At 53.9% G+C, this 136,343-nt stretch overlaps 30 protein-coding genes across 30 annotated transcripts; 16 read left to right on the top strand and 14 right to left on the bottom strand.

Moving 5' to 3' along the window:
* Positions 1-30,654: 30,654 nt before the first annotated feature.
* Positions 30,655-32,110, top strand: HRG_06056 (steryl acetyl hydrolase domain-containing protein; the record flags this gene model as incomplete). The annotated part of the gene is made up of 4 exons (XM_044864527.1): positions 30,655-30,781; positions 30,837-31,093; positions 31,161-31,221; positions 31,272-32,110. The coding sequence occupies 4 exons, from the start codon at positions 30,655-30,657 to the stop codon at positions 32,108-32,110; spliced, it is 1,284 nt and encodes a 427-aa protein (XP_044721059.1).
* Positions 32,111-34,117: 2,007 nt separating this feature from the next.
* On the top strand, positions 34,118-35,080 carry HRG_06055 (histone-like transcription factor (CBF/NF-Y) and archaeal histone domain-containing protein; the record flags this gene model as incomplete). Its single annotated transcript, XM_044864526.1, has 1 exon — positions 34,118-35,080. The coding sequence occupies one exon, from the start codon at positions 34,118-34,120 to the stop codon at positions 35,078-35,080; it is 963 nt and encodes a 320-aa protein (XP_044721058.1).
* Positions 35,081-35,169: 89 nt separating this feature from the next.
* Positions 35,170-35,484, bottom strand: HRG_06054 (uncharacterized protein; the record flags this gene model as incomplete). The annotated part of the gene is made up of 1 exon (XM_044864525.1): positions 35,170-35,484. One exon carries the CDS (start codon positions 35,482-35,484, stop codon positions 35,170-35,172), a length of 315 nt encoding a protein of 104 aa, XP_044721057.1.
* A 787-nt stretch (positions 35,485-36,271) lies between these two features.
* HRG_06053 (phosphatidylinositol 3- and 4-kinase domain-containing protein) lies at positions 36,272-39,444 on the top strand (the record flags this gene model as incomplete). Its single annotated transcript, XM_044864524.1, has 6 exons — positions 36,272-36,351; positions 36,410-36,596; positions 36,660-37,946; positions 38,010-39,075; positions 39,131-39,335; positions 39,405-39,444. 6 exons carry the CDS (start codon positions 36,272-36,274, stop codon positions 39,442-39,444), a joined length of 2,865 nt encoding a protein of 954 aa, XP_044721056.1.
* Positions 39,445-40,154: 710 nt separating this feature from the next.
* HRG_06052 (cwf15/Cwc15 cell cycle control protein) lies at positions 40,155-41,216 on the top strand (the record flags this gene model as incomplete). The annotated part of the gene is made up of 4 exons (XM_044864523.1): positions 40,155-40,187; positions 40,261-40,749; positions 40,886-41,059; positions 41,163-41,216. The coding sequence occupies 4 exons, from the start codon at positions 40,155-40,157 to the stop codon at positions 41,214-41,216; spliced, it is 750 nt and encodes a 249-aa protein (XP_044721055.1).
* A 207-nt stretch (positions 41,217-41,423) lies between these two features.
* On the bottom strand, positions 41,424-43,390 carry HRG_06051 (putative D-xylulose kinase A; the record flags this gene model as incomplete). The annotated part of the gene is made up of 3 exons (XM_044864522.1): positions 41,424-42,662; positions 42,717-43,171; positions 43,330-43,390. The coding sequence occupies 3 exons, from the start codon at positions 43,388-43,390 to the stop codon at positions 41,424-41,426; spliced, it is 1,755 nt and encodes a 584-aa protein (XP_044721054.1).
* Positions 43,391-43,743: 353 nt separating this feature from the next.
* Positions 43,744-45,711, bottom strand: HRG_06050 (cation efflux family domain-containing protein; the record flags this gene model as incomplete). The annotated part of the gene is made up of 3 exons (XM_044864521.1): positions 43,744-44,369; positions 44,436-45,338; positions 45,498-45,711. The coding sequence occupies 3 exons, from the start codon at positions 45,709-45,711 to the stop codon at positions 43,744-43,746; spliced, it is 1,743 nt and encodes a 580-aa protein (XP_044721053.1).
* An 851-nt stretch (positions 45,712-46,562) lies between these two features.
* On the top strand, positions 46,563-47,756 carry HRG_06049 (sir2 family domain-containing protein; the record flags this gene model as incomplete). Its single annotated transcript, XM_044864520.1, has 2 exons — positions 46,563-47,272; positions 47,357-47,756. The coding sequence occupies 2 exons, from the start codon at positions 46,563-46,565 to the stop codon at positions 47,754-47,756; spliced, it is 1,110 nt and encodes a 369-aa protein (XP_044721052.1).
* A 62-nt stretch (positions 47,757-47,818) lies between these two features.
* HRG_06048 (uncharacterized protein) lies at positions 47,819-48,428 on the bottom strand (the record flags this gene model as incomplete). The annotated part of the gene is made up of 2 exons (XM_044864519.1): positions 47,819-47,976; positions 48,026-48,428. The coding sequence occupies 2 exons, from the start codon at positions 48,426-48,428 to the stop codon at positions 47,819-47,821; spliced, it is 561 nt and encodes a 186-aa protein (XP_044721051.1).
* Positions 48,429-48,791: 363 nt separating this feature from the next.
* On the top strand, positions 48,792-55,142 carry HRG_06047 (peptidase family c50 domain-containing protein; the record flags this gene model as incomplete). The annotated part of the gene is made up of 2 exons (XM_044864518.1): positions 48,792-51,946; positions 52,001-55,142. The coding sequence occupies 2 exons, from the start codon at positions 48,792-48,794 to the stop codon at positions 55,140-55,142; spliced, it is 6,297 nt and encodes a 2,098-aa protein (XP_044721050.1).
* A 4,685-nt stretch (positions 55,143-59,827) lies between these two features.
* HRG_06046 (fungal specific transcription factor domain-containing protein) lies at positions 59,828-64,648 on the top strand (the record flags this gene model as incomplete). Its single annotated transcript, XM_044864517.1, has 4 exons — positions 59,828-60,786; positions 60,846-62,616; positions 63,179-63,916; positions 64,145-64,648. The coding sequence occupies 4 exons, from the start codon at positions 59,828-59,830 to the stop codon at positions 64,646-64,648; spliced, it is 3,972 nt and encodes a 1,323-aa protein (XP_044721049.1).
* A 1,250-nt stretch (positions 64,649-65,898) lies between these two features.
* Positions 65,899-67,711, bottom strand: HRG_06045 (glycosyl hydrolase family 47 protein; the record flags this gene model as incomplete). The annotated part of the gene is made up of 2 exons (XM_044864516.1): positions 65,899-66,018; positions 66,137-67,711. The coding sequence occupies 2 exons, from the start codon at positions 67,709-67,711 to the stop codon at positions 65,899-65,901; spliced, it is 1,695 nt and encodes a 564-aa protein (XP_044721048.1).
* Positions 67,712-68,952: 1,241 nt separating this feature from the next.
* Positions 68,953-70,715, top strand: HRG_06044 (aspartic-type endopeptidase; the record flags this gene model as incomplete). The annotated part of the gene is made up of 3 exons (XM_044864515.1): positions 68,953-69,143; positions 69,199-69,975; positions 70,034-70,715. The coding sequence occupies 3 exons, from the start codon at positions 68,953-68,955 to the stop codon at positions 70,713-70,715; spliced, it is 1,650 nt and encodes a 549-aa protein (XP_044721047.1).
* A 302-nt stretch (positions 70,716-71,017) lies between these two features.
* Positions 71,018-71,833, top strand: HRG_06043 (dephospho-CoA kinase domain-containing protein; the record flags this gene model as incomplete). Its single annotated transcript, XM_044864514.1, has 1 exon — positions 71,018-71,833. The coding sequence occupies one exon, from the start codon at positions 71,018-71,020 to the stop codon at positions 71,831-71,833; it is 816 nt and encodes a 271-aa protein (XP_044721046.1).
* Positions 71,834-72,268: 435 nt separating this feature from the next.
* Positions 72,269-74,451, top strand: HRG_06042 (uncharacterized protein; the record flags this gene model as incomplete). Its single annotated transcript, XM_044864513.1, has 4 exons — positions 72,269-72,568; positions 72,626-73,798; positions 73,861-74,106; positions 74,161-74,451. 4 exons carry the CDS (start codon positions 72,269-72,271, stop codon positions 74,449-74,451), a joined length of 2,010 nt encoding a protein of 669 aa, XP_044721045.1.
* Positions 74,452-76,501: 2,050 nt separating this feature from the next.
* HRG_06041 (lactonase, 7-bladed beta-propeller domain-containing protein) lies at positions 76,502-78,086 on the top strand (the record flags this gene model as incomplete). Its single annotated transcript, XM_044864512.1, has 5 exons — positions 76,502-76,693; positions 76,742-76,947; positions 77,015-77,226; positions 77,326-77,642; positions 77,730-78,086. The coding sequence occupies 5 exons, from the start codon at positions 76,502-76,504 to the stop codon at positions 78,084-78,086; spliced, it is 1,284 nt and encodes a 427-aa protein (XP_044721044.1).
* Positions 78,087-79,222: 1,136 nt separating this feature from the next.
* On the bottom strand, positions 79,223-81,043 carry HRG_06040 (RNA polymerase rpb1; the record flags this gene model as incomplete). The annotated part of the gene is made up of 4 exons (XM_044864511.1): positions 79,223-79,252; positions 79,316-79,350; positions 79,918-80,946; positions 81,004-81,043. The coding sequence occupies 4 exons, from the start codon at positions 81,041-81,043 to the stop codon at positions 79,223-79,225; spliced, it is 1,134 nt and encodes a 377-aa protein (XP_044721043.1).
* An 823-nt stretch (positions 81,044-81,866) lies between these two features.
* On the bottom strand, positions 81,867-83,783 carry HRG_06039 (ATP-dependent protease la (LON) substrate-binding domain-containing protein; the record flags this gene model as incomplete). The annotated part of the gene is made up of 4 exons (XM_044864510.1): positions 81,867-81,894; positions 82,099-82,369; positions 82,457-82,758; positions 82,813-83,783. The coding sequence occupies 4 exons, from the start codon at positions 83,781-83,783 to the stop codon at positions 81,867-81,869; spliced, it is 1,572 nt and encodes a 523-aa protein (XP_044721042.1).
* Positions 83,784-86,174: 2,391 nt separating this feature from the next.
* HRG_06038 (insulin-induced protein (INSIG) domain-containing protein) lies at positions 86,175-87,444 on the bottom strand (the record flags this gene model as incomplete). Its single annotated transcript, XM_044864509.1, has 2 exons — positions 86,175-86,573; positions 86,641-87,444. 2 exons carry the CDS (start codon positions 87,442-87,444, stop codon positions 86,175-86,177), a joined length of 1,203 nt encoding a protein of 400 aa, XP_044721041.1.
* Positions 87,445-90,578: 3,134 nt separating this feature from the next.
* On the bottom strand, positions 90,579-92,120 carry HRG_06037 (uncharacterized protein; the record flags this gene model as incomplete). Its single annotated transcript, XM_044864508.1, has 2 exons — positions 90,579-92,018; positions 92,070-92,120. 2 exons carry the CDS (start codon positions 92,118-92,120, stop codon positions 90,579-90,581), a joined length of 1,491 nt encoding a protein of 496 aa, XP_044721040.1.
* Positions 92,121-93,008: 888 nt separating this feature from the next.
* Positions 93,009-96,141, bottom strand: HRG_06036 (kinase; the record flags this gene model as incomplete). Its single annotated transcript, XM_044864507.1, has 4 exons — positions 93,009-93,278; positions 93,321-95,030; positions 95,091-95,188; positions 95,244-96,141. 4 exons carry the CDS (start codon positions 96,139-96,141, stop codon positions 93,009-93,011), a joined length of 2,976 nt encoding a protein of 991 aa, XP_044721039.1.
* A 3,207-nt stretch (positions 96,142-99,348) lies between these two features.
* Positions 99,349-101,646, top strand: HRG_06035 (integrase core domain-containing protein; the record flags this gene model as incomplete). The annotated part of the gene is made up of 5 exons (XM_044864506.1): positions 99,349-99,453; positions 99,520-99,661; positions 99,775-100,254; positions 100,325-100,920; positions 100,999-101,646. The coding sequence occupies 5 exons, from the start codon at positions 99,349-99,351 to the stop codon at positions 101,644-101,646; spliced, it is 1,971 nt and encodes a 656-aa protein (XP_044721038.1).
* Positions 101,647-103,980: 2,334 nt separating this feature from the next.
* HRG_06034 (fungal zn(2)-Cys(6) binuclear cluster domain-containing protein) lies at positions 103,981-106,339 on the bottom strand (the record flags this gene model as incomplete). Its single annotated transcript, XM_044864505.1, has 4 exons — positions 103,981-104,790; positions 104,900-105,439; positions 105,497-105,799; positions 106,085-106,339. The coding sequence occupies 4 exons, from the start codon at positions 106,337-106,339 to the stop codon at positions 103,981-103,983; spliced, it is 1,908 nt and encodes a 635-aa protein (XP_044721037.1).
* A 2,961-nt stretch (positions 106,340-109,300) lies between these two features.
* On the top strand, positions 109,301-111,330 carry HRG_06033 (prion-inhibition and propagation domain-containing protein; the record flags this gene model as incomplete). The annotated part of the gene is made up of 2 exons (XM_044864504.1): positions 109,301-109,379; positions 109,460-111,330. The coding sequence occupies 2 exons, from the start codon at positions 109,301-109,303 to the stop codon at positions 111,328-111,330; spliced, it is 1,950 nt and encodes a 649-aa protein (XP_044721036.1).
* Positions 111,331-115,456: 4,126 nt separating this feature from the next.
* Positions 115,457-116,177, bottom strand: HRG_06032 (clr5 domain-containing protein; the record flags this gene model as incomplete). Its single annotated transcript, XM_044864503.1, has 5 exons — positions 115,457-115,526; positions 115,575-115,703; positions 115,766-115,793; positions 115,865-115,980; positions 116,041-116,177. 5 exons carry the CDS (start codon positions 116,175-116,177, stop codon positions 115,457-115,459), a joined length of 480 nt encoding a protein of 159 aa, XP_044721035.1.
* Positions 116,178-118,741: 2,564 nt separating this feature from the next.
* HRG_06031 (Cytochrome b561/ferric reductase transmembrane) lies at positions 118,742-121,307 on the top strand (the record flags this gene model as incomplete). The annotated part of the gene is made up of 3 exons (XM_044864502.1): positions 118,742-118,898; positions 118,969-119,508; positions 119,560-121,307. The coding sequence occupies 3 exons, from the start codon at positions 118,742-118,744 to the stop codon at positions 121,305-121,307; spliced, it is 2,445 nt and encodes an 814-aa protein (XP_044721034.1).
* Positions 121,308-122,047: 740 nt separating this feature from the next.
* On the top strand, positions 122,048-125,239 carry HRG_06030 (type I phosphodiesterase / nucleotide pyrophosphatase domain-containing protein; the record flags this gene model as incomplete). Its single annotated transcript, XM_044864501.1, has 1 exon — positions 122,048-125,239. The coding sequence occupies one exon, from the start codon at positions 122,048-122,050 to the stop codon at positions 125,237-125,239; it is 3,192 nt and encodes a 1,063-aa protein (XP_044721033.1).
* Positions 125,240-125,592: 353 nt separating this feature from the next.
* On the bottom strand, positions 125,593-126,668 carry HRG_06029 (itaconyl-CoA hydratase; the record flags this gene model as incomplete). The annotated part of the gene is made up of 2 exons (XM_044864500.1): positions 125,593-125,990; positions 126,071-126,668. The coding sequence occupies 2 exons, from the start codon at positions 126,666-126,668 to the stop codon at positions 125,593-125,595; spliced, it is 996 nt and encodes a 331-aa protein (XP_044721032.1).
* Positions 126,669-127,623: 955 nt separating this feature from the next.
* Positions 127,624-129,524, bottom strand: HRG_06028 (mycolic acid cyclopropane synthetase domain-containing protein; the record flags this gene model as incomplete). The annotated part of the gene is made up of 4 exons (XM_044864499.1): positions 127,624-127,842; positions 127,907-128,658; positions 128,756-129,242; positions 129,411-129,524. 4 exons carry the CDS (start codon positions 129,522-129,524, stop codon positions 127,624-127,626), a joined length of 1,572 nt encoding a protein of 523 aa, XP_044721031.1.
* A 4,558-nt stretch (positions 129,525-134,082) lies between these two features.
* Positions 134,083-134,364, top strand: HRG_06027 (uncharacterized protein; the record flags this gene model as incomplete). The annotated part of the gene is made up of 1 exon (XM_044864498.1): positions 134,083-134,364. The coding sequence occupies one exon, from the start codon at positions 134,083-134,085 to the stop codon at positions 134,362-134,364; it is 282 nt and encodes a 93-aa protein (XP_044721030.1).
* Between the last annotated feature and the right edge of the window lie 1,979 nt (positions 134,365-136,343).

Raw genomic sequence — 136,343 nt, 5'->3', positions numbered from 1 at the left:
GCGCTCGGAGTAGTTTAAGGCGTATAGGATTAAGACTCTAGATAGAATTATACTTAATAAGATAATCCTAAGAGAGTATCTAAAAAAGTTTAAAAAAGATAAGGAAGGTTAGTAGTACTTTACTAAGGACGACTAGTTACTTTAAGATAAGATTACTCTTAATAAGAAGAGGAAGGAAGAAATAATAAATAAAGTAGATAGTTTACTACTCCTACTAAGTAGAGAAGCCTTAGATTAAATAGTACTACGGTCGTAATAACTTCTTAATAAACCTTAGAAGGATTAAAGCTAGGAAGAGAAAGAAGAGCGACTATAAATACCTAAGAAAGGCCTAAGGTATACGATTAAGGTTTAGCTGCTATAACTTAGTAAAGTAAAAAAGGATCTCTATATAGGAGCCTTAAAAACGCTAATCTAACGAGAAAAAAAAGAGGTAAAAAGGAGCTAGGGAGGAAAAGGTAGTAAAGATAAAAATCTATAACTATTATAAGAAGCACGCTAGAACCTAACTAATAACTAGGGCACCGTTTAACTATTTAATTAAAGGACGACTATAATAGCTAAGATATTTATAAGCGCCTTATCTACTACCTTACCGTTTTAAATTTTCTACTTAAAGCTCCTTAAGTAGATAAAGATAATATTTCCTACCCTTCCTTAATAATAACCTACCTTCTACTACCTTAAAGAAGATAAATAGAGGTATAATTAAATAATAAAGTAAGAAAATAAATATTCTTATTACTTACCTCCCTTAAAAATAGGAATTTTTACTTTATAAATAAGGACGTCTATTCTTTATTATAAAAGGGGAGACCTACTATAGCGAAAATAAACGCGCTTATAAGATAAATTTTAATATATTTTCGACTTACTAGATTAAATATATATAACCTTAAGAGAAAAACTTTTACTACTAAAGATAGCGACTAAATAAAGCTACCTACTCTTAGTAAACCTATTATAGACTACTATAAAGCGAACTTAAAGACTATCTAATTATTACTTAAGAGAGAGCTCGTTAAACCTATATAATCTCTTTTTAGGTAAAATAGGTATAAGGTTAATTTCCTCCCTTTCTTTAAATCCTTAGTAGGACTAAAGGGATTAAGGATATTATAAAGAAGATAAGGGGCGGTCTTATTACTAATATACTTATCGTAAAATTTATTAGTCTTAAGATTAGTATAGAAATTATAACCGTATATATAGTTAGCGAATCTATTAAGGTTATAAGTAGCCCTATAGTATCTAAGGAAGTACCGCTATTTATAAATAGGCGCCTTAGTTAAATCCTAAATATAGTTAGCGTAAGAACCGCTAATAGTACTTAGAAGAAAAATATACTTATAAAAAGGAAATATAACGTACTTATAAGCGGAAGTTATAGTTATCTAATAAGTTTAAATATACCCTTAATAAAGGTAAGGATTATAAGTTCTATATAAAGTAATCAAGACTACTTAAGAGTATTCTTACCGCCTTAAACTAAGCTAAGAAAAAAAGTATCCGTGTAAATAAGCGATTTCTATAAGGATATAGGTTACTAACTAACGTCTATAATAAAGGGTATAAAAGACGATTTAATTATACTAACTTAGCGTGCTCTTAAGAAAGTAAGAGAGAAGAGAGCGACCGTACGCTTTAATCTTAACGATATTAAGAGCTTTTAATAGAACCTATAACTAAAAGGTAATTTCTATATAAATTAAAAACCCTTAGTAACCGATATTATTTTTACTATAGACCTAGGTCTTAAAGTAACTATAGATCTATAAAAGAAGATAGTTAGAACGAGCTAAGCGAGATTAGATAAGTTAGATAGTTATTACTTAAAAGTACTTTATATAAAAAGGAAAGACCTTAGTATAATAATTCTAAGTAAAAAGAGTAGTAGTAATAAGGGAAGGTTATAAAAGAGTAGTTAAAGAAAGGTTAACGATATCTAGTAGCTCTTTAGTTTTAAGTTTAGCGGTCTTATAAGATATAATAAGGAAGAAGAAGTAGTTATAAAAGGAGAAGATAAGAGGTAGCGGTCTAGAGAAATAAAGAAGATAAAAGAGAGAAGAGGAAGAAGAAGAATAGAAAGAGTAAAAAGGAGAATAAAAGGGTAGAGATTAAATAGCTTATTAATTAATAACTAATAAAAGAAGCTATTTAAGCGTAACCCTTAAATACGCTTAAGACCTTACCGCTATAAAGGCCGGCTAAAGTAACTAATAACCGCGCGCTTTAATAACTATTTATTCCTCTTATTATACCTTCCTTCTTCCTTCCTTTTTCTTCCTTCTATATATATATATATATATATACTCCGTACGCTTCCCTACTTATAATAATCCCCTCTACTAATATAACTCTTATATATATATATAATACCCTCTTAGCCTCTTAGCGTTATAACTTAAAACTACTTACCCTAACTATTTAATCTTATCTTTTCCCTCTCTTTTACTTACTCTACCTTTTCTTAAGATATAGCGGCGAACCTAAATAGCATCCTAGGCCTAGCTATAGACCTCCCTAAGAATGCCGCTATCTTCTTTAGCGTATTACTATTTAAGAATAAGAGCTTTATTTTACCTACTTACTATAGCGAAGTTAAAGTAAAAGGTAGTAAAGGGCGCTTCTACGCTAAAGATAAGGAAAAGTTTATAAACTAAGACTAATAAGACGTTTATAAGTAAAAGCAACCTCCTTAGTACGTCTATAAAGATCGTTAGTACTTAATACTAACGGGCCTTATTAGATAGTAGGATATTACCCTTAAAGACGCTCGGATAATATATAAAGGCGTTAAAAAGATAAACGGATTTACTAGGAATAAGGCCTACTAAGAAGAGTATATCGTCGATATATATAACTTTCTCTATAGAGCTATCGATAAACGATAGGCTACGAGCTTTAGCCTTAGCGCGATAATTAAGATCTTAATAAGAAGTATTAAGAACGCGGTATACCCCTTACCTTACCTACTATCGGTTTATACTAACTATTAAGGGGAACCTATTAAAGATATAAAAGATAGATATATAAAGTACTATAAATACCTAAACGATAAGGAGTATTTAATTAAGTTTACCGCTCTTACTTTTAACCTTAGTCGCTTTATATATAAATAAAGGTATATAACTAAAGTTATTAACTTTTTAGTAGGACTAAATAAAGGGGGACTTTACTAGGGAGCGTTCTTTTAGGACTATAAGGAAGGAAACTTAGTCGTTTTTAATGCTTAGAAAGAGAGATAGCACGCTAGACTCTATACGTTCTTATAAGTATAGCGGTAGTTTCTTTATATCCTCTAAGTTCCTTATAACTTTACTTATACGCTAGTCCCTTATACCGCTTAGTAGGAAGGGTAGGAATATAGCTACTTAGCCTTAATAATAATTTAATACTAGGTTAAAGGTATAGTTAGGCTATACCTTAAGATAATTAAGTAGCGATACCTAAAGGTTAAAGTAATTCTAAAGTAAAGGTATAAGGTAATATAAGAAGCCCTATAAATAGATAAAATCTTATACTAAGACTAGTATTTCTTTAAGCCGGATAAGAGGATAAGTATAAAAGGCTACGTTAATAGGCTAATATATAGAATCTAAGCTATCGCGGCGAACGAACTTAATTATTATAAGAAGGTATAAGTAATAAGTATAGAATTAGGTAATCGATAACGTAAGCGGAAAGATCGGTCGAAGGAGTATAGGGTAGGATTTTATCCGGAATTTATAACGAGTATATAAGGGGCCGAATAATATATTAAAAGAATAGCGTTATAAAAGATACTTATAAACTTACTTTTTTTATCTACTACTCTTAGGAAAATCCTTTGTCTTTTATAGACTATTGCTCGCTTACTAGTAGACTAATTAGTTAGCTTTCTAGTATATTCTATAGTACTTAAAAAGCTCTATCTATAGTATATCTTCCTAACTTAGTAGGTAGTTTAATTATAGCGTGATAGTTAACGTAAGACTATAGGTTCTAGTATAAGTAGTAGATTTAACTAGAATATTCTATGCCCTACCTACTCTTATATCGCGTATATCTTCGGAACCGCTAGGCTAAAATAAGTAATAGGGTATCCGTTCTACTTATAATTAACTTATATATTTTATATATATTTTTATTTATAAGGATAGGCTTATCTTAACCCGCTTTTCCTAGAAGAAGGTATAGATATCTAGTAAAGGTCTTTATCTTTTAAGGGTTATTCCCTTAGACTATATTATAGAGCCTCTTTTTACTAGCTTATTCTATAAAGCCTCCCTATACTTATTATTTCTTTATAATAGTAAAATAGGAATATAAGGGTATATCCTTATAATTATATATAAGCGATATTATAAGGTAGTAGAGTTTCCTAGTAGTTTAATAGCGGGGTTAAACGACTATAAAGGATACTATCTAATTAAGGTTTAATAACTTTCGGCGGAGTCTTTCTTATAAGGATTCCTAAGTATAAATAGATTTACTAATATAACTATATTATTCTAAGAGATTAAAAAGAATAAGACCTCTAGGAAGTCCTAGAAGTAGTTAACCTTTAAGATAGGCCTAGCGGATAGAAACCACCGCTTTAAAGAGATATAGAACTAGCTTATATAGTAAGGAGAGCGAGAAAAGAGCTAACTACGCTAGCTACCCTTATAGAGCAACCTAACCCGATCGCTTAAGCTACGCGCGGTTTCTTTATAAGACTCCTCCTTAAAAAGACCCCTAACTATCTAATTATATTAATAGGAATCGAGAATAGGCCTACTCCTCGCCCGCTACTAACGATCCCTCTAAACGTATAAAGGAGTAAAAGACTTATAACCGTACCCCTACCGATAGCTTAATAAGAAGCTAGTAAGGAAGAAAGGTAGATAGCGCGGCTACTAACTCGCCCTAAGACTTTAAAATTACTAAGCGCTCGGTTAATTACCCTAAGGCTAAAGACTCTAGTAACGCCTACGGCGCGCCTTATTACTCCCTAGAAATAAAGTATAGTAATAGCCTCTCTAGCTATAGTTCCTATAAGGTTTATACTAGGCTTTAAACCCTCCTAGGTTAAAGGAGTTAAAAACCTAGGAATATATTAAAACTACTACTAGGATATTAACGACTATAATTCTATATATTTATATAGGACTACTAGCGACGCAATAATAACTAGTTTATAAGACTTTATAGCTTATTTAATCTAGCTATACCTAAAGCTATAGACTAGTAAAGATACTAATTACTTTATTTCCCTAACGCCCTTAAGAATAATAAGCGCGAATACTTAAGAGCGTATATAAGGGGTAGTAGATAATTATTTAAAGAAGGAAGTATATAAGTAAAGATAAGAAAGAGCTAAACGAGTAGCTTATAAGTAAAGGAAGGAATAAATAACATAAAAGGAAGGGATTATAGTAAAGGAGAAAAGTTCTATTAATAGTTTATTTACTTACTTATATACTTAGGAAGAGAGCCTTACTTATTATTATCGCGCCTTTTCTATTAGTATCTTAGGTCGGAAAGTCGCTAGGGAGGAGTTTAATAGGTAAGATCGCACCCCTATAGATATTAGCCCGTTAAAAGGATAAGACCCCTAGCACCCCCTCTTTTAACTTACTTTAAAGTATAATTAAAGGCTTTATAAAGACCTTAATTATCTAATTAAGTATCTTCCTTAATTATAGTTAATTTAAATTTTTATTTTTCCCCTTTAAAGTAAAGGCTATTAGTTACGCGACTTTAGTAGAGATAAAGAGATATAAAGTAAAGAAATCTCTAAGACTTATATCTATAACTTAAGGCCCTTAGAGCTATATATAAGACCGATAATTAAATAATTATATAGTTAATTGCTCTATTAATCCTTAGCTATATACTACGTATACTTTAAGTATATACCCTCGTCCCTATTAAAGTATCTACTTAAGTACTTTCCCTATTATAAGTAAGAAGGAAATTAGTCTTTATCCCCTTACTATATAGTAAGCTTCTAGCCTCTTACTTAGCTTTTAAATATTATAAAGTAAGTAAAGGTATATATATATATACTATTTATAAGATAATATTAATAAGCTATACTAAGCTTTTTTATATATAGCTAGCCTATATATATATATATATAGGATTTAGCCCTTTATATATAACTATATAGCTTAGGCTATAGCCTAAGCCTATAACTTATAATAGTTAAAGACTTTTATATAATACCCTCCTTTTAGTATAGCGCGGCGCTACCTTATTAATAGCTTTTATATAACTAGGCCTTAGGCTCCTTATACTAATAGCTCTACCTTACCCTTTTTCGTTAATTATACTAGCCTTACTAGCTTTATTATTCCTATACTTATTAACCTAGGTAGCCGGTACTTAGCTCTATACTTATTAGCCGGCTAGCTATATAAATAAGAGCGCGGCTTATTATATACGCCCTTAGGCGGCTAGCGGCCGGCCTAGACCTATATAGGTCTTAGGTTACCTATCCCCTTAGCCTTAAGTAGCCTCCTTTACTAAGGGGTATATAAAAAGGCATCCTTTTTCTTTCTTTTCTTTCTTTCTCTTTCTTCTTTAACTATAGTAATAGTAGTAATAAGTAAGTTCTACTTTACTTAAGGTATTAGCTTATTCCTAGCTATATAAGCTACCTTATTAATAAGTACTTATAAGAATAGCTATAGTAATAATAGTAATAATAGTAATAATAATAACTTTAATTAATAAGTCTTTTATCTTATAAAGTAAAAGGCCGCGGTTTATTATACTAACTTTTATAATAGATATATTTACCTCTCTCTCTCCCTCTTTATTTTTCTTAGAGTATATAAAGTTATTTATCGACGCTATATTAAGCGCGGCTAATAATAACTCCGCCGCTACCGCCGCTCTTACTTATGCCCCTATAACCGCGCTTACTACCGCCGCCTCTACCTCTACTACGCTAGCCGCCCTTATATTGCCCTTTTAAGTAACGACGCCGTCCCTACCGCCGCCTATAACGCCTAGCCCCTCTACCCCTACCTCCGCCTTTACTACCCTTATAAGTCCGCTACCTAGCGAGCGTAGTAGCTCTTTTCCGCTAACTTCTTAAAGTATAAGCGCTAAGTATAGGCTAGAGCCGCCCGCGCGGCCCCTTATATATAGTATATATCGTAAGAGCTCCCTTACGCCGACTAAGCTAAGCGCCGCTATAATAGTAATTATTATTAGTATGTATATACTAGCTATACTTATAAGGCGGCGCCTCTTATCTTACTTACTATAGCGTTAGCTTAAAAGGCTAGCGCGTATAGGTAGATATAGGGGGCTACTAAGAAGCGCCTTACCGCCGCCGCCGCCGCTTACTATAATCTCCGCGCCCTTAAGTACTAGGGCCTTATCCTTAAGTAAGTTCCTCTCCTTTAGCTCTTTTACTTCCGCTATTAACTCCCTTAGTACTAAGGATACTACCTTTATCGCTTTATTAGCGGTCCCCTTACCTATACCCGCTACTACCCCTACTACTACTACTAGCCGCCTCCCTCTTACTTCTACCGCCCTTAAAGCCGCCGCTACTACTAACTAGCTTATAGGCTTAGAAGGCCGCTTAAGCACCTTAAAGAGCGCCGCCGCCGCTAATAAGATAAAGGAAGGTAATAAAGATAAAGATAACGATAATAATAAAAGTAAGGATAAGGAGTAGGTCTAAGTAGTTTAAGGGCTCTACCTTAAAATAAACGCTATTTTTATCTCTACTTATATTATTACGCTCGCGTTATTATAACTACTTACTTTACTTTATTTACTTTATAGTCCTAGCTTAAGCTACTATTAATAGTTTATTAGTCTATTATTCTTATTTACTAGCCTAAATAAAGCCTTAAACTTATTAAGGGCTATAGCTCTTATAAACTTATATATAGGTTCTTATATAAGGTCGAGATACCTATATTACTTAACGAGGACCTCTTAGCGTTTCCCTTTACTAACCCTTTTCTAGCGCGCGGCTTATATCTCTTTAACTTTAAACTTATCCTTTCTCTTTACTTTAATTATAGGCGGTTAAGCGTCCGCTATTTCTTATTTAAGTAGTAGGTTAAAGGAGGCTCTATAAAGGAGGTCTACGTTAATCTTATTATAGACCCCTATTAAAAGACTATCGAGCTCTATAACTTATAAGCTAATAACTCTCTATACTATAAACTTTATATATAGCTAGTTAAGCTTCTTCTTTAGCTATACTAACCTATAGTTATAAAGGTCTAGCTATACCTTATCTCTTACTATAAACCTATTTATTAAAGCCTTAGTCTTATTAGCGTATTACTTTTAATATTATACTATAGCGGCTATCGTAGATTAGTAATAATCTATAGTCTCTTATAGCTTTTATATAAATATAGTAGTATAGCCTTTTAATAATAAATTACTATACTACTTTACTATTATATTTATAGTAAAGGGAACTAATAAAAGTAGTTTAAAGCTATATATTATAAGGAAAGGGGCTATCTTAATAAAGGTATATAGTTTACTATTTAATATAAGTTAGGCTATAAGGAGCTACTAGTCTTAGTCTACTTAGTTATAGGCTATAATAGCCTATAAGTAAGCCTATACTTCTTAGTTAACCCTTTTAGGCCCTTTATCGGTCTATAAGTAATATACTATACTAAGTAGCTATATAATTTATAGTAACTAGTATAGGTACTATTAAAAGCGGCTAGTTTAATTCGATCCTTTATTGCTTATAATAAAGGCTAGCTAGCTATATAAGCGGGCTTAGTACTATAGGAAGCGCTCTATATAAGACTTTATATCTATAAACGGTATTAGCTTTAATACTATAGACTTACTAAGTCGGTCCTTAATTACCTATATATAGTAGTTACTACCTTTTATAAGTAAGAGGTCCGTTATAAAGTCTATCTATATATATATATAGAACTAGTTAGGCACTAAAAGCTACTTAAGTAGTCCCTTAAGCTATACTTTCTAGATCTTAGTATAGCTATAGATATTATAGTTATAAAGGAAGTAATAAATATAGTATTATAAGAGGAGCTAGTAAAAGTCTTTTATAAGGCTAGCTACTATACCTTACTAGCTTAGGTAACTTATAATACTAGAGTTATATATAAGCTAAACTAGCCTCCCTTAGAGCTCGTTTTACTTATCTAGCTCTAGCGGTCTATCTTTCTCCTTAGCTTCTATAGTATATAGTATACCTAGTACCTATAGTCTCCCCCGCTAATATAAGTGCCCTTATAAATCGATATAATAGTTAGCTACTTATACTTTTAGCTTTAGCTTTAGATTTAAGCGTTATATACTAAACTTAATAGCGCGGCGTATACTATTATAAGTATAGTTAAGAGATAATATCCTATCCTATAAGTGTTAAAGGGCTTTATCTTAAAATACCCTTACCGCGCGCGCTTTAGGGCCGGTCTATCCCTCCTCCTTAGACTAAGGTAGGGGTATAGGGAGGCGCCTATCTATTAGCTTTATACCTTCCTCTATTAAGGAAGCTCTTATATAAGTCTATAGCGCTTTTTATAGGATAAGCTATAGGTCTCGCGCTTTAATATCTACTTTTATTAGCTGGTTTTAATCTCGCTAAGAAAGCGTATTTAGTACTATAGAGTCCCGCCCTAGCTAGTACTTAATCGCGATATTAAAGTATAAAAGGTACTCCGCTTAGCGGGCCTATTACTTTAAGAGGTACTAGCGGGTTATAAAGTACTTAAGGTTCCTATAATTTATAAGAACTTCGAAGCTCTTATAGCTCTAGAGCTTTACTTACTATTACTTAAGGTAGCTAATAATCGCTAGTATCTCCTTATCGTAAATAGCGTAATTCCGCTTTACTAAGGTTAGCTTATAAGAGTAAAACGCTATTAGTTACTTTTGCTTATTTACCTCTTAAAAAAGCGTCCCTTTAAGTGCCTAGCCGCTATAGTCCGCTTTAACTAACGTAGACTAGTTAAAGTCCTACTAAAGTAATACTAATACTTATAAAAATAGGTCTTTAAGCGTATAAAACGCTCTTTCCTATATAAGCCTTTAATAAAAAGTAGTCCTTTTCCTAGTAATCTTATTTAAGGGTATTATAATATATAAGAAGCCCTTAATAAATATCCTATAATAGTTCGCGAACCTAAGAAAGCTCTATACGCTTATTTATATAGTTAGGGCCGCTTAGTCTTAAATCGCTTAGATCTTTATAGGATCCGCTTATATACCTATACCTATATAGATAATAAAGCCTAGGTACTTAACCCTTTTAACCCTAAATTCATACTTATTTAAGTTAAAGTAAAGCTTATAAAGTTAGAGGCGCTTTAAGACCCTTTATACCTTCTATATATAGTCCTTATAAGAGCCGCTTATATAGATAAGGATATTATTTATATATATAGAGGCGAACTTATTAAGGAAGTCTTAAAGTATATTATTAATATAATACTAAAAGGTAGCGGGCGCTCTTAAAAAGCTAAAGAGCGTTACTATTTACTTAAATAAGCTATAGTATATATAGAACGCTATCTTTTACTTATTACCCTTTAAGATCTATACTTTATAGAACGCTTACTTTATATCTAGCTTTATAAACTACTTTACTTTTAAGAGGTTATAGAGTATATCTAAGATTAAGGGTAAGGGGTAGCGGTCTAGCCTTATAATTATATTTAAGGCCTTATAGTTATAATAAAACTATATCCTGCCCCTTAGTTTATATACAAATAAAACTAGCGCTCTTACTTTAAAGCTACTTACTTAAATAAAAGCTTTATTTAAGAGGTCCCTTAGCGTTTTTTTTAGTACTAGTAGCTCCGCGTATAATATACTATATAGCGGTTTAAATAGTATAAGTAGTTCCTACCCTTTTTTATTAGTATAGAGTATAATCCTATAGTCTACCCTTAGCTTATATAAGTTAAGCTTATTTACTTCCTAAGACTTAAATAGTAGTAAAAGGTTATAAAAGCGCTTTAGTATTTACTACTATAGCTTAGCGGTCGACTTTAGCTTCTTTATTTAAAGGGCTTTATCGATATCCGCTAAGCTAACTATATAAACCGCTATACTAGCCGCTACTTAGCCTTCCTCCCGCTCTACCTATTATATAGTTCCTATAAAGATAAAGGTAAGGACTTCTTAAGCTAAGTATAAAGCTTATACGCTTAGTCCTACGCCTATAAAACTATCGTTATAGTAGACCTATTATTATATAGGCCTAAACTATAGCTTCTTTTAGTATAAAACTAAGTATAACTTTATATATAATAACTAAGGTTTCTTAAAGATTAAGGGAAACTTTAGTTAAGAGATTATATAGGCTATAATAAGCTTATAGTAGCCGTTAACCTTTATAGCTAGCTATATAATACCCTTAATTACTATACTTTCTATTACGCTTAAGGCGCCCTTTACTTACCTTAGGGCGGTCTTTTCTACTAGTACTTATATCTCTTATATAAGCGCCTCGTCGACTATAGCGTAGTACTAGTAGCCCTTATCTATAAGAGCAGCGATAAGTAAGGAGTTATTAATTATAACCTATATTAAAGTAAGCTCCTCTTTTATATAAGCGGATAATTTCTCTTTCTCTTTTACTAGTACTAGTAATTAAGGCTTTAGAGCCTATCTTTACTTTAGAGCTACTCTTTTTCCTTTAAGCTAAAGGGGGCGGAGTACTTCTTATCGTTTAAGGTAAGGAGCGGTTCTATCTTTACTACTTAAACCGCTATAGGCCGCTTAGCTAAAAGGAAGGAGTATTTTAATATAAAGTATATAAACGCGCCGTAATATAAGTAGTAGCTATTAGCTTTCCTCTTTTTAATTTTATCGCTTATTACTTACTTCGCCTACTACTTAAAGTATAAAGCGGTATAGGGGTTAGTTAACGGCGTCTTCTTACTACGTTTAGCTTAGTCTATATAGGTAGCCGATATTAAGGTATCCCTATCTATATTAATAGCTAGTTATTTATCTTATAAAAGGGCAGTAATCCTATTACTACTATATAGCGTGCGCTTATAGAGCTTTTAAAAACGCAGCGTTTACTTATAGCCTTATACTACCTTTATTAACTAGCTTATATACTCGCTATAGTTAGTAGGTATAATTATAAGGATAAGTAGCTCTTATAGGGCTAGCGTAATCGAATTCTATAGCTATATAAGCTTCGCGCTATCTTCTTATACTATAGTCCCCGCTACTTATAAGAGCGTCTCTTTAAAATTAAAGAGGAATTCGCTAAAGGTTTATCTATCTTTTTACTTAAGGGTCTATAGCTTATCTTACGCCTTCTCCTACTCTTATACGTTGCTAAACGTTTATATAAGGTATTAAAAGAAGTCTTATAGGTCGCGTTTACCCTTAAGGCTACCCTTATCTTAGAATCTAAAGATCTACTATATCTAAGGCTTTAGTAGTATATAAAAGAGTAAATACTACGCTATATCGCGATAGCTATTTAAGCCCTATTTCTTATTAGTTATAAACTTTATTTATAGCTAGCTAAAGAAAAAGTAAAAGGACTTTAGCTTACTATCTTAAGTTAGCTAAGGGAGCGGCTTCTACGTTAGTAGTATTACTACTATAACTAGCGTTAAAGAGGTTATATAGGTTAGAGCTAGTCTTATAGATAGCTCCCTTAGTATAGCGAGAACCTTATCCTTCTTACTAGCTATTGCGCTTTTAATCGCTTCTAAGATAGCTACGATACTTCTTATCCGTCTAAGAAAGGGTAAGGTACTTCCTTAAGGAGGTAGTACCCTCTTTAAAGAGATATCTATTATATCTATTAGTTAATAGCTTATACTATTATAGAGTAAGTAGAGGCGTATATATAAGTGCTATTTATAAGATAATATTAATAAGCTATACCGAGCTTTTTTATATATAGCTAGCCTATATATATATATATAGGATCTAGCCCTCTATATATAACTATATAGCTTAGGCTATAGCCTAAGCCTATAACCTATAATTGTTAAAGACTCTTATACTAGAGTATTATTATATTTATATTATAGAACCGTCCTAGGAAATATAAAAGTTAAGTATAGGTATCGTAAAGCATAGCTTAATTTTATAGTTATTAGAGATATCCCTTAGTATAAGGCACCTAAGAAGCTAAAAAATAGGTTTTAAAGAAGGAGCTAAAAAGAGGTATAAAGAGGAGGGTAGGGGTATAAAGGGAAGTAAAAGTAGCGATAGCTTCCTATAAAGGTAGCGAGAGATAAGACGGATATACTAGTAACGGCTAGAAAGGAAGGGAAAAACTAGTAAAAAGCTTAGTAGTTAAAAGGATATTAGTAGCTTCTTTAAGTAGGATCTTCTTTATTAATTAAGATACTAGATAGGTATAAGGAGGGGCGTTAGATAAAGGAAAGAAGCAGAATAAAGGCAATATAATAATTACTCCCTTACCTTTATTATTACCTTAGTAAGAATTAAATCTCTCTACCCTACCTATCTAACCCCTTACTTTTAATTTTACCTTTATATATTTTTATATACTTCTTATATCTCTCTTTACGAGAGTTATAAGCCTAAGAGGAATAGAATTCCTATACCTTCTAGCTACTATAAAAGGCACCTTTCTTATATCCCTTATAGCTCCCTTTTACCCCTCTTACTAGAAAAGCTAATTTTTAACCGACTTTTCTACCCTTCCTTATAATAATAACGAAAACCGACTCCTTTACTATCCTTATAGTCTATAGGACGATTCTTATAAAGCCCTAAGATTAGGATAAGTAGGTAAAAGAGCTATAGGCTCGTATAGATAGAACTATTTATAATTTAGTCTTCTTTAATAAGTAGGACCCTCTTAAGCCCCCTATTTATCCTAGGGTAATAGAATTTATAGAAGGAGCTTCCCTCTTCTCCGAGCTAACCTCCGTATAATAAAGAGCTTTTTCTACTACCTTAGGTAACTATAAGAGTCACCGTAAGGAATACCTTTATAAGATAAAGCTACTAACTACTATACGTATAGTAATAACGGAATCCGTTAGTACCGTAAAGCTAATCTCTCTTTAAGAGGAAGAGACTCCTAGGTAGTAGCTTTTAAAGCTAGAGACCTTAATAGCTCCCTTAAGGGGCTATATAACTAACCGTATTAAGAAGACTTATATAGTATACCTAGGAGCCTTTTTTACTAGGAACTTACTAGCTTTTTTATAGCTAACTAAGTAAGAAGAAATCCTTAAGGAAGCTAACTAATACTTCCTTATAGAAGCTCTTTCTAGCTAGTAGCTATAGGATATATCTCTGCTAATAAAGCTTATTAGTAATAGTTACTTAACTATCTTTTAAGAAGCTAGCCGGGAACTAAACGAAGAGGCTGCTAGAGTATAATAGTAAGTAGTCTTATTCCTTTATAGCTAGTACTCGACCTAGACAGCTCGACCTACTGCCCCTATAGCTGCTATAGCCCTTATTACTGCGGCTCCCGCTACTGCTACTATAGCTATTGCCCCTCTAGCTCCTCCTCCCTTAAGAGTATTAACACCGTCTTTAACAGCTACCCTAGGCCCGGCCCTGGCTCCGCCTCTTACTCTAGGCCCGGCCCCGGTCCCGTTAGTTAGACCGGCCCGACTAGTCCCCTAATAGACCTTTTAGTCCGTTAGTCGAAAAATTAAGGAACTAGTCGAAATCGAACCTCTTCGTTAAAATTAATAATAAGGGGTAAAAAGGGGGGGTTTTTAAGCAGACCTTTTAGATCGGGACGAGGATTCCTCGAAGAAATAAAAGACTAAACGACGAAATAGCTACCTAGTATATAAATCCCTAGGTTATCTATTATTATAATACTAATAAGTCTTCGAGGAAAACCGACCTAAAGGATTTAATCCTTTAAAGAGGCTATAAGAAATAATATAATAGTCTCTTAAGGAGGACCCCTCGTTATAGAAGAAGATAGATAAGATTTAGGTTACTAAGAAATAGTAACTAATAATGCCGCTGCCCTTATTTAAGCTATAAATTCGAGGGAAAATCGTTAGTATAGTAAATCTAGTATTCGTCTTCCCTATAGATTAGTAAGACTAACCGTTAGGACCCTCCGACTATCCCCTACGAAAATCAGCTATCCTTAACTTTAGTACTTCCCTCGATATCTATAATATACTCTTATAATTCCGGTCCTTTAAAAAGGCATAAAAGGAATATCTTATTACTAGGGAATTAACTATATAGATAGAGGGATATAGAAGGGTAAATTTTACGATGAAATTACCTAATAGGTCTATATAAATTCTTCGAAGAAAAAGGGTAGCTTTTTACCCTTAATTTTTAACGAGCTTAATTTCCTTCCGCTATCTTCGAGAGGAAGGAATCTTCTAGGATATAACGTCTAAGCCTATAAGGCTAGTCTAGAAGAATTAAACTATTAAGCTTATCGAGGAGAAATTCGGTTAATTTATTCTCGAATTCCGACCTATCCTTAGGAAGGAATCTCTTAAGAAGTTAGCTTTCCCTACTAAGAGGAATAGGTCTACTATAAAGGACCCTCTTCTAGTAGCCTAAGGAGACGGTCTTCTTTAGTACGTACGACTTAGTTACCCGGGCCCCCTAGCTTTATATAAGCTAGGATAATAATAGGGCGTATAAATAAAGGGCTTAAAGACCGTTAAATATAAATACTATAGCTAAGGAAAGACTAAGAGACGAATTTCTAGACGAACGCCTTTATAGCTAGACTAGCTATATAAGGAAATTTAGGTTAACTAGACCGACGTCTCTAAGGACTAGGAAAGCTTTATTAGGGTAATGTTTTTTATAGACGCTTTTTTAGGGATAGTTTTCCCCTATTTCTTATAGACCTACCTAAGTAAGTATAACTAGTCTGCCCTCTAAGACTTTATTAACTAGATAAAATCCTACTTTAGCTACGAGGTAAAGAAGATACGGTTTAATAGAGAGCTATTTATAAAGGATATCTTAAATTAGCTTCGAAAAAGGGGCATTTTACCCCTCCCGTTAGTACTAAATACCTAGGCCTAGAACGGAGGGGTAGAAAGATTAAGGGGTACTATAATAGAAAGGGCCTATACGATAAGACTTACTATAAGGCTTCTATACGACCTTTAAAGGGAAGTCGTTAAGACCGCCTATTACCTTCGGAACCGGACCCTAAGGGACCCTAGGGGACTAAGGGACTATAAGGACCTAGAGACCTTTTTTAAGACCTAAGGAATAAACTAGAAATCTCCCTTCGAGCTCTTTATAAAGAAGAGGGCCTCGCTAGCTTACCTTTATGCCTACGGCTATAAGGTATATATAATAACTACCGATATATAGCTAAAAAGGAAGAAGAAAAGAAAGCTTAATCCTAGAGCCTTTATTAGTTACCTTATTAGTTATAATTCTATAAATATCTTCTAGATCTAGATTCCTCTTTTATAAAAGGTTATTTCGACTAGGGATATAATTTTTAACGAATTTAGCTTCTTCGATAGAAAGAGGGATTAATAGCCCCTCTTACTCTTATAACGTTAGCTAATTTAGAAGATTTAAATCCCCCCTTTTTAATAGTCTTAAAAAGAGGTCCTAGATAAGGAAATAGAAAAAGAAACTAACGTCGAAGTAGTCGAGGATAACGCCGACTTCGAAGAAGAGGAAGCTACTAGATTAGATAATCTAGACGAAGAAGGAGACTATAAGAAAGCGGTAGAGCTAGAATACGCCTACCTACCTATGCCTCCTCCTACGTAAGAAGAAGATCTAGAAGTAGCTTTTTTAGTTAGTCTTCCTATCTTAACCCTTAAGGGGGTAGGAAAGGTACCTCTCTTAAAGGATTATCTAGCTGCCTTTTTATCCCTACTTCGAGAAGTAAAGGAAGGTATAGGGCCCGATATAAAAGAAGACTAGTTTCTCCCCTATTTCGATCGTTTTTCTAACTTCTATCTAATGCCTATAGAAGACGGTTCCTACGGAGCGTTTATAGTAGGCTAGCTTTTTAAGCTATAGCTATTAGTAAGGAAGGTATATAAAAGAGACCTCCTAGACCTACTAGTAAACTAAAAGTAGCTAGAAAAACACCCTTTTAGAGACTAGTTTTTCTAGGCCTAGAAAGACTACCTAGCCTTATATAAAGAGATAGGGTCTTTTAAAGAGGTCCTTAAGGAAAAAGTAAGAGGAAAATAGGTCCTTAGCTATAAGTAGGTCTTTATCTATAAGACTAATAAACACGGCTTCCTTTAAAAGTATAAAGCCTAGCTAGTTATCTATAGGAATTAATAGGAAAAAGGGGATCTTCCTACTAAGGTAACTACCTTAGTAGGGATGTCTTTTTAGACCCTTATAGCTATAGTAGTAGAATTCGACCTCGAGCTCGATTAAATAGATATAGTTAACGCCTTTATTAACTGCCTACTTAAGGAAGAAGAAGTTATCTATATATAACTTCCTCTTAGTTTCTAATAACTAGGAAAGGTTCTATAGCTTAGGAAAGCTCTATACGGACTACGAAGATTACCCCTTCTTTAGTAATAGTATTTAATAGGTTCTCTTAAAGCCCTAGGCTTTAAGAAAGTCCCTTAGGAACCGTATATAATATAGAAGGGTAAAATTATAGTCTTCTTCTATATTAACGATATTATCTAGGCCTACCTAAAAGAGGAAGAAGCTACTACTAGGGAGGCTATATAAGGCCTATAATAAAGGTATAAGATAACTAAGCTTAGGGAGCTAAAGTAGTTCCTAGGGATATAAATCCTTTAGAATAGGTCTTAACGGACTATCTAGCTTACCTAAGACGCCTATATCGATAAGGTCGCTTATAAATTCCTCCCTAATTCCCTCGATAAGAAGCTTCCCTCTACGCCTATATTAGATAAAGAGCTTTTACCTAATCCGTCCTTTTAAGCTAGGGAGTAAGAGAAATACTAATATTAATAGAAGGTAGGCTCCCTACTTTTTTTAGCTATTTCTACTAGACCGGATATCTCTTTTACGGTCTCCCGGCTAGCTAGGTATAACTAGAATCCTAGCCCTAGGCATTTAGAAGTAGTAGATAAAGCTATCCTTTATCTCTATTTAACGAGATTATATAGTCTATGCCTAGGAGGGTAAGGAAGGAAATTAGCTACTGAAATCTTCCTCTATTTAAGCGATTCGTCCTTTATAGATAATTTATTAAATAGAAAGAGCTTATAGGGGTATATTATATCCCTTTTTAGAGGAACTATTACTTAGAGAGCTTCGAAGTAGGCTACCGTTATAACTTTTAGTACGAAGGCAGAGCTACTAGCTCTTTTAAAAGCATTAAAAGAAGCGATTTTCCTTAGCTAGCTACTAATATCTCTATAACTATAAATTCTAACCCTACTAGCTATAAAATATAATAATATATAAACTATATAAATTCTTACGGAGGAAAATAGTAAGCTATCGACCTAGCTATAGTATATCGATATCTACTAGTATTAGTTACGCTAAGAGGTCTAAAGGGGACTTATTTCTATCTATTAGGTTTTAATAGTATTAATAAAAGCCGACGGTCTTATAAAGCCCCTACTAAAGTAAAAGCTAGCTATCTTTTTATAGTAAATTAAGCTAAAAGACGTTCGAAAGAAGCTATCCTTAGAAGCCTGCCTTAAGAGTCTATAAGAGGAGCTAATAGTATATAGGAGGAAGGAGACGCCTATAGCTAAAGAGAGGAATTAGGACTTATCCTAAAGGAGGGCCCCTAGCTTAATTAGGACTTATTCTTTTTAAAGGCCCCCTTTTAAGGACTTACCCTTAGAGAAGCCCCCTTTCTTATAGGACTTAATTTCCTCCTTAAGGCCCCTTTTTCCTAAAGTAGGTCTAAAAGAGCCTAGGGCTAAAACCCGGATTTCTTAAGTAAGGGATAAGTATAAACTAAGACCTCCTCTATACGCTTACCGGCCTAGGTATTTAGCTTTACCCTTTCTATAAGGGCAGGCTATAGCTAAGGGGGTGTATCGCGAAGCGTAGCTTAATTTCGTAGTTCTTAGAGATATCCCTTAGTATAAGGGACCTAGGAAGCTAAAAAATAGGTTTTAAAGAAGGAGCTAAAAAGAGGTATAGAGAGGAGGGTAGGGGTAAGAGGGGAAGTAGAAGTAGCAATAGCTTCCTATAGAGGTAGCGAGAGATAAGACGGATATACTAGTAATAGCTAGAAAGGAGGGGAAAAACTAGTAAAAAGCTCGGTAGTTAAAAGGATATTAGTAGCTTCTTTAAGTAGGATCTTCTTTATTAATTAAGATACTAAATAGGTATAAAGAGGGGCGTTAGATAAAGGAAAGAAGAAGAATAAAGGTAATATAATAATTACTCCCTTACTTTTATTGCTGCCCTAGTAAGAATTAAATCTCTCTACCCTACCTATCTAACCCCTTACTTTTAATTTTACCTTTATATATTTTTATATACTTCTTATATCTTTCTTTATAAGAATAAGTATTAAAGATTATAGCTAGTTACTAGACTAAAGCTAGTTTATACTTTTTAATAAACCTTAAGGGGACGCCGTTTAGGCTTATTACTTTTTAGCTTATTATCTTACTTAGCGCTATTATAATATTAGCTAGCTAGATCTATTAGTTAACTATAAAGGTCGCCTTAGCTATAAGCTAAGGTAGCCCTTAGGTTATATTAGCCTTTAGTAAAAAGAACTTAGCGGCTAATATCTAGGCCTTCCTTTTAAAGGTTTCTATTAGTTAGTCCTTACCTTCTTTTAATAGTAGTAAGATATAAGTCGGTTCTAGTAGTAGCTTACTATAAAGTCTAGCTTACTTTTTTATATTTTAAAGCTTAGCGTTATCGGCGCTAAATTCCTTTAAGAACTCGCGCTAGTAAGCCCTCCTTACCTCGCGGATAGTTTATTTCTAAGCCGCTATCGCTTTATATAAGTCTTCTTAGTTTACCTTACTCTTTTCCCGCTTATACTTCCTCCTTACCCTCTTAGCCTCCCTTATTGCCCTTCCTACTTTTAAGGTAAACTATATATTGCCCTTAAGTAATACTCGCTCTTAGCGCGGAACTATAGCTATCGCGATCTACGCTAAGGTAGTAAAGATATAGTCTAGGTCTTAGTCGATATCCTTTAACGTCTAAAGTATTAGCTAGTATAGTCTTAGCTAGGATATAGTCTTAGCTTTAACTAGCTTAGCTTCCGCTTTTTTCTACCTTAAAGCTAGTTTAGGCGCTTATACCTAGGTATTAATATATATTATAATAGTCTAAGGGATATAGTCCGACCTAGTTAAGTCTAGGTTAGGCTTAATATACTATATTCTAGTTTTTAGTATAGCCTATATTAGGTCGATAATACTATCCCTTTAGCTATAGAAAAATCTTATATACTCCCTTCTTAAAGTAGTAAGTTTAAGTTATAGTCTTAATACCTTTTATATAAGTTATATTATACCGTCTAAGGTTTTATTATATCTATCCTAAAGTAAGTAATAGATATTAAAGTCCCTTACTATTACTATAAGGTACTTTAGTTTAATTATACTTAGGTCCTATAACGCTTTAGTCCTTATAGCCCTTAGTAGTAAGTAAATTACTTATAATTTAATACTATCCTTAAATACTACCTTACTTTAGTTTAGTTTAAACTAAGGTAACTATATCCCTAGCCTAAGCCTCTTATATATATATAGCGTATACCTTCCCTCCTTATAAACTAAGCTATAGGGCGCTGCTTTAAGGGGTAAGGCCCCGCCTCCTAGTATAGCTTTTACTTCCTATAGTACTATTAAGTTAAAGCTAGCTTAGTAGTAAAGCGCTAGCTATATTAGCTTATATCTTTTTTATATATTCTAGAATAGTACTTTTAATTATATATAAGTAGGGTTAAGGTAAAAAGGGTTATTATAACGACCGATGTTATTCCTAAGGGATAAACCTATCGAGGGGTTTATATTAGTAGATATAATAGGGCGTGGTCTAAGCAATAATAAGTATATTACGTTAGTAATAAGTCGGAGGTCGTAGACCGTAGACTATAACTAGGTAATCAGAATTAGAGATAGAATCGTAATAAAGATCTATATTAAAAGCTAGAGAGCTATCTGTCTAAAGGAGTGAAAGTAGGTGGCTATATATACCCGTAGAGACTATCCTTAGATCACGGTCTTAGCCGTGATCCCCTTCATGGCTCACTATAGCTTACTCGTAAGCTATGCTCCTAAATAGTGATCTATCTATATAAGGCTCACTTAGCTTACGTACGCTCTAGGTAAGCTAAGCCTAAGTGACTTCTCGTCCCGACTATTGTTCCGAGCCGCCTTATTACGTAAACGTGGCCGGCTCTCCTACGGCCCGCTGACCGTGGTCGTAACACGATGTCTCCCCTCCTTTTAGTCTTGTCCGTAAGACCTGCTGCTGCCTTAGCCGCCGTATATAAATATACCCTTATCGCGCGTATATATGTTCCCCGTTTCGTCCTTTCTATCCCTTAGGATATGCTGCTAATAGTATATCTAGTCGCGTATCGAAGGATCGTTCTCGTAAGACCCTTAAGCGCATTCGTTTAGCTAAGTCTATTAATCGTCTTAGTTTCGACGTTATGCCGTGTTCTTTCTATTCGTCGCGCGGCTTCCGCTATAAAATGCTAGAGAAATCTTCTAAGTGTGCCGAATATATACGGCGGGGTTATTCCTACGATGCGTCGGGCGTAGCGATCAGCTCTCGTAGGTGACTTCGTTGTCCTGCCTATTATTTGCAGCTAACGTATTTCCTAGTGTCCCGAATAAATCTAGAGTCCGATCGATTAGATAAAGAAGAAGAAATTACTAAGGAGCGAATGTTAAAAGCTTAAGCCGACCTAAACGAAGCCTTAGCTCGTTTAGCGCGGCTTCGCCGTTAAAAGCGCTAGCTAAAGACGAAGGGTACCGAGATAGTCTATCGGGGCCTTCGTTCCTTAGATAACCTTAACGAGGCTAAGCGCTAAGAATCTAAAGCGGTGGTCGATGTTTAGTCTATAGGTAGATTTAATATAATTAATTAGAATACTATTAGTTCGTTAGGCGATTTTACGATGCCTAAGGTAGATTTTGCTAGTAGAACTATCGAAGTAGAGAACCGTAGTAGGTTAAGTGCTTAAGTAGTTCCTAGGTATTTTCCTCTAGTCCGTATCCCTTCTACTTAATAAGGTATTCTTATTACTAACCTTGTTTTCTTATGTCTAGTATTTGTTCTACTTCGTATTCTTAATCGTCGTCGACTTCGATTTTTTCCTATAGTTTAGCGTTTCGTAGTGCTAGTTCTAATAATAAGATATAAAATATCGGGTATATCCGTATTATCGTTAGTAGCGAAAGTTCGTAGTTAACTTTTAAAATAGTTTTCTTAACCTTAAACGGTCTAAGTTTCTTAAAATCTAATTTATTGCTTAGTCGTTTTATTTTAATATTTCGTCGTACGAGGTAGACTATATCTCCCTCTCGAAAGATTAGTCCTTATAATCTTTTTCGATTATAGTAAGTAAATATTCGTTCCCTAACGAATTAAAGTTCTTATTGTATTTCTTTATATAATTTTCGTAGCTAATCTGCTTATAGTATCGCTCGTTCCGCTTATAGTCCTTATCGAGTAACCTTAAATGCTTCTAGGTTATATCTATAATTAGCGTATACTAGTAAGAGCTTAGTTATTTCCGTGACTAAGCTATTGTAAGCTAGTTGCGCCGTTAGTAGCTATTTAACCTAATCGTTTTATTCGTAGCTAATATAGTATCGTAAATATTATTTAAGCGTTTAGTTAAGTCGTTCCGTTTATCTATCTATTTATAGGTAATAAGCTATGCTAAGCTTATATTTCGTCCTTAATTGTGCTATAAGAGCTTGCTAAAACTTAGCTATAAATATGCTTCCTTTATTAGAGACAATCTCGTTTAGTAGTCCGTGATTGCTAATAATTATTCGTAGGAATATATATACTAGCTCTTCCGTATTGCTTACTTCTTTATACGGTAAAAAGTATCTATACTTCGTTAATCTATCGGTAATAACGAATATACTATCGTACTTAACGTTAGTTATAGGTTCTTTTAACGGTAGTAGCTTTATAATATAGTCGAAAGCTATTAAATCCTATAGTTTCTCTAGTACTAGTAGCGGTTATAGTTCTCCGTATAGTTTATATCGTTTAGCTTTACTTTATACGCAAAGTTTATATTCTTTAATAACTTATCGTACTACTTTCTTAAGCTATAGGAAGTTATATTATCGTTTAATCCGTTCTATTATTCTTTGGATTCCTTAGTATCTATATATTAGATATTTATATATATCTTATATAACTTTATCTCGTAATTCTAGTAGTATCTAGATTTTATTTTTATATATTAGAACTTCTAAATATTCTATATCGCATCCGTTTAGTACTTTATATTCTTTTATCTATTTTAGGATCTTTTAGTATATCGAGTTATCGGGTTATACTTTAAATATTGTATTTAGCTGTCGTTGCTAGTAGTTCCCGTTTTCGTTGATTTCTAGGAGCTGTCCTTTCGCTATAGGTGCCCCTATATCGTAGTCGCTTCGTCGACTAAGGGCATTAGCTCGACCGTTTTCTATTCCTTTTCTATAGATTATTTCGTAGTCGAATTCTAATAAGTATTCGGCCTATCGGATCTATCGTCCGTTTAACTATTGCGTTATTGTAAAATATAAGATATTCTTATAATCTATATAGACCTTAACTTTATATTTACTTCCGAGAAGGTAGTATCGAAATTCCTTAAAAGCTTAAATAATTACGAGGAATTCTTTATCGTAGATAGGGTAATTAAGTTCTACGCTATATAGCTTTTTCGAGTAAAATATAATTAGTCATAGTCTTTCTTTATTGTCTTTTTATCCGATTTATACTCTTAGAGCAAAGTCTAATATATCGGTTTCGAGTTCGATTTATCGTTCTAGATCGAAGGTAGTTAGGACTAGTTCTTACGTAATCGTAGTCTTAATGCAATCGAAAGCTTCGTTAGCTTTATCGTCCTATATAAATTCTTTTTCCTTCTTCGTTAAGTCGTATAGTAGTACTATAATCTTTCCGAAATCTTTAATAAATCGTCGGTAGTAATTTATAAATCCTAGGAAACTTTATATATCCTTAACGTTCTTTAGCGTTAGCTATTCTTTAACTAAGTTAATCTTATCTTATTATATCTATATCTCTCCTAGTAAGATCGTATATCTAAGGAAGTCTACTTCCTATATATAGAACTTACTTTTCTCTAGTTTAACTAGTAACTTCGTATTTTAAAGTACGCGGAGTACCTTATAGACGTGTTCCTTATATTCTTCTAGGGTGTCCGAGAAGATTAGGATATTATCTAGGTATACTACTATAAAGATATCTAAGTATTCGCGTAGGATATTATTAATTATCCGTTAGAAGGTAGCTAGTGTATTTATAAGTCTAAATAGTATTACTAGATATTTAAATAGTCTGAATTTCGTTCTAAAGGCTATTATCTATTCGTGTCCCTTTTTTATGCGTATTAAGTTATAGGCGCCTTTAAGGTCGAGGGCTATAAACTATTTTTTGCCGTATAGTCGATCTCGTAGTTCCGATATAAGCGGTAATAGTATTCGGTCCTTTATTATAATATCGTTTAGGCGTCTATAGTCGATAACTAGTTATAGCTTGCCGTTTTTCTTTAAAATAAATATAACTAGATAGCCTACTTCGGATATTAATATTCGTATATATCCTTTTCGTAGATTCTCGTCGAGGTAGTCGCGTAGCGTTTATAGTTGCTTTTCGTTTAGGTTATAGATCTTATAGAACGTTAGCGTTATTCTATCCTTAAGATAAATTTCGTGGTCCTATTAGCTATGTTCGGGTAACCCTATCTTAAGTTCTTCTTTAAAGAGTTTATTGTATTTCCGGTATTCCTAAGGGATATTCTTTATTCTATCTTATAGGCTTTATTCTTTCTCTTAAGAGCTAGTTTCTCTTAACTCAAGCTCTTTATTAATTTATTTAAGGTCTTTCCTTAGAGTAGCAATAACTCTTCGGATCTTCGTATTATATCCTTTATTCTATTTATATCGGATGCTAGGTTATATAGCCGTATTAGTTAGTACGTAGGTCTTATTAGTCGATTTTGTTATATCCGCCGGTTCGGTTACTGTCTTCGTTTATATCGCTAAAGCCCGTAATAATTTACTTAAACGGTTATCCCTTTTATCCTATTTAGTAGCTAAATTATTATAAAATTTTGCTTTCTCCTAAATCTACTAGTCTTAGAAACTTACGTCTTCGTTCTAACGCAGCTAGCTAGTTTTCTAGTTAATTAGTAGGTTGCTCTCCTATAGCTATAGAAGCCCTAATATAAGGTCGTGTTCTTTAATATCTATAATATCGAAGTTAACTTATTCGTCGTAGCCCTAGATATTAATATCGAGGTAATTAATCTCTATATTAATGATTCCGTTGTTATAGTTAAAGGCCTCTCCTTCGATATTCGTGAGTTTATATAGATCTATCTTATATCTCTATATAAGTCGGTAACGATTAACGACTCTAGGTAAAACGTAATTGCCTATCGCGCCGTAGTCTAAAAGTATACGTGCGTGATGTCCCGCGATTTAGATATCTAATACTATTTAGTCGCTATAGCTTGCCGTTGCTATATATAGGGTCCTTAGATCTTATCGTGTCGTGCTAGTCTATAGCCTTTTTATAGATAGCGTACCTCGTTTTTTGCCTAGTCCTTATTCGTTTTATTTAGGTATTCTTCTTCGATTTATTGTTAATATCGTTTCTTTATATTTTTATCGCGTGGTGTTATATCGGGGCTTAAGAGACTAATTTCTTATAGCTAATCGAAGATTTCTTATTTCTCGACGCTATATCGTTTGCATTATACTACTTCGTAGTTAATTGCGTACTATACTTCGTAATTCTATTCGTTTTCGTACTAAAGGTCGAGTTTTCGTTTAGCGTCTTTCTGTTTTTTGCGTAGTGTTTCCGTGTTAATTTTTCCTTAGTCGAATACGGCTTATAGCCTTCGTATATATTGCCAATAACATTTTAGTATACCGTTATATCGTTTATGCTATGCTTATGCTTTTTCGTGTTTATAAATTCTATAGTTCGGGTATATATATTCGTTATAATCTTCTTCGTCGCATTTAACTCGTTACGTAAGTCTTTAGAAGATTAAGGGTTCGGATATCTTAGAGCGAGTAGCGTTATGCTATTCTTCTATTTTAGCGTGTTTATAGATTTTGCATGTCTCTAAAAGATATCTCGTTAATAAACCGTAATTATCGCGGCATTCGAGTAGCGTGCCGTAATCGGGTTCTAATAATATAACTTAGTCGTTCGGGTAGCGTTAATCGATTTTCTAGTAGTCTAGTTCTATGCTTAAGTAGGGTTTCGAAAGTACTTATCCCTTAAACCTAACTAGGAAGGCGTCGTATCGTGCCTTTATCTAGAAGTATATTATATAATCTAGGTAGACGTATAATATCTATAAAATATACTTATAGTGCTTATAAGTAAGTAGTGTTTATAGATCGTCTCTAAATTCTCCTTGTAGTTACTATTCTCGTTATAGAGCTATAAAGGTGTCGACTACGGCGATAGCTATAGCGTAGTCTCCTCCGCGTAGTGCCGGTTAATATCGAATTAATATAGCTTATTAGTTTTCCGTGAGAATTTAAGGTGTTTATTAGGTTCTAATTTTAAGTATTTCTTCGAATTCTTCGAAGTATAGAGTATATTCTCTAATCGTAGCATTCTCCCTTAGTAGCGAGGGTAGTAGTATAAGTTCGTTCTCGTCTTCCGTTTCTCTAGGTATTTCTTATTCTTTAGAGCTTATATCGTCGATACTTCGTTATTCCTCTTTAGGTTATTATCCGAGTTTCGTAAGTATAAGGGCTATGTCTATATCTTCTTTATTATGTTGTTTATAGACTGCCCGTCGTTGTTATCGATTTTTATTTCGTATATCCTCCTAGAATCGTTTGCCGTTCTTCTTAATCTAGTCTTAGGAGACTCCTTTAGGATAGGGGTGTTCTAGTTCTGCGAATTTAACTTATTTCTATATTTTAGGATCCCTTCGTTGCATTATTATAAGGGTCTTCTTTAGTAGCTTTAAGAACCATCTAGTACCGTTCTTATCGCTTAAGTATACCGTGTATTCGTCGTCGTAGTATATAGTCTAACTAAGGAGTTTATGCTTTAGTTCCTATCTATTAGTAGCGTTTAGGTGTTTCTTACCTTTTAGGGCTAGTGCCTAGTAGGTTTTCTTCTCCTTGCGAGGTTGTCTATGTTCTTTAGAGTAATGTCTAAGTTTCCCGTAGTTAAAATACTTTCCTTTACTTTTCTATATTATATCTAGATCTATCCTACCTAGGTTAGTTATATAGGCGTAGGCAATAGGAGTTTCGCGCTTCTTTTTATAGTTAGCGCGTCGGTTAAAGTTATTCCTATAGGAAGGGTTCTAGTTTCCTCTTCCTTATTTCTTTTCTTAGCGTCGCGCGTACTATCTATCGTCGATTCGTACTGCTATAGCAATATAGTCTAAGAGGTTATTAGGTCGATTTTCCTTATAAAGTTCGTCCTTAACTTCTTCTTTAAGCCCGTCGTAGAATCGTAATATAAGAGGTTCGTCGTCCTAATTAAGCTTTAAGGTGACTTATCGGAACTTCGTAGTATAATCCGATACTAAGATCCTTTGTCGGAGTTCTCGAAGTTTTTATTTAGCTTCTCGTTCCTCGTCGGTTATTCCGAATACCTTCGTAATAGCTTCTTCGAATCCTTAGAAACTAGCAAAGACTTCGTCTATCTCGTTGTCTCGTCGCGCTAGTTAGTTATCGAGAAAGTCCCTTATAATAGGTCTAAACTAGGCGAGTACCGTTCTAGATAAACAATTTCCTACGTAGAGTACCTTTTCGACTAGGTCCGAGAGTTTAGTAGGGTAAAACCGGTGGTAGGCCTTAAGTTAGGTAAGAAAGTCTCGAAGCGTGCCGTGAGTACCGTCGAATAGTCCTAGCTATTTTGGTTTAACTGCTTCTCCGAGGTCCCTAACTTATCCGTTGCCTCCTCCGTTCCTAAGTAACTATACCTTATATCGAAGGGCGATAATTTCGCGTATTATATCCTAAGGCGATATAGTAGCTCTAGAGTTAGTTAATCTAGTTTACTATATAGGCATATTAATAGTTACGATATTGCTTAGAGTAACGTGGTATTGCACTAAATAAGAGCTTTTAACGTATAACAACCGATGTTATTCCTAAGGGATAAACCTATCGAGGGGTTTATATTAGTAGATATAATAGGGCGTGGTCTAAGCAATAATAAGTATATTACGTTAGTAATAAGTCGGAGGTTATAGACCATAGACTATAACTAGGTAATTAGAATTAGAGATAGAATCGTAATAAAGATCTATATTAAAAGCTAGAGAGCTATCTATCTAAAGGAGTGAAAGTAGGTGGCTATATATACCCGTAGAGACTGTCCTTAGATCACGGTCCTAGCCGTGATCCCCTTCGTGGCTTACTATAGCTTACTCGTGAGCTATGCTCCTAAATAGTGATCTATCTATATAAGGCTTACTTAGCTCACGTACGCTCTAGGTGAGCCAAGCCTAAGTGACTTCTCGTCCCGACCATTGTTCCGAGCCGCCTTGTCACGTGAACGTGGCCGGCTCTCCTGCGGCCCGCTAACCGTGGTCGTAATAGTTATTTATATAAAGAAAGAAGCGCTTTATCTCTTAGTACTTTTTTATCTACTATACCTATAAATATTATTTATACTTAGTTCGGCCTCCTTAGCCTTACTAGTCGGCGGGTATCTTAAGCTTAACCTCTTATCTTAGCGCGGTCTACCTAGTCCCTACTTTTAGACTATAGTTAGATCGGAAACGCCTTAGGTTTTAATAGTAAGTAGTACCTATTACTTAGCGTATACCTAGGTATTTATAAACTATTAAGGTCTTTATAGGTAGTTTTCCCTTACTTCTTCTTAGGCTTTATTTACTATAGGGTAAGTTTAAGTCTATAATAAGTAGTCCCCTTAATATAAGATATAATTATAAGGGATTTCGCTTTTCTTAGCCCTATATTTATCCTCCTTTTTATTATATACTATACTCTTATATTAACTATAAAGTTATATTAATATATACTACTTAGCGATATAGCTATACTTATAGTAATTATAGTACCTTTATAGTTAGACCTACTTATTATAAGGTTTATATTAAAAGATTTATACTTTAAGAACTAAGCCTAGGTTATAAAGCCTATTAGCTTCCTTTAAGCTACTAACCTTAATAAGTATAGTTATTACTATTAATATTTTAAATTAAAGGTATAGCGCTTAAGCTTAAAAGACCTTAACTTTATTTACTTTTATAATCTTATAAAGTAATCGCTCTTTATTTACTATTACTACCTTTAAGAAAACGTTCTTAGTAACTACTATATATATATAGTAGGTAATTATAGCTTTTAGCCTAAATATAGCCTTAACCTAGCCTTAGTCCTTTTAATAGGCTCTTACTAAGGTATTAAATATAACTATAATATCTTTACTTTAAAGGCGCCTTACTACTATAGCATATATAGCCTTTAAGGCCGTTTTTACTACCTTTACTATATCTTTTAATTTATAGCTTAGGATTTTAAGTAGTACCTTAATAAGGACTATAATAATCTTATATTTATAGCGCGGTAAGACCTACTTTACCGCGGCTTTATATTAAGTTAATCCCTTAATCTTAGCTATAATCGCGGCCTAGGTTTACTTTAGGCCCCCTAGGCCTAAAGTAATACCTAGGCGGAGTTCTTTCTTAACTACCTCCTTAATTGCTTCCCGGATTATCGTCTTAAAGCTCTCGTCCGCGTAGAGCACCGCTGACGACGCGCTACTAGCGCGACTCTTCGCCTTAGAGAGCTATTCGATTACTACCTATACCCTACTAAACTATACGCTTAAGACGAAGCCCGCGAGTTTATCGTATACTACTTTTTCTATAGGGTCGCTCGGCGCTTAGGTAGGTATCGTATCGCTACTTTAAGTTTATTAACTCGCTCTATTAAGGTATATAAATTCGGGCGGCGTCTCTTCGCGCTACGCGCTCTAGTCGAGCCTAGTACGTCGAGGGCCGCTACTACGTCTATATGCCCCTCGGCCTCGGCGTAGTATCGTTACTAGGGGTAATTAATACTACTAAATTAATTCTTAGTATTAGTTAGTATTTTAGTCGCGATATATACCCGCTATAGGTATATATTAGTTTCGCGAGAAGGTTTTTTTTTAGACTTATAAGAGATATTAATAACTATCTAAATACTAAGGAATTCGCTCTATTAAAGCCTATTTTTTACGGTCGCTCCTTTATAGTATTAAGAGAGCATAAGTAGATAGAGAGCTAGAGAAGTTTGGTACGTTTTGCTTTTTCTATATAGGGGTCATTTTAGCGTCCGCAACGACTTTTGAAAGCTGCCTCCGTATAGTACCCATTTGTTAGCGTCGCCCCCAAAAGGCGCCTTCGGATCTTTCCTGAATCATCATCCTGCCCATGGCGCCGAACCCAGTAACAAGCCGCTCACGATATTGCCTGCCACTGCGAAGTACTCGATGCCTCTCCCGTCCCGCATCGCCTCTCCGCCTCCTCCGTAAGAGGCCGACCGACAGAGCTCCCGCCATGGGCTCGAGACCCCCCGCGCATCCGCAAGAATGATCCTCGGCCCCGTCTCGCTCGTCGACTGTCTCGTCTTCTGCATCTTCCTGGCCCCTCAGCTGATATGGCACGTCGGTCTCGTCCGCACGTGCCTGGTGGCCCTCCAGGCTTTGCCGTTCCTCGGTGCGGATGCCCCGTTTCCCGGCTGCGAGAGCACCCCGGGCTCACCGTGCCGCAGTGCTGCAGCTGCCCTTTCAACTCGTGCGCGACCGGCTGGCGAGGCCCATGTCGCCCACTGCATCGCTGCCGCACGAGTCCACCGTATTTGAAGACGTTGTCGTGCGGTGCGTGCGCTATGCCTTCCGGGCCATCCCGACCAGCGTCAACAGGGTCTTCTTCTCCAAGGGCGTCGCGCTGCCATTTCTGCGGTGGCGCATGCTGAGGCATGGCTATCTTGACTGCCCCGTGCACTGGCACGAGCACAGAAGCCGAGAGGTATCTCACCATGCCCGTCGCTCTATTGGGCATGACTAAGAGGGAACAGGGCGACACGGCTGCCAAGGGCTTGTGGATTAGACACAAGCCAGACCAGCCCCCGGACTTGGTCGTCTACTACGTTCACGGTAAAGTGATGCCGTCGTGACGGCGCTCCACGTCGCTGACTCGCAAGTAGGCGGCGGCTTTGCCCTGGGTTCTTGCTACTTCTACCTCGAGTTCCTTCTGGCCTGGCACTCGTTGCTGGTAGATGCCGGATTCCAGAACCCAGCCGTGTTTGCGCTCGACTACACCTTGGTTCCAGACGCGGGTTATCCGACGCAGATGCTGGAGACGTTACAAGGCTACAGGCATGTCTTGGAGGTGGCCAAGGATGCCTCCCGGGTCTGTGTTGCTGGGGACTCGGCCGGAGGCACCTTGATCCTCAGTCTCCTGCTACAATTGGGGAGTGAGACCCAGACCCTGCAGCAAAAGGGGGTTAGCACGGTCTCTGAACCGTCACCGCTGGCTCTCGCCGTGCCTCGTACGGCTGCACTAATATCACCGTGGGTGAAGCTCAAGTCCCATCTCCACTACCCGTCCATGGTAGACTACCTGAACCGACAAACCCTGTGGAAGTATGCGCACGAGTATGCCGGTGCAGCCATGCTCAACCAGCAGCCGGCATCGCCCGGATCGTGCGTCGACGAGAAACTTTGGAGGGCGGCGAGTCCAGAACGGGGCTACGTGGTCGTGTTTGGCGAGCAAGAGGTGTTTGCCCCCGACATCGGAGACTTTATCAACCGTCGCGTGCGAAGTGGTATCGAGACGAAGGCGTTGCGATTCGACGGTGGGGTTCACGCGTGGCCCGTGGCATCATTGTTTTTGTCGAGCACGGCGGACCGAAGACTGCAGGGGCTGAGGTGGATTGTGGGACAGATCAGCAAGCTGAGTGACACCAAGATGGCCGGCAAGGACGGGGGCAGTGCGGCGGCTCTCAGATTAGATCAAGTAGACAGTCATGGACTGGCCAGGTAAGGTGGTGGGTCGAGAACCGGGACCATTTGCTGGCGCGGTTCCGTCGTCACCGAGGCCGGCCTCATAGATATGAGCTCTTGCTTGTTTCATCACTGAGCGAGCTTGGTGGTGCGAAGAGTGCTGCGCGTAGAGTGATTCAAAAGCTACTCGCCTCGCAAAGAGATCCGCGCCCTGGTGCCATCGTGGCAGCTCGAGCGCGGCAGTAGGTGGATTTCCCACAAAGATTGCGGGAAATCAGGAAGCGCCAGGGATTCGCGGAGTCGCATCACGAGACGGGCCTGACTGGAATGAGCCGGAGGTCTTCGGGCAGGATCCGGCGACTGATGGGCCAAGGTGACGCGAGAGAATGCACACAGTAGCCGTCGTCTGGAGGCGAAGCAAGGGCTTTTCACGAACTTCCGGCGAGGACAATGATGTGGTGAGGACAAGGCGCCGGTGTGGTTGACGAGCAATCCTTTGTTGGATTGTTGGTGCTCGAGAGGTGTGTGACGAGAGGGAAAATATGAAGAGAAGAGGACGAATTGGCGCGCATGCAGATATCAAAAGGTACTGAAAGAGGGCAAAAGCGTGCATACAAGTACGTATTGCAGGAAGTTAGGCCTTACCTAAAAGGGTAGATATCCACTAGCATCCGAAATTGGGCTTGCCAGGAAGCGTATTACGTAATGGTGTTGAGGTAAGGCGAGGTGCCAGGGGAGCACATGGCATCACGTACAGTACAATACAGAGCACAGACAGTAGAAAGGCGGAGTCCACAGTCTCAAAGAAGCCCTGCTGTGGCTGAATGTTCCTGTAAACCATTGCGTTGTACGAGCCGTCACGACGATCTTGTTGAGCCTCACCATCGAGTCGGGGAGAGCAAGCCCTGGGGCCACACCGAGTCATCAAAGTACCGTCTACTTAATATTTACAGCCCTAAGTGCTGCCAGACCGAGTGTAGACAGTACGCAAGAGCGCCCAGGCAGCCAGGCCATGCCTGATTCGGCAGCACAGCGCCTCGCTGCCGCCACCCCATGAGGTCCCGTTTCGGGCGTTGCAGCAGCCCCGCGGCGCGCATATAAACGGTCGGGCATTCCCTCTGAACCGGACCTTTCATAAGGCACCTCCCATCGCCGTCCCTCCCCCGCCTCTTGCTTAAAAAAAATTAGAAGGGACGGCGCGAGACAAGCAAAAAAAAGGGCCTCCCCCCTGTCCGCCTCCACCACTTGCACGCAACGCGTCACACCCACGTTGCTGGCTCTGCATTTACACCTTTGCGCTTTCTATTTCACCGTCTGTTAATCACACGTTATTCAAAGGCTCGCGCTGTCCGCTTCTTCTTCGTCTTCCCTGCTGCGTCCTTATTGTCTTGCTTTCTTTTCCCCCATTCCCTTGTGCCATTCCTTTCTTGTTTCCCTTGACTTGGTTCTTTTCCGTCTTTATTCTTCGTGCTTCTCGCCTTGCCAGACATCTCCTCTCTTGGCTGCCCACCACCCGGCCAGCTAGAAGCCCTCGCAGAACCAAAAGCCGGCTGCTGGTGGACGCCCGCGGGAACCGGGGTCGCGGGGTCGCCGGCCTCCCTTGGGCAAGCTCCCACCTCGCGTGTCAGCGTTCAGGGGCGGGTGAAGGCCAAGAGCTCTTTTCGATAGCTAGTTCGCCTAGCGTTGAATGGAACCTGCAGTTCACCTTGTCCTGATATCTACAGCGGGTAGTTTTGTTCGCTCTTCCCAAGGAGACTTGTCCGCCTGGTCAAGGACACGGGCCGGAAAGGGACAGGAAACCATCGCCGCACCACACGCCGGCGCGCAACGTCCAACACGGTCGATCGATCCCTCCTGGGTCCATCTAGAGGCCTCTGGCTTGCCCTGTCCGAAGCAGAGCAAGCCCGTTGTGTTTGTTTGCCGTCGGCTCGCCAAGGGGAACAGCTGCCGGCTGACTAACCCGGCTGCGACATCCGTCGGCACAACCAACGAACGCTCCCACCAACCAGGAGGTGGCGGCGCCCCGCCAGAGCTGGGGAGGTGCAAAATGTCGGCAGATGACAATCATAATTCCACGTCAAATTACGCCCCAAAGTCGCCCGACCTGTCTTCTCTCTACCCAGCCGGGCCCACCCAGAACGCGTCTCAGCTCCATCTAACTCCTCATCCTCATCCTCAGCCGCCTCCTCCTCCTGCCTCTGCTTCCCCTTCTGCTCAAAACCCCCCAATCGACTTCAGCCACTCGCCCCGCCACGCTTCTTCTTCCTCGTCCTCCTACCCGCCTCCCGTCGCCACGGCCGGTCCTCACGACGTCGCCGACCCCGGCTATCCCGGCTACTCGCCCTCGGCCCAGCAGCATTACCTCCCTCCGAGCCCACAGCAGAACGTATCGCCGTCCCAGGCGGTGCCCTACGGCCAGCAGCCCCCGGCTCTGCTCCACCATCCCCAGCCCGCCTACTTTCAAGCGCAGGCATTTCCCGGCCAGGTTCAGCAGCAGCATCTCGGCGTCCAGCTGCCGCAGTACTACCTCCGACAGCCGGTCCCGACGTCCCCCTCGGCTTCCGCGCAGCCGCCGCCGCCGCTCGAGATGCCCCCGCGAAGAGCAGCTGCCGGGCCGCCCCCGCCCGCCATTGAGCCGTCGCCCGTCAGGACAAAGTTCCCCACGGCCAGAATAAAGCGAATCATGCAGGCCGACGAGGAGGTGGGCAAGGTCGCCCAGCAGACGCCCATCGCCGTCGGCAAGGCGCTCGAGCTGTTCATGGTGCAGCTGGTGTCCAAGAGCGCCGAGGTGGCCAAGGACAAGGGTTCCAAAAGAGTCACGGCTCCGATGCTTAAGCAGGTGGTCGAGACGGATGATCAGTGGGATTTTCTCCGAGACATTGTCAGCCGCGTGGAGAACGAAAAGGAAGGATCCCGAGCCAAGGCCAAGGCAGAGAGCGAAAGCGAAGAGGAAGAGCCCGAGCCCAAAAAGAGAGGCCGCGGAGCCGGTCGAAGGAAGAAGGCGGCGTGAGGCGGCAGCGTGGAAACTCTGAGGATCCTCCCGTGGGCCCGGCACGCGTCATGAAGGACACGACGACAATGACGGGCGTTCTAAAAGGGCTAGCATGCATCACCGGCGTTTTGGAGCAAGAACGGAGCGGCGCCCTTGGACGGCAAACCATGTCGCGCCACGCGGGGCATTTCAGACACGGCGGATTGTGACGGACGGGCGCGAATGCGCGGCGTCTGGTGGCTCCGCAGGCCCTTCTGAAGTGAAACCTTGCTGCTCAGGGACAGGACCGGGTTGCTGATGCCCGTGTATGCGCGCGGTGTGGGTTCGGGACCAGGGCTGGCTGTCTCGGGTGCTGACATGATGTCGCGTCGCACGGCACGCGGTGTGTTGTACGACGTCAGTTGCCTAGTGAGAAAGACCATTTTGCGTGTTCTTGCCGGCCAAGGATTGCTTCTTTTCCGCCTCGTGCTTTGCCTGGCTTTGTGAGACCTGCGGCGGCGTCCATCTGTTGACCCAGATGGTATGCCACCAGGCGCTGTAGCGCCCTGCTGCCGAGCGCCTCTAGGCTGTAGGAAGAGGTATAGTACCTCGGCTTTAATTATATCTCTCTTGACTTTGGCCCATCAGTTCAAGTGGCTTAATCTCTTCTTTTTCTTACTTTACCATTTCGTGCTTCTTCCCGTTGTTTTCCTCTTCGCCTCTGGAGCACTCCATTCTTCTTGTTGACAGCCTGGCCACTTCAAAAAACGGCCCTCGGCGGTGGCATTTTTGCTGTGCTGCAACTCTGTCGCAGCGGTTGATCAGCGTGTCTTGGCCCCTCTTTGCCGGCCACTGGACCGCTGCCACCACAGAGGCACCATCCACTGGAAAAGAGGCACTAATTAGAGGGCAGGCCTTGCTTGATCATTTGGGGCGTCGGCGGGTCTCCTCAGGTCAATCTCAATTAACCCCCCCGGTTACTCTGCGCCGTCTCCCACTTCCACCTTCATCTCCGCCACCCTCTCTCGCCATCAGCATCTCGCACCCACGACCGGGAGGCGCCGCGACTCGACAGCCGCCTCTGCTCGCGCCCTCAACCCAGCAGCCAAGCCCCCCCCGCTCCGCCATGCGCACGCGCCGTCAATCGCTTGTTGCTACGTCCCCTGTTGCGCCGCCCCAGCCCCAGCTCATGAGCCTCGTCGTCGCCAGCTCCCCCGCGTAACCCCCCCAATGTCGTGGGACCTACTGCAGAGGTTCCTTGAGTCCGACGTCTTCAATTCGAACCCCTTCCTCTCTGTCTCGTACCTCTCGTGAGCTCCGCCTCCCCCTCTCCGCTGTCCCCCACGTGCTAATGCATCACTCGGGTAGCCGCTACGCCGACCACGTTGGCATTCACTATGTCCTGTGCAACAAGCTGCGCCAGTTCCCCTACGAGGACATCGAGTTCTTCCTGCCGCAGCTATGTCATCTCATAATCAGCATCGACAACGAGTCCATGGCCCTCGAGGAGTTTCTGCTCGATCTCTGCGAGGAGTCGGTCACGGCCGCGCTTCTGGTGCGTGTGCTCGCCACGCCGTCCCATACCCGCCCGCCAACTGACACTGAGCTTCCCATCTAGACCTTCTGGCTCTTCCAGACGTACCTACACGACCTCTCGTCCAATCCCCAGTCCGGCGCCTTCCAGACATGTCGACGCGTATACAACAAGGTCCAGCACATCGTCTTTGGCCTGGCAGACACCGCGCGCCATGGCAGGATCAAGGAGAATGTCTTGCCTGTCACCGTCCTCTCCAGCTTCGTGCTCGCCAGCGTCGCCTTGCCCATGATTCCCCGCTGGGCTGGCCCCCTCGCTGTCGCCCAGGCGCGCAAGCCTCAGCCCATTACTGACATGGCCGCCGATTCCAACTTCAGTCCCAAGCCCACCAGGGCGCAGACCGTCTCCGCCACCACGTCGAGGTCCAGGCGCGCCAAAGACACCCGGAAGACCAGTGCGGCCGACGCGCGCCCTCACGCCCCGCGCGCCCTCTCCCAGACTCCTCCGTCTCCGTCTCTGCGGTCCAAGACGCCGACGGGGACGAGGCGGCCATCTGCGCTGGAGCTCAGGTCGCTGGAGGCCAGGGCGAGTTCCGCCTCTCTTCCCTTGCCGTCGCCCAAGCCGACCACGAGACCAGCCACGCCGGTCTCGGCGGGCATCTCGTCGGGGCCTTCCGATGGCATCTTAAGACGGCATTCGCACCACTCCAAGGCAATCCGGAAACTGAACGACCTGCCGCACTTGCAGAAGACGAGGCTTCTGAGGTCCCACTACTTTCGGTCGCAAACGCAGTTCTTGACGGCCCTCGAGGGCATCTCAAACCGTCTCATCATTGTGCCCAAGCCCGCAAGGATGAGCGCGCTCCGTGCCGAACTCGCCCTCGTCGCACGAGACCTGCCCGCCGAGGTCGACATCCCCGTCATCTGCCCGCCGACGCTGTTCAACGGATCGCCCGGAAAGAGTCGGCACCACAGAATCGTGCGCCTGAACCCAGCCGAGGCTACAGTCCTCAACAGCGCCGAAAAGGTGCCCTATCTCATGATGGTCGAGGTACTCCGAGATGACTTCACCTTCGACCCCGACACTGCCGACAACCGCCGACTCCTCGCCACGGTGTTGGACGAAAACGAGAGCTCTCGGCGACTCTTTGATTTGTCTTCGGAGATGCCCAAGATCACGCAGGCGACAGTGCGCAGTCCTGAGCCTGTTATCGACAGCGTATTTGAGCCAGTTTCGGGCGACCTGGGAAGCTCGCCTCTCCTGAGGACCGACGACGAGGCGCCCGCCAGATACAACGCCAGACAGGCCCAGCCGCACACAAACCTGCGCCTGTCCAGCGGGGCGACCACGTCGACGACGACGCTGGACGCAGTAACGCCGCGCACTTCGGGCGCCTCGACGTCGAGGTCCAACAGCCCCGGTTCGCGGCGCAAGATGACCCTGACGCTGCCTCGAACCGCAGCCCCCGATCAGCCTGACTTTTCGGCTCTGGCCACTCACATGAGGACGGCGTCGCAGATGCTCGCGCAGCTCGAGGCCACGAGTGGCAAGCGGCCAAGGCACGAGGTGGCTGCCATCCGAGCCAAGATCATTGCGAGCATGCAGAGTCTGGAGGAGCAGAACTTCGAGATGGACGAGCATGGCCCCACATTCGACACCATAATAGCCAAGACAAATGCCAACGCCGCCGGCGACGCTCTGGACGGCCCTGATCTCGACGATGACGGGCCGCTGGACACGGCCCTCAACGCCAGCGCGGGCAGGGAGCGCATGGAAAACGACATCAAGACGGGCGGCGTCCAGCGCCGGGGCGACCGCGATGACCCCAGCGCAGCCGTCTTCGGAGAAGCCTGGGAGGCGAAGAAGGAGCGCATCCGCAAGTCTTCCCCCTACGGCTGGATGAAGAACTGGGACTTGGTCAGCGTGATTGTGAAGACGGGCGCAGACTTGCGGCAGGAGGCGTTTGCCTGCCAGCTCATCAGCGTCTTTCACAGGATCTGGGTCGATGCCGGCGTCAATGTGTGGGTCAAGCTGATGCGCATCCTTGTGACGGGAGAGTCGTCGGGGCTCATCGAGACCATCACCAATGGCGTCTCGCTGCACTCGCTGAAGCGGAGCCTGACGCTGGCCTCGGTCGAATCTGGCCAGAACCCGCGGCAACGCATCGCCACGCTCAGGGACCATTTCCTCAAGGCCTTTGGCCAGCCGGACAGCAAGCCGTACAGGGCCGGCGTGGATGCCTTTAAGCGTTCGCTGGCGGCGTATAGCATCTTGTCGTACATCCTGCAGCTCAAGGACCGCCACAATGGAAACGTCCTCATCGATAGCGAAGGCCACATCATCCATATAGATTTTGGCTTCATGCTATCCAACTCCCCCGGCTCGGTCGGGTTCGAGGCGGCCCCCTTTAAGCTGACGCAGGAGTATGTGGACGTGCTGGGTGGCATAGGGTCTGTCGACTTTGACGACTACAAGAAATTGTGCAAGCAAGCGTTTCAAGGTGAGTTTGAAGATCCGGTGCGCAGATGCAAGTGACGATCTGACCAAGCGAGCAGCCCTTCGCCGGTCCGCAGACAACATCATCGACCTGGTTGCGATGATGGGTCGCGACTCCAAGATGCCCTGCTTCTCGGTGGGCGTGTCGCACGCCACGAGTACTCTACGGCAACGATTCCAGCTGCATCTCAGTGCCGTGGAGGCGGAGCAGTTCGTCGAGACGGATCTCGTTGCGAAGTCGTATGGAAGCTACTACACGCGACTGTAAGTCCCTCCATCTCGGGCCCTTTCGGCACCGCCACGGCTATCCGTCCGACTTACGCGCTTCTTCAGCTACGACACCTTCCAATATCGAACGCAAGGCATATACTAGGGGCGGGGCACTCGGCGGGTCGAATTTCCAGAGCGCAGCCATTTTGAACATGATGCGCGAGAGTCACGAAAGGTAACGATGGGGGAAAGTGGGCATGCAGAAGCATCGGGGACTCGGAGACTTTACTTTTGCTTTCTGCAGCGGCGTCTGCGCAGGGTTAGACTTGAGGGCGAGCCGCCAATCTAGGAAGGGCGCCGGAGGAGATGCCGTGCGCGGGAAAGAGGGGGAGCGTTGATGGGGAAACTGGATATCGCAAGTGTTCAGTAATGTAGTTACGGAAAACATGAGGCCTCCTAGATGATGCCATGTAGATGCGTGTTATGAAGACAACACAAATTATGAAACTTGTGAAGCATGGACTAGCGGGAGGGCGGTTGGCGGCGGGGAATGATTGGGGAGTTAAATGATTCGTTTGCAAACTGAAGTACCATATGCGGCTTTAGAAACAGTTATGGAGCAGACGTCAGTCTTCAACATGATGATTCCGCAACGTGAAAGGGGTTGACTGGTGTTGCATGCAAGGTATAGGGTAGGCTCGGTGCTCCGTGCATCCAGGTGATGACTAAGCACGATGCCTCGGATTAAGGCCATTAACTTAACTTGGTTGAGGCACGCCTTCGCCAACACTCTGGATTTCAATCTTGAGAGATCCAGGCCAAGCATCGCCGGCCACCCTCAGTCCCGACGCCTCCTCTCACGACAGCGCCGAGATGACGACCGCCCACAGACCTACGTTTGATCCCGTGAGCAACCCCAGCCGCCGCGCCCTTGCCTGCCCCCGTCAGCCTTACGTACTGACACGGAACGCATTTGTAGGCCCGAGGCAAAGACGCCCTCCGCGGCCCAGCCTACCACCAGCGACTCCTCCCCGCGCACAAACAGCTCAAGTACCGCAAGCCGGGCCAGGGCGGCGACGCCGGCGACCAGCCGGAGCGCGACCTCGCCGCCGAGCTCCTCGCCGCCGAGGCCGCCCACTTTGCCAAGAAGAACGGCGGCAGCGGCGCGCTGCTCGACGCCGCCGTGGGCAATGACGATGGCCGGGACTCGGATGGCGACGTGGCCGGCATGGCGCCCCATGGATCCAAGAGGCCGCTGCCCGAGGGTCGGGACGGCGACGGGGATCCGGAGGCGAAGCGGCGTCGCATATTGGAAGAGTCGAGAGAGCTGGATGCGGATGACGAGAGCGATGCGGATGAGGATGATGAGGATAGTGATGAGGATAGCGACGAGGATGACGAGGATGCCGAGCTGCAGCGGGAACTGGAGCGGGTGCGGCGGGAGCGGGAGGAGAAGAAGAAGCAAGAGGTAGGCGCAACTCTCTGCCGGGCGATTCCGTCTCTCCCTTTCTCCTCCCCCACCCCTCGGAGATGCGGACCAAAACAGCAACGACAAAGAGTGTGTGTGAGAGAGAGAGAGCACGCGCTGACAGGGCCCCTTGCAGGAAGCAGTTCGCGCCCAAGAAGAGCAGGAGGCCCGCGAGCGCGACATTGCCCTCGGCAACCCGCTGCTCAACAAGCAGGACTTTTCCATGAAGCGCCGCTGGGACGACGACGTCGTCTTCAAGAACCAGGCGCGCGGCACCGAGGACAAGGGCAAGAAGAAGGAGTTTGTCAATGTGAGCTCGCAAACCCCCCCCCCCCCCAAAAAAAAGGTCCTTTCACACTCCCTGCGTTATTACCCTTGCATGGTTGGCTGGTGGCTGACCAAATCGCCGATAGGATTTGTTGCGGTCCGACTTCCACAGGCGGTTCATGGGCAAATACGTCCGGTGACCTGATGCCCTTGGAGGGAGGGAGGGCGAGGAGTTTTCGTTCTGCATTGTATGGATGGATAGAGAGCATCATATAAACTCATGGCATTGATACCCCCTTTTCTGAAAACGCCCCCGAAGCTGCTGTTGCCCACCTTTCCTCCCTCTCCCCCCCCGAGAACACTTATTCAAAAAAAAAATCGGCGTGTCTACGATCCGCCGCATCTCGCTACGCGTTCTTCTCATCGGCCAGCAACCTCTGTTCCATCTCCTCAAACGCGCCCAGCACCCGGCCGTACGCGCGGTACGTGTCCGGGCGAAATCCGTCGCCAACCCTCTCGACAGCGCCCTCCTCGCTCCAGCGCGCCGCGACGAGGTCGTCAAACGTCTGGCCGGGCGCGCGCTCGGACGCCCACAGGGCCTTGTAGGCGCCGCCTAGGGCGCACGCGCTGCCGCCGACGTCGAGGCGGTAGACGCCGTCGGCGCCGCCAAGCACGTCGCCGAGGACGCGCGCAATGGCCGGGTTGAGGGTCCCGCCGCCGACGAGGTAGATGCGGCGAGGCTGGGCGGGGAGGGAGTCGCGTGGGGGGTGCACGAGGTTGCGCGCGCGTAGGCGCATCGAGAGGGCCTGCGACTCGGTGATGATGCGCGCGTCGGTGGCGCGCGGCCACGGGTTGGCGGCGGGGGCGAGGGCGCTGCCATCGGGGTTGCAGGTGAAGCGCCATGTGCCGGCGCGGATGTTGGGCACCGTCTCGCGCAGGCAAAAGTACAGGCCCATCTTGGCCCTGGCGCCGGGCTCGGCCATGTCGAGCGGCGGCGTGTCCAGGACGGCCCTGTTGAAGGCGTCCCACTCGCTTCCTGGTTGCTGTTTCTGCTGATTTTCGGTGTTGCCGTCGTCGCGGGGCATCTCGTCCCGGACCTTTTCGCGAGCGAGGCCGCCGTTTTTGTAGCAGAGCATAAACATATAGTGGCCGGCGGTGGTCGGGTGGTTGAAGAAGTGGTAGGAGCCGTCGGGCCGGTAGGTAGGTGTGTTCATGAGAAAGGTGGTCGAGGTGCCGAGCGAGACGATGGCGTCGAGGGGCCGCAGGGGCAGGGCGAGGATGGTGGCCGGGTTGTCGCCGGTAAAGGGCACGACCTGGCATTCACGGCTGAAGCCGTAGCGGGCGACAAAGTAGGGCGAGAGGGCGCCGAGGGAGGCGCCGCCGTCCATGATGGGCTCGCCAAGCTTGGCACGCAGCTCTTCGGCTCCGTCGCGGCCGCCGGCGGCCAGGGCGAGAAGCTCGTCGCTGTAGCGCTGGGCCGCCATGTCCCACAGGTTCATGCCGCACACGTCGCTGACATCGAGGGGGGCGAGGGCGCCGCGCAGGACCGAGGCGAGCCACGAGGAGACGAGGGAGATGCGGGCCGTGCTGGCGTACATGTCGGGGAGGATGCGGCGCAGGCGCATGATTTGCGGGCCCGTGAACCTCTGCGCCGTGAGGTCAGTCATACATGATCATCGGGGGCACGACAAGGCACTCACGTGGTGCGCGCCGCTGCCCGTCACTTCGGCCAGGCTCTGCCGCCCGCCGAGAGCGGCGTCAAAGGCATCGCACTCGGCCTGGGTACTCTGGTCCTGCCAGTTGGGGGACCACTCGTGCGCCAGGGCAGCAGGCAGTTGGTCGACGAGGGGCCGGGCGGCATCGAGAGCAGCGAGGCAAGCCTCGGCGCGGGTGTTCCAGAAGACGCTGCCGTGCTGCTGGCCGGCGCCGCCGATGGCGCGGATGCGGGCCATCATGTCGGGCGAGGGCGCCGTGGCTCGCAGGCGGGCGAGGACGAGGTCGAGGGCCTCGAGCCACATGGCAACGGGGGCGACGACCTCACCCGCGGCGTCGCGCACGTGGACGCCCTTGCGGATGCCATAGCGGGCTCCAAAGTCGTCGTCGAATTCGACTTTTGCCTGGGCGACCGTCTTGAGGTCCGAGTCGACGACGATGGCTGGATTCGGGGCGGAGGGTCCGCGGGAGGTGGTAATACTTGCGCGTGAGCAAGCGGGCGCACGGAACAAGGCGAGGCCAATCAACTTCAAGGGAGGGGGAGAGGATGAAGGAGAGCTGTTGGGATCTTGGAGCGTGCAAGCATGCAGGATCACGTACCCTTGAGCTGCTGCGTCGAGAGGTCGAGGCCGAGATACAGCGGGCCGTCCGAAGTCGACATGGCGAGCTTGGTGATGAATTGGAGGAAAATATGAGGAAGAAGACCAACCGCGCTTCAGGAACGTGATACAGAATGGAGTCCAACCGACAAGTGGTGGGAAGAAAGGATGAAGATGGTCGGTCAACTTTGACTGCCCCAATGACATCACGTCTAGGTATTTCACTGGTACGTACTCGGTACCCACTACGAAGCGGCGTCGAGGCAAACCGCAGCTCGTCCATTTCCAATCCCACGTCCAGCATGACGGAGCACGGCTGTTGCGCCAAGCTAAGTACAAGTAGTGATATAGGTGATGGCCAGCCGAGCTGACTGACAGCCAGATACAAGGCAACAGAGAATAGGACGCTGTAGCGCTAGTGCCTGTGGTCGTGCCCCGTCGTCGTCGTCGTGCCTTTTTCCTCAACCGCCGCGCCATTCTCCTTGGGCTCCGGATCCGCCTCGACGTGGACCGAACCCGGGATGAACTCGTCGAATCTCTCGCCGACGACCCCGTCCCGCGACACGAAGCGCACGCGCACGCGCCGCACGCCCCGGACCTTGCCGCCCACCTGCGTCCGCACCTGGTCCTCGAGCGTCCGCATCTCGTCGACGGTCCACCCGCCGGGCACCGCCATCTCCAGGTCCACCAGGTAGTTTTGGCCCGACTTGACGCCGCTGACGTCGCGCAGCTCGGCCTCGTGGCCCTCGACGATGTTGCTCAGCGCCCGGTGTGCCTGCTTCCGGACCGAGCCCTTGACCTCGTCGTCGATGCTCTGGTCGGCCAGCTCGTACAGGGCCGACTTTGTGTTCTGCAGCCCGGCATTGACCACCATGATGGAGATGAGCAGCCCGCCCACGGGGTCCAGCCAGGCCGCGCTTTCCAAGACGTTGGCGCCAAGGATAGCCGCCAGTGTGACGATGCCCGTCAGACTGTCGACCCGGTGATGCACCGCGTTGGACGCCAGCACCGACGACCTGCGCTCCCGCGCAACCTTCATGGCTGCAGGAGAGAACTGGGTCAGTGCCTGGGATCAAGGGGTCGACAAGCAAGGGGGGGGGGACGTACTGGCATGATACAGCCATTCCTTGACGAGGATGGTGCCGGCGGCCAGCCAGGCGGCATGGATGCTGGGGATGCCGAGGCTGGCGGCGCTGTGGGAATGGCTGTGGCCGTGGCCGTGGCCGACGTGCTCGAGCAGCTCGCGGGCAGCCTCGGGGTTGAAGTGGCCAAAGAGACTGAGGGCACTCTCCCATCCCATGTAAAAGCCGCCAAAGAGCAGCATGCCCGAGACGCCGAGGGAGCCGAGGCTCTCGACCTTGCCGAAGCCCAGGGGGAAGCGGTCCGAGGGCGGCTTGAGGCTCCAGGAGATGGTGGCGAGGGTCAGGATGTCGGAGGCGAGGTCGGCGATGCTGTGCCAGGCGTCGGCCGTCATGGCCTTTGAATTAAAGGCCCAACCGCCAATGAACTTTGCGACGGCCATGCCGAGGTTGGAGAGGAGGCCGATGCGGGTGATGCGGACCCCCGAGTCGTTTTTGTTTGCCGAGATGAGGTACGAGTTGTCATGGTGGTGGTGGTGGTGGCCGTGGCCGTGGCCGTGGCCGCCGTGGGCGCGAGTCTGCTGCGATGCGGAGCCCATGATAATGGTTGCGGGCAGCGAACGTAGACGGCGGCGGACGGGGGCGAGGTCGACGAGGACGCAGCGGGCGGTCGCGACGATGACGGCGGCGTCGTGACGGAGGCGACTGCGGTGCTGCAGGAGGTGCTTTTGAAGCCTGGGGTGATGGTTGTAATGCTGCTGACTACGGGGCTGGTGCGCTAGGGGAGACGAGGAATGGGGCGAGGCGGAGGAAAAGGACAGCTGGAAGGGTAGTGAGACGGAGGCATGGGAGGGTGCGTTGCAGGCGGTGGCTGACGAGAGCCGCTGGGGGTGGTGCTGCAGCGGACCGGGAAGCTGGTGCTGTAGCGGACCTGAAGGCTGGTGATGGCTCTGGCCATCAGCTGCCGGCGGTGGCCCGGGTGGTACAGCAAGGGGCGGCAGCTGCTGCTGGGCCGCCGTGCTAGTAGTGTCCGTAGTAGCGGATGCTAACGCTGCTGCTGCTGCTAGCGCGGGGGTCACTGCTGACACACCGGCGGGAGCTGCTGACGACGACGACGCGGCCGAGGCCGACGTGGGCGCCGACGCAGACGCCGCGCGCCGGGGCCGCTGAGACGTCGTCGTCGCCGTCGTCGCCGCCGTCCCCATTAGCACGAGCGCGGGGAGCGGCGCAGGGCCTCGCAGCGGTGCCGAGCGTGACGCGGCGGCGGCGACGGCGGCGGGCGTCGCCCCGGACACGCACCACATCTGAAGGAGCAGGAGGAGGAGGGGGGAGAGGACGAGGAGGGACCGACGGCGGCCAGAGAGGGCGGAGCAGGCTTAGTATACGAGGATTGAATGTGTATGCATGTAGTGCTGCTGCGTCCTGATAGGTTCTGTACTCGGGCGCTGGTAACTCAGGTTACGTGGTGATGTTTGCGGGATGTAGGAAAAGCTGGCGTATGAGCGAGCGAGCCTCGGACGAAGCGCGGGGAGGACCGGTCGACCGACGAATGGGAGAGAGGGGGAACCGGAGTTTAGCGCATCATGGTAGCAAGGGCTTGAAGGAGTACTGTAAGTACTGTAGAGGAGAAGGGGAACAAGCGGGAGACGGCGGTCGGATCTCTTCGCCGGGCTGTGACTCTTGAAGAACCGCCGCTGAGCCACAGCACCTCTTCCAGCTGCTTACAGCGGGCTTGGCCCGTGCCGCTTTTGCCCAGAAAAAAAGGTAAGGCATTGGCTGGGACTATGCCGAATCGGGTGCGCCGCCCGCTACCTTGCTCCGTGCTGAGATCCCCGTACGGAGCTGTGTACTCCCATGTTGTGAGTTGAATGCTCGTCATCCCTCTTCGTCATCAAGTCAACTGGCCTTTGACGACTGACGACTGACGACCAACCTCGTTTCTCTCCCAGCATCAACGCGCGCACACACACTCGAGTTTACAAGTACGGGTCTCGGATACACGCATTGCAGCCACATATCGGCATTATCCTAGCCTCTCTTCCCGAATCGAACCCGTCAAGTCGCAGCATCAGCAGACCTCTCACGACAACTTCTCTCTCGCGCTCTCTCTCTTACATGCAGCTTCCCTAACTGCTGCTCCCTGACCGCAGCTCCAATGCGCAAACCGCTCATGCGCATTCCCTATACCGACGTCCTGGCCCCGCCCACCCTCGTCCCCGCCTCGGCCGCCTCCCTTCCCGGAGCCCTCGCCGCCCTCGCCAACTTCCTCGCCGCCCCGTCCCCCCGTGGCCTCCCCCCCTCGGCCGTCGTCCTCTCCGGCGCCGGCCTCTCCGTCGCCTCGGGCCTCGCCGACTACCGCGGCGTCAAGGGCACCTACAGGGTCAACAAGTCCTACCGCCCCATCTACTATGCAGAGTTTCTCGACAGCCACGAGACCCGCAAGAGATACTGGGCCCGCAGCTTCCTCGGCTGGTCCAGCCTTCACAAGGCCGAGCCAAACGCCGGCCATTACGCCCTCAGGGACCTTGGCGACTTGGGCCTGATCCGGAGCGTCATCACTCAAAACGTCGATTCCTTCCATCCACAGGCCCACCCCCGGCTACCCTCCCTCGAGCTGCACGGCTACCTGAGGTCCACCGTCTGCACCTCCTGCCGCGGCGAGTTTTCCCGCGACCAGTTCCAAGACCGCCTGGCCCGCCTCAACCCTCGTTGGGCCCAGCTCCTGCAGCAGGCTCTCGCATCCGGCGCTCTCGACACCGAGGATCCTGCCCAGCGCCGCTTCAAGGGCCTCAAGTCCAACCCCGACGGCGACGTCGACTTGCCCGAGGCCCCATACACCACCTTTAGGTACCCCCCCTGCCCCCGGTGCTTGGCGAATCCCCCGGCGAGACCCAACGGCCAACCGCATACCGTCCAGGTCGACTCCGACGGCGCCTGGGCCTGTCCCAGCACGGCAGGCATCCTCAAGCCCGCCGTCGTCATGTTCGGCGAGAGCATCGCCGCTTCCGTCAAGACGGCCGCCGAGGAGGCCATCGACGGCGCCGGCAAACTGCTCGTTCTCGGCACGTCGCTCGCAACGTATTCGGCGTGGAGGCTGGCCAAGCGGGCCAAGGACAGAGGCATGTCCATTGCCATTATAAACATGGGCGGTGTGAGGGGAGAGGACCACTTCTTCACCGACCTGAGTCCAGGTCAATCTGGCGAGCAGGCCGTTAGAGTCGAGTTTGCGACGGACCAGCTTTTACCCGCTCTCGTCTCTGAGCTGCGCATGGGCGCCGCAACGGCCACCGGTGACGGACCCATTACCGACGCCCCGCGCGAAAATGCCTTCAAGGATATGCTGTCCTGATATAACCTGCAAGAATACACACGCAAGTCAAGTGCGAAATCAAGTCGCCAAATGTATAAAAATTAGAAGAAACTGCCGAGACTAGCCGTCTTCGTTTTCGAGGGCTGCGGCTCGGATGTAGCCGCTTGCGGGTCGGTCTTGATCTCGCGCGACTCCGATGATGGCTTCTCCTGTTTCTGGGGCTTGCGCATGGCTTCGTCTTGTTCAATGGCCTGCAACACTTTGACCGCTGTTAGCAGCCGAGTCTCTCCGCCGAGCGCGCAACTTACTCTCTTCCCAGTCCGCCTCTCTCTGGGCATCGCCAGTGCCCAGTACCTTCTCAACATCCACCTCTTCGCCATTGCGTATCTTCTCGACCACGTCGCGCAACAGTCCGATGCGCACGGCCGACTGGCGCGTGTGCTGGTCCATCTGCTTGCGCAGGGTAATCATCTGGATGGACATGGAGCCGATAAAGAGGAACATGACGATAAAATATGTCGCCGGGTTCCACTCCTTTGGTCTGCCTTGCGCCCTGGCCTTGCGGTTCTCCTTGCGCAGCGGCTTTGGTATCAGGGATTTCCAGAAGCCCGTGTCGGCGATGGTCGCGGGGGTGGCGCTTGAAGAGTGGCGAAGCCCGATGCGTGGGCGAAGCAGAGGGTTCGAAGCAGAGGCCCGCATCAGGCCGCGCATCCTGACGGCACATCGTGGCGATGCCATGTTGTGTGCGTTTTTGTTGACCGTCTCCTTTCTTCCGCCAGCGATTTTCAGCCAGAGGCGTTGAGTTCAGGCGGATCGAGTCAGCGATTGATTGGTTGCCTGCTCAGGAAGCCGGTTGCCCCTGACAACGCCCGATGTTTAGCCCCCACCCTTTCAACGGCCGTCTCCTGCACGTCACGGTCCTTCACGTTCCCACTACACAGCATTTTGCATCTGCATGGCGCATTGCGATTCATTTGTTTTCTTTGGTTTTTATACCACTCTTAGAGGTTCTCTTACGTTGGACGGTTCTCTACGGCGACGACATGATTAAGAGACTCCGCGCTTAACCCCTTCATGGCTTCCGTACAAGCAAAAGTCGACGCCGCAAAGGCGGCCGTGTCGTCAACATCGACATGCACGCCTGCGACCGTCGTCACCTTTAAGGAGCTACTGCTCCCCGAGCCCGAGCCCAAAGCCAAGCAGACCGTCAGAGCAGCCAGGACAACCGCGACCGCGAAACTGAAACCCGGCGCAGCTCCCAAGAAGACGACCGGCGGCGAGCTGCTGGGCGCGCGCGAGAGGACTGTCCTGGCCACGCATGTCATCAATGCGGCCCTCAAGTCCCTCGCCGGGGCGGCCAAGCCTCAGCCCCCGGCCACCCCTTCCAAGCACGGCGACAAGCTCCGACAATCGGCCGGGAGGCGGTCGCTCCGACGATCCACCTCGGCGCCCTTGTCGCCCCTGCAGCCGAGGACGCTCAACCGAGTGGCCTCGTCCCCAAACGTGTCCATCAAGGAGGCCAGGCTTTTGCCGCCCTCGCAGTCGACGGGATGTCTGGCAACGGTGGAGTGTGCACGGGTCGCCTTTGCGTGTCTTCGGTCTCTCAAGGGCCCCGTGCAGGATGGCCAGGCAGACTTTCAGCTCGAGAACGGCATGTCGGCGTTGGTGGGCAGACTCCTTGCGCTGGGGCTTCACGACCAGGCCCTCAAAGAGCTGCGGATACTGAAGAGGAGACTCGACGGCTCCACGTCGACAGCGGCTAGAAACACCAAGGCGACGTCTGCCGAGAGCGGCTCTGCTGCTGTGGGCGTCGCGGACCTCGTCGAGTACGGCGGAAACATCACAAAGAAAAGCCTGGCAACAGTCACGGCTTGCCAAACACAGGTGCTCAAGCTTGTGGCTGTCACCAAGAAGCCCGCGCACGTCGAGGCGCTGCTCCCTGCCCTGCAAGAGTCGAATCCGTCTTCACCCATCAACCTCCTCTCGCGGCTGGCCAGTGCGGGCGACAAGGAAGCCGCCAAAACGGCGCGCCAGATGGCATCGCTCTCGCAAATCATCCTCTCCCTCGTGCCGAGCGTCTCGAGCGCCGAGGACGCCGTGGCCTCGGAACCCCGACTTAGCCCGGACCCCACCGTCGTCTTCCAACTACAGGCCCTTGCTTTCAGGATGCAGATGAGATGGTGGAGTCTGGCCGGGCACCAGGGTAGTATCGACGACGAGATACTGTCCCCCTTCACGCGCTGCATGCGAGCCTTTGTCCGTCGTCAAAAGTCGGACGAGAGGCTGGTCTACCGCACACTGACGTCGGGCTTTGAAGGCATCATGGAGATCGTTCGCTCGGGAAACCATCAGCCCGCAACGTCGTCCAAATCCCCCTTATCCTCCATCTACCAGGTTCTTGGGTCGACTGCACACGCGGCGCGGCACTACGACGACGCATATAGCTGGCTCCAGCGCCTCAAAGGCTGCCTGTGTACCGAAACCGATTCCTTTGTTCGCATCTGCTCCGTCTCGGCTCGGATCTTGGCCGCGGCCCTCAAGAAATCGGATCTCGAATCCGATGTCGAACAGCTCATAGGCCATGTCGTTGCCGGTCTGGACGGAAGCCTCAGCGGAACTGTCTCAGAGCTTAACGAGCTGCTCGAGGGTCTCTCAGCCGCCAGGCGCGCCGTCGTCGGTCTGCTCAAGATCGTCCTGGATCCTGGATCGCCGGCAAAGCCCATCCCTGAACATATTGTCACCGTCTCAAAGGACTTCATCCTCCGGTTCCCACGGTTTGTGCGCCGCTGGGTAGGGTCTCCCCCGGGGAAAGACGCCAGCACGAAGCAGGTGCTCCAGTTCGACCAGCGGAGGCAAACGGTAATGCAGTCGATTGGTCAGGTCCTGGATGCGGCTTTAATGGTTCTCAAGTGCGATATCCAGGCCAGCTCGAGCGAGTGGCAGCTCATGGACGACGTCTTGCAGCACTGCGCCGCCCTGCTGGAGTCCATATCCAACCCTGCCATGTCGGCGGCCAAGGCGGAGCAGTTGGGCGTCTACCACGTCAAGATCTCGAGCCTCTACTTTTCCAAGTTCCTGGAGTTGCGCAAAGTGCCCAACCGGTCCAGGGACATCAATAAACGGCTCCTCCAGGCTCTCAGCCGGTCCATCGACGCAGTGAAGGATAGACCGCTTGCGGAACGGGAAAAGGCCCAGCTGTCGACGAAACTGGAGCTCTTTGCCGACCTCTGCCGGGAAATGGGAAGAGCTGAAGACGCCGTCCGCACGCTACGGTCCATCTGCACCGGCATGGCTGAGGACGGCGTCTTGTCGGACGTCGCGGCAGCCCTGGCGAAGCAGCCTCCCGCCCTGGCATGGACCATGACGGAAAAGGCCTCGTCGCTGTCCCGGACGCTACGCTCGATCGCCAAGCTTGACCGCTCGTGCAACGACTGGACCTTTTTCTTGCCCGAGACGGAGCGCGCCGCCGTGCTAGAACACCTGGTGCACCTCAGCGCTGGCAGTTCCTACTCGCCCTTGCAGCCCCTGCGGCTTCACGACCCTGGCCTGGCAGCGCTGCTGCGGATATATGCTCCAGACAAGTATCCCGTACGCCGGTTGCGCGTTCTTCTTCACATTTCCTATCAGAATATCGGGGAGGAGGCTGGGCTGGACGAGCTCGAGTCGCAGCTCGATCAGGCCCTGCAGCAGCTTCAGCGCAAGGACAAGGCAGAGGACGCCGCCCTATGTCATTTTATCCCGCACTTAGAAGCATACTATGCCTTGATATCGGCAGTGGCCGACAGTGAGACGCAGCTTCCCATCTCGGCGGTCAGGAGCTCCATTTCCTCCTGGAAGATCATGACGGAGGCCTGCCAGACGAGAGACGACCTATACGCAGTCATCGACAACCCGGAAGGCCTGCTCGACCAGCTGCTGTCGCTGAACCAACTAGCGGGTCTCAAAGGCGACAATACGCTGCAGCTTTCCATCTCGGAACTCTCCATCACCCTGGCCAAGGCGATTAGCGGGCCGTCGGCCGCAGGATCGGCTGGCGATAGCTTGGTCCTCAGCCATAGCCAGCTGGCTGCTCGATACGTCAGCATCGGCAGCTACACGCAGGCCATGGAGACGCTGGAGTGGACCAGGTCACTCGTCGAGCAAAACGAGGGCATCTCGCGCGGCATTGTTGCCGACTTTTACCTTTCGCAGGCAGACTATCATACCGGTATTGGGGCGTTTGAGGAAGCGTAGGTTTTGCCGAACAAGAACGCACACGTAAAGGGGATACTGACGGTCTCTAGCCTGAAATGCTTATCGAAAGCAAACGACATTTGCAGCCAGTCGTATTCGACCTGGGCTCAGTCAAAGTCGCAGGCAACAGTGACGCTATCCATGGCGTCTTTCCTGCAGTCGACCGTCTCTCTCCAGAAGGGAGACGTCCAGGACGCGCTTGCAGCCGTCAAGTCGAGCGTCCGGATGCTATCCCATGACTGGTCGAAGCTCGAGGCGGAGGTGGTGTCGGCGAACGGTGCCAGCAGCGCCGAGACGAGCATGTCGGAAGCCAGCTCGGCCAGCATCCAGGTGAGATCGTCCCAGAGCCGGGCAAGCGGCCCTCGCTTCTGGCGCCTCGCGTCGCCGCTCCTCCGCAGCCTCCTGCACATCTCCTCGGTATACGCCCACATCGGCATGTTCCAGGAGACCGTCTACTACGCCGAGTCGGCCCGCAAGGTTGCCGAGAACACGCAGTCGCCACTCTTCATGGCGCAGGTGTCGGCGTGGATGGGCAGCGTCTACGTCAAGGCGGGCATGCGGGACAAGGCCCTCGCGGCGCACGAAGAGGCGACAAAGCACATGCCTCAGGACGCGTGCTCATGCCGTGTGCGAGTCGCGCGCCAGGTGGGGGATTTCTACAACGCCATGGGCAATGAAGAGAAGGCACGCGAGTATCTCAAGATTGCCGAGGACACGATTCACCAGTTGAGCTGCATCGACCAGGCTGCGATTGCGTCGAAGGGATGTGAAGCGGGCAAGGGAACGGCCGTGACGAAGACCAGGAGCGCGGCAGCTTCCAAGACACCGCGTGCCACGAGGACGACGAGGGCGACCAGAACCCCTGCCGCGCCTCGAACCTCAAAGCGAGGACAGCCCGCAGCCCGAGCCAAGACACCGCCCGCCCCTGGCATCCCCGAAATACCCAAAGACGTCTACCAGTCGTCACTGATGGCGGCCGTCATCCTGTCTCGGGCGGTCGGGCTCATCCACCTGGAGGACTGGTCGTCGGCACTGTCGACGCTGGAACAGCTCAAGGGGCTGCCCAAGCTGCTCGGGACCTTGTCACAGGAGCAGGTGGTGACGGCAACGTCGCTCATCGGGCACAGCATGGAGCAGATGATCTCGGACCCCGTCTTTTCGGTCGTGCAGGACTCGACTATTTCCTTTCCCGCCGTGTGTGGCGGCTCCGACAAGGGCGCGTCTGACAGGGCGGCGGCGAGCACCTCGCCCGCGAGAAAGGGCCGAAGCGACCGGAGGGTGGGCAAGGAGCGAGGCGGGCCTGCGTTCGCCGAGGCTTTGAGGCGGGCGCAGGAGCTGCTGGTGGAGGCTCACGGGTCTGCCCTCTCGGGTTCTGACAGCGGCACCGTCCATCGCATCTCGACACTGCTGCAGAGCACAATCATGCTGCTGTCGGCCACGTCGGCGGCCAAGGCCAGGCCTGGCGTGTCGTCAAGCCTCGCGACAGTGGCCGTGGACCTGGGCCGCAACATTGCATGGACACGAGAGCAAAACACGCTGAAGGTTCCCGCAACGACCAAGACTACGGGGCGAGCATGGTCGAGTCGGCGGTGCAGCCTGGACCTGGCGACGGACGCGGCCAAGTTCCAGAAGAAGTACGTTGAAGTGATTCCCAAGAAGTGGAGCGTCATCTCGCTCTCGCTCAGCGACAACCGCCACGACCTGTGCATCAGCAAGCTGCAGGCCGGGCACAGCCCGTTCATCCTGCGGCTGCCGCTGGAGCGGGCCAACTGCCGCGACGCCGACTCGGAGGTGTTTAACTTTGAGCACGGGCGCGAGGAGCTGCACGCCGTCATCAAGCTGGCCAACGAGACGAGCCACTCGGCGCGGGACTTTACGGCCAAGGGAGAGCGCAGCGCATGGTGGTCGGAGCGGGCGGCGCTGGACTCGCGGCTGCGGGAGCTCCTGACGACGATGGAGACGACGTGGCTGGGGGGGTTCCGGGGTATCTTCTCGCAGCACCAGCGGCGGGCGGAGCTGCTGGCGCGGTTCCAGAAGAGCTTCCAGCAGATCCTCGACGGGAGCCTGCCGTCGCGCAACCGGATGCGCGGCCGGAAGACGGCGGCAGTGACGCTGGACCCGCGGATCCTGGAGCTGTTCATCGGGCTCGGGGACCCGGCGGAGGCGGACAACGACTACGACGAGTCGCTCAACGACCTGCTCTACTTTGTGGTGGACGTGCTCCAGTTCCACGGGGAGCGCAACGCGTACGACGAGATCGACTTTGACGCCATGGTGGTGGAAACGTACGACGCGCTGCGCGGATACCACGGGGCGGCGCGGAGCGGCGGGGAGCGGGAGGAGGGGGCGCACACGGTGCTGGTGCTGGACAAGGCGCTGCACGAGTTTCCGTGGGAGTCGCTGCCGTGCATGGAGGGGCTGGCGGTGTCGCGGGTGCCGTCGCTGGCGTGCCTGCGGCAGCTGATGATGGAGCAGGGGGATTCCGATTCGCATGACGACGACGACGACGACGACGACGGACAGGGACAAGAACAGGGACAGGGACGGGGACGGGGACGGGGACAGGGACGGGGACAAGGCCCAGGGCAAAAGGGCCGCTACTACGTGTCGGCGGGGTCCGGGACGTTTATCCTGAACCCGTCGGCGGACCTCGACAACACGCAGGCCTTCTTCCAGGGCGCCTTTGAGCGTCGGCTGGCGTCGTGGACGGGGCTGGTGCGGCGGGCGCCGTCCGAGGCGGAGATGGAGCGGGCGCTGTCGACGTCGGACATTGTGTTGTACTTTGGGCACGGCAGCGGGGCGCAGTACATCCGGGGCCGGACGGTGCGGCGGCTGGAGCGGTGCCGGGCGGCGGCGTTCCTGATGGGGTGCAGCTCGGCGGCGCTGACGGCGGCGGGCGAGTTTGAGTGCCACGGGGCCGTGTGGAACTACATGATGGCGGGCAGCCCGGCGGTGGTGGGCACGCTGTGGGACGTGACGGACCGCGACATTGACCGGTTCGCGGGGCGGGCCTTTGAGGAATGGGGGCTGCTGCCGGGCGGGACGTTTGGGCCGGGGCACGGGGGCGGCGGCGAGGAGCGGTCGCTGGCCGAGGCGGTGGGCAGGGCGCGGGGGGCGTGTCGGTTCCGGTACCTGAACGCGGCGGCGGTGGTGGTGTATGGGATTCCCGTCTACCTGCGGGAGGGGGCTTGACTTGGAAAATGGATGGATGGATGGATGGATGGATGGATGGATGGATGGATGGATGGATGTCTTGTCTCGGCTCTGCGTGTGTCTCGAGGCTGCATGGCGACGGGCGTATTTTTTCCTTCTCTGCATGAGCCTTGCTTGGCCTTTGCTTTAGCGCTGGGTGTTGTGATGAATGCTGACGTTGTACATACAGTACATGCATGTGCGTGCGTGCAGCGATACCCAGTGGCGTGATGAATGCGATGCGATGCGATGCGAGGCGATGCGAGGCGAGGTGATGGGATGATGCATCGTGGGAAAACAAAAAAGGGGCGTCGACGGTAGGGCTGTGGGCTGGCTCGCGTCCCCCCTCCCCCTGCAATGACGCCACGTCCAGCCAGGTCCAGGTCCTGCGACGGCCAAAAAGTAATTACAGGGGGTAAGTCAATACTATTCAAGACCAAGCAGGCACGGGCGGGTTCGCCTGCGGAACGGGCAGCCGCCGCAGGCTCTGGGCCCTCCGGCGCTCGCCGAGAAGTGGGGCGTCGGCTCGGCACCTTGATGGGGCGCGTGCTCGCTAACGGCCGAATGAATGACAGACAGGCAGCGAGAAAAGTCCGAATGCCTCCTTGTTCGCTCCCTCGGCCTTGGGGCAGAAGGACCTTGCACCTTGCGCAAGACGGCCCACGATCAAATCACAGACAGCCCTTTGCCACAAGAGCCCGGCGCTTGGACTGCCCGGGCCATGCATGCTCGCCTCAGGCATTATTCGTCTCTAACCAGATTAGACTATATCAAAAGGTTTGTTCCCCGAGCCCGGTCCCTGACGGTCCGCCTCGGCCAAGGCAGCATCCCCGCCCATGTGTTCCCATGTGTTGGCCATCACCAGGGCAGGGCAGGTCAGGCACCGCTCACGCTGTGTGACTGCCCAGCCCAGCGAGTGAGTGAGTGTGGCGGTGGGTGGCATATATGTGCGCCGAGATATTGCCCTGCGGTACAAGAGTGGCAACATGTTAGTCACGGCAACGCTGTGTGTGTGGAAACCTGCATGTTTTGTGTCGACGACAGGAGATGGATGAGGTTAAACAGGTTGCACAAAACAAACAAGACCAGGCAAGTCCCGGCCGGAGACAAGATTTTTGGACCAAGGGCCGACGTTGGCCAAGGAAAGGGCTGTCTGTACTTTAAACGTCGGCCCTTTTTTCTTGCTGACATTGTTCCTCATTCGATGACGTGCAGTAATTAATATCTGGTCAAAAGAAACAGACAGTGGACAATCACGTCATAAACCCGGTTTCATTACATGCCGGGAAACAGTAAGCGAGGGTCGAGATACGAAGCAGCGGTGGAAAAAAAAAAGGGTCGAGATACAGCAAGCCTCGGCAGTCGAATCGTGGCCGTGGCAGACGTCGGCGAGCTTCCGAAACGCTAAGAAAAAAAGACATCCAGGATCTGTGTGTAAGCCGGGGCCGGCCTGCCTCTTTCTGCTGTCCGGAACTTGCCATGGCGCTAATTAAGGGAGACGAGGGGTGCTTTGTTTCTACCCGAACGAACCTTGACACGAATTCATGCACGATGGAGCAGAATGCTCCGCGCGTACTGCACCGCAGTCTTTGTGTGTGTGTGTGTGTGTGTGTGTGTGTGCAGTCTTTGTGTGTGTGCAGCCTTTGTGTGCAGTCTTGTGTGTGTGCAGCCTTTGTGTGCAGTCTTGTGTGTGTGTGTGATGGAGAATCGTCGTCGCGCCTCGGGCTGCGAGGCAAAGAAAAGAGGCGTTCGGATGCATGTGATGGCGCATTGCCTCGTTGGGAAGGGAGCAGGCGCCACCCGTGGAGCCCGTTGGACGTCTGCCGAAGCACAGGTCCAATAGCGAGACATGAGGTATCTGCGGCGGCAGGCGCGGTGGGTGTGTACATGGGGTGCCTGCACGAGTACATGCACGCTGCAGATTGCTGCGGCTGTCATGCTGCGTGATCGAAGTGTAAGTACGGAGTGAGTGCGTGCACGCCTCGAACGTGTGTCTCCACGACGGGCCATTTCCGCCGTTCCGCACGCGGCCTGGTTCCGTTTGCGTGGTTGTATTGTTGTATACGGATATAGGTAGGTAGGTACCTGGTAATTACACATGTATACTTGTACAGTACTCTGTACTTGCGAAAACAGACAATACAGTAACTTAATGAATACCTAGCTAGCTAGGTACCTACCTGTGTAGAGAGACGACCGTGAAGACGGGAGGAAGCAAAGATGAAGGGAAATACAGCACAGTACAGCAGGGCCGGGGGGGTCCATCCATGCCTTTGCGGAGTGCAGACTCCGCACGCCACATACAGATACGTACAGTAAAAGCTGGCGCCAGCCAGAGCTATTGTGTACGGCACGGTGCTGCACGTTCCCGTGCTTGTACCGCCTTTGTAGACATGGAAAGGGACCGCAGGTCGACATGCCGTCTCTGGTCCCCACGTTGCTCCCTTCAAAGAGCCCTTTAGGCTTTTCGGCGTGGCTTTGGGGGCTTGCGGACCGCTGAGAAAACCGCCCGGGCCAGTCGCTGTTGGCGCTCGTGGCCACCGGCGGCCCTTTGGCTTTTGCGCGCCGTTTGTCAGGTACGCTCGGGGTACCCTGATGGCCGGCTGTCCGCTACCTAAGGCACCTAGGTAGGCACCTAAGTTGCAGTACCTGTGAGCAGGTAGGTATTCAGTACCGCTGGAAGGAGCTGGTAATATCAAGGGTCCGCTGATTAGTAGATAATTACAGGACAAAAGATTTTCTCCAATCTTCTTGCCTAACCTATAGACCTCCATCCCTCCCTCAATGCCGCCGACAATGGACCAAGAGTGGCCAAAAGACTCTCTCGTCGCTTACACGCAGAGCACTAACTAACGAGCAGCACCGTGGAGTACCTCCTCTCACACAGGCCCTGTGCACGTGCATGGCCCTCTGCAGCGGGGCCAGGTCCAGTGACAAAGGGCGGAAAGCTTACTCGGAAATCCGTACTACAGCAACCGCAACCACCGTATAAGCTTCTTCCGCTGCGCAGTCAACCCCGGTGGTCAAAGCTCCATCCGTCCGCCACTCTCTGGGGCCTCGGCCGTCCCTTGCGCTTCAGCACCGCCACAGGCTAGCCGGTTGCTCGACAGCCAAAGGTGGGAGACGATCCATCGCAAACCGAAACAGATGCGACTGGCCACAACGGCGGGCAAAGCTACCCGCCCCTCCGGGACACACGGTTGTTGGTTAAGCTTTGCACTAGCCAGCGCGCCGCCGGCCCCGTCAGACCGGCGCCTGTCCATTGGCCATCACGCGACCGGCCAGCGTGAAACCCGCTTCAAGACGAGGAGGCGGAGGAGGAGGAGGGGGGGCGCGGGCGCACCTGGCGGACCAAGCTCCAAGGAAGGGGTGCAGGAAAGAAGAAGACGAGGACGAGGAAGGACAAGGGACGAGAAAATCAAGGGGAAAGGAACCCCCACGGACTCAACACGCCGGGAAGCGAGCGACAGAGTGCGTCTCGACGTTGGCCGCTTCTGCCCCGTGTTACGTAGATGGATGTACGGTATACGGATACATCCTATATGACAGCTATAGGATGGATACACAAGGTATTGATGTTCAATGAACCAACATCTATATCTGTTTTCCTTGCCTGTCAACTCTATTGCAGGCTCGAGTCACCCAATGTGCGACGACGTCTGCAGAAGAAGGCGCGAGTGCAGATACCTGACATCTACTTGCAACACGGTCAAGCCGAGCTCGCGCGCCCACGTCCTCTCCCAGTACCCGAGGCGGTCTTTGTGCGTCGGGCAAGGAGCCCCGTGATCGCCCTCTTGCTCCTTCCGTCTTCTCCTCTCCTCTCTCGCCTCTCTCCTCCTCGTCCGTGACTACTCCCGTATCCGGCATCATCATCACCAGCATCACCATCGCAGCACCAGCCACCACCACCACCACCATACACGAATATCCATACCTCGCAAAACGAAGGAAACCATGGTGGTGCTTCTCACACACCCCCAACCCGCATCCCCCACCCCCTCCCTCTCCAATCTCCAATCCCGCCCCTCTCCACCCTCCACGGCGAGCCTCGTCCCCTAGCAAAGTCTACGGCGGGCAGCGAGACAGCGTCGGTACCAAGGCAGAGACAGCTTTATAACGGCACGCTTAACCTCCCCATCCTTTTCCATCCATCTCTGCATCTCTGTATGTATGATAGCTCATTCTTACCTCACCTCGCCTATGCACCACCATCGTCCTCGACCCCTGTCGTCTTCTTGCTCCTCTGCCAAGGCGCCCCACCAGCCCCTCCTTCTCTTCCTCCTCCTCCTCCTCCTCCTCCTCCTCCTCCTCCTCGTCGGCCCCCCCTCGCCCGCTCACGACTATTCTCACCCACCCACACCCCACACTCCCTCGCTCTCGTCCTCTTCACCACAACCATCGCCTCGACACCGACGACCAGCGCCTCTTTCCTTGGATCCTCTGGACACCCTCCAGAGATCCCCGTATCATGACGTGGAAACTCTCGCACTGAGCCCGGCCGATTGACCCTCGCGACCCTCTTCATCGGTGACGTGCCGCCAAGCCTGCAGGCCTTGTCCGCCATCATGTCGACCGGCCCGCCTCATGTGAATCCTCATCAAGTCCGCCATGCTTATCCCGCCTCCGCCCAACCCTTCCATCACCAGCCCGACGTCGCCGGCTTACACGACGCCTCCGTCCCCGCCATGGCCGCCTCTCACTTCAACGGCTTTTCCCTTCCCTTCACCTCCTTGCCCGACCAGTCTCCTCCCCTCAGCTTCGACGACGACTATTCCCACCACAAGCAACAACAACAACGACAACACCAGCAGCATCGCCATCCCCCGGCCTCCCATGCCATGGCCGCGCCCGCCTTGCGCGCGAGCTCCGAGAACCGCAGATCGAGCCCCGGAACCTCGGACGAGAGCACCCAGGATCGCAACTCGCCCACCGCAAACTCCTTCGAAGACCCGGCCGCCGACGACTTCGCCCTCCGCGGCCGCGGCGACGGCACCGACCTCGGCGGCAGGGCCCATGACGACAAGAACGGCGCCACGCCCGCATGGAGCGAGCTCAAGACAAAGGCCGGCAAGGACCGCAAGCGCCTGCCGCTTGCCTGCATCGCATGTCGTCGCAAGAAGATACGCTGCTCGGGCGAGAAGCCCGCCTGCAAGCACTGCATGCGCTCCCGCATCCCCTGTGTCTACAAGGTCACCACCCGCAAGGCCGCGCCCCGCACCGACTACATGGCCATGCTCGACAAGCGCCTCAAGCGCATGGAGGAGCGCATCATCAAAATCGTCCCAAAGGCCGACCACGAAGGCTCCCCACCCGTCGTCCGCGCCGTCGTCAAGCCCTCAATGCCGGGTGCTGGCCCCCCCACCAGGCAGCCGGCCTCGAGGAAGCGCGGCCTCGACGAGGCCTTTGGCGCCGATCTCGAGGCTTGGGTCAAGGCCCCATCCAAGCCCAAGCTCCCCGACGTCGCCGCCGACGAATCTGCCTCCGTCGAGGTTCAAGAAGAGGAAGAGAACAAGCTCTTCCGCGAAGGTATCGACGCCTTGCCGTCCAAGGACGTCCAGGAGCACCTCGCCGAGGTCTTTTTCGAGAAGGTCTATGGCCAGGCCTATCATCTCCTCCACAAGCCGAGCTACATGCGCAAGCTGAGGTGAGCTCGCCCCCTGTCTCGGCCAACCCGAGTCCCACGTACGCTAACTCTTGTCCCAGGAACGATGCGCTGCCGCCCGTGCTGGTCCTGTCCGTCTGCGCCGTGGCAGCACGCTTCACGCCCAATCCCAAGATCAGCCCGACTCCGCGCCAGTTCCTCCGCGGAGAAGAATGGGCCTCGCGCGCTCGAGACATCTGCACCAGGAGATATGAGTGGCCCAACATCACCATCTTGACCTGCCTCCTGATCCTGGGCCTGCACGAATTCGGAACCTGCCACGGCGGTCGCAGCTGGGCGCTGGGGGGCCAGGCCATCCGCATGGCATTTGCCCTCCAGCTGCACAAGGACCTCGAGTACGATCCGCTGTGCCGCACCGCCAAGATGCCGCTGAGCTTCGTCGATCGCGAGATTCGCCGGCGAATCATGTGGGCGTGCTTCCTGATGGATCGCTTCAACTCGTCCGGGTCTGATCGGCCCATGTTTATCAAGGAAGAGTCCATCAGGATTCCGCTGCCCGTCGGCGAGAGATATTTTCAGCTCGACATGCCCGTCCAGACGGAATCTCTCGACGGCACCGCGCCCCCGCCCGACTCGTGCCAAGGGGACAGGCAGCTGGTCCCGGCGAAAGAGAACATGGGCGTGGCTGCCTTCACCATCCGATCCATAGCCATCTGGGGGCGCATCATCACCTACCTCAACCAGGGCGGCAAGGAGATGGATTCGCACCCCATGTGGAGCCCCGAGTCCGACTACGCCAAGCTCGTCAACGACATCGACACCTTTACCCGCACCCTTCCCGCGAGCTTTCAGTACACGCCGGACAATCTCGACCTGCAGATTACCGAGAAGACGGCAAGCCAGTTCCTCCTCTTGCATCTGTCGATCCAGCAGAACACGCTCTTCTTGAGTCAGGCGGGCGTGACCTTCGCCAATGGCCGGGCCGGGCTGGAGGCGCCCAGGGACTTTCTGTCCCACGTCGGCGCCCGAACCTTTACCGCCGCCAACCGGATATCGGAGATACTCAGGGACTCGGAGCAGTCCCAGTGCTGCGTCTCGGCGCCCTTTGCCGGCTACTGTGCTTTCTCCTCGACAACGATACACATCATGAGCATCTTCTCCGGCAGCCCGGCTGTCAAGGCCGCGGCCGAGGCCAACTCGGGCGTCAACATCCGGTTCCTGCGCAAGACGACGCGGTACTGGGGCATGTTTCATTGGATGGTGGAGAACATTCGCACGCAGTATCGCAACGCCATGAACGCGTCTCGGTCGGGCACGCCCAACGGCGACGGATCTGCCGCCTCTTCCATCATCCATTACGGCGACTGGTTCAGCAAATACCCACACGGTGTGTCTGACGCCGACTTCCTGGATCCCACCATTAACAAGAAGAAGGAAAAGGGCGAGGATGCCGTGCTGGAGCAAAAGCCCGAGCTGCAGTCGGTCGAGGAGTTCTTCACGACCCTGTCGCCGTCGCTGAATGCCGAGGCCAAGGATACACAGCGGGGCGGTCCGTCTAAGCGGAGGCAAATGACCAAGAGGCCGGGCGAAGCGGGCCCAGGGGCGGGTGCCAACGGCGGAGAGTCACTGAAGTCCGAGGCAGCCGCTCAACCCGTCGGTGGACGTCCTGGGGCCAGCCAAGAGGGCTCCGCTCGACAACAACCGCCGCCGCCGCCGTCGCAACCGAAAAGGCAGCAGCAGCCACAGCAGCAGCAGCTGCCGCGGAGGTTCTCGGCGTCTTTGGGTGGCCAGACGAGTGGGCCGGCTACCATCAGTCCTCTGGGCATGCCGCAGTCTCAGCCACAGTCGTACTCGTGGGTGTTGCAGCAAATCGTAAGTCTGGCGCTTCTATCTCTCCGTCCGTCTGCCTCTTGTTCCGTCTCTCCCTCTCTCTGCGTCCTCTTCACGTTCTCCTCGTGGCTTCTGCTCTGCGTTGCCATGGGCATTGGCTGCCCTGGAAACGGCACACCCCCTCCCCCTATTCAGCAGCCCCGAGTGAATCTGCTCCTATTGTCCGGGTTGATTGGCCTGGACCGAACACGTTGCTGGCCACGAGGGCTGGGCAGAGTTTTCCTGGGCAGGGTTTTCCCCTCGGAGATTTGGTTGCTGGACAAGTGGCGAGCAACAGCTGCCCCTTATCTCTGCGCGTCCCGGGCTGCCAGCTGTTGGAAAACCCTGACATCACCCCGTCCTTCTTTTTCTCGCCTGGCCACCCTCTCTTCGTCGTCCTTCATCAGCATCGTCTCTCTCTCTCTCTTGTCCCACTCCCAACCTCACGGGAAGGGGGCCCCAAGCATAAAGGAAGCACACACACACACACACACACACAAGGATATCAAAACCCACCACCGCCGCCCTCTTCTCTGCACACGCAGCGGCATTGGGGGGCCTCAAGACCCAAGCCATGCCCGAGGCAGGAGGCGAGGCCAAGTCTCCCAAGACGAGCCGCCGTCTCCGCACCGCGGACAACGAGACGCCTCCGCGGCAGGTGCGCTTCGACGAGTCGAGCAAGAAGTCGACGGCGTCGATTGCCAGCGGCAACGCCGTCGCCGAGGGCAACCAGCCGGAGAGCTTCCCTGCGCTCGGCGGTGCTGCTGCCACGGCCTGGTACACGGCCGCGGACCCGACGCGTAGCATCAGCTTTGCAGGCCAGCCGCCCGTTCACGTCAACAACGCGGGCCCCAGCATCGCCAACCCGCCGCCTCCTACGCCCTACCCTCTTCACCACCTCCACCACCTGCACCACCACCACCACAACAACCTCCACCTGCCTCACCTGCCTCACCTGCCTCACCACCCCGTCACCTTCATCGGACAGCAGCAGCATCCCGTCAACATGGCCGACTACGCCAACACCGCCGCGCCCCCCATGGGCGTCAACTTCCAGCCGCCCGTCCCGGACACCACCTTTGGGCCCATCCCGCACCTCTACGTGCCTCGCTTCGACCCGGTCCCCCAGGGCGTCCAAGTCGGTCTTCCTCCTTCCATCCACTATGTTCCCCTCGTCGCTCCTTGCCCTGCGCCGCGCATGGAGCCCTCGGCCGCCACCTTTTCCGTCTTGGTCCCCAGGACGTTTTACACGGGCGGGTATCCCTATTATGCAAGTGCCAACCGATATTTATTACCCCCTTTCGTGAGCAGTCTTGTCTCTCACCCTCTCACTCACGCTTGTTTAGTCGCCTGGCTGCAGTCGCCTTCTCTCTCGTCTCATGTCCTCGTCGCCAAGTGGCACCCGCCCGTCCCTGTCATGTCGTAGCATCGCACTTATGTTTTATCGTCTTCTTCTTATCCATCTGTCACATTCATGCCTCATCGTCGCCATCGAAAAGAATCGTCGGCTAACGTCTCCTTCTCCTCGCAGCAGCCCCAGGCCGCCCCTGTTGGCCAGCCCAACTACGTCGTCGCCCCGCAGCAGCAGGGCTTCGTCTCTCCGGGCCATCAGCAGCAGCAGCCCATCATGATCAACGGACAGGCCTACTTCCCCGCCGCTCCGGCCGCGGGCGGTGGTGTCGGCCAGCCGTTTATCGGCCCGACCATGGTGCAGGGGCCCATCCCCGTCGTCGCGCCCGGCGGCGGCGGACCGGCGGTGCCCTTCATGGCAGGTAATGGAAACAATCCCGAAGTGTCTGGCCTCGGGCGCACCCCCAACGAGGAGATGCTTCGGCAGATCCAGTTTGCGCACCAGAACAAGCTCTTTGAGCCCCAGGACTTCAAGCCCGGGGACGATGACCCCAGCCGCTTCTATTACGTTCGCGAGGTTGACGGCAACTGGACCCAGCGCAACCGCTATACTATTGACCGCATGTCGTGCCGCTGGTACGTCACCGACGAAGGATGGTTCTACGCCGTGCGTCTCCCCGACTAGCTTCGGCTCGAGGGGGGAACTTCGGCGTGCTTTTCCCAGCCCTCGGAGATATCCAGCCGTGAGTCTTGCTCCTTTACTTTCGATCCCCCCTCTTTTCTATATCATTATGTTTTTTTTCGTCGTCCCCGTTAAGTTCGACCGACGCGTTGACATGAGAGCACACGGCCCCTTGCCACAGCAAAACCCGGTGGTGGCCTCTTCGACGCCTTCCTCTCACTCCCTGTCTGGGAGGGCGCGACGACGTGGCTTTTCTGCCTGGCCTGCTCGACAATCAGGGCCTTGATCGCCCATCATGAGAGAGGGAGATGAGAGAAAATAGCAAGGTTCAAACCCCCACACACACGCTGCTTGGATTCGCCGCAAAGGCTTTGTTCGTCTTGGGCTCTAACATCCCCGGGGCAATCTAGTTTGACCGCAACTCCTGAGGCTGCCTACTGCGACGGCGCTTCCGCGACAATGAAGACGCCTAATACAACGACATGGAAGAACTTGAGGATGGAACGGACAGACAAAGGGGGTGAGGCGAAGGGAGGAGCGGAGAGAAGGAAAGGGGGAAAACCGAAAATGACAAAAACAGAGGAAGAATGGTTTTTGGTCGCTGATGATGCTTGGCATGAACAACATCTCGGCCAGAAACAGGGTACGCGACGAGAATTTTTTGCTTTGGTAGTTGGCACCTCGGGAAAATGCACATTGGTCACTCTTCATTTCGCTCGTCTTCCATGCAAACAACGTGTTGTACAAGGTATCCTCATTACGCCGGGCATCCATATCTGCCATCAAAGATTCCGATCATTGTGGAATCGGCAATGGGGGCCGGTGGCAGCCCATCCGATCGAGCCTCCCACGACTCGCGGTTCCCTGCTCTTCCGCCACGACTACCAGACCCATTCTATACATCATCTGCAACGTTTCCCCGTACACGCTCATACATCATCAACATTTCCAACGCTGCCCGGGGAAAGTAAGTCTCGAGCTTCACGCAGGCTGGTGCCGCCCCTTGTGGCGTCGTCGCCTTGCACCCGCCGGGATATTCAAGCTCGCTTTAGTGTTTGCCACGATGCCAACCATTGCAATCTGCCAGCAGATGATGCTCTTTCCAAGCCGGGAAGATGCCAGACAGAGTAGACAGCATGATCCGAGGATCCTAATGCGGAGCGCTGGCAGCACATAACTCCGGCCTTTACTTGGTTCAATGTCCACTCCGTAGACCATGGCCGTGGCAAGGTTGGTTGGAGGCGTGGGAGCGTTCACGTAGGTCGCCGCATCGGGTGTGCCTCCGTGTTGAGCACGTACTCGTCCAGGCTGATCAGGTCGGGTGGCGAGAAGATGAGATAAAAGTACTTGAGCGTCTCGGCCATCCAGAAGCTCTGGCGAACGGGAACACGCATGTTAGTCATGATGGAACCTCGCGGAGAAACATGCTAGGGGAAAAGCGATGAAAAGAAAAGAAAAGAGAAGAAAAGAAAAACTGGGACAGAAACTCACCTCCATCGAGTCCGTCTTGGTCGTCTGCCCCGTCACCGTCACGTCGGCAATGGCCGAGTTGGCGAGCTTCGTCTCTGTCGACTTCATGATGCCCTGGAACATGTCCCACGCCATGTCTTGCAGCTCGGGCTTGGCCGTGATGCGGTAGAGGACAAAGATGCTCTCTATGGCCTCGGGCCGCAGCAAGTAGCGGGCGTCGCGGGCGTTGGTGAAGCCCTTTGCGAGCTTGGCGTCGCCGTGCTTCTGCCAGCGGTCCTCGTCCCAGGGGCACGGGTCGAGCGAGGGGCAGGGCAGCAGGCTGAAGATTTCGGGCATGACGCCCGTGGGGAAGCTGGCGTAGGCCCAGCCGCAGCCGCGGGCGAGGCGCTCGCCGAGGGCGACGTGGTGGTCGATGTTGAAGAGGCGGCCGCCGAGGCCAAACATGCCTCCGACAAAGCACGTTAGGTGCTGGCTGTCGGGGATGAGCTTGTCGGCGGCGTTTGCGTGCCAGTCGCCGGCGAAGAGGACGTCCTTTTTGTCCGGCAGCATGGGGCGGAAGACGAGGTGGCTGGCGGCGGCGTCCATGGCGGCGCGGTACAGCTTCTCGTACGTGTCATCGACGCCGCCGAGCAGCGCGTGCATCTTGGGAAGGTACTCGTAGAGGGAGTCTGCGAGGGCGCCGAGGGTGAACTTGGCTTCGGTGGCGCGCTCGTTGCGGAAGTCGAGCGTCGTCGGCCACATACCCGGCAGCAGGGTCTCGTTCTGGGTCCTCTCGAGGAAGCGGGTGACGCGGTCGGCGGCGTCGTAGAACTTGGCGTCGCCGGTGAGCTGGGACAGGCGGGTGAACTCGAGGGAGAGGGAGGCGGGGGCGGCCGAGGGGTCGTTTGTGCCGGCGACCTGGTTGCCGTCGCGGGCCTCCTTGAAGTTGAGCCAGAAGCCTGGCAGGCGGTTGGGGGTGTCGAAGCCGTGGTAGAGCATCTCACCGAGCTCACGGGCCTTGGCCAGCAGGGCGGGGTCGGCGGAGAGGTCGTAGGCGCTCAGCAGGCCGCCGAGGTGGCGGATGGTGGTCTCGAAGAGGTTTGCGGCGCCGGCGGCGGTGTCGGCCCAGTCAATGGTGCAGACGGCGGCGCTGGCCTCTGCGAAGTCGTCGTCGAAGCCCATGATCCACAGCGTGTCGAGCGTGTCGACGAGGGTGGCGGCCCAGCCGCCAAAGGGGTCCCTGGAGCGGCCGGAGACGGGGGTGAGCTCGTCGCGCATCCAGGCATGCTCCTTGTAGGCATCGTAGCTGCGCTTGAAGGCGTTGCGGACGGCGGCGCGGCGGTCCTCGGCACGGGGCGAGGGCGAGGCAAAGGCGCTGGCCGGGGCCTGGACGCGGGGCAGGTTCCGGGGCCTCGCGCCGGGCAGGGGCTTGATGGAGGCGGGCGGGTAGAACTGCTTGACCTTGGCCCAGTCGAGCGTTGCGGGGACAAACTTGGGGGCCGACGAGGAAGGGAAGGGCGGCGGCGGCGACGAGGGCATCAGATGCAGGACGAGGACGAGGGCGAGGACGAGGCCAGTCAGGAGGACCAGCCGCGATATTCTGCGCGGCATGGCCATGGCGTGGATGGCGGAGCGGGACTGGGCATTTCCCAGCTCACACACTCTCTCTCACTCTCTCACTCTCTCACTCTCTCTCTCGTTTGATGCCGGGGAGGTGGAGAGCGAAAAGGAAAGAAAGGCAAATGGGAGAGGAGAGAGAGAGAGAGAGCTGGGATTAGACGATGCTTGGCCGTCGCATTGACCTCTCTGGTCTGCCTTGGAGTTGTCTAGGTAGGTACCTAACCTACCTAGGAAAGTACGTAGCTACTTACTTGTACAGATGGGCTGGCCCGCAGACGTCGATTTACAGTACGAGAGATTGGAACAAGAATTGACCGAGACCCGTCATTTCCAAAAGCAATTCAGGCCACAAGTCGAAGAAAAAGCAAGAGGCAAGGAAAAGGGGGACAATTGGTAACTTAATCGCGTGCAGGTTTGTCGGCCAAAAGAGGCGCAACCTTGGCTCCTCAAACTGACCGAGTTGCTTGCGGAGCTCTATCGTGAGTACATGGCCGGTACCTGTGCCATGCTTGCCTCCGGACGGGTCGATGAGTAAGCAGAGTCGATTCCTCCTGGATATCGCTGCAGACTGTGCAGAGTCATCAAAGGGGGCCTCGTCCATCATCTCAACTCACCGTGGATGCACGGCCGCTGCAAGCCATGGTGCCATTGCCAATACCGCCTCAGTCGCTGCCTTGCATTGCGGCTTGCGCACCTCATCCCGCCGGCGAGCTTCCCAAAGCCATGGCTTGCCTCGGGCGTCCCTACGGGGACTGTACTTCACAATCGCCATTGTTCAAACCCCAGCTGTCGACCGGAGCCATGTCGCTGCGTTACTCAACCTCGCCACACTCGCCTTCCTGGTACCTTCAGCCCTGATCTCCAAAGTGACAGGCACAGGAAAAAGCAAATCCTCGCCAGCCTGTTTCATGTCGGCCGCCTCTAAGCCCGGCCCGCCCGCTCCAATATAACGAACCAAACGCGATGAGCGACTGCGAGGCCAGGAATTAGGTAGCGTAGCGCTGACGGGCGAATGGGTTGATTTGCTGACCTGCTTTTGCAGGGCCCCTGGCTGCCCAGGTGATGGGCAGACAAACTGAACAGGAATTGCTTTCTCCCCGACGCGTGCTGCTGCTTGCCGGATTTTCTCGTCCCCTTTCTCTCGCCCCCCCCAGGCGAGTTTGCGTCTTGACAGAAGCCCCAAGGCGCTGGCGGGAAAGAGAAAGAGCGCTTCCAACTCGTTCCGCCCCCATCCAAAGATGCTTGCTCGCCTCGTGGGCTTCGGCCTGTTGGCCTCGAATCTCGCCGCCAGCTCGTCCTGTCCTCAGCAGCCCTTCCAGCTGCCAATCAAAGATGTCCAGGTCTACCCCAACGTTGCCAACTCCTTCATGACGGGCATTCCCGCCAAGATTGGCACCCCGTCTCAGGACATTGTCTTGCTTCCCTGGACGTCAGTCTGCCTTGTTCGACTCTCTTCTCTCACCCGGTGCTAAACGCTGTCGCAGAGAACTCAACAACACCTGGATCTACGACCAGCAGGTCTCGTGCGTCAAAACCGTCGTCCGGAGCGATTTCCTGTGCGACATCCGACGCGGTCGTCCCTTTGACGAGGACAAGTCCACCACCTTCCAAAAGGCCACCGACATTGTGGCAGCTGGCGGCGCCACGGTCGAGGCCAGCTACCAGGGCTCGGAAAGGGGCATCCCCAAGCTCATCGCCTCCGGCCTCGGCGGCACCGAGTCCTTTGCTCCGGGGGGGAAGGACGGTCTCAACGACTTCCCCATCGGCATCCCCCGCCTTCAGTGGGATCACGGATACACCACCCTCCACCCGCTCGGCCTCGGCTCCAACTCAACCTACCTCAACGCCCTCCGCCAGGCCGGCAGGATTGGGTCGCGCGTCTTTTCCATCTTCTGGGGCCGCGTGTGGGACGATTACCCCGTCGACGGCGCCCTCGTCGTCGGCGGCTATGATAAGGAGAAGACCATCGGGCCCAACTTTACCGCCCCCCTCGATTATGGCGATTTTGGCGACCCCTCGGGCTGCTGGACGGGCATGAAGGTTCACATCACCGATATCCAGCTCAACAACCTCGATGGCTCAGACGTCAGCCTTCTTCCGTCGAGCGCAAACATGCCCGCCTGCATCGTGCCACAGAGGCAGAGCTTGATGGAAGTTCCTCGGCCGCTGTTGCACAAGTTTGAGCGCGTCACCAGGACCAAGAGCAACGGCACCTCCTCTGGCCTGCACTGGGGTGCGCCGATATTCAGCGCGGACAACGTGTGAGTAGCGACGGGACTGGCGTAACGGAGGAACAAGACACTGACCGGCTCGTTTAAGCTTCGAGGGGGACTTGACCATTGTTCTCAGCTCAGGACTCAAGGTGCGCGTCCCAAACACCCAGTTCATCACGCCGCACCTCGACATGGATCGCAACGGCACGCGCACCCTTGACGACGACCAACTCGACCTGGTCATCACCGGCATCGAAAACCAGCCCGCCACCCTCGGCCGCTACTTCCTCACGTCGGCCTACCTCATGGTCAACCACGACGCCAAGGCCTTCACCCTCTGGCAGGCGAACCCGACGACGTCATCCAGCCTGGTCCCCGTCCTCGACGAGAAAACAGCCAAGAAGTGCGGCAACGCCAACGGGATCACACAGTCGTCCATGTCACGGACGCCGTCTGATGCCTCGAAGCCGTCGGGGGCCGTGATAGGTGGCGCCGTGGCCGGAGGCGTCGTCGCCGCGCTTCTTGGGCTGGGAACATTTTTTCTGATCCGGCGCAGGCGGCAGAACGCGGGAGGCGAGCAGGCCAGCCCGGATGGAGGCAGCGCCGTGTCAGAGCACAAGCTGGCGCAGTTTACACCGGGAGGCGCTGCGGACGCCGAGAGCTGGGCGCAGGAGATGGACGGGTCGCCTGTGACGGCGACTGAGATGTACAGCAGCAATCACGAGGTGTATGAGATGGATGCTGACGCATATGGGCACCGGGCGGTGCCTGATGACAAGGAGTGGTGACCGGCCACTTGTCAAGGGAGAGCTGCACATACCAGTACATTTGAGTAATTAAACAAAGGAAGACGATATAGATACCATTCTATAATTCATTTTGTCATTTCACCGTCAGCTCCCAAAGGGTTTCGCTGTGAAAAATATTAATCAAAATATTTCACATACTGGCGGCGGGGACCGAAGTGGAAGCAGATGCCTCAACCGAGGGCTTTCATCTATCCGACAGCCCCGTCCCATGCCATGTCATCATCATTGATTGATTCCCTTGGACCCAAACTCAACCTCGCCATTCCTTGCATGCCCGCACAATGCTTCTCATCGGGCTGACGGGATCCATCGCGACGGGCAAGTCGACCGTGTCGTCGCTGCTATCGGCGCCGCCACACTCGCTGCCCATTATCGACGCCGACGTCCTCGCGCGCAAGGTGGTCGAGCCCGGGACCAGCGGCTACCGGGCCATTATCAAGCACTTTGGGCCCAGCACGCCCGACCTCCTAGTCGAAGCATCCGACTCGATGCCGGCCGACGGGCCCGACAGCAGGGGCAGGCCGCTCAACCGCCCGGCCCTAGGCAAGCGCGTCTTTGGCGACAGCGAGGAGCGTACCAGGGACCGCGCTGTGCTCAACGGCATCGTGCACCCGGCGGTGCGCAGGGAAATGACCAAGCAGGTGTTAGGGTGCTACCTGCGCGGCCACTGGGCCGTCGTGCTCGATATCCCACTGCTATTCGAGAGCGGGCTAGACCGCTTCTGCGGTGTCACCGTCGTCGTCGCCGTCTCGGACCGCGAGACACAGCTGCAGCGGCTCATGGCACGCGACACGCACCTTAGCAGGGACGACGCCGAGCATCGCGTGCGCAGCCAAACCGACGTCGGCGTCAAGGCGACGAGGTGCGCGGCGCGCGGCGCCGGCAAGGGCGTGGTGTTGTGGAACGACGGGTCGGCGCAGGAACTGGCGGCCAGTCTCGACGAGGCCATGGCGGAGCTGCGCGCGTCGAGCCCCGAGTGGTGGTTGTGGCTTCTGCTGGCGTGTCCGCCTCTGGCAGTGGCAGTGGCCGCGTGGAGGTTCTGGCAGAACGTCGAGGTCAACAGGCAGTGGGAGAAGCAGACGCGGGGGAAGCTGTAGCCTTTGCTAGGTAGGTTGCTTGTCCTGAGCCGTGGCTCGAATCTTTCTGATGGTTTGCTGTCCAGTCGAATTATCTCTGAGGTTGGAGTCTAGGAAGCAGCAACAGCCCAGACTCAGCGGATAAAAAGGTCCGGCTCCCTACCCTCTTCGTCTCGCCGTTGCCTGGGCGCCCTCGTCCTCCCACTTTCCTAAGAAAACACTCCATTGCTTTCGTCCTACAGCTCAAGCATGGACCGTCCAGTGCAAAAGATTTCTTGATCGTCCCTTTCTGTTTTCTTTCGAGCTCATCTCGCCATTCGTTTCGCATCTCGTTTCGATCCTCTTCAACCCTGAAAGCAGAACGCGTCCTCTGACGCACAAGTCAACAAAACAACAGCCACTGACGAATCTGCAAAGGACCTCCCGCATGAGAAGCATCGAGATCAGTGCTTCAAGATGCCGCAAAGCAAAGGCCTCGGGGGAAAATACCCTTCATCCTTCTGCGAATGGGTTGTCGGCACCACCATCGAGGATGCCCTCGCCTCCCGCGCCAAGAAGAAGCCGCCCCAGCAGCAGCCCAAGCAGAGAGACATTGTCAAGATCGAAGTCACTACCGACGACGAGACGGAAGAAGATAGCCTCAAGGTCACCTATCCGCGCTCAGGCCGAACAGTAACCGCGCCGATTCCCACCGACGCTGTCATTAAGAAGGTTCGCTTTGATGTTGCGCCCAAGAAATCCGCCCTCAAGAAGACTGTAACCGTCTCGTCCGAGTCGGAGGGCGAGGTGTCAGATTCAGCCACGACGTCCAAGTCGGATGAGAACGCCAGCGAGGTAGAGAGCTCCGGGTCTTCGGCCAAGAAGCAGTCCAAGACCAAGAGGGACAAGAAGGCCCCTTCCAACTCTGGCAGTGACGCTGACTCGGAACCACATCCTACTTGCAAGTGCGCAGATTGCGTACGCGGTCGCGAGAAATTGAAAAAGCAGGCCAAGACGGACGACTCGCAGTCTTCAGCTACCGAATCCGAAGCATCCGTCTCGGAAGCAGACAGCAGCCCCAAAGCCAAGGGTCCAGTTCCCGCAAAGTCCAAGGCAAAGGGAGGCAAGAAGAGCCCTGCGAAGAGTGATGAATCGGAGGCCGACGACGAGGCTTCCGACTCTGCCAAAGATGGCCCGGCCGAGGACATGTCGGAAAAAGACACAACAAAGAAAGACTCCAATGCCCAGGGGCCCAAGCAAAAGAGCCAGAAGAAGGGTGATGATCACCAGAAAGAGGGTCAGAAGCAGGGCAAAGCCGACAAGAAAAAGGCGGCTAAGGCCGGAAAGGCAGCCGAGTCACCCCAGGTTGCAAGTGCAGCCAAAGCCGCGGACGGAACCAAAGCGGACAGGAAACAGAAGGGCAAAGCTGGCAGTGGCAAGATCAAGTCTAGCTATCCAGATGCCTTCCTGGGCCCCCACCCTTGCCGTCCACAGCTCATCGAGCCCATTCGCGCAGAAGTTGTTCAGACGGAGCGCGTCATCGAGAGGCCCCAAGACCCGCCGCCAAACGCCTATTACGATCCAGCACACGGAGTTCTTCGCCTCTATCACGGCCCAGTTTACGGCAACAGCCACGGCCATGCCTTGTACCCTCGCGGAGATGCGTCTGGTCGTCCATTGCCCATTGGCATGCCGCATCCGACGCAGAACCCCTATTTTCATGGGTTCAACCAAGCTCCTCCTCCACCACATGGCCAAGCGCACGTGCCATATACCCAAGGGATGCCACTGGAGCCTTACAACGCCATGTACCCCCCGCCCGCCTTCGATCCCAGTCACCTGAGCGGTTTCCCCCCAGGCGGCCCTCCTGCAAACTGGCAAGACGCTGGCGTGCAGACCAATGGGAATAGAGGCGCCTTCAGTATGACGGGCGCGAAAGTGGGATCTCCCTACAGCAAGCTAGGAGACAAAGGCGGAGCCAACAATGTTGCTCCGATTGGTGCCAAGGTGGGACGTTTCTCGAAGGTGTGCTTGAGCCTTGGTGCTAACGAAGCCAGGAATATCTCGAGAATCCTTATATTCCAAAGAGAATTGTATCGCAGTTTAGCAGTTATGGTGATCGACCTTCACCCAATGCCGGCCAAGGCAACGGTGCGGGCAGCGGCCAAGGTCCGGCCATGGCGAATGGCGGACTCCCGAGCAAGGACGGAGCGTGGGAAACGGAACAGCCCCCTGTCAATGGCGCACCTGGAGGCGATGCGGAGGCTGGGAATAATGCATGGGGCGCTTCAGATCAGCAACAGGGCACTTCGGGCGTGAGTGGCGATCAACAGCAGCAGTCCCAAGCGGGTCAAGAGCAGCAACTTCAGTGGGATGACCAGGCGAATAACGCCAACGGAAACACGGAATCGAACCAGGCAGCAGAATGGGACAACAGTGCGAACGACAGTGGGAATTGCAACGGATACCCGGCCGCAGATGGTGGAGGGAACCAGTGGGGAGACTCGGCGCAGACGGACAACTTGGTACCGGGCGCAAACAACAACAACACTGTCATGCCAGGCTCCTTTCCGCCAGTCACGGGACCCCCTTCCGGAGACTGGCGTGATGCAACTGCGGCGGCAAGCACCGGAGGCATGGTTGACGCCGTAGCTTGGTGATGGTCCAAAAGCTAGAATCAATGCCATGGAGAAGCGGGTTCGGCGCACTTTAGAGGGGGAGGAGGAGTGCTGCTTGGGATGAAGGGCATGAATATGGGAACGGAGAGGGTCACGGCGAGCCACAAGTCTGGAAGTTCCACGCGGTAGATGGATGGTGAAGATTCAAATGAATGAGCTTGTCCCTTGCGTTCCCAGGACGGCCCCTCGGAGCCCACACACTACTCCGGAGCCATGGACAACCGAGCTGGGATGGCAGGGCCCTCGCGCACCTATCAGCCATGTGCGTGTTTGTCACGACCCAATACGGGTCTCAAGACCCAATAAGGGTCACAGTGGGCCATAGACCAATGCGTAGGAATGAAGGTTGGGCTCACGCCCACACGCACCCATAGGCGCGCCCCCCTTATCCCTAGAAGCGGCGTTGATACTATCGCCGTATTTAGAGGCATCGAATACAGTAGTTAACTGGTAGGATACTAAGGAAGTTACTTAACGGATCCGGGTAACTATTATAAGCTACCGGATTAGCAGGGAAACCTACCCCCCCCCCGCACTTCGTGTATATATATATATATATATATATATAGTCACACCCGCGGACTCCCTCTTTCAGGCAGGACAGCGCAATCTACACCCTCTTTCTCAATGCAAAGACCCAATAACTAGTGATAGTGTTTCAGCATCTCCTTGATTGAATTACGCAGGGTCGCCGGGCAGAGGCGTTGGCCGGTTGCCTAGACAAGGATATGATGTCGAGCCAGCTGGTCTCGCTTCAGCACACAGCTCTGCAAGGCGTCGACACAGGATGGACCGTCTCCAGTGGGCTCATCTGATGACCGCGGCGGAGACCTGCATTAGGCCGTCGACGGGATCCCACATGGTGATACGCCCGGGCTGGGGAGCGTTCAAGGACGGGGCGAGAGCGGCTTTTACCCCCCGGCTGGTTTGGCGATTGGGGGACTAGGCCGTGTCAGGGGGAGGGGGGTGAGGGTGGACGACTGCGTGAGGACGATTCTGCGGTGGGTTTTGGTATTGGCGAAAGACGCTCTGGTGATGATGAACTTTGGTATTTGGGAATACGATGGGGCTGCGTCTTGCTGCAGAGTCTAGAAGATGACGAGATCGGGCCATTTCCTACGTGGACAGCCGATGGGGAAATGGAACCCCTTCACTCCATCCAGCCTGGACAAGCAACCCGTCAAAGCGGCATCAATCATTCTCCTTCCAGAAACCGACGACGACTCATGCAGGAGAACTAGACAGCCCGTTCTAGATTAAGGGCAAACTTTGCGGATACCACCATCGCTATACTCGACACGGCAAGGCGCGCGCTCTCCCTTGCTGGGGACCCCTTGTTTCTGCCGGAGACGCAGCCTCCCGAAGCGAAGCATGAAGCCCAGCCAACGGATGGAACCAATAAACGAACGGACGGCCGGGCGGATGGAACGAGTCGTTGGCCAGGCGTTTAGCGGTCCCTTGCCGACATTGCATTGCATTGTGCCCACGAGGTTCCATAAGGCACAGACGGAGGGGACAAGGACCAGTGGAAAATGCAACGGACACAAGCTGAGACGCAGGCGTCCTTTACGACCGCGGGATCCCTAGCCCTATATGTTGCGTCTCCGGGGGAGAGGGCCAACCTTGCAAGGGTTGTCATAGCCCACCACTCCGGGGCAAGCGCCTCCTACGCCTTGCAAGGCACTCGTGTCAGGCGCGGACGCATTAAGAGGGTCTGGCCAAGCAAGACATGGGCGGCCCGCCTGTTTCACAGGGGCTCCTGGCGTTGCCGCAGAGAGACAACGAAGCTGCCGGGACCCACTCGCCGCGGAGGCGACGGGGCCCGGCGATGCGAGTATATAGAACAAGGCGGATATGGTTCGACAGTGGGAGGTTGTCTGTCCCTGATCAGCAGTCATTCCTTTCAGCCCGTATTGAATACAGCGCGAGCCTAGTCAAGGCATTTTAGCAATTCGTCCATTCGTTCCAGCTGCTCGTTTCTGTTCATCTCACGCCAACACACAGAAAGTCACAAGACTCAACTCTAGCGACGATGCTGCACAAGAGCCTCGCCGCGGTGGTGCTGGGCGCCGCCGCCGTTATCACCGCCCAGAACGCCGGGCCCGGCAGCAGCAGTGGCAGCAGCAGCATGCTGTACGTGTCGTCCTATAGCGGCAAGATAACGGCGCTCGCGCTCGACAAGGGGGCTGCCAAGGCCGGCGGCGGCGGCGGCGGCGGCGGTGCGGTGCCGGCGCTCAAGACGGTCTCGCAGACGGAGCTCGGTGGCGTGCAGTCGTTCCTGGCGCTGGACGCCAAGCGCAACATCCTCTTCAGCTGCGACGAGGGGTTCCAGTCGGCCGAGGGCAACGGCACGCTGTTTGCGCTCCAGGTCGAGCAGAACGGGTCGCTGCGGGAGCTGGGCAAGCAGAAGACGCAGGCGGGGCCTGTATTTATGGGATTCTTCGGGGCCAACAACGATACCATGGCCATTCCCCATTTGTGAGTCTTTGCCTCGGTTCCCTCGAGGAGACACAATGTGCTGATGCATCTTGCGCCCTCCCCTCAGCGGCGGCAAGGCGGTATCGGTATGGAACGTCGCCGACCCGTCCAAAATGGCCGAGGTGCAGCGCGAAAACTTTGAGCTGGAAAAGCCTGGCCCCAAGCCGGCGCAGACCGAAGCCAAGCCGCACCAGGCGGCCGTCGACCCGACGCGCAAGTTCGTCGTGGCGCCGGACCTGGGTGCCGACATGCTGCGGCTGTTTGCCATTGCGCCGAGCGGCAAGGCCCAGGAGAAGCAGTCGGCGGCAGAGGCAGCCCCGTCTGCCCAGGGCGGTGGCGGTAGTTGTCTCGCGCCACAACAAGCCGCAGCCCCCGCAGCCGGCGACAACAACAGCAATGGCCAAACTGGCGCTGCCCCCCAGGCCCAAGGCGGCGGCGGCAACCAGCTGCTCAAGCCGCTGCAGCCGGTACCTGTCAAGCCCGGCAGCGGGCCGAGGCACGCCGCGTTTGCCGTCGCGGGGCCCAAGACGTACATGTACGTGGTGACGGAGCTGTCGAGCGAGATCATGGGCTTCGACGTGGCCTACTCGGGCGCCGGCGGCATGGAGCTCAAGCCGCTCTTCACCATGAAGGTGCACGGCAAGAACGAGAGCAACACGCCCGAGTTCGCAGCGGCGTCCGAGATTGCCGTTTCGGTGAGTTGCCCTTGCGCCGTCGAGGAACGAAGATGAAGCAGGTCGTCGAGCAACGACACCAAGGACCATGGCTAACCACTGGTCCAGCCCGACAATCAGTTCCTCCTCGTCGCCTCCCGCAACGAAAGCACCCTCCGCGTCCCCAACTTCGACGGCGCCGCCGCCAACAGCAACGCAGCCGACGTCGTGTCCGACTCGCTCAGCAACTACCGCATCGACCCGGCGACGGGCTCCCTCGGCGAGGTGCAGATCCGGGTGCCCAGCGGCGGCCGCTTCCCGCGCCAATTCTCCATGAGCGGCGACGGTGCCCTCGTCGCCGTCGCCAACCAGCTCGACGGCCGCGTCGTCGTCATGGAGCGCAATCCGCAGACGGGCATGCTCGGCGGCTTTGTCGGCCAGGCGCTGCTCGACGGCAACGTGACGTCGGTCGTCTTTCGGGAGTGATCTCTCTCCCCGTGCCGTCTTGTTGATTCCGAAGTCATGATGCATGCAAGTACGGAGCACGCGGTGAGAACAATGGAGAGAGGGCGTCGAGTTGATTCCTTGCCTCATGGAAAGTTCTGAAGAAAGGTCTTGTGTATATCCTGTTCAGGTACTCATTGTGAGCTGTAAGATCTTTCATTGCAGAGAGTATCCAAGGTACAGTTCTGTCGTATGGAGAGAAATCTCCAGAGTTTGTCACCAGAATGTCTATGAGAATAGGAGAGAATCCCATCATGATCTCTACATCAAGAACTGGAGCAATGATTGAATTTCCAAGAGGCCTGATCTCCTTATCCACATGAAAGGATTCAATCTTAAGATCCATCAGTCTTCTACAATAGAACCAGACACTTCCTGATCTTACTAGCCACATACGTTCGCCATCTGGTTTCGAGCTGAAGTAATGGGCATGGTCCTCGGCTTCAGATGCATCATATGCTCTAGAATTAAGATTTGAAATGGATCCAAGAGCAACATTGTCGACATATCCAGAGAGACTATCAGGACAAAATCCAGATATGAACATCTTCATCAATGCATCTGAAACATCATCATTTGAATCTCCTTCGATCATATAGACTGCAGATGTACGATTTCCTTCTGGGATCATGATATAATCATCCATCTCTGAATATTTGAAGTCTTCATACTTTCGAGTGCCTTGATAGTCGCAGTCAGAGACTACCACATCTTCGATGTATGCATTGAGAGTTATCCTAGTTCTATTTAATACAGATATAGCCATCCCTCTCCATGGACCTGAGAGATAGGACTTGAAGAGATTAAAGTCATTGTCAAGGAAATTGCATGCGACTGCGGCAAACGTATCTGGCTGAGGACTACAGAACGATTTGGATGTAGCACGAAGTATCTTACATCTTCTTCTGTTGGGAGGATCGTAGACTGGAGTTCTGGAGGCTGTATGGGTCCGTCTTGTCAAGTAGACATGAGGCTCATTTGATTGATTCTGAAATCTATCAGCGTCCAATGGACAGTGTGGACATTTGAGAATTGCAGTATGGGCCTCATCTGCAGATCTAGATTGATACTCCACATGGAGGAGCCTGGTACCACAGCCTTTACAATACATTTTGTAACTACGGTCTGTACTGCAACATAAGTTGCGTCTGATGATCAGTTTTAAGATCTCATTGTCCAAAGAAATTCCCTGACATAAGTCTAGAACTCACAGTATCGATAGAAGTAGGTTCTACAGAGTTCGAAGCTACAATGTTTGTAAGCTGTGCATAGTGATTGGCCATCACTACTTCTGTCCATCGAAGCTTTCTATCCTTGATCCCATCTCGAGTGGTAATTGGATGTCTGGACAATTCTGTCTTATAAGAGAGGAGAGCAGCAATACATTGAATTTCGGTGTCAGATACAGAGAACTCATAGTATCTTATGACTTTATCTATTGCAAGTCTACATACCTCCAGTCTTCTTTTCTCTTCAATAAAGGAAAGTACAATGGGATTATAGGATGCTTTGATATAGGTCTTGGGAATTGACGCCAGGAGATCTGGTTTACAAAGAATGTAATTGCCATCTGAACGCTTGTTAATCCACTTAGGTCTCGAGGCAGATCGTACTTGAGACTCTGTGAGCCTAGCATCAAGAATTACAAAAGTAAAGTCTCCTCCTTCAATCATTTCTGAGACCATATCGTGAGACGGCAATGATCTTTTCTTTGCATGATGAGATTCCAATGCTATCTGCTGGACACCTGCACACATTGTAGAAATACCTCTCATTGCAGAACTGCCACATCTGATGTCATTGGGATACTTACATACAAAGTCCATGCCAGTCCTGGTAGCAATGCATATTGAGTCATCATCTTTATGGATAACACATGATGCTGCTAATTTTGCAATCCTGGACATGACACCCACTACAGGCTGAGAGAGTTGCTGTGCATTTGTATCGGCCATACCTATGATAGATTCAGAGATAAAGCTTCTATTGACAGACTCTGTATCATATCTCTTCCTGAATCCTTCGATATGCTCTGAAGTAGTACGAGTCTCCTCTGCAAGTATTGGTTGCTCAGCACCAGACCTAATCTCTTCGAATGACATTGTCGTGTGATCCATGAAACTATACTGAGATGAGCCCTTGTCTGGAATCTTAGATTTAGCATAGATGTCCATAGCCTTGTCGAATTTAGGATTGGGTGTGTTTATCCAATCCATACACTCTTGGACAGATGCCTGAGAATATACTGGAAATACATGCATCTCATCACCATCATAGTCTCCATCAAATGCTTTGAGGATATATGGAGAGATCCCTAGGCACGTCTCATTCCAGAATGTTACTCGCACAGGCTGTACAGATCTGATGGATAGAGAAGGAGGCCTGATAACCAAAGCATAGTCTCCATGTTCGATGTTCCTAGACTTGTACTTTCCAGAACTCTCATCGAAGTATATTACGGACCATTTGTCGCGGAGGTATTTGGGGACTGCTACCCATTCCTTTCCCAGATCTAACTGTGGTGTGATCACCATCCTCAGACTCCCATCAACATGACAATTGAGAATACCCTTTCTCATCCTTCCGGTCTTCTTCTTCATTGAATCCAATAGGACTTCTCTAGATCTCGAGGAGTAGTATTGTCCTGGGCCCTCAAATGCAAATCTAGCGGCCTTAGACACATCATTGGTGATCACTCCAGTACTGACTGCAAGAGATTGCATAGGTAACATGTTGCCATGAGGTGTTTTACAGAGATGACCAAGACATCTACTTCCAGAATGCTCCTGGCATCCAGCTTCGTATTCTGCGATGGTAGATACTTCCATAACATCTACATTCACTATATCGATCTTAGAGTGTCCTATCTTAGTGATAATCCAAGTGTCAGATGGATCACATCCATCATATGCAAGTCGTGTGACAGTAAAAGGCTCCATACTGGCGGTATGTGTTGATGTAGCAACGGTGTTGCAATATATTCAAATATTTTAAAGATTATATCTAGAGATAGATGTCTAAACGATAGTTTTAAAATGCATACCCTTTATTTAATAAGTAATAGAATCTAGATCCAGATCTTTGGAAAAGAGTTTCTGACCTTCACAGCCATTTGCAATAATGACATCATTTGCGACGATCATATTACTGTCATCATCGTATATGTAATCAAAGAAGACAAAGAATACAAGTTCTGACTGTATGATCGACGAAGACTTATATCAACTATACCAATAACACCTCTAAGGGGGTGCCCCTATTTTGCTGGTGGTCGAGTGGTATCTGCTATGTTTGACAAGTGCATACCATGCCAGACCTTAACGTGATTGTTAAAGCTGGGAGGCGGCTAATGTCAACATCTTAATTTCGCACCGGGCCTATCATCGCTTCGAGTCTCATCCAATGAAGCGTCCCTCTAGTGTACAAATCTACCTATCCCAAAAAGCTCATGTCGATGCGCGTGTCGTAAATATGATCGTCTCTCCTCGATTCCAATCGATGGGTTCCTGTACCGACCGATGCGTCTCTCTACATGCCAAAAATGAAGTCATTGTCCAATTCCATCATGACACATGCCTGGGATAGGCGCGAGCAATATTTCCAAATGATGACTTGGCGACCTCCATCCAGTCCAATAACGCGTCCGCATATTGTCGTATTTAGTTTGATAACACAAGCAGCGTCTGCCGAGACGAGTTCGCGGCCTTCAACTCGTTGCATCGGTCCATCTCCACGTAGTGTGTGACGACTGGCAGCCGCTGCTCAAAGAATAGTGCAGCCGTTCAAAGACCTAGTTGACCGTCACAGTCAGCCACACCTGATGAAGGCATGTTTCAGTCCAGAGTCTCATCATGAAATGTCTGTGTTGGCCCTCGTTTTGCATCATCCGCTTTCTGGCGTCGGGGGGTTGCAGATAAGGGTTTTGCGGCATGTGGGAACGTCGAGGATGGTGGTTCGATTGTATCAAGGCAAAATAGAGCAGAGTAAGTCATACCATCGTACCGTCTCCATCTCTATAATCCACGAGCCGCAAATCTTGAGTCGGTCCCTCACGCTCGACGTCTCGAGTAGTCTGTATTTTTCATGATCTTTGACGGGCAGCATGCTGGCGAACCACCAGGGGAAAATGGCCGGGTCATCCGGGCAGTTGCCGTAAATGGCCAACATGCGTTCTGTGAGCCACGGCACGCTCTGGTCCCTCATGCGTGTCACGAACCCCACCGCAAACTGCATCAGGCTTTGGGTTGTCATCGTGTCCAAGTCTCCTGCCGTCTGAGGCATGCCTTCCCTAGATTGTGTCGTGGATATCGGAGAGCCGCCGGGCCGTGATGCGTCGTGGTCACGGACAAGACCTTCCGTTTGCGCATCTTCGCGCGAGTCGCCACCATCGGCATAGTAGCGACCGTCGTGGCCTTCTTCGGCGCCGACTCCGGAGTCGTAGCCGACTTCTGCCGCCTCTATAGCTTCCTCCTCTTCCAAGCTAACGTCGTCGATCCGTTCTGTCCTGCCCACTATGTACCCATCGAGCTGCCCGTAATGCCCAACGCGAAACCGAGAGAGGCCCACCGTCTCTATGAGGCTGCGGCCGTCGGGGTAGAATTGCGCGTTGACTATCCGCAGGAGTGTCCCGAGCTCGTGGAAATGGGCGTCGCCGCTGTGCCGGGGTCGTCTCGGCAAGACCATGCCAAAGGTCCTGTCCCCCTCGAGCGCTCGACGGATCATCAGGCGATATCGCGGTTCGAAAATGTGTAGAAATGTCGGCATCATGGGAAAGGACAAGGTGCAGACAAAGAGGGGGACGTCGAGGTCCTGGTGGCGTGCGGCGCGCTCGGCAGCGACGGCTTCTTGCCGGGCCATCATCTCGTCCTTCCAAAACGTCTGGATGATATTTGTGATGCGCTCGTTGGACGGGCATGAGCTGGGCTTGAGAAGCGAGTTGATGGCGAGCTTCCGGCGACATATGGGGCAATATCGTGAATGGTCCAGGATGCGATGCAGACAGGGACGGCAAAACGTGTGGCCGCATCCCGTCGTCAGAGGGTCGTGGAAGAGGGCATAGCAGATCTGGCAGTCCATCTCGGTCCGCATGACTTCTTGCACTTTGCTGAGTGCCTTGGCATCGTATTCCGCAAACGTTTCTCCGGCAGGGGGTGACGGAGATCCGAGATATACGACCCCGGCGTCAAATTTGAGCGCCCCGTCAGCCGCCAAGGTCCATGTCGCCACCAGCCTGGTGCCGCTGATGGTTCGGGGCCGATGCTCGCCGCTCTCCGAGGGCCCGATGCCAGCCTTGTCCCAGGAACCCTCGACCGCGATGCTTGTCGACTGACGTAACTCGACAGCCTCGGCCTGGTAGTGCCCCATTGCACCGCCAACAATGCTGGCCACCTTGTTGAGAATCACGTCGACGCCGCAGTCGTCGAGCACATGCTCCTTGGTGCAGTCCGGGAGAGGGCATTGGAAAGCCTGTATGCGGTTTGGCAAGGCAGGGTAGGTGATGCTGGTGCGGGCATGTGACTCTGGCAGGCACGACTTGCAGATGCTGCGGCCGCAGGGCAGGGTGACGGCATCTCTGTAGGGGACCGAACATAGACGACATTGGAAGATGCGGACAATGTCGCGGGCGTGGACGGCAGGAGGTTTCCAACTTTCCGCTGGAGGGGCTTCGGATGGGTCCATTTGGGAGCCTCGCCGTTGCGGATGAGGCGACAGCGGCGGCTCGGGCGAGGTCTGTCCATGGTCCGAGCGATTGACTCGCTGTTGGGGGCCCGCCGGGCTGCCGGGCGTGCAGGGGCTTTCGGCGGCTCGAGGGGCTTCCGGACCTGTGGACATGAACGAGTGCGCTCACCCACACTTGCCTAGCACGGGACCTGGCTAGGCAGAGATGTGCGTTGCCGTGTCCCGGTGTCAGGTCTCGGGGGACTGCTCGCCTGTGTCTGTTTGGAGAAGGGGATTGGAGGGTTGCCGCCTACCGCTGTCATGGGCGGATGAGTGCCGACGACGTAGGATATATGGTCTGATGCGTCGTCGGTCCGCAGGAACCGGCCAAGGACTCGACTGGTTGCGGGAGAAAAAGAAGAGCAAGGTTGATGAAGAATAGGGAGAGGGAGAGAGGAGCGGCGAGGAAAAGAAAAGAAGGGGCCTCTGCAAAGAGAGCGCAAGGATAAGAGTAGAGTTGGAGTAAGAGATGCAATCAGCTGGATACAGACGGGAGGGAGTCGAGTCGAATAGCGTAGGGGCAGGCAGGCAGGCAGGCAAAGCCCGTCATCAGTCCCTCTGCCGGTGGAAACTCGGGACTTACCCCAGCGGTGCTTGCAGCTCCGTACCTGCAAATACAGGGAGGAAAAAGAGATAAGAGATGTTGGTTCGGCGACTTCAATCAGCGATAACCGTGTCGGCTTGCCAGAGAATGCCGGCTGCTGAACAAGTACAGCAATGACGACGAGGTCGGACGAGGTCGAGGGTCGAGAGTCTTTGCCTCTTGGCTGCAGGGCGTTGGGCTGACGGTTGTCCTGTAGTGGGGATTTGTGGGTATCGGATGCGAGGTAAAGAGGAGGAACCGTTGGCGTCTTTTTGGCTCGCCTGTTCTCTCGCCAATGTATCTTTTTTTTCCATGTCCAGGTACCTACGGAGTAGAGAGCGAGACATCGTCATACACTCGGGCGCCGGGGCGCCGAGCCAGGCGGCTAGCCGGCAGGGCCAGCGGCGGCTCCTGCTATGCGGCCTGCTTGGTTGTCCCCCATCATCCCCCTCCCCTCATGACGACGCCATTTTGGGTGGTGGATGGATGCCATCGGTGGTGGTGGCCGATGCAATCGAGCGTCGTCTCCCGCGCACCGGGTGTATTCGTGCATGGATGCAATGTGCCGAACCGTCGTGGCCCTCTCCGCCGTGGCCCTCTCGCCGTGGAATGCGAGGCTCAAGAACCAGCTGCATGCATGTAACAATTGTACTTGCAAGGTTGAAGGTACAGTACATGTAGAAGAAGCCTTGCCGGTACGGGAGGCTTTGGGGGGCGCCTGCCTGCCTGCCTGCCTGCCCAGAAAGCAAGATGAAGCAGGCTCCTGCTGCTGCTTCTTCTCATCTCAGCGCATCCGTCCACTGGCTCTGGCTCCAAGGAAAAAAAGCTCTTCATACCCGTGGATGCTTTGAAGCTTGGCGTGAACATGCCCTTCTCTGTACATTATTAATTACATGCAGCCCAGTTCGGTCCCTCTCCGTGCGAGTCCGCCCGTCTGCCGTCTGCTCAAGAGCGATCTCCCACCGCCGGCAGCGATCCCCGGCAGCGATCCCCGGCAGCGATCCCCGGCAGTTGTACGTCATGACTCCCAAGTCTCCCATCAACGAGACCCGCCCGCTCGCCAAGCGCCGCCAGCCGAGAGTCGTTGCGTCAGTCATCCCTCGACTCGTCGCCGCATGCACTCGCCTCCGTCTCGCGATTGCGCAGACACCTCTTCCCATACCTCTCGTGATGGATGGATAGCTCGAGCAGCTACACCTACCAGGCGGGCCTCGCCCTCCGAAGACCCGCATGGCGGCGCCAGCCTCCCCAAGGCCACTGCCGACGCTATCCTCAGCTCGCTCCAACCGCACTATGTGCTGTCCTGCGCTGTCCCACGTTCTCCCACGCGTCCACCACCGGACCGTCGGGGCCCAGCCTCACCTGTCCACGAGCAACTCCCCAGCCTAGCTGAAACTTGGACTAATGGGGAAACCATCGCTGCTCTCGGACTCCTATACCACCAACCCATCGCCGAGGTGCAGCAGCCCGTTCTATACATGCAGTCTCTGGCGCCTCGTGGCGTTGCCTCCTTGCATCGCTATGTTCGTCGCAATGGCTGCTTGCCCAAGGGGGCAAAGGGCAGAAGTGCTAATAATGGACACCACAGCGTCGTCTGGAATGCATGTGCCAAGCGCCATCTGAAAACCGCGGCATCATTTTGCCCCTGGCTCGCTAACACCAGCCGACCTTTCCGAAACCTTGGGTTCGGCGCATCGTCGCCAACACCAAGCCGTACATTCTCATCAACGGGGAGCATCAAGATAATACAGAGAGAGCGCAGGATTGCTTTAGCGCACGCCTCCCCAACGACCCCTGGCCCCTGCTTTTCTACTCCACGCTAAACGTCGTCCAATGTTTCCAAAGCACACGCAGCTGCAAAACAGCACGCTCAGCATCCACACGCCCGTCTCGACCGTCTCCTGGCTCGCCAGCCCTCCCAAGACGGGGGGTGGCACCCGGCTCGCCGCCGACGAGGAAAAGTTGTGAGCGGCCGTGGCCGACGGCGACCTGGACGGTGCCGGCATCATGTCCGGGTTTACACCGAGCAGAAGCATTGACCCGGTCAGGCCGACGCAAGCCGAGAGCAGGAAGCCGGGCTTGCTGCGGTCGATGAGCCACCACAGGAGCGGGTTGACGAGGGCAAGCGTGGCCGAGAGCTGCAGGGTAGAGGCCCACGCCAGTTTGCGCTGCGCGAGGTGAGGCGTCAGTCTTGTGGTTTGCCTCGCGGGACGATGACGTGCAAGGGATTCTTACAATGGCAAAGATGATGCCGACAAAGGCGCCGATGGCCCGCATCACGAGGGCCCAGTCGGTGCCGGGCCTCTGGCCAGTGCGCGTAGCCTCGCCGTTGTCACCGACAGCATCGTCAGCTTCACTCCCGAATGCAGTTTCCCACCGCCTGTCAACCCACGGGAGCAGTGAGCCCAGGACAACGCCGGCTACCCCCCAGAAGGCGAGGTACTTCCAGCTGGCGCCGGGCTTCATGATGCCCTCGGTCAGGTCGGCGAGGTACTGCTGTTCGTTGTGAAGTCGCGTGACGAGCACGCCGTAACCGACGCCGAGGAGGAAGAGCAGCAAGGCGCGAAAGGCGCGCGAAAGGGCAACGGCGGCCCTTGAGGGAGGCCGAGTCGTTTCGACAGGTCTGTAGGAGGAGTGGCGCCGGGGGAGATGCGAGCGGTTGCGCATCAGCTCGTAAGTGGCATCGTCGACGCTGGGGCGCTTGATGGGGGTGCGGGCGCCGGTCCCCCAAGGGGTGTCGGGGTCGTCGCGATCGACAAAGGCGCGGTCGCGGCTGGAGGCGGCCTCTGAGAAGATGCCCATGAGGGTGGACGAGGTGAGGTTCATGATGGACTGGGGCCTGCTCAGCGAGGCGGCATCTGTGGGGGTGAAGCTGGCGTCGAGGTATCGGGGGGCGGACGAGGTATCTTGTTGGCCCGGGCCCAGGATGGATCCCGGGGCGTCGTGGTCGTCGTCGTAGGGAGGCGTGACGCTCATGAGGTTGATGGTGAAGGGTCGTCGAGGAACAGGGCGGGCGATTGGGGGGCTGTCGTCGTCCATGCTGGCGGTCGTCTCTGGCGGTCGTCTCTGGTGGCCGTCTCTGGTGGCCGAGTGGCGATGTGGCCGACGTGTGAGCAGCTGGCCGAGGATGGAGCGTGGAGAAGGGGGAAGACGGCGCGGCCGGTCGGCCCGGAAGGGAGGAATTGGGCGAGACGGCTTGCGAGGGCGGCTGCGGGAGTGAGGGTCGGCTGCGCTGGACGGCTGGACTGTTCGAGACGTGGCTTTGACGGCCGGTGCAAGGGACAGGATGTCTTATAAGAGGAAGACGAAGAGCAAAGATGCCAAGGGGTCGTGGGGTGCGGGTGTGCAGCCGGGGGATTCTGGGGGATGATTGCATAAGGTGGGGTGCATTGGATCGTGTTTTTCCTCCTTTGGCGCCACGGCTTTCACATGCTTGAGCGATGGCCCGTCTCACTTGTGTGCCTCGACCGGGCCAATGGAGCAGCCAGCCGTGTCTTGCTGCTGCTGAACCCTTGGTTTTTTCTTCTATTTGATTGAGGATGGGAGGGGGTCTGTTGCGCGGCTAAAGGAGGAGACGCCATCCGTTTCCCGCCCCCGGGACATGGGTGCGCGATGTGCGGCACGATACGATGCGGCAGGCGGTCGGGGAGCGCAGCCAGTGTAATAGGTTGTGTGTGTGTGTGTGTGTGTGTGTGTGTGTGCAAGCATGTAGGTTTCTGCATGGACAGTAACAGTAATGTGTGATGGCGGGAGAGAGTCCCTCTCCTTTGCCCCGTCTGCCGAAGGACGAGGATGGAGGCAGGCATGTGACGCGACGCGAGCAGACGGACGGGGTGGCGAGGCCGACGAAAAAGAGGCAGTGGGCGACTGACGGAGAGACGGACGTGCCTCGAAGGGCTGGGCCAGTGCTTTTGGATGGGCGGATGATTGGCACACGGGGTCTGCATGCCAGCAGCGGGCGCATGTTGTCGTGTGTGCACACACACACACACACACATACACATACATACACACACACATACGACGTTTTCCCCCCGCTCAGCCGTGCATCCCGTGGGGCCGTTTTTGCACGCTGGGTGGTGGCGGGAATCAGACGACGGTCATGGGACCTGGACTTTTCATGGTTCGATGAGGTGAGGTGCCTGCCGAAGCGTCGCGCTGGGGGGGGTTGAGCACCGGACACCTACCTAGTAAGTAGTAGTAATTACTGTATACTGTACGTAGTAACTACTGTAGTACTACCACATGGTGGCCAAGCGTGTCATCGTGTCTGTGCCTGTAGTGCAGATCACTATCCCCACTCACCCACCCACCCACCTAACAAAACCACGCAGACTATTAATACTCATCGGAGCTTTGCGGAGTATTAATAAGGAGGGAGATGTGGAGGGGAGCCAGCATCAAAAGCGCTAGGTAATTACTGTACAGTACGGATACGTACGATGCGACGCGCCGCTAGAGTTTGGAGTCGCTTTTTGATTACATTTTAAACTGAAGACCAATCTGGCCCCGTTGCTACTGGAGATATGGTAGATTAATGTCCGACTCGCAGCTGCGTGCAAGTCCAGCGGACCACGGGATCCGATAGAGGACCGGAAAATCCCTTAGACTCCGAGGATAGAAAGCCAAAAACGTAAGCCCTGATTAAAGAATGACCTCCCTTTGAATAACGCACACCAGCCACGCTCTGGTCCCAAACCTAGCAGTCGCTGTCGGGTCCATCGGACCCTGCCGGGGTCGGGGTGGCAGCCGGTGGGGGTGTTGGACCAGTCGAATTGAGGATCAATTCCAATTCGGACCACCGTGCACCCTCCTCCGCAGTCTTTGTATTCTTCTCCTTAGAAGAATACAGTCGACTTGGCCGATTATTGTTACAGTCAGAATATCGCACTTTGGGAGGTATTCTCCGTCCTCAGGCTTGCGCTCTTCCCATGTAGTCAAATTGACCGCTCCTGGACAGTTGTAATACCGCCTATCTTTGTTGGGATCATCTTTTTTCACATCGATAACCATTTCTTCTGCCCGGCACCAAGCTCCGGTTTCCTCAAAGAAGCCACCTCCGAAGAGACAGCCGTCGACACAGAAGTATATGCTATCGGAGAACCAGACAGTTGAAAGACCCTTGCCGAGGATCGCGTTGACCCCCGCGGCACCAAGCAGTAACGATAGGGCAAGCATGGTACTGGTGCTGTGGTGGCTTAATGAATGCGACAGTGCCGTAGTGGGAACTGTAACGTAAGTTGAAAGAGTGTAGATTTTGGTAGTGGGAACTGTAACAGAAGTTGAAAGATTGTAGATCTTGGTAGTGGCAACTCTACCAGAAGTTGAAAGAGTAATTATAGATTTGTTCTTTTTGGGGGCCGATAGAAGCTCTGACTTCTCCTCCTATTTAGGTGCTACCTATCTGGCTATACATAAAAACCAAGTACCAAGGGAGAGATTCGGCCTAATAGAAAACCGAAGAGGAGCAGTAACATACAACTGAAGAGATGACAGTTCATGCCATAGATGCGGTATTAATGCGGTAGCCAGGAAACTGGGATTGATTAATGCGCATGCTAGGTTTATAGGACATCTGCCTGGGTATCGCATATAGTAACAGCAGCCTGTTTCTTGGCACTCGAAGAGATAGGCTGTTGAAAAGACTGAGAGATTGAAGGGGCAGACTATCCGACACGCGGGTCTGCCCAGCCAGCACCCAGAAAGTGGAGAGCCTGTAGGTGCATAGGGCCGAGAATCTCTTCTGCCGCACGGCCGGCCAGCAGCCTCGACCCTCTCCGCATCCCAGAGGATCACGGGCCCCGGGGGAGACGCCCAGCCCCACGCTGGACACCGCAGCGCCACTTGGCATGCATCCCGTCGTTGCAGCAATCACACTCTCTGCTCGCACGCTGAAAGGCTATTTCATTCGCCCTCCGTGCCTGCAAAGTACTGTACACTCTTCCAATCGGGCAGGTAACAGGTGAGTGTGTCTCGCCGCCCTCGTGTTCGTGTACCCAAAGGGCGTCAAGTCGAGACAAGCCAAGGGAGCCATCAGACGCAATTTCCATTGTACTGTACGGCAGCAAGGGCGTTGCTTGCCTGCCTATAGGTAGATGTACTCCGGGCACAGGTAAAGATAACAGCCCAGCGTGGACGCCGACCCCCGTCCATGGACAGACCATCACGACACATCAATACTCATCATCCTCATCCTCGTCCTCGTCCTCGTCCTCGTCCTCGTCCAGTTCCTCCTCGCTCCCCTCCGTCCCCTCGGGCCGCGCAATCATCATAAACGCCGCCATGCAGGTGACGCGGTTCTGCGTCTCGTACGTCCCCAGCAGCCTCCCCACCGGCTCCTGCTCCTGCTCCTGCTCCTGCTCCTGCTTCGCCCCCCCGACGCCCTCCGCCAGCTCCTCGGCCCCGATCCTCCACAGCCGGACCTTGCCCTCGCTGCCCGCGCCCGCCACGTAAAGCACCCGCCCGCCGTCGTCACCCTCGCCGCGCACCGCGGCAAAGTCCTTGATCCGCCCCGTAATCCCTGCCTCCCGGCCCCCGACGTAGCCCACCAGCTTGGCGGCCCTCAGCACGCCCGAGCCAGCTTCGTCCTGGCTCGACACGTCGTCGGCCCGCGTCGAGAAGAAGCAAACGCGCCCGTCCTCGGTCGACACGACCAGCAGCGACAGCCCCGCCGCCTCGTCCACCGTCACGTAGCTGACCTGGTGTACCTTTGTGCGCGCGCCGGCACCCAGGACGCGGCACTTGGGCACGCTGTCCATGCCGAAGACGACGACGTCGCGCTCGAACCCGACGGCAAACTCGTCGGCCCCGTCGGCGCTGCCCCACACGACCCGGCGCCCCTCGCCCGTCGAGTGCTTGCCCTCGCCAATCTCGTGCAGCATGTCCCGACTCATGTTGAGTACCCCGGCCTTCTTGCCCGTCACCAGGTTCCACAGCCTCATGCACCGCTCGCCCTTGCTGACGCTAATCATGACCTTCATGCTCGGGTGGATGGCAAAGTCGTTGACCCCGGATGGCGTTCCGCCAAACGGCGCCGTGTCCCCGCTCGGCCGGCCCTGCGCCTTGGGGATGGGCGCCTTGATGGTGCTCAGCACTGACCAGTCGCGCGTCCGCGCCACGGCAATGGTCGAGTCCTCGCTGGCCGTCAGCAGCTTGGACCGCGTGGGGAACCGCAGCGCCGTCACCGTCGACGCGTGGTGCAGCAGCGTCCCCAGCTCGCGGTTCTTGGCATTCTCCAGTATCGGCCGCGGCGCCACCTTGGACAGCAGGTCCTGCTTCTTCTTGCTTGGCGGGTGCGCCGACAGATTGTAGATGTTGATGCGCTCGTCAGTGCTGCCGGACGCGAGTAGCACCTTTTGCGTCTGCCCGGGCACCGGCGCCGAGGGGGGCGACACGGCGACGCAGCGAATCGCCGAGGCGTGAGCGTTGAACAAGAAGGTGTCGGCAAACTCGACCTTGTCCGTGCCGGGCCCGATGGTTGCTGTGAAGCCGTGCAGAACCTGGTCGTAGGACCCGGCTACAATCTGTATCGTCTCGGTCGCTGCGTTTGCCTTGCTTTCGCTGCTTCTTGTTGTCTTCTGGCCTGCCTTTGCTTCGCTGCTTGCCTTTGTTCTCTCGACGGGCTTCGCTTGGCTCGTTGGCTTTGTTTTCTTGCTCGGCTTCACCTCTGCCACCGCCTCGGCGGCCGCGGCAGCTTGTCTCTTTCGCTTGGCCATTTCAGGCGAGGGTTCAAAGAAATGTGAGGGAGGAGAACCCAAGCGGCGCCCTTGTGCGATTGACCGCGGTGTTGAGAAAAAAGAAAAGTGGGACCGCGCCGCGAGATAAGATAAGGAGGGCCAAGGCGGCGGCAAGTGGTTCCGCTTGCCGGTCCAAGGTGTTATTTATCCAGTCCGACCCGTGGCATCTTACGCCCCAAAAGACCGCAGAACAGCCTCGAGGCATCTGGTGCCCGTGAGTTTCCACTCAAACTCGGGGGCAATCCATGCGTGAGCTTGGATGAGCTGCAGACGTTCGCATATCTCCATGGCTTGTTGGGCATTAGAGAGCCTTTGTGTACCGACCGTCCTGCTTCAACGAAGCTCCGTTTGAGCCCTCGAGCCATAATTTCACGATTCGCTGCAAAGGGCTTCGATGAGCATTTCCTACCATTTCCGGCGCCTGGAACACTGGTGCATCCAACGACAGAGCCTCTCCTTGCTCGAGGCAGACCTCGTCTCGTACACCACTGGTGTTCCCATAGACATCCTCATGGCCCCCCTTGAGGCGTGATTGCAGCATCCATCCCTGCCTCTAGGAGATTGGTGTTGTGTTGTTTGCGCTCGACTGTGCAGATTTGACAACCCTGTTGCTGCTTCGCCAGGCATCGTGGGTGACTGGTCACTGGGAATAGGAGCACTCAAGGGCCATCACGCTGAGACGCCTGGCTCACCGGCAGGGCTCACCCGGAGTACCCGCCGTCGCCGGAGCGAGAGAGCCAAGTGCGCATTCCCCCCTGGACCCCCAGTCTACATACGTCTTTTCGTCTCGATTCTACCCACTCCAATGGCCACATGTAAATCGTCAAAATCGCCCCCGCCGGGTGTATATAGAAACAAGTCCCTCGCTCACTGCCCGACCGCTCCGCCCCCGCGGCTCATGGCAGCCTCAAGCTCCATTGAGCTAAGGCTGGGGAACCGCTTGGTAAAGTCCTTGATGTAGTCATCCTTCTCCTGCGCCGACATTTCCAGCAGCGGCTGGCCCGGGAGCTCCGCCGCAATCAGCCGCTCCGTCTCCGTGGGCTGGCTCCGCTTGGCCGGCGACGGCGGGCGCGCCCCGGTCGGCAGGCTGTTGAGGTGGACGGGCTTCTTCGGCGCCGCCGGCCTGCTGCCCGTGGGCTTCGAAGCAATCGCCATATGTCCAGTTGACGTCCCGGTCACCCTCTCCGCTGGGGACGCCGTCGGTTCAGCTCTTGATCTGGGCGCGGCAGGCGGCTTCCGCGGTATCGAGGGCAGCGCCTTATCATTTTCCGGCTTGCTGGCCGCCGTTGCAGCATCCGAGTACTTCCCGTATCCCTCTGCAGTTCTCTGGACCTGCGACGGCCGTTGCTCTTCCTCCAGCAAGCTCCGGACCCGGCTCTGGATATTCGCCGACTTGGGCACGATGCCCACTTTCTTCGGTCCCGGGACGGGTCGTTGACTTGCGCCTTCGCTGGTTAACCGTTTCCTGTACTCCGCCTGCGCTGCGGCTACACGCTCCTCCTCCTCCTGAAGCTGACGTCGCTCAATCTCCCGTCTCATTTCCGGCGTCGCGTTGTCGCTATTCAGATCCGTCAACCCGTCGTCGCTTCGGCCATCCGTTGCCTCCGACCCTGCGATCGGGGTAAGCTCGTGGTGAGCCACGCCCTTCAGAGGTGGAGGAGTGGCTGCGGTGGCCGGAATTTCCGGCGCGGCGGTGCCCTCAAATCGTTTAAAGGCGTCTCCAAACTTGCCCGCAAGCTTGTTTCTTGACCCAGAAGCCTGGGATACGACAGATCTTTTGGCGACGTTCAGCCTCGGCGACGTATCCGAGTCGGAGTCGTCCATGTCGATCAAGCGGTCGACAACGTTCGATATTTGTATGCTGTCATCACGCGCCGTGGCATTCAGGCTCGACGACGACCTAGGCTGCGAGCCTCGAGACAGCGGACGAGCAGGTCGGCCATGTGCCGTGGAGGACTCTTTCTCGCGCAGAAACTCCAAAGTGCTTGATTCAAAGGCCGTGCTCGCGGGCCGCGGCCGACTAGGCAGCGATCCGGTGCGCTCTATAGCGTCTGCCGATGCAATGGCCCGGTTGTCCTCGAGCGACGGTCGGGACGATAATGACGGCCGTCTCCCGTAACCCGAGCGGGGTTGGAGAGAGGGATGTTTGCCGCCTCCGGGGCGACTCTGTCCGGTGCCCTGGACGGCCCTTGTTGCAAGCGGCTCAGGGGTAATCTCCGCCGTCATCGTGCCGGTGGACACATATTTCAAGTTGGCCTGAGATGAGATTACCTTGAGATCTGGGTTGCGGCTGATGATGGATTGTGCCTTGCCCCCCTCCGTCTTGGGCTGGGCGGACGAGGCCGCGGACGTAGGCATGGCCAGACTCGGCGCGACTGCTGGTTCAGGCCCTGCAGATGGGACAGCGCGTTTTCCCGGCGACAATATCGGGTCTGCGGAACTCGTTTCGGGCGACGCAAAAGCTGCATCAGCCAGCTTCGCCGCTACCCTCGGAATCGGATTCACGGCCGGAGCTTCTGGCGGGGGAGACGCAATGGCCGAGTCGAAATCGAACTTGGCTCCCTGGTCGTGGAGCAAGGAGAACTGATCGAGAGTGGGGAAGCGCGAGGATAATTCATCGCCATCGACGCTGACGCCGTTCTTGGAGTCCAATGCCGCAAAGGGGTCCCCTTCTGCGATTGGCTTGGCGGGCGAGCCGGGTACCTCTGACGCCTTTGTCGGCCCCGGCAGAGGGGACGGTCTGCCTCTCCGCATGGGCACAACGTCAGGGATGCGTGGCTTCTCTTCGACGGGGGCAGAGACGACGGCGCCAACGACTGGCTTTGCTTTTCGTTCTGCGGACGCCTTGTCGTTGGGGCGGGATTCGGTATGCGACCTCCCTGCGTAGATCTGCCCGGTGGCTGTCAGCGTCTGCGTCGACTGGCTAGGCTTGCAGGAGCTCAAGCTCACGTCTTTTACAGGCACTTCTCTGCCCTGCATTGCGCAAGCTTCCTTCAACACCTGGTATATATTCGGCCTAGCCTCTATGCTCTCTTTCAGCATAGAGGCTGCGTGCACAAGTCAGCAAACCAAGCGCCAGCGCAGGAGCATGGGCGGGCGAACCGATGAGCTTCTTTATACGGTTCGAGAAGACGGGATGGCTCGGATAGCGGTAGCTGGCGTTGAGGATGGCAAGTTGGCCCTGGTCTTCAAAGGGAGTCGTGTAGTAGCAAAGCTTATAAAGCAGGACACCAAGGGCCCAAATGTCGGATTTTTCGTTGAGCGGCTGTTTTCTGTAGACGTCAATCATCTCTGGGCTTCGGTACTGCAGCGTCGTGTGTCTCTGCACGTCCTCGTCCATCAGGCGGCACTCGACGACGGTAGTGGGCGCGGGCCGCGGGGCTGCGGCAGAGCCAAAGTCGCAGAGCTTGAAGCGTTTTGCGGAGCCGCGCGAGGTGATGAGGACGTTTTCGACCTTGAGGTCCCTGTGCAGGAGGGCGGGCTTGAGGTAGTGCATGCAGGCGACGCCCTCTGCAATGTCGACAAAGATGTTGAGGATCTCGGGCTCCGTCAGACGGTGCTGCAGGCGCGTGTTCATAAAGTCGATGAGGCCGCCACCATTGCAGTACTCCATGAGCAAGAAGACTTCGTAGCCGCCGCCGCGCATCTCGGAGGCGTGGGAGTCGATGTAGGTGACAATGGGCCGGTGGCCCTTGAGGCGCTTCATCGTCTCGACCTCGGTGCGCATGCTCCGCAGCGCTTCCTTGTCGGGGACGGCGACGCGCTTGAGGACGCCGAGGTCGGTGCCGTCGACGGGCTTGGGCATCTTGACGAGGTAGACGTGGGCGAAGCCGCCCTCGGACAGGTATTTCTGGATGACGACCAGGTGGCTGCCCACCTGGATCTTGGTGCCCGGCGAAAAGGTGCCCGGCGGAGCGGCGACGCCCGGGGCCGCCATGGCAGGGGAGCCGTGTCTGTGCCCTGCCTGAGGCGCCGTCTGGCGGTGCCCGTACGAGGCCATTCTCCGGCGACGGGCGTCTTGTGCTCCGTCGTCACGATTCGGTTCTTGATTGGGGGGAAGAAAAGTATCGATGGTGACTCGAATTCGCGCGCCAAGAGAGAGAGAAGGGTGACGTGGAGCAGGCTGGGAGCTCGGCGAGTTTCGTTTCAGGACTTAATGGCGGAAACCGCTGCACTCGGAGAGGCACAGCAGCATCGGAGACGGATAAGAGACGGATTGCGATGGACAGGGTGGTCGTCGTCACAGGGGACTCATGGTCGCATGAGCTCGTTATCGCATAGGACTCATGGCTGCGTCTTTCATGGGGGGAGGGGGAGGGGGGGAGATTTGGCGACTCAGCCTCGCTTCCGCGGTCCCTTGGGAGGTTGACGTTGAATGGGCCAAGTGGACCCTTCGTTGCCGGGTAATATTCGGCTAACTGCTGTCCGTCGGCGCGCTACTTACGTCATACCCTCTGATTGGAATTTGGATCTCGCGCCCTTGCAACTTCAACTTGCACATGAATGCTGCATCTTCCAGCCCCGAGTGTCTTATGTTCCCCTGCCATCTATAAATCCCCCCAGACCTTTCCTCGCCTAGACTCTTCCTCCCCCTTTCCTCTCGCGTGGCCCACGCAACCGATACCACGGCAACCCCCTTGCTAGAGATTCATGCAGCATTATATGTCCAGCATGCGCTTTTCATGCAGCCCGCCTTCCGCCCAATCTCGGAGCCCAAAGCTCAAGCCAGCCGTCCATAACCATTAGATGCCCTAGCCGACGGCTTACACCAACCCTTGTGAACCAATCTCCTGCCTATCTTGTCCTAACTCTCCGGTTCGAGGCCGTGTTCAAAGAAAGAAGACCCGTCGCTTCTACCGCGAATTACCGTAAACGTGTCGAGCGATATTTACACGTCCAAGAATGACCTTGGTGACGCTTCCCGGCTGATTCGTTTTGCGCATATCATGATGGCTGGAAGCGGCATGACAATGTGCCCAGCTGACAGCACCGACAGAAACTAGCTCAACAAAAGCCCGCTTGCCCAACCGTTTGTCACGGGCTGTGCCCGGCTGGTGGACCCGGTTGTACCGGGTCCGGTGGGTCGTGCTCCGGTGGCAACACCGGCCCCGCTCCGCGGACCCAGAAGCTGCGAGAACATTCCGAGAAGGGCAATATAAGCTCGCACTCGAGGCTACGCCTCGAGTTCAGCTTCTTTTCCTCCTTAGCTCTAGATAGACAACACCTAGGCACCTGCTTGTTGAATAAACTCCGGGCCAGCCTTTCACATATCTAGAGCTCCTTCTAAATACCGCAAGCTGCAGACTGCTCGTCAGGATGGACCAGCAGAGTGAGAGCCCAAGTCTCCAGCAGCAATGGATTGACCAACGCATTCAAGAAGCGGTCAATGCGACTCTCAGCCCTCTACAGGACCAACTTTCCTTGCTGATGGAGCAACTCGGGCGAGCGCAGCCGCAGAGCGCCGACTTGCAATCGCCGCCAGTGGCACGAGGATTGGGCGAGAGCACGCCTGGCTTGGGCACGCCCTCCCAAAACCTGCGGTACTGGAATGCGGAAACCGTTGCCCAACCCACCCAAGTATGACGGCTCACGGAAGAGCTACTCCTCCTGGGCCAGGCAGATGCGAGACAAGCTGGACCTTGATGCACACTACTACAGTGGAAATCGCGAACTTTGGTACCTCATCAACTCATGTTTGGACGAGCGACCACAGCAAGTGGTCGCTACCTTTACGCCGCGGAGGCCCTGGGGTAGCTACGACCCCAAGAGTTCATGCGATACCTCGACCGAACCTACCAGGACAGCAACATCCAATCCTGCGCTGCTGCCACGCTGAGAACTATGCGGCAGCGCGAAGACCAACCTCTCGCGTCCTTCCTTCCCCGATTCGAACAGGCATTAGCTGAAGCCGGGGGAGCAGACTGGCCGGACAGTGCAAAGATCGTATTTCTAGAGAACGCAATAAATGCACGCCTCCAAGAGAGTTTGGTCACAGCCGTCCTACCGACGACTACCAGGGATGGCTTGCGAGAGTTCAGGAAATTGCGGGCAGATTGAGAGACTGAAACCCGGTAGGCAGCCGACGTCGACTGAGCGGACGCCTCAACAGCTACCAAGGCAACGACCCAAGGAGGAACCGGAGGACCCGACGGAGATGTTAAGATGACGGACATCAACCGTATTGGCCACGAGTCGAAGGGTCGTCGACATGTCGATAAGAAGCCGAAGGATGAGCGCCGCTGCTATCGCTGTGGTCGGACGGATCATCTTATCGTGGACTGCCCAGCCCAGGTGGTCTTTCCTGGCGAAGGAAGCAACAGCGACCTAAAGCTGCGCGCATGAAGAAGCCCGATGCCGCAGATGGTTCGGAATCAACCGCAGCATCCAGTGAGGACGAGTCGGCGGAAAAGACTAGCCCCGGGGCGAAAGCGGGCGCCGGGGCCTGCAAAGGCAGACATCCGGGACTGGGAAGCGTTCAAGCCACGAATGAATAGTCGGACTGTATTAGTCAACGCGCGGGTAAACCGAGGCTATCGAATACGCGCCCTTGTCGACTGTGGATGTGACTGCTATGCCGTGATCGACGAAGCCCTTGTTCGGAAGCTGCGGATACCCTTCGTCGACTCGAAACCACGAGAAATTGGGGGATTCTCAGAGTCAGCGAAGAGTGTCATATCCCCAGGGGTCGTGGCTGTTGTGGTCGAGACAGCTGGATTTGACGAACGTGTCTTTGCATACGTGATCCCAAGCCTGGGCCAGGACATGTTCCTCGGCCGGCCTTGATGGAGAGAAATCACGTCGTGTACGATGCTGCCAAGCAGCGAATGTACCATGGGAGGGCAGGTGTGACGATACGCCTCATTGGGCAGGAAGAGCCCGCCAAGATACGCGCGATTCGAAGCGCAAGACTCGTGTCGGCAGCCGTATTCACGGCGGAGTGTCGACGCGCAAAGAGACGCAAGAAGTGCAACGCGATCTCGATTCATGCAATCAGTTTGTCGGATATAGAGAGGGCGCTTCAGCCGAAGCCGCCAGTCGATCCGAGCGAGAAGGTCCCGGCAGAAGTGCTGAAAGAATTCCGCGACCTATTCTCACCAGAAGAGGCAATGAAGCTGCCGCCACATCGACCGGGTGTGGATCATGAAGTCAACCTGCAGCCTGACAAGAACGGCAACGAGCCACCCTTCCGTGGGGCCCACTCTACAACATGTCACGAGAAGAGCTGTTGGTCTTGCGAAAGACCCTGAAAGACCTGCTGGACAGAGGATTCATCCGAGCGAGTAGCTCAGCGGCTGCCGCGCCGGTGCTGTTCGTGCGGAAGCCGAATGGAGGGCTGCGATTTTGTTGCGACTACCGAGCGCTGAATGCAATCACCAAGCGCGACCGATACCCACTGCCCTCATCGCGGAGACCCTGCAGAATCTGGCCAAGGCTAAGTGGTTCACCGTTGGACGTGGTGGCCGCTTTCCATAAGATCCGCATGGCTCCGGGACATGAGGAAAGACTGCATTTCGCACGAGGTTTGGGCTCTACGAGTGGCTCGTGTGCCCTTTCGGCCTGAGCGGCGCCCCGGCATCATTCCAACGATACATGAACAGTGTATTGCGCGAATGGCTGGACGACTTTGTCACAGCGTACCTGGATGATGTACTGATCTACTCGAGCGGTTCGAAGGCGGATCATGAGGCTAAGGTGCGACGAGTTCTCCAAGCACTCGCCGACGCTGGGCTGCACCTAGACCCAGCGAAGTGCGAGTTTTCGGTACAAGAGGTCAAATACCTTGGGTTCATCGTCAACGCAGGGAAAGGAATCGCCTGCGACCCCGAAAAGCAGCGTGCCATCCGCGAATGGGAGGCCCTGACCACGGTGAAGGGTGTCAGAAGCTTTCTGGGCTTCGCCAACTATTACCGGATCTTCATCCCCGACTATGCCAAGATCACGCAGTCTCTGGATGCCCTGCTTAAGAAAGGAACTGCCTTTCATTGGGGACGAGCGGAGAACGAGGCGTTTCAGGAGCTGAAGCGACGATTTTGCGAGTCACCGGTGCTCAAGCAGTGGGACCCGAGCCTCCGATCTTTTGGAGACGGATTGCTCAGGCTACGCATTGGGAGGCGTCCTGTCGCAGGAAGGCCCAGATGGACGTCGACACGCATGCGCCTTCTTCTCGAAGCGACTTTCGCCAGCGGAGTACAACTATCCCATTCACGACAAGGAGATGCTTGCCATCATGAGATGTCTCGACAACTGGAACGCCGAACTTAGGAGCTGCGGCCCATTTACAATCCTTACCGATCACCGCAACCTGGAGTATTTCATGACACGCCAGAAGCTCACGGAACGGCAGAGCCGTTGGGCAGCCGAATTGTCCCAGTTCGACTTCAAGCTCGAGTATCGACCGGGAAGCGAGGCTGTCGTGCCTGATGCGTTGTCCCGCCGTGAACAAGACAAGCCACAGGGCATTGACGACGAGCGGGAACAAGGAAGAATGATACAGTTGATACCGGATAGTGCCATTCCATCATCGACAAGAGCATGTATCAACGCGATGAGTTCTGACTGTTCAGAGGCATCCACCCTGCCGAAGATGAAGGTCTTCGAGGTAGCGGACCTGCAGCAACTCTGGGACGAAACGGTGGCGAAGGACTCGATATTCCGGGCAGCCTATAAGGCAGTCCGCGATCGCGAGCGTGCCTTCCCGCCCTCGCTGGGCCTGAAGATCCAGATTTCAGAATGTGCGATCGACGCAGGCAAAAGGCTGACATTCAGAGACCGTATTTGGGTGCCGGGTGGATCCGGAGAGGAGGGTAACCAGGAGGAAGCTGAGAAAGACCAGTTGAGAACCCGCATTGTGCAGCAGTCGCATGACTCTGTTGCGACCGGTCATCCCGGCAGGGAAGGTACGCTGGCTATTGTGGCTCGGCGATTCTACTGGCCTGGGCAGTCCCAGCTGGTTCGCCGGTACGTAGCCAATTGCGACACCTGCGGCAGAGCACACATCTGGCGCCAGTCGAAAAGGGGATTTCTCAAGCCTCTGCCGATTCCAGATCGACCCCGAAGCCATTTGTCCATGGACTTCATCACAGATCTGCCGCCTACTGGACCGAGCAAGGCAAGGTACCTGTGGGTGATTGTGGACAGACTGACAAAGGCTGTGACCCTCGAGGTGATGGACAACATGGAAGCTGAGCCGTGTGCAAACCGTTTTCTCCAGTGTCATTACCGATTTCACGGAATGCCACGGTCCATCGTCAGCGACCGCGGGAGCAACTGGCTAAGTAGGTTCTGGAAGAGGTTCTGCCGTCTTGCAGGTGTCACGCAGAAATTGAGCACGGCCTATCATCCTCAGACGGACGGAGGGCCAGAGAGAATGAACCAGGAGATCGAGGCCTACCTGAGAGCCTACGTGTCGTACGTGCAGGACGACTGGGGAGAACTGCTCCTGCCGCGCAGCTGGCACTCAACAATCGTGAATCCGCAGCGACCAAGATCAGCCCCTTTTCGCTGAGCATGGTTACCACGTCGATCCCATCAGCGTCGAGGAATCGGAAGAGCCACCGAGGCATAGAGAGGAAAGCAGAGCTGATAGCCTACTCAGTCGCCTGCAGGAGGTCAATGAGTACATGCAAGCAGTGATGGCCTCCTCACAGCAACAACAAGAAGAGGCTGCCAACGCAAAGCGACAGCCTGCGGAGCGATTTGAAGTTGGTGACAAGGTGTGGCTCTCGATGGCAAACTACAGATCGCCACGACCGTGCAAGAAGCTCGACTGGCTGCATCACAAGTACACAGTCACGAAGGTAATTAGTTCGCACGTTGTTGAGCTCGATGTTCGTGGCTCAATTTACCCGCGATTTCATGTTGACCTTTGCGGCGGGCGCATCAAGATCCGGCTCCTGGCCAAAGGTAGATGACGCACAGCCACCACCGGTACAAGATGAGTCCGGCACGGATCTGTGGGATGTCGACGAGATCCTCTGCGCGAGATGGAAGAAGCGCGGACGAGGGGAATTCAGGCAAGCACTAGTGCGATGGACGGGCTACGCAGAGCCGACTTGGGAGCCAGTTGAGTGGTTGCAAGGAACAATTGCGATGAAGGCATTCGAGGACAAGTACGGGCCAATCAAGACCAATGATGGCCCTAGGGAGAGGTACGAGACGCTGGCAGGAACGCAAGAACCCCGCAGACGCCGACCTGGTCGGAGGGGACAAGGGGGGTAATGTCACGGGCTGTGCCTGGCTGGTGGACCCGGTTGTACCGGGTCCGGTGGGTCGTCCGGTGGCAACACCGGCCGCCCGCGGACCCAGAAGCTGCGAGAACATTCCGAGAAGGGCAATATAAGCTCGCACTCGAGGCTACGCCTCGAGTTCAGCTTCTTTTCCTCCTTAGCTCTAGATAGACAACACCTAGGCACCTGCTTGTTGAATAAACTCCGGGCCAGCCTTTCACACCGTTCAAGGACAGCAAGCAAAGGCAGACCGCCTCCAGAATAGAGCCCGCCGAGAAAAGGCGCCCAGGCAAGACTTACGACGGGCCCTGCGCACGGCTCGGCAAATGTCGTCGCCAACAAAGAAGAAAAAACCACACAGACAGTTGTAAAATAACCTCGACAAGAACAGAAGACATCCCGCCACCGGCCCGGGAAACACGCCAGAATCATCTCACGCGCTCTAGTGGCGCCCCTAACCGGAGTCTAGGAGAGAAATCAAAGCAACTCTTGATTGGATCCGAAGATCTGAACCACCCCCCGTCTCGGCTGCACCTCTAATTAGTCTTGCTAGCCTGGGGGATGGGAGGGGGGGGGAGGGGCGTGGCCGAAGACCGCGGCCCCGGATCCATTTAGTTCGTTGGTGTGCGACGACGCACAGTCGCATTGCCTAAAGACCTCGCGATTGGTGATTTGTCGCTACCCGCGAATCAAACGGCTTCCGGATCCCGAATCCCCCGCTTCGCCTGCTGCCCAGCATTCGGCCCCGCGCCGGCCCCGCACCTCCGAGGATCCACTATTTCGGCCACCTGCTAGCCCCGTCGCCGTGCCCCCGCCCCCCGCGAACCCCGCGATGACGGGACAAGATTCACGCGCGCCGGCGGGCATACAAGGAGCCTGCGCCGAAGTATCCACTCACGGGACCCCCGTTGGCCGCCAGAAATGATCCCTGGGCCTGGGATCCCCGGAGCGGGCCTTGCTGGGCCAAAGTCGCCGACCACGTGAGATGATAGATCCCCGAGAGGGTGGTGATGCATGTAGCAGGGGTCTCCCCCCCCCTCTCTTTGCCCTACTCCACGTCGAAGCCAACTTCTTGTCCCTGCTGGTCGCCGACCGTCCCGAAGGCTCCTCACACACCCCATACCGCATGATGTTAACGTCCTTGCTCGCCCGAGTCCCGAGGATCTGGATAGACACCCGGCCTAGTATGCAATCAGGGGTTCGGGAAAATAAACGCCTGCATGATCGTACGTAGGGCTAGAGTGGACCTGGGGAGGCGCCGGGAGCGCCACACTAAAGCAACCTCACCTCACGGGTGCCCGGACGGCCAAGCTTGAAAAGGGACGCGGTTTCACTTTGTGGGAGTTGCAGACGAACGGGAACCGCCAGGGAGCAGTAGCGCTATGTCCTGAGAGAACGACCAACAACATACAAGAAGAAAATAACTGATTTGGCACTTCAGCTTCGAATCCTCGCCCGCTCTCACAAGCCTGATCACATCATCCGCCTTTTGACGGCCCCCTCTGAACGCTTTTCCTTTGGCGTTACTCATTCACTCATATCAACAACACACTGCCAGACGTGCGGCTTCACTCGTATCCGCGCCATCAAGGCTTAGGCCAGCGTTTCACCCCTCAACCAAGCAAGTTAGGCAATGTCTGCAAGCTCTCAATTTCGTTGATGATGGAGTCGTCGGTTGCAATCGTGTTAAGCATGTCCTCATGCGTCAGTCCCACCCAGAACTCCGAATTGAGCCGCTGCTGCTTCTTCGCCTGGTATATCTCCTGCGCCACAAGCTTGACCTGGCCACGAGCTCGGTCGGCGGCCCCCCAGACCTCGGCAAGTCGGTTGAGGGCTCCGATGTTGAGGCGAACTTGCTGACGCAGATCGTCGTCGTTGTGGGGGATAAAGAAGAGAGCCCACCGGCTGAGATGGACAATGGACGAGAGCGTAATGACGCAGGTGAAGAAGTGCGTGTGCGAGAGCAGCGGTACGCGATGGGTAATCATGGTGCTGATGGCATTGGCCGAGGTGATGGTATGCTTTGTGTGCGCGTTGAAGAGATCTCCGGCCGGCACCATCTGATGGGGCGCGCACGAGTTGATGTCCTGCGTCGGCGTCGTGTCGAGTTGGGAGTGAGGCTGATGGAGAAGGATCGAGGTCGCGTGCATCATCATGTGGGCCTGGAACATCATCTCGTCCAGCCTGCCATCTGTCTGCAGGGCGTCCCTTTTGGACTGGGGCAGGTGTAGCCTCCAGTTTGTGAGCAGGGCTTCGATTCTCACCATGTTCTCGTCTTCGGGGCCGAAGATGGGCGGTGTCCTCATAAACTTGCCCAAGTTGCGGGCGCACAGGATGCGGTACGCAAAGGACGAGAATTCGCGGTCTTCATCGGAAAAGTCTCGATCCTCCAGGTCCTCGAGATATAGCGGGATCGGAATTTTCTGCGACAAGACACGCTTGCGTTAGTTGACTTGATTCAAGGTGAGACTGCGCGGCTCCTTTTCTCCCCCCTGAATCCGCGATTTTGTAGGCCAGCGGGAAACAACTCACGGCGGATATATACTGATGCTCCTCACACGGAAGCGCGACGTCGGCGGGAACGTCAAAGAGGAGAAAGTTGGTGACACGGTGGACGCCGGCAACCATGCCATCGACGACGAACAGATCCCACCAGGTGCGCCGCCAGCTCTCCTCGAGGACGGGGATGCCCTGACCTTGGAGGGTGGCAAAGGGACGAGTGTTGAGGTCGATTTCCAAGGCGAGCCGCTCCACGTCGTTGAGGATCTCGCGAGCCCTTTCCTGCTGGCAGCTGCCGTCGAGACCGACGATGAGCAGCACCATGGACTGGACGAGGAAGCCATCCCTGGGCCGCTGGGGATCGTAGATGAGACTGCAGGCTTCTTCGAGCAACCCATCACGGACCGAGGGGCTGACGTCGATGTAGATGGACCCGACCCATCGAATGGCGGCAAGCAAGGGCTCAATCATGCCCCCCTTTGCAATCCTCAGGAGATGCTCGCGGGGCAGGACAAAGGGGTGCGATGCGAAGAAGTGGTGGTAGAAGGAGTCGAGGCAGCGCTCGGCCGTCGTCTGGATTGGGATGTGCATGGGGACGGGGCCGTTGTGATGGGCCGTGGCAAAGCCGACGGGGTCGATGCCGTTGACGCTGCAGTACGACTTGTAGAGCTGCATGTTGGAAGGTCCCGAGTTCGGGGTCAGGTGAGATGCCGGGGTGCCCATGGCCGAGGGAGGGAAGCCGCCAGCGCCGAGGAGCATGGGGCAGTCGGGGTTGTCGGGGGGCGAGGTGGCCTGGCGCTTGTTGGGGTTCTGGGCGGTGCCGCGGCGCGGGCCCTTGTAGCCGCGGCGGGAGGCGACGTAGATGCATTCGCTCTGCGAAGAGAGACAGCGTGCGCAGGGGCTTTGACCATCGCACTTGAGGTGCTTGTTTCGCTGTTTGAGGGCCGAGGTGCGGGGTGGGGGTCAGTGTTTTGCGTCTTCTTGTCTCTCTCCTCTTCGCTCTCCCCATATTTCCTCTTTGCTCTCTCTGGGGGGAACAGGTAGTGGCAGAAGCAAAGACAATGACGGCGAGTGACAGGCGGCAGATGAGACACGGAGCGGAGCCCGGCGGAGCAGTGTGGAGGAGGAGATGGTGAGCCAGCTCGGCGCAACGGTGTGGAGAGGAGGGCAAGGGCGGCGAAGCAGCAAGACAAGCAACGGAAGGGAAGAAGCACTCACGCATGCCAGGCAGGCGGCCGGAACCGTCGTCTCACGAGCCTTGTTGGCATCGCCGGCGGCGTTTTGCTGCTGCTGGTCCGTCGACGGCGAGCTGCTGCTGGCGGTGCTCCGGCCACTCTCGACCGCCTGGTGGTGCGAGGCGGTGCCAGGCGAGGAAGAATCGGATCCCGGCCATGACTGGTGCTGTTGGTTGTTGAGTGGAGAGACAGACGGCGAGTCGTCCGGCGGCAAGGGAACTTCGGCAGGCGTCACCATTGTCGCGGCGCATGAGCCAACCGAAGGAGGAGCGAAGGAGGGAGGGGAGGAGCGGCTACTGCTACAACAACAAACAACGACGACGACGACGACAACAACGACAATGACGACAACGACGACGACGACGATGACAACGACCGCGACCGCAACCCACAACAAAGGAAGACGGGGCGTTGGAGGAGAGGTGGAGGAAGAGGAGGTGGCAGGGACGGTGAGGAGCTGAACGACAAGGGATGGGAGGAAAGAGCAGGGATGAAGAGACCTTTTCTCTTTTCTCACCCTCTCTCTCTCTCTGATTTCCCCTTTCGCAGCCTTATCCTCTGGCGAGGCGGTAATGGAAGGGGGGCTGAACAAGTGCTCCGACGAGATACAGGACGCTTGCGAGTCGAGAAGCAGCTGAGGTGGGGAAAGAAGGTTGATTGTGCATTTGTGGCGGCGGAGAGGAAAGGAAGAAGGCTCGCGCAGGGCACCGGCGAGCGAATTTTTTTTATCCCTCTCTCTCGCGTGCGCGCGCTCTCTTCTGCTGCCTCTCACGCCTCCGTACCTGAGCCGAGCCCTCTGTACATGGACCGATGCCATCTGTCAAGTCTGTCGAGGCTGCGGTGGTATCCAATTCAAAGCGACGGCGGCTGCCATTGGCCGAGGTCGAGGAATGTCGCAGGCCAGAGTGTATGTACAGTACAGCACAGTACAGGGGGGGCCACCAGGGGAGATGCCTGCTGGCTTGCGGCTGTCATTAATGAGATTCGGCTCCTCGCTCTCGTGAGTCTCTACTTCTGGTCCTTGGCCCGGACACATGCGGTTGGCTTTGCCAGACACCGTCTCTCCATGTACTATCTCTCCGTGTCTCGTGGGTGTGTCTCGTGGGTGTGTCTCTCGTGTGTATCGTCGTTTGTTTTGCTTTTTGTGCCAGGCCTTGACCGTTCAGCCGGAGTCAGTGCCTGCTGCCTAGGTAGTACCAAAGTTTGTGTGCAGGTTTGACTGTACTGTACGGCTGCTGCAGGCAGCCCTACAGTACGAATTGGCCTAGCCATTCACAGGTGCGGGAGTTGGACCCGGAGCACCACATGCTCCGTGTTCCGGGGGCTATAGAGTGCTGACTAGCGCACCGTTTCTCGCCGGGGGAATAAAAAAGAAGAAGCAGCATCGTCACACACGCACACGCACACACGCACACCCGCCCAACAAGCACGCACAGTACGCACAGCGAGTGTTCATGCCTGTATAGCTCGACTTGCTCGGCAGGAGAAGGAAATCAGGCACACTGTACGGTCCAACGTCGAGCCTGCCTCGTGGGCGGTCCTGCGGAGTACCCTTCCATCTCCAGGGACTGAAGCACATGGGGACTGGGCTAATCTGATGGTCCAGAGACGCGGCCTCTGTCCAATCAATCTCTGCACGCGGATCTTGGTGCGCTGTCTCACTCGTCAGCTCTTCGTCGGCACCCCTGCCCCACACGCGTTGCCGGGGAAAGAAGCTGCTGCACATTGACAGCATTACAAGCACGCCACAGCGGTAATGTTTCAGTTGTGCGAAAGGAGCCGTGGGCCGTCAACTCGCTCATCCCATGGCGTCGATTGACAGTGGACTGCAGACAGTCTACATGTTCGCCCCCGGCATAGACGCCTGTGGTCCCGTCAATCCAAAACAAAGTGCGGAGCAGGATTCCCGCCCTGGGGAGCCCTTGAAGATTGGACGAGACAATATTGCGATGGAAACCAGCCGACGACCCCTGTAGCCCCCTCACCCAGCCAACTTGCCAGTGACATGCCGCGCCCACGGATGGATGACGGAGTCACCACCTATCAAACGGTCGGCACGGTGCAGACAGCTATCTAGGGTTGCGTCTTGCAGTAGCCTCAACCGTCGAGATCAATGCATCATCACATCACATGCTGCCAGAGACGACCTTTTACCCACATAAATACTTGCTGACAATATCAGCTGAAGGGTCCTTGGATAGGCCCTGACTCGCATTGCATCTCTTTTAGTCTGCTCTCTCCACCTGGTGCGAATGCGTCTACCACGACTCCGCCCTCCTCACGAAGCTCTGAGCCGAGCCGCCTGCCCGTGTACCACCAACTTGCATGTTTGTGCAATGCTGTACCACGCACAGTACCTATACTCGCCAGCCACCGATGGAAAAGTCTCCGCGGAGCGACAAGAGAGAGCGCGTCTCTTTCAGGGGGTCGATTCTCGGGACGACGATTGCGAGGTACCGGTACCGCCGCTTCAGGCACCATGGAGCGCCAAAAATGACCTGTCGTGCAACCCCCAAGACCAGCCGGCCCCGAGTCGAGACCTCTCCCTCTCGGTCTTTTGCTCCCAGGCCAAGGGTATACTGCATGTGTCTTTGATTGTTTGATTGTTCTTATTCCCCTGTCATCTTGTTTGCCGAGCCAATCGACCGCCCCTCGTCGTAGATCCTCAGCGGTTCCGGCCCCCTGTTGGCTGTAAGAGGTAGAATACCTAGGTAGGTACCACCTACTGTACAGTAAGTCCCCGCTACGTCGAGCTCTGCAGGTACTGGTAGCGGTACTCGCAGGGACCTCGTGCGTTGTACGGGCCCCCGTCCTTGCCCAGTACGGGTATAGTCTGTAGTTGTGCTGAGTACAGTACATAGGTACCTCGTACTCCAGCCTATCAACAACCGCCTTCACCCCTCCCGGCCCCCACGGCTTCCCCCATTGTGTCTCGTCTCAACAGGCCTCACCCTCTTCTCCTCATCCTCCGCCACCTCCGCCCTTTCCACCTCCACCCGCTGCTGCCACCCCTCTGTCCGTGTTTCAGCCTTTTCTCGGCTACGGCATCGGCTCATGTGCGGCTGGGCATCTCTAGCTCTCACCCCACAAGCCGGTCCCGAACTTCGTCCGCATCATGGCCATTGTCCGGCCCCGTCAGCATCGTCAGCATCACGGCTCCCGGCTGATCACATGATTGCCCACCTCTGTCTCTGACTCCATGGATCCCCTCTCCATCGGCGGCCTGGCCATTGGCGTTGCCTCGCTGAGCCTCCAGGTCTACACGGGCTGCATCCAAGGCACGTAAGCTCGGCTTTCGTCTCCGCCCACGGCCTCCGTGCGCCCTGATAACCATGGCTCTCTTGTTGCTAGTCCTCAGGCATCCAGCTCCTCGTAACCGCTCTCGGCTACGAAGATGAATGCAAGTATCTCAACCTGCGCCTGCGCATGGAGCAGCAGCGCCTCTTTGCTTGGAGCGAGACGTCGGGCCTGCTCGACCTCGATGCCAGCAACCACGAGAGGATCCTCAACTCCAACCTCTTCAACCTGCACCGCCAGACCATTCTCGACCTGCTCGTTCAGGTCCAGTGCCTCTTTGACGACTTCACCAGCCACCAGCGCAAGCACAACAATCTCCGCCCCGTTCGCGATGACGACGACCTGCTCGGCGCCCCCGACAAGGACGCCAAGCAGGCCAACTTCCCCATGTCGGACAGGAAGCGCGACTTTATCAAAAAGGCCATGGTCGGCCTCAAGCTCAAGTCGCACGGCGGCTGGGTGCGCCTCCGCTGGTCCTCGTTCGACAAAGAGGCCTTTGAGAGGCTCCTCGCAAAGTTCTCCGCCCTCAACGACAACATGACCAACATCCTCGACCACTCGCTTCAAGTTGAGATCCGACACACGGTCCAGGACACCAATCGCGGCGTCCTTCTCTTGCACCACAAGATTGCCGACCTCAGCCATCTCGTGCTGGCTCTCAAGTCCCAGCTCGATGTCGGCGCTAGCCAAACGACACCCGCTGCCTCGCGTGTGTCCACGAGGGAACGAGAGGCAAGCATGAAGGCCTTGCTACAGCTCGCTGCCCTGGCCAGATTCAAGGCCTTCAACGAGACCATAGACCCCCAGGCCGGCCTGCCCACCCACGCCGACGCCGCCGCCGCCAAGTTCCTCGAGCTGGCCGGCCCGAACCAACCGCGCGACCTTCGGGTAGCCCGGCTCCGCATTGAGCTTGACCCCGATGTTGAGGCGCAGGAGGCGCCCCGCTGCGAGGCTCTCCTCAAGGCGACCGCCGAAGATGGCCAGGAGACACAGACGAGAGTGTGGATCGAGTGGAAAGACTACGACGGCGCCGGCGCGTACCCCGACTCTCTGTCCAAGGAGGACATTGTCGATCGTGTGCGCAAGCTGGCCTCGCTGCTGCACCACAGTCCCAAGCCGGACGCCTTCCGGACGCCTCACTGCCTCGGCTACTTTGACAAGGCCGACCCGGATGTCGCCGAAGATGACGTCGACGTCCTCGACAAACGGCTCGGCCTCATCTTTGAGCGCCCCAACGGCGACGAACTCGACGGCGCCCTGCCGCCCGTGTCGCTGCATGATATTCTCCAGGACACCACAATTCGCAAGCCGCGCGTGACGGAGCGTGTCAAGCTCGCGCACGCCCTCAGCAACTGTCTACTTTATCTCCACGCCGTCAACTGGCTCCACAAAGGTCTACGCAGCCACAACGTCCTCTTCTTCCGCACGCACGCCGGTCACGTTGACCTGCACCAGCCCTACCTTTCGGGCTTTGATTTTTCGCGGCCGGGTGGCTCCGACGAGATGACGGACGTGCCGGGCGACGACGCCGAGCACGATCTGTACCGGCACCCGCTCACGCAATCCAATCGACGCTCGGATCGCGAGCGGTCCAATAAGAGCTTCGACGTCTACAGCCTCGGCGTCATCCTAGTCGAGCTGGCGCACTGGAAGACGGTGGACCGGGTGTTGGGCATCGACCTGCGGCGGGCCAGAGGCAACCACAAAATTGTCAGGCAGGTCAGGGAGCGCCTCGTAGCGAACGAGAGCATTGGCGCTGTGGGCGCCGAAATGGGCCAGAGATTCGAGGGGGCGACGAGGGCGTGCTTGGCCGGCGGGCCCGAGCTGGGGCTGCACCCGGGCGAGGACGAGACGGCGGATGAGGTGGCCGAGAGGTTGTCTGTGAGGTATTACGAAGACGTGGTCAAGAGATTGGGAGAAGTAGTTGTCTAGTCCGTCTCATAGGGGGGTGTATTCTCAAAAGCAGAAAAGAATGCAGACAAACACGCATGGTCTTAGACCATTCCTCCAACTCAACTGTCCAAAGCCCTCTTCACAAAAGAAGCCTACGTACTTCCTTTGCCTTCCTTGCAGCCGGAGCCGCACGGCCCTTCCCGCTCTACTTATTTTTTTAACTTTTACCCTTCTGGAATTCCCCCCTCTTGATATACCTGAAGGCGTTGCACTTGGGAGTCGACTCAAGTGCGCCAGGTCTAATAAAGAAGAAACCTGCAGACGATCTGGATGGTGTACTGTATGTTCCCTGGCGGCCTGGCCATTCCGCAAACGCATGTCGGCCACTCCCACGTTCGCTTCATGAAACAAGGCCCCTCTCTCCAACGCCAGCCAGCCCCCTCCGATGCTTTCGAGAGGGGAGGCGGGACGGCATACCCTACCCGGGCTTCTCCGCCGCGGGTGCATGGCGCAGGGGGGACGGCCCGGTCTCGACCTTGATGGGGTTTCCCGACGAGGAGGGGGTGTAGCGAGCACGCGCGCGGGAAGAATGGCATCATGAGACAGCAACGCCAACTCGTGGCCGAATTTTGCCTGTTATGCAGAGAGAAGGGGGGTCCAAGTCGAGGTCAGAGGCGAGACGGGCGGGAGAAAATGCCGTTGCGGCCGGTCGTGTCTTGGCGGTGCTGGGGGCGGGGATACCGGGGCGGGAACCGGCCCCACCCGGAGAAAGTGGGCCATCAAAACGTGGGGAGGTGGGAAACGCGGCGGCTGGAGCCCGGGGCGGGAACGCTTGCCCCCGTGCGTGTGGTCCGCTCTCCGTCCAATGCGCTCCGGCATGAGCCCGACGTGTCCTGTCCGAGCACGCGCACGGCGGCTGATGACTGCGCTTTGCCATCTTGAACCAGCAGGCGCCCCACTCGAGCGTCGAGAGAATTTCGTCGGCTTCTTTCGGTGTCACGTCTCCAGTTCCAAAAGGAAAACGCCATCCTCCGGCAAACAAAAGGCAAGGCAGTACCCGCTCCCTATTCAGGTGATGAATTTTGTACTGGCTGGGCAATAGATTTTGAACCAACATACGTTTCTCAAGTCGACCATATGCGAGACAAACTGCCAAAGCCTGTCCTCCGAAAGACTGCACGGGGCTTCGGTGCCAATGGTCGCGGCGTCGTCCAATTCGGAAGCATCCTTTGCGTCCTCTGCTTCTTCGACTCCTTCGGTGACGTCACTCACCGCTCCATCGCTAACCCGCACACTCTCGCATCCGTGTTGAAGCGGATCTCGTCGAACCATTTTCTCGTCTTCATCGGTCCATCCTCCGGAATCGTACAGGATCTTGACGGCAGCGCCGTGTTCCTGACTTGCAGCTGCCATTACTGACCTGATGTACTGGCACCGCCAGACTCCTGTGGTGCCAGTTCCGCAATGGAGGAGAACCTTGAGCATATCAAGCCTTCCTGCTTTTGCAGCCACCTCCATCGCCGTCTTGGGACGTGACGGTGCATTCGAAGCATTCACCCGCGCACCACCTTCGAGCAAGAGCCTTGCTATTCCCAAGTGGCCATTGGCAGCAGCCAATTCCAACGCCGTCGGGCCTTTTACGGCCATTGGTGGGGCATTTACTTCGGCTCCGTTGCGCAGCAGACAGTCGACGAGATCCGAGTCACCCAGCCGGACCGCATATTCAAGAGGAGATATGCCAAATATCATCCGATCCTGAGCCTCTATGTCGTGTTCATGATGTTCCCCAATTATACGAAATGAGGAGTAATACTTTGTCTCAGGCCCAGACTCGTTGACGTCTGCACCAGCTTCCAAAAGTAGGAGTAACAGGCTTTTGTCGTGGTTATTGATGGCACAGAGCAATGGGTTGCCGATTACACAGCCCGAATGCATAGAACTATTTCTGATTCGTTGACCGTCGTCGATTAGGATTTGCGCAAAAGAGAGTCTGGCCCGGGAGGCAATTAGGGTCCAGGTAAGTTTTTCAGCCCGGCAGCCACTTCTCAAAAGCTCGTAGAATGCCTCGATATCATTTCCGATGACAGCTAATCCAAGTGGGCTTCCCTTAAGACAACCGGGGCAACGCCAGTAATGATTCGTGCCTCTGATATCCACGTTCCGGAAACGATCCAACTTGACTGGTAACAGCGCGATATTTGAGTGCGGCAGATGTACAAGCAGCTTTTGCAGAAGGCTCAAGTCTCCCCGTCCAGCGGCCAGACCTATAGCCGTTGTTTCCAGAATATGTGATTGCGCTTTTGGGGGCCGGTTGGCAAGAAGTCGATCAATGAGGGAGTACATTCCAGTCACGACTGCAGCACACAAGCACCCCGGCTCGTAGGCATTCGAAAACGCCCCAAGCACGCGGTCAAGAACATCGGGCTCTCGGGCCAGTATTGCCGCTTCCAGAGCCGTCGTTCCATCACGGTCAGTCTGCATCAAACTGCCACCATGATCCAACATAAAATTCACAAGGTCCCAATTACCGAGACGAATCGCCAAGATGACTTGTCCTTGCGCAACTGTCGCCCCCTTTTCAATGAGGAGTTTCGCAATAGCAGCGCCGTCGTCGGCCTTTTCCCGTAGTTTGCGGTTGTGTAGCCGTTCCAAAGCCGATTCAAGCGCACTTGCGCCGTGCTCGCCTATTTCATTGGGGTTGCCGCCAGCATCCAGAGCGGCTGAGAGCATTTCCAGGTGCAATTGTCCAGTGGCTAGATAGACTTCACCTCCCGTCAATCTAGCACCGGCTCGAATCAACGCGGTAGCGCAGGCTAGGCTTCCGAGTTTTGTACGCTGGAGCCTGATATCGCCGTTCACGGCAATTTGCAGAGGTGTGCGACAAAACAACCTGCGCCCGTATCCACGGGGAGAGTGGCGCTCAAGGGCGATTTGTCGTTGCAGCGCATCGCCCGTGGCCGACGCGCCGTTGACGTCGGCGCCATTGTCGATGAAGAATTGTACAAGTTCTTCTTGCCCTTCATCAGCTGCTATATGGAAGGGTGAAAGGCCAAGTCCGATTGACGTGTCAAAACCGTATAGCTGGAAAAGTAATTTACAGGTGCTGAGGCGGCCTTCGCTCGCGGCCACCTGCAAAGGCGTGCGGCCGAAAGGGTTGGGAAAGGCGCCGGCCGGGTTGATACTGTGGAGGAGGCGTATAGTATCGTCCTGCCCTTCCTCAGCGGCAGCTATAAAAACATCTGGCGTCGCAAAGGCGGCCACTGCCATGGACGGATGATGAGTCGCGAGTAGCTTCAAAATGGAGAGGGTTTCCTGTAGCCCGACCGCAGCAGCTGCGCTCAAGGCAGTATCCTCGTATAGAGAGCCAGTGCGGGCTCTCAATGTGCCGCAGAGATTGGCTCCTCGCTGCACAATTGACGCGGCGACTTCCAAGTCCCCTTTCCAAATGGCAAGATGAAGGGCCCTGTCGGGATTCATTGGCGCGCCGTGGCTATGCAGGCGCTCGGCGATGCACCAAAGAGTAGGCGGGTCATGGCGCCAGTAATCGAGTGTGAGCTCCAGTGCTGGCACGGGCTCGCCACGAGGCAGCTTAATATTGACGTCGGCGCCAGCTGCCAGAAGGCACCTGATCAGGTCCAAATTGCCGCAGTAGATGGCAACATGGAGGGGCACAATCGCCTCGATTGGCAGTGGCATGGCTTTCACGCTGGTGTTTGGGTTTTGGCCTAATGATAGAAGCCACTCGAGGATGCTCACGGTATGCTTGTCGCTCGTTTTCTCATGCCAAGGACTCGCCAGCTGAAAGATGGCTGCGCGGAAGAGATTGTCCATGAATCCGTGGATCGTCGGTTCATCAAGCCCCTTGAGATCGGCTTGAAGACCCAGGATGCCAGACTCTCGTAGGATATGCGTATCCTCATTCCATTCTGTCCAATCCCACAAACTGGACATATTATTGGCAATTCTGTAGACTGCCATGTTCAGACATTGATGAATAACGTCTTCGGTTGAACCGTGGAGGAGAGCCTGAGCACGTTGGAAGTGCTCCTCTGGATAGGCTTCGGGCATCAATTTCCCAATGTCGGCTGCTAGACTCGAGACATGAGGCTGTTTTCTTGTCGAACTAGACTGAAAGCTCTTGGTCACGAAGTAAGAAGCAAAATTTCTAAAGCGCGCCGGCTGGGAACCGCACACTTCTCGACTGCTGACCCGCCGAGTGTTTGCCATCACCGTAGCTGTGGGCGGTTAGTTGTCGCTCAAATGTTCTGACATGGGGGGCTAACATGTCAGGTGCCTGGCTTGGAAACGTAGCCATGGTAACGTGCTTGGCCATTCGAAGTCCCCGGGGAGCGGCCGCGGAGTGCAGACGATAATCTGCGCATCGTTTGGAGACGCGGGAGTGTGCACTGGTGCTATATCAATCAGCGATCATGACCAGCCATGCGCAGGACAAAGCGACAAGCGACAAACTCACAAGAGGCGTGTTGCGCCAGATTTGTCCTCTGTCGATGGCGTTTTGTCTCTTTCTCTATGGTCGACCTCTTCATACGCTTGCCGCAGTATATCACCTCACTGTCTTTGCCCTCTCTTCTGCGCTTGGCCATGATGCTGTCAATCGAAGCCCATCTCTCTTTGCTGATGTTCTTTCGAAAGTCCCACTGCTTCAATTTGTACTCCAGCTGTGCCTTTCTAGAAGTTCGTCAGTCTCGTACCGCCGCCAAAACAAACATGGGACAGGACCAAACTGACGTGACAGTAAGCCCGAGGTTTGCCACCTCGACTACCAGATTCTTGAGCGGCATTTGCTCCACGAGATACAGCCTTCGGATGGCAGGCTTGTGCCGAAGCCATTCCTCCTCGGTAGGTTGGGGACGGGGCGGCCCCATTGTATTGCTGGGTGCAGAAGTGGCGGTGACCGAAAATGGATGTCAGATGGCTCAGGCTATTTCTTTCGGGTGAGTGAGAAGAGAGGATGAGCCAGAGAGAGATGTGGGAGGGGGCGATGGGGGGAAGTGACTCGTTATGTATGTGTAGGAGTTGGGGGCAAGGCCGTGCCGGCGATTCGCTACCCCAGAGACCTGAAGGCGTCAACTTCACCTATCAAGGTAACTCGGGTTGGCTGCTGCAGAATCCGGAGGCGCTTGCCTATCCACCTCCTGAGTGGCTATGTCAGAATCTGAAGGCGCAAGTACTTTGCGTGTATGCCTACCTCGTGTGTGACTGCAGCAGACGCCTGCAGGTCTTGCCCATGAGCGGTATACGCATTCCATCTGGCCAAACGTGGCCGGGGGTGCGAAAGGGGGGCGTCCCAGGTGGTGGGTTATTGGTCGTTGCCAGAATCTGAAGAGTTGCGATCCGTAACACAGAGCAAGGATCCCAGGCGGTGGCAGCCCGCTCAGTCCAGGACCATCATGACCACCTGCGCCTCGGTCAAGTGCCCAAGCTGCCCAGAATTTGGAAGCCCATGGAAGACGGCTGGCCTTTGTTGGTTCTTCTTTCCTGCCAGAATCTGAAAGTCCATGGCAGGTAGTTGGCATCGGATATGTCTGCGTTGCTGCCAGAATCTGAGCAAGCCAGAGCGTCAACGTCCGGTCGGAGGGGGATCAAGTCCTGGCCAGCGTCTATAAAGTCGCCGTTGGAAGCCCTGTCTTGCCACTTGCTTTCAGCCAATCGGTACTCATCTTCTTCCTGATCCTGTTAGCCAAGAGCTACCCTCTCTTCGACTGCTTGCTCACTTGACCTGCGAAACATCATTTCAACCCAGCCAGCCCCAGCCCGGCTGCGATTCACAGTACCCCGCTTCCCCTTGGCGAGATCAAACGGCATATTGCAATGGAAATGACAATCGAGGCCATCGTCGCAATCATTGCGCTGGGAGTTGCTCTCCCGCCCACGGCATATATTTTTTGCAAATGGATTCAACGTTGGCGCGGAGCCCGCCACAGAAGCTCCCGTTCCCATAAATTCCAGCGAGATCACGTGAAGAGAGCCGAGAACATGAGTGAGCTGACTTGGAGAGACCAGCGGTGGCTTCGACTGACGCATCTGTTACCGTGGTGTAACAGCATCATCACTGGAAGTCTGTCGTCTCAAACTATCTCAACGGCACGCCGAGATCTCGCCGCAGTTGGAAATAGAAACTGAAGCTTTCCAGGCCCTTTCTCTGGCGGCATAATGTGAGTTTTACGACACTTCCCCCGAGACAGATAGTCGCAGGTTTCGTGACGCTTCGTGAATGCTAACGGATGTGCGAAGGATTAGGTCGGGGCTGCTTGACGTTTCGAAGTAAGCGATGAAGACTCGGGCACATTTTGGAGAGAACAAAGATTGTGTATGCATATTTGACTGGCGTTGGGGTCATTTCATTGATTTGGGGCAGAGCCGAAGAGAATGTGTTGGAGCCCTCACGGCTTAATATCCAGAGGAAGGGACTCGGCACGCACCCGAGAAGTACCAGGACGAGGCGGAACAATGGCGGAGAGGTGGGATATTATGTCTCTGGGTGAAAAGGAGAGCAAACAGGCCCACGTTGAATTGTTTGCCGACGGGATCCTCAGACGCAATCAAATCGGGGATTGAATGTTGGACGTGCGGACGGGGGCCATGTCGGCGCTGTAACCGAGCTCTTCAACGGTATCGTGAGCCAAGATAATGGCCCAGCGAGGCTCGCCTGGGAGCAAGGGAGTCGATTAATTAATTAGCATGGAAGAGAAGTTGAACTTGGATTAGCCCCTCGTCAGGTGTAGGGTAACGCCCCGAAGTAGGAAGGAGGAGGACTCGCTGGAGACTGCTGACTCATCCACTGTCCACACTTCCTATTTTGGCCGATGAGTGAGGAGCGGCCCGCTCTGCGGCCCGGCCTAGGATGTGCGATGTACCATGTACCTGCTCGAGCGTCTACAACAATAGCGGAAAGCAAGTGCTCAACACCTGAGCAGCTGCCATTGGTGGACCCAGCAAGCATCAGGGATCGGCTCGTCACCCCGCGCAACGACGCAAGGGACAACCGAACCCGTCAGCTTGACTGTTGCCCCAAGTTTCTACACCGGCTGCGACGCCGACTTTTCCCACTCGTCCATTGCAGAAACATTTGATCTTGACATGGCATGTGTTGCATACTGATGAGACTCGTCGTTTCGAATCGCAGACCATGAGCGCCGTGAGCTGGCCAGCGCCGCGTCCATCCCAAGGCTTCGACGTCTGCAATCCGACCCAAACAAGCGCTGCCCGACCTCGTCATCCGCATTCCATCCCATCGAGACAGCCAGCATCCCCTGCTTCTTGCCCGAAGCCCGCAATCCTGTACAGACAATTGAAAGCCGGTCGATAACTCTAATCCTCCTCACCCGCATTCCCATCCGCCGAACCGACCCATACGCCGCCGCCGCCACTTTACCTTGCGAACCGGCCCGCGCCCGGGTCCCGGCCTCCATTCCCAGGGGTCGCCGCCATGGCGCCGGCGACAACGGGCGACTTCTCGCCGCCCGGCGCTGCGGGATACAGCTCCGACACAATGGCGGTCGGCGACGGGACGTGGGACTTCTCCAGGAACACCTTCCTGCTTCCCAACCTGCAAGGCCTCAACTTTGACACCATGCGCTACAATGGTAAGACTACCGCTTACCTCCTTGCCGCCGCCTGTCGCTTGTCGTCCCCAAAGCTAATCCTGGGTCGCAGGAATGGGAAATCGTTTCTCGACCCTCTCCCAATACCACCGCATCGTCGTGGCGCATGGAGTCATGGCGGCTCTCGTCTTCCTCCTCATCGTGCCCAGCTCCGTCATGATGGCGCGCTTCTACTCGAGGCAGCCGGGCCATGCCGTCGTCTACCATGCGCAGCTGCAAGTTCTTGCAGGCCTCATGCTCCTCGCCGTCTTCATCCTGGGATACTTTGCCGTCGGGCCGAAGCGAAGCTTGTCGAATCCCCATCACGGCATCGGGGTTGCTATACTCGTGATCTTCATCCTCCAACTGGTCGGAGGTCGCCTAGTCCGCCACATTGCCAAAATTCGATCGCTGCGCATCATGATTCATCAATGGTCTGGGCGAACCATTGCGCTCTTGGGCATCGTCCAAGTGCCTCTGGGACTCACTCTCTACGGCTCGCCCAGATATCTCTTCATCTTGTATGCGCTCTGGATGACTTTCCTCCTCTTCGTGTACTTCGTCCTGAGCTATCGGTCCGCCGGTCGCCGCGAGCTCTACATGAGCGGGGCCCGTTCCGAAGCAGGCCGTACCCGGATCACCGAGTCGGAGTATTTCTCCACAGACCCCAAGCCTCATAAAGAAGGATGGACGAGATGGTTGGGACCGCTGGCAGCCGGCGCAGGCATCTGGACCATGCTGCGAAGGCGGAATAAAGACCAGGGCCAAGGCAGGAGCCGGAGTCGGGCTCGGTCGCGGTCCTACAGCAGAAGCCACGGGCCAGAGGTCATCCCATCAAGACGCGGGTCTGAGAGCTTTCTCGGCGAAAAGTATTCTGAGACGACCCCCCCACGGAACCAAGGGGGCGGGATGATGAAGGTGCTCGGAGGGGCTGTCGCGGGCCTCGGTGCTGGGAAGCTCTTCTCGAGCTTCACGAACCGACGGCAAAGTCGACGAGATGAGGAATACTCTGCCGTGTCTACAGAGACACCCCGACGACAGCGATCCAGGCGAGGCGCCCCGACAATGAGCGAGTTAAGCAGCGACTACACCGACGACTACAGGCAGGACCCTCGCGCCGTGACCAACACGACTCTGCTTCCACCGTCGGCGAATCCACCACCCATTGTCCAGGGCAGAAGCGGCATCGACGACAGAGACCTGCGACGCCCCGTGACGCCCCGCCCCATGTACGCGCGTGAGTCCGTTGGCAGAGATTACGACGAGTCCGACTACTCGTCTTTTGTGAGCCCCTCCCGCCGGCCGGTCACCGATAGATCGGGCGGCGGCTTTGCCAAAGGCATCCTCGCTGGGCTGGGAGGCGGTTGGCTCGCCAAGAAGATGGCGGACAGGCGAGCGAGGAGGGAAGAAGAACGCCTGCGAGAGGAAGAGGAGATGCGGTCTGGGACGCAGGCCCCCAGATACACCGGTGACGGATACCTATCACCGACGAGAAGGAACTTGCGGCACCCTCCACCCAGACGTCCCACGGGCCGGGCGGGAGACACAGACCTGTCGGAAATCACGGAGTCGTCGGTAGTCTCGCGGCCCGCGGCCGGCAGCCACGGCGCTCCAATGCCTCCGCCGGCGCCCGGGGGGCACTCCAAGTCGCGGCCAACCGATCCTCGGGACTTGTCACGCTCCGAAGTAGAAGGCTCGAACATGTCAGCAGATGGCCGTCGCCCCCATCGAGGGTCTCCTTCGCGACGGACGAGAGCCGTCGAGCGTGCGGCAACGGCAGCGGCGGCACGGGCTAGCAGTCTTGCCGCCGACGAGGAACGCAGCCACCTCGACAACAGGGAGCGCTACGGCTCGCCGCAGAGTCAGCCGCTCAGCGTTAAGCTCAAGGTCCACGACGACCGGGACCGCAACGTGACGCTCAGGCGGTTGACCGAGGAGGAGGCCTTGGCGACGCGCGGGCCAAGGGGTCACGGCGACTCGATGAGTAGCCTCTCGGGCCTTGAAGCACCCGGTCAAGGTCGGCGATACCGGAGAGACGGGAGCCAGCAACGAAGGATGGAGCGGGCGGCGGAGCGTGCTGCAGAGCGTGCCGCTGAAGAGGAAGATCAACTGGCACCGCTTTCACCCCCCCACCCGGCGTTCGCCAAGGGAGCCCGGCGAGGCAAGGACTCTGCTTATTTTTCGGGACAGCCCGGCCCCTCGGGTGCAGCGCCGCAGGCCGGGCAGACCGTCTCGAGCCTAGGGAGCCCAGAAAGCCACGGGACGTGGAGCCAGATGAGCCTGTCGCCCAGTGGACCCGGCGTGGCCCCGGACTCTGCGGCAGCCGACGACAGGCGGCGTCGGCGGAGACAGGAACGGAGAGCAGCGGCTAGTACCGCTTCGCGGCCGTCAGGACAGGACATGTTTGAATGATTTTTTTGAGGGGAGGGGGGAGGCGAGGCGAGCCATGTTGGTTGATGGACTGAACCGACGAACAGACGAGCTATGAGCCCATGACAGGCTCGTGACGACGCATATAAAGAAGGTATGTATATACAGGACAAGGACGCGGGGCGACCAATTCTGGCGTTTGCGAGGGGGGAAGCATCTTGGGCGGCTTTATTACTTGGAATGATGGCTGCACATGGTGCATTACAGTCGAGAACGTGATACGGCACCTTTGGAGGGTACACAGTCAACAGTTATGAGGGAACGGACGGAATCACGGGCGCAATTGAGTGTACATTTGACGATGAGAAGCAGTCATGAGTGCCGACTACAGTTCTTTTGCTTTTAAACCGAAATGCGCTCCTTTTGCCAAGTTTACAACAGGGCCTAACATAAAATTTGCAGCTCGTCGAGCTTGACAGCGCCTGATAGCGCAAACGTGTACCGTATACATCTAGTACTTGACAGGTGGGCCGCCAGAGGCATGCAAGTGGATACAGCTAAGGTACCTTGACCAAAAGGTCGATATTCCTCGGCTCAACCAACCTTGAGCTGCCCCAACCCGACTTGTCTCCTCCCTTGACCGCTTCTCGCCTCGTCTCTTCGCTCCCCTCGACCGTCCTCGTTTCTTGTACACGTTCGCACGCGCCGCCCATCTGCCAGACCCGAGGGCGGCGGCCAATGGCTCTGGCTCCGACCGCGGCAAGCCCGTCAAAACGAAAAGGATGCCACCGCCCAACAGCCCCGACCCCAGGGCCCCAGGACGAGATGGCGCGCCGCCAAAGAGCGAGTACACGGCCATCGCGGAGCAATGGGGGCAGGCAAAGCGCGCCGAAGCGGCCGGCGAGGGCCAGCGGACGGAGAAGCAGAGGCTGGAGGGGCTGGGGAAGCAGAGGGAGGCTCTGAACGAGCAGAGGCGCAAGGCGTACGAGAGGCGCTGGAGATGGGCCGTCGCCTTTTGGGCGTGGCTGCTCGTCATCCACGCCGTCGGCATATGGCTCTTCACCAGCGGGTTTCTGCTGACGCGGCTGGTGCTCGAGGAAAAGTCGCAGTGCGCGCTGCCGCCCATTGGCAGCAAGCTGGCCTCACTCGACGTCGACGGCGGCTGCTGGCATTCCAAGACGTTTGACCGCGCCGTCGTCGTCGTCATCGACGCCCTTCGCTACGACTTCACCATCCCCGAGGACCCGTCCGGCGCGCGCCGGTTTCACAACGCCCTGCCCTTCTTGCACGACACGGCGGCTGCCTCGCCTCGACATGCCTTCCTGAGGCCCTTCATCGCCGACCCCCCGACCACGACGCTCCAGAGGCTCAAGGGCCTGACGACGGGCACGCTACCTACGTTTATCGACGCCGGAAGCAACTTTGCCGGGACCGCCATTGACGAGGATAACCTGCTGATGCAGCTACGGGGCGCCGGCAAGAAGATTGCCCACGTGGGCGACGACACCTGGTGGTCTCTCTTCCCGGGCTATTTCGAGCCCAACATTTCCAAGGCCTACGATAGCTTCAACGTCTGGGATCTCCATACCGTCGATAATGGCGTCATCGACAACATTTTTCCTCTGCTGGACGCCAGCAGCAACAATGGGCAGTGGGACTTGCTCATCGGCCATTGTCTCGGTGTCGATCACGCCGGGCACCGGTATGGACCCGATCACCCTGCCATGAACGCGAAGTTGCAGCAAATGGACGGATTTCTCCGCAAGCTGACGGCCGAGATCGACGATGATACCCTGTTGGTCGTCATGGGCGATCACGGCATGGACAGCAAGGGCGACCACGGCGGCGAGAGCGACGATGAGGTCGAGGCGGCGCTGTGGATGTACTCGAAGAAGCCCGTCTTTGGACGCACGTCGCCCGAGTTTGCGACGCCCCCGGCAACGGCCAAAATCCGGCCCGTGAACCAGATTGACCTCGTGCCGACCCTTGCGCTGCTCCTCGGCATCCCCATTCCTTACAACAACCTGGGGCGCCCCATCGAGGAGGCCTTTGCCGGGCCGCGCGGCAGCGACTGGGCCAACCTCGCCGCAGTATCGCGCATGGCCTCTGCCGGCATCGAGCGCTACCAAAAGTCGTACTTTGCCGCTCGCGGCGTCTCTCAGAGCTCGGAGCCGGGGTCTCCCGCCGCGTTGTGGGCGCTGGCCAACGCCGGCGGCATGTCGGAGCGGGACACGTACGATGCCTTTGGCATGTTCCAGGCGAAAACGCTTCAAGTTTGCAAGGGCCTGTGGGCGCGGTTTGATGTGCCGCGCATGGTAGCCGGCGTCTTCATCACCGCTGTTGGTGTCGTGATCCTGTTCATGTACTCGTCCAGGAGTCCTGATGATGCCTACGCTGTCATGAACGACGTGGAACTCGACTACGCCGAGAAGAAGCTTGAACTGGTTGGATTCACGGGCGAGATTGAATCCCACGCCGACCAGTACTACCACAAGGACATGCTGCGCGGACTCTGGGGTATCCGGTTCCTCTTTGTCACGGGGGCCCTCATCTTTGCTGCCGTCTACCGTGGGCAGCCCATGGATGGGCTGGCTGCCTTGGTGATGACACTGATGATGACCAGTGTCGGGACCTCGCTGCACGAGGGCGGCAAGACGCTCCTCAACCTGCTGCCGCGCGACTTTTGGGGGTGGCTGTCGGTTGTCTTTACGCTCAGCCACTCTGTGGGATTCGCGTCCAACTCGTATACCATCTGGGAAGACTCGATCCTCCTCTTCTTCCTCACGACCTTTGGCGTGGCCTCGGCGGTAGCCTCTTTCCGCATCGAGTCCAAGGTGGATCGCACCATGGCCATCTACCACTCGGTTGCGTTTGTCGTCCTTGGCCGGCTGGCGTCGTACTCGAAGCTCTGTCGCGAGGAACAGATGCCCTACTGCACGTCCACCTACTATGCGTCTGCCGCATCGTCGACGTCGGCCCCGTGGCAACTCGTCATCCCCTTTGTCGTGCTTGTGGTTCTTCCCTCGGTCATCAAGTCGTTTCTCGTGCCGATGAGGTCATACGAGGGCCTGGCGCCAACCTGGATCGGCTATGTCTTCCGGGTCGGACTCTTCATGTCGGCCGTCTACTGGGTTATCGACGCGGCCGACAACGGCGACTGGCTAGCCGGCAGGCTGCCGGAAGGGACGCTCAAGGCGGTGGGCGTCTATCTTGCGCAGCTGGGCCTGGCGCTGGCGCTTGTGGCTGGCACGACCGCCTTTGTATGGGCGCCGCCGTGCGTGTCCATTGTGTCGGCCACGTCCAAGACAGGTCAGGCCCGCGTCGTCATCCTCGGCTACGCCAACACGCTCGGCGCGCGCTACCTCATGTTGCCGCTCAATATCCTCGGGGCCTGCCTGCTTCTCTCGAAGCCGATGGGCTCGGGCGCCCTCGCGCTCATGCTGTGGCAGGTGCTCTCGCTCGTCGAGGTGCTGGACTACAATGGCCTCAAGACGGAGAGCATCGGCCCCGTGGTGCTCGCCATGCTCGGCAACTTTTACTTCTTCAAGACGGGCCACCAGGCGGCGCTGTCGAGCATCCAATGGGACAGCGCCTTTGTGCCGCTCTTCACCATCCGCTACCCGTGGTCGCCGCTCGTCGTGGCGCTCAACACGTTTGCGGGCCAGGTGCTGGCGGCGGCGTGCGTGCCGCTGCTGGCGCTATGGAAGACGGGGCCCAAGCAGAGGGGCGTGCTCGAGGCGGTGGCGCGGGCGGCGGGCATCTTCGTCGCCTACTACGCCGTCGAGGCCCTCGCCACCATGAGCTGGGCGGGCTGGCTGCGGCGCCACCTCATGCTGTACCGCGTCTTCAGCCCGCGCTTCATGATGGCGGCGGTGCTGCTGCTGGTGCTCGACGTGGTGGTGGTGGCGGTGACGCTGGCGGGCTTGCGGAGCAACACGCTCTCCGTGAGTGAGGTTTTTGGATGGGCCGAGTAGTGGCGACGTCGTGTCATGCACGCTCTCTGGCTTGTGTTGTGTGACATGGGCGCAGAAGTAGAGAAGCCAGAGATAGGGCTTGTTTATACCTTTGGCTCACAGTCGGACAGATTTCCCCTGTTTTCACACATGCAGGGGGTAGGTGGTTCTAGGAGCTTGGCGCCCTGACACATACAGATACATTGGCAACGGCTATATATTCGCCTTCGATTTAGCGTACAGTTGATTTCCCAAGTCCCTGTCCTGATGCACAGTTTGGTGGATGATTCGACGTGTTGCCGCCACACAACAAACACCCCCAACTCTTCCTCGTCCTGACGCGTGCCCATCTCCAGCCGCCGCGGCCGTCAGTCTCACTCGGCCTCGACCTCAGCCGTGCCCTTGACGGCCAAAGCACCGCCAGGCCCCTCGACCCAAACATCCCACATGCACGGGGCGGCAAGCCTCCTCGCGCAGACGGTCATGGGCTCGCCGACGTAGAGCGGGGCGTAGTTGCGGTACGTCAGGCGGCGGACGATGCCCTCGGCGCGGCCATGGTCGCTGCTGTCGCTGCAGGCGGCGGCGAGGACGCGCAGCATGAGGGCGAGGGCGAGAGGCCCGTGGACGAGGAGGGCGCGGTGGCCGTCGGTGGCGGCGGCGTAGCGCGGGTCGAGGTGGATGGCGTGGGCGTTGAGGGTCAGGGCTGAGAAGTGGAAGAGGTGGGCTGGGGTCGGGGGTCGGATGGGGACGCTGAGGCTGGGCGGGTGCGGGTCTGTGAGGAGGTGGTGGGTGAGTATATGTGATGCTTTCTTGCGGTGGGTGGAATAGGGGTAAGGGGGAGAGTTCGTGTACATTTGACAAACCGCCGAGTCGGAGGAGGCTGGGACTCGCATGTCTTTGAAGGAGAGGAGGAGGAGCAGGAGGCAGCAGGCTTGAGGTCCGGAATGGGCATAAACACCAGCGTCCGCCTCTCCTCAACATCCCACCCCTCGCGCTCCCTCTCATGGCCCAGCCCATAGCGTCGCCACACATCGACAAAGACCTTATCCCCCTGTCCAGCGGGCACCCGGCGCACCCTTTCGAGCGCCTCGCTACACGCCCACGGGCGCCCATCCAGCCGCAACCCCTGACGCCACCCGTCGCGGAAGACGAGCTCGCCGCCGGCCCACAGCCGGCGGCGGCGCAGCCCCCCCTGCGGCGGCGGCTCGTGGTCGCCGTCGGCGCCGTCGGCTGCGAGGCCCGACGGCGGCGTCTGGATGGGGAAGTAGACGAGGTGGTGGCCCTGCGGTAGTGGCGGCGGCGGGGTTTGCACCGCGGGCGACGACGGCCGCGGCCGCGGCGCGGTGCCGGTTGTGAGGTCGGTGAGGAGGGTTGCTAGCAGGTGCGAGGGCATCGGGGTGAGGTAGTCTGGGATGAACTTGGGTGGACGGCGCGTCATGACTTGCTCCATGGTCTGCGGGCTGTTCGTCGCATCCGCCGGCGACGACGACGGCGAGGATCCCGCATCAGCATTGGTGGCGGTGGTCGAGAGCCATCGCGCAGTCCTCCCACAGCCCCGGCGCGGCCCCGTCACAGCCACCGCGCTTCGCATCGTCGTCCTCGCCGCAAGGCATGAGTCTGGCCCTTTCATGCCCCGCAACGACAAGAGCCCCTCACGCCTTGCATGTATGCACCCGGCCGCTCTCCCGTGCAGGCGCTTCATGCGACGACCGAACCCGCCGGGGCGGCTTTGGATTCACCAAGATGCTTCTCTCAGTGGGTGCGCGCGCGCCGATTGACCTTGACGAGCTGGTGTGTGAGCTGGTGTGTGAGCTGGTGTGTAGCTGGTTGTTGCAGGAGAGAGAAGCGGCACCACCAGTCGCCCCGCGTCGCCTCATTCTAGGCCTACTGTACACTCTCGACCCCCGGCTCTACCCAGCCGACCAGCGACAATTGAACTTGATACGAGCAAGTGCAAATAGACAAGCCAAGCCCCGTGCAGTTGCGCTCGACGTCAATCACAAAGCTGTCGCAAGACTGCCTCAAATCGCATTTTGCTCCATAACCCTCCCTACAGCCCCGCCGGCTCTTCTAGCTCGTGGCCATGGCCTACCACAATTCTTCCTCTCCCTCTTCTAGTCAGACACATTCGACACCGAGTGATTTTCGTATCCCATCCACGACAAGATCGGAGCGCCGCCCGCGACCGCCATGCCTCAACTCAACTCTCCACAGCATCCTCCTTGCCGCAGCAACCCCCCGCCTCCTGGACCCTCTCTTCCATGCCGTGCCCAAGCAGCTTGACACTTGTCCACGAGACGTGTACCCAATGACCAGCCAAGACGAGCTCCCACCACGTGCAGACTTCATCTTTCCCTCCAAGCTGGTCTCGTGTCACGCGGACCGTCGCTCTTGTGCGGTCCACATTAGGACAGGAACTCGGTGGACGATGTCACCTTGTTCTTGGCAGCCCAAGTCTGCAAGTCGGCCTTGCAGTTCTTGAGAGCACCCGCCAGGGCGAATTGGGAGTCGATGCCCTCAATTCTGTGAGTCGAGTTGATGTTCTTGACCAGCGTGATCTGGAAGCAGGTCGCGGTGCCCTGACGCGAGGCAATCGTGGAGTAGCCGAGGAAGTACTCCCAAATCTGCAAGCAAACCCAACATTGTCAGCTTGCGGAATAGAGGGGAAGCATAGGAGGAGGGACATACACGGAACCAGCGCTTGCCGTACTTGGCCTCAACCTTGTCGCGGTTGGCCATCCAGTTGCGGTACCAGCGCCAGAGAGTCGCCGAGTAGTGCACGCCAATGGTGTCGATGCCCTTGATCTCAAAGCCAGAGCCCTCGAGCTTGTCCACGACCCATCCGAGAGGCGTGGACGCGTCGGCACCGGGAAAGACGTACTTGTTCATGAACAGGCCCCAGATGAGATCCTCGTATTGCCAGGGCTTGCGAAGGCCGGCAATCTGGAGGAAAAAAACGCCATCGTCGTCCAGCATGTTGTAGACCTGGGTGAGAAAGCCCGAGAAGTGACGGACACCGACGTGCTCGGCCATCTCCAGGCATGTGATCTTGTTGTAGCCGCCCTCGGGGACGGGGATGTCGCGATAGTCCATGCACAAAACCTTGCTCTGCTCCTCGGGAATGCCAACCTTGCGCATGGCGCTGTTGCCCCAGGCCGTCTGGTTGCGGCCAAGCGTGACACCGGTGACGTGGGCGCCGTAGTTTTCGCTGGCGAAACGAGCGAGGGTGCCCCAGCCGCAGCCAATGTCGAGCATCCTCTCGCCAGCCTTGAGGCTAATCTTTTCGCAGACAATGGCCAGCTTGTTGTCTTGGAGCTGTTCCAGAGACTCCTCCTTGTCAATGTCGGATATGATGCCGGATGTGTAGATCATGCGAGGGCCAAGGAACCAGCCGTAAAAGTCGTCACCGCGGTCGTAGTGCTCTCGGACTTGCTCCTCGTCTATGACAGTATCATCAGCAAATGGCCAGGCGCACGCGAGCGGTACGAGGGACGCATTGAGCCCTGCAATCTACGGGTAGGCTGGAAAGGGACGTACCTTGGGAGCGGGTGTGCATGATGAGCTCGGGGATCGTGCCAAGGAGAAAGAACCTGATGAGGCTCACGGTGAAGCGGAAGCTGGCCCAGTCGTGGCGGTATTCCATGACCTCGAGGCAGTCGCCCTTGAAGTCGACGTCGCCGTCAAAGTACATCTCGTGGAAGGTCTCCATGGGTATCTTGTTGGAGCCGCGGTACTTGGCGCGGTCCGACTCTTTCTTGAAATCCAGGTAATACTCGACCGGGCGGCCCGGCAACTTGGCCTTTTCGTTGCGGCGGGGGCTGATGGCGGAGACGACGAGCCACCATGTGACGAGAAGCGGGACATCGACGAGGAGGGCGAAGAAGACAAAGGTCTTGAGGCCAGCGCCAATCTTCCAGGTCATGTAGAGGGGGGTGCCGACGAGGATGGCGATGAGGGCCGTGTTATTGAACGAGTCGGAGCCGGGGCCGTCGGCGGGCAGCGGGCCATTCTTGATGGACAGGTACTACGGAGCAGACGCGTCAGTGACATTTGCAGGGAAGAGGCGGTGCCGTGCGAGACGTGTCCTGCTGGGGAGAGACTGCAAAGCCCTCGCTGACGATTTGGGAGCTTGGGACCGAGGAGAGAATGAGGTGGAGGTAGTGCAGCAGGGAGCTGGGAGCTTGCATCCTACCTTTGTAGTACGGACGCCGCACTCCTCCTTTTCAAACGACGGCGGCGAGGCCTTTGGAGTCTCGATGAACTCGAACTCGCTCTCGCTGCCATTGAGGCTTGTTGGTTTCGACATGATGTCGTCGGTGGCGGTAGCACAAGCTGGCCCCCGAATTGTCTTGGATGGTGGACGAGCGGGAAATGGCAGTGGTGGAATTGGAAAAGGGTCCCCCAGGCGGTGGAGGAGAGAGCAGGAGGACGAGGGGAATATGGCTTCACCGACCAGCTAGCTGTTTCACCGGGGCCGGGGAGGATTTAGCCGCAGAAGCTATGGGTAAGTACTAGGGCTAGGTGCACCATGGAGGAGAGAGCTCTGGTGACAAGGTACTTGCAGCCCCGGCACGGCTGGCAGAGAAAGTGGTGTACTTCTTGTCCAGCATTAGCCGACTCCCCACCGGCAGCCACCTTGGATTTTTTCAAGGTTTGCGGAAAAGGGGGAGGTTTGTCGGTAGAGTTTCGAGCCTCTTTGTATCCGTATGCCCATCAACTCTGCTCTGCAGCCACCTCACGGCCGCGCCAAGAGGCGAGGCGGTGAGTGTGCACAGTATGTTTGGCGAATGCAGCGAAGCTTCCTGCGTGATGCTGCCGAGGCATGCACAAAGTCGGTGTCTCTCGGGAAGCTTGAGCATCCGCACAGTGCCCCGAGACGGTACACCCGGTACCTGGGAACTCATCCCGGCACCGCCCAGGTCATCTTAATAAGGTGTGGCGCAGTGACTGCCATTGTGCCTGGCATGAAAAGGAGGTAAGACAAAGAGCATGCGGCGCTTGTTGGATTCGGACTGCACTGCGAGAAACCGTCGCAGGACCGTCTCATCGAGCTCGGCCCATTGAAAGCTTGTCTAGGTTCACTCTTTTCCGCCAGTTTTGTACCTTCGTTTGCTCTTCGACGAAGCCCAAGGGACAAAGACCGTGCAGAGTACCTGAGCAGAGCAGAGAGTACAGTGTGAATAGACGATATACTGTGCCGTCTTGCACGGGAGCCAATAAGCAAGCCTGGCCTGGCGCAATCTGGCCACCTGGTCTGCCGCTTCAAGGCTTCCCACCATTTTCTCCAGCGCCGTTGGAATGTTTATGCAAGTTCCAGTCGAGCACGGTGCAAAGCATGTGCACGACCAGGAACAGCATACTGTCTATATCTTCAGATGTGAACGTACGTTGGCTTTATGCCACCAAGCATCGCCTTGCACTGTGACCCTGGCATCTGTTGAGCTTCCGACTCATCAGATGGTTTGCCCGGGTTGAGCCAGGATTGACGAGCTGCGGCTTAGCAACATTGAACCAAAAAGCCAAGATCCGTAGGGGTCGCCGTCATCCCACCGCGAGCATCTTCTGCCGATATGGTTGCTCTCTGGCCTCTGGCTCACCAGGCTGGCCATCAAGTCTCTTGGCAAGCCAGTACGAAACTTGTAGATAACTCCCGTTTCCTGTACCCAGCGTTGCGTCAAGTGCACGGCCAGGCAAAGATGTCGAGGCTCTTTCAACGGCTCAAGTACACAGGGGAGGGAGGTACAACCAGATGGGCGAGCAGTATTCGACTGATCAGGTCACGGTGCTATCGGGGTACCCACTCTCATTCGTAGCGAGGCATCAAAGCCGTGTCATTTCCACAAGAGGAAGGGGCGCCCACGACGATGTATTCAGGCTCCCGACTTTCGGCTCCCAACCTTCTCCACTTACCCATTCCCTCTTCACCTCCATTTGCCTCGTTTTTTCAAGCCCAAACCTGTAGCCGTGATTCTTCGTCGGTTTTCCTACGCGACCTGGCGGCCTTCTCGAACGACGCGTACCCCCAACATCCTGCCAAGTTGAAAACGTCTCTTTCCACTGTCAATATCGCCCTCTCAAGCTCACTGCTCAAGAGCGAGGCGAGAGTTGACGGGTACTCTTCACCAATTGCGAATACTTTCGTGCTGGCAAGCTTCCAGTCGCCAACAGTATGGCAGTTCGCAGCAGGCAGTCTCAGTGGTAGGCACATGGAAGAAAGCTGAGCTGCGCCGTTCAGCTTCCCACGGCCACAGACCCGAGACCGCATTCGTGCCAAAGCTTGCCGTACGAGAAGAAGTGCCACCGGGATTGCCAGAAACAGCTCCTAGTTACTGCAGAAAGCGGCGCAACGGAAATCAAACTTGCTCCAAGCTGCCGATGGCCGCTGGCTTTTCGACAGCGGCGAGGCCCGTTGTGCCATGAGCCCGTGTCATCTGCCAGTCGAGAGACGCCAGCGCGTGGTTTCCAAGAAAGGCTCTACGTGTGCGAAAGCACCAACCATCGATAACCCCCCTGAAGAATCGACTGCGTTCTCACGCGGACCAGCTGACAGATGAAAACCCAACCGAGGAATTCCATGCTGGAGGACTTTGAGCCCGAGTCCTTCAAGTCCTCCAAGCATTGCTGGACAGACGGACATGACTCGTTTTCCCTCTGGCGGTCCTCGGCAAGGAATTGGACGTGTGCAACACAGCAACCTTGCGGGATAGCATGGCCACCACCACCAACCAGCCTTCACCAAAACTTTCTGGCAGCTTGCAGGCCATGGGAATTTCAAATGGACAAGCGCCGTAGCGTAAGTCACGCTCGGATGGGATGTTTGTGCATACAGGCTCCCCACTCTGTCGACTAGCTGTCATGCCCGACATGATCGGCGATTGACCCCCTGCCTGCGAGGCAACTTGGGTCAGACTACTACTCTGTCAGATGCAGCAGACCGCCCCCCGACTGGGTGGTCGGGCCAACCACGTGGTAACCATCTTGGAAAAGGGCTCGACGGATTCTCCTGACAAGCCGAGCTCTCGCACATCAAGGGCGAGAGGTGACCTGGCCTGGCCCGTGGATGCGCGGCCGCCAATCCCCATGGAGTCGTTCAATGAATAATATACGAGCATGTGTATGTAAAACGGGGCTGGCTGGGTGTCTCCCTCAGCTGGCACGAGCCATTCGGGGCTGGCTGCACACCCTTAACCCGGTAGTTTGTGACCTTGATGCCACCTTATTGGACGTTGCCTTACATCTCACCCCCTCTTGGGTATTTGGAGCTGGGACCTCTTTGACGCCAGACGACGGATGCATCGTGGCCTGAGACGCTCTCGGAGCCAGTCAGCTGTGGGCCCACCAATTTTGAATGCATACGGACTAAACGAGATGCGCCAGCCGCCGAGCATAAGTCTGTCTGCAGGACATTGCAGGCGCTTTAACCCAACATATCGGTTACTAAGTCTTTGCAGAAGAGAGGTCTCGTGCAAGGCAGCTTTGACCCCCTGGCGAGAGCCTCATCATCATCCAGGACAACAACGGCTGTGGCTCGATGCCATAATCAACGGAAGCCAAGGCTCGAAAGAGCGAGATATCGGCATTCACATGCCCCGCTGTCCGTGCCTTGGGCTGAGAACAAGCATTGCATACCGCAATGTATGACGGCGCATCTTGTTGGCCCCGACGAATAGAGCCAGACCCGGTGACCTGGAACGGCTTGTCAGCCACCAGCCTTGAACCCGGCTGGTTTACGTGAGCGGCAACGCCAAGAGACGTCAGCGGCCACGGCCAGCACCTCGTTATTTTATTTCCATTTCTCTTGATTCTTGTCGACGTCAGCAGCGCATTCTTTGCACGGCCCGCCAACAAAGGACCAACTCAGGGCAAAAGAGGGGAGAGGGGGCGGGCTGTCGCATCTCATCCCATCTCACTAATGGGCTGCAGTACGCTTGTGGGACCCAAGGGCTCATCGGCCGGGGGCGTGCACCGAAGCTGTCAAACAAAAGGTTCACAGGAGAAACAATCGCTGAGGGGATCGGCGAGGGATGTGCAAGATCTAGCGGCCGCTTTCTCCATCTTTCAGCTGGGCCGGCTTCTAGAAGAGCGATCAGACATGGGTGACCGGCGCCGGGGAACTGGGAAAGGTAGGCTCCATCTCGGGCCAAACGGCGCCTCTCTCTCTCGTCTTGAGACAGGTGAAGGAAGGAAACGTGCATGTCCCCCAAGACGCAAGGCGTCTTAGTCCCATGTCTGGCTGGTTACACGCACCATCATCTCACACACCACACCCACCTCGCCTCGACACTACACATATCACACGCCCCCAGGTTTGATCGAGCCCCGGAGCCAGTCGCTTCATCGGAACCCGTCCCTTGGCCCCTTCCCAGTGGGCGGACCGACGAAAATGTGACCAAATTTTTGGAATGCGTCAACTTCGTCTTTTACTCCCCCCTTGCGCATGCCTTCCTTTTACCTCGTTCGGACGCTGCCGTGTCTCTCCGCTACACTTGCCAGCTGAGATCTCCCGCAGAGCGCCCACTCGTCACTGACAAGTCGTCTCCTGCTAGATCACACCAATCAAGCTCGATCAAACGAGGCGGAAGCGACGACTTGGGACAGGGTCGCGCACCGCCTCGTCTTTCGGCACTCAATCCTATATATATCTCCGAGGACTTTCTCGTCCCAACTGCCGCATCGACGTCTCTGAGCAAGGGCCTTCCTCGTCGCCATCGTCTCTCCTGTCTTCTGAGCCATTCTCATCTGCCAACAGCAGCTCTCAGGGGCACATCCACGTGTTCTTTCCTCTTTTCCCCGCGACGAGACGTGGTCCGGAACAAGACGACAACCCTACCTTGGCGAAACAGCCCTTTTATGACACGGTAGCCATGAGATCAGCCACAGAGCGGCACAGGGGCTTGACTGCCACGCTGTCTTCGGCCGACCTGCATCAGGGCCTGCAGATGCTCGACAGGACCGCTGCCGTCGCTGACAGCCGCATCTGCCAGCTCCTGCACGGCCACCTTGACGGCAGTGCCGGCATCATATCCGTCTCCAACAAAAAGTGCGCCCACTCCGCCACCCACGAGTGCCCGTACCTGGCCGACTCCAACTCGACTCTCTGCAACCCCTGCGCCGTCAACGCGGCAAAGGGCCAGCCATGCTCATGATATTCCCCCCGACAACGACCTGGCGAGTTGGGCATCATGGCCAGCGCAGGCCCAGAGTGACGGTTGCCTGTATAACAAGTGCACCAGACGGGGCGCTATGCCGCCATGTCCTTTGACGGAAATTGCATCTCTGGCCAATATTGATATTACACATGCATTCACAGAGGCGGCGCGAACCTCGTTGCTCTCAAGGACATCACGAGGGTCGAGAAGGGTCTCGGACACCGCCCGCGCTGCGGCTTACTGCCGGATTTTGGGGGAGCCTGTCATTGAGCAGGCATGAGTGCCGGGACAAATCGAGCGAGATGCAGCATAGGAACAGGCATGGTTGCTGGCACGTGGCATTGCGTGGGAGGCTATGCATATTTTGCTTTTTCGCCGTTTCTATTTTGATTTCATTCAAGCCACCTAGTAGTCGGCATGGAAGAGTGGCGGTGGACACGAGGCGCTGCTTTGCTTTGAAATCGGGTTTGAGGAAAGGATAGACAGCCAGCATCACCAACGGCTATTGAAAGTCGCGATTCAATGCCTCGGCATGGCCTCGTCGTCGTTGTCGTTGCCGACAAGTCCCTGACCCTCCTCTTTCGGCCTGGCACCGGCTTTGTCTGTTTAAGCTAGGCAAGCTCGAGTGATGACGCCCATCCGGTGTTGAAGAACAGTCACACACACCCCCCGTCCAAGCGTAAGACGAGCTAGCATCGAGAAGGGGTGCCGGGGAGGGGGGAACACGAATAGTCGACCGCCTTTCACATCATCGGGTTGCGGTTTACTGCCTCTGGCTCCGACTCCGAAAGCGTCACCATGTGGAGAATGGTGCCATGGCTACATATTGCCGCGGTCGTCACGGGATGTTTTTCCTTTTTTTCTTGCTCTTTGCTCCTTGCTTTGCTTTCTTTTTGATTAGGGTGACAGGCATACGGGTTCGAGCTGCGGCAGGCAGTCCGGACGGGCACTTGGCTTGGAGGATGGATCGGTAGGGTAGGTAGGTAGCTGACCGTGAGGGGGCAGGGAATGTCTTTGCCTTACCGGGCCAGACACACCCCTCCTTTTACGGCCCGTAAGTTACGAGAGGGAACAGACAAAAACAGCAAGCAGCACAAACCCCCAAAGAAGACAAAAAGAAAGGGCAGTGTGGACGAAGGGGGTAGAACGCGCCCCAAAGAACGGTCTCGAAGCGCGCCTCCATGCGCCCTAGCTCCGGCCGGAGCTGGCAGAAGGGAACACCGTGGCCGCGCCGAGATGGCAGAGAAACCAAAGCCAGGATGAACGGAACGACCAAGGAGGGGGAGGGGGGGGGAGGGCGAAAGCGGAATCCGTCCGCTCGGTCGTCCGCCCACGCCCCCGTCGTCCCGTGTCCGCGAACTCCGCCGCCGCGAGGCCGGCGATCCTTGGGCTGTGTGCGGGCTGTCGGGGGTACAGGATGTAATACGGTACTGTACGCACCATACTTCGGTACCATAGGCTACATTACGAGGGCCATGATTATTTTACTGCCCTCCTCCCCCCTTTCGTATGTCGGCTTCTAGACTTGGAGGCTATGGCTTTTTGTTTCCTTTGGTTGGCGCCTCGTCTAGAGTTTCTCTCCCAGCTGTCGCGCTGAAAAAGTCTTTTTCATCCTGCAAGACGACGACGACGACGACATTGAAGCTTACCGAAGCGGGAAGATACATTACACTTCGAAGAAGTAGGGCAGGGGTACGAAGGCACCCCTTCAAAAAACAAAACAAAAAAAACGGTCTTACCACGGCCAAGAAAGGGGGGGGAGGGGGGTGGATGGCATCTTTTTGACAACAAGGAGAAAAGTGAAGAGACTGAGAGACAGGCGCCAAAATCGGACTGGCATGTCGATCCAGGGCACTGTCCGTCGCCGACACTTTCGGGGGCCCCAGTGCCACGTGATGGGCGTCCAGTCGCGAAGCCCATCGTGTGTGGGAGCAGCTGAAGGTGAATCGCCAAGGACCGAAAAGGAAAGCAAAGAT

Source organism: Hirsutella rhossiliensis (genome assembly GCF_020360975.1).
Source record: "Hirsutella rhossiliensis strain HR02 chromosome Unknown scaffold00005, whole genome shotgun sequence".
Taxonomy (NCBI): Eukaryota; Fungi; Ascomycota; class Sordariomycetes; order Hypocreales; family Ophiocordycipitaceae; genus Hirsutella; species Hirsutella rhossiliensis.
This window is presented reverse-complemented; position numbering and strand designations above follow the sequence as displayed.